The sequence below is a fragment of the Ovis aries genome, chromosome 3, assembly GCF_016772045.2.
Source record: "Ovis aries strain OAR_USU_Benz2616 breed Rambouillet chromosome 3, ARS-UI_Ramb_v3.0, whole genome shotgun sequence".
In the NCBI taxonomy this organism is placed as follows: Eukaryota; Metazoa; Chordata; class Mammalia; order Artiodactyla; family Bovidae; genus Ovis; species Ovis aries.
In genome coordinates this window covers 3,339,843-3,480,142 of record NC_056056.1, presented here as the reverse complement: position 1 = coordinate 3,480,142, position 140,300 = coordinate 3,339,843, and the positions used below count along the sequence as shown (strand labels likewise).

The 140,300-nt window shown below is 57.5% G+C and overlaps 2 protein-coding genes across 5 annotated transcripts; both read right to left on the bottom strand.

Moving 5' to 3' along the window:
* Positions 1-8,373: 8,373 nt before the first annotated feature.
* UBAC1 (UBA domain containing 1) lies at positions 8,374-27,956 on the bottom strand. The gene is made up of 10 exons (XM_004005569.5): positions 27,764-27,956; positions 23,712-23,832; positions 22,869-22,942; positions 19,474-19,581; positions 18,485-18,587; positions 18,101-18,209; positions 17,105-17,315; positions 13,928-14,014; positions 13,204-13,342; positions 8,374-8,939 (listed from the first exon to the last, which is right to left on the bottom strand). Exons 1-10 carry the CDS (start codon positions 27,899-27,901, stop codon positions 8,824-8,826), a joined length of 1,206 nt encoding a protein of 401 aa, XP_004005618.1. The 5' UTR covers positions 27,902-27,956; the 3' UTR covers positions 8,374-8,823.
* A 30,657-nt stretch (positions 27,957-58,613) lies between these two features.
* NACC2 (NACC family member 2) lies at positions 58,614-139,946 on the bottom strand. 4 transcript variants are annotated; one of them, XM_027966196.2, is made up of 6 exons: positions 139,868-139,946; positions 96,871-97,813; positions 67,438-67,602; positions 65,158-65,263; positions 64,781-64,878; positions 58,614-63,609 (listed from the first exon to the last, which is right to left on the bottom strand). In XM_027966196.2, exons 2-6 carry the CDS (start codon positions 97,751-97,753, stop codon positions 63,104-63,106), a joined length of 1,758 nt encoding a protein of 585 aa, XP_027821997.1. In that variant the 5' UTR covers positions 97,754-97,813; positions 139,868-139,946; the 3' UTR covers positions 58,614-63,103. The 4 variants fall into 4 exon arrangements, with proteins under 4 accessions (XP_027821997.1, XP_042101403.1, XP_042101405.1 ...); XM_042245469.2 differs by lacking the exon at positions 139,868-139,946 and adding an exon at positions 139,283-139,661; XM_042245471.1 differs by lacking the exon at positions 139,868-139,946 and adding an exon at positions 122,800-123,013.
* Positions 139,947-140,300: the final 354 nt, after the last annotated feature.

The window sequence follows — 140,300 nt, the reverse complement described above, 5'->3', positions numbered from 1 at the left end:
CCCAACTAGGGATCCAATCCACGTCCTCTCCGTTGTAAGGTGGATTCTTAACCACTGGACCACCCGGGAAGTCCCTTTCCAGACTTTCTGCTTGCCTTTTCCCACCGCGGATCAGAGAGGCAGCTTAGGGGTTGGCCTCCTCCTGGTGGGCTTGTCCTGTGTCCTTCCAGGGGCAGCGCCTGCCCCTGGCCATCTGGACGCCCTTGCTGCTCCCCAAGCCTCTGCTCCGGACACGGCCGCTGCCCGCCGCCTCCAAGGAGAGGCTCCTGGGTGCTGTACCCACGGCCTCCCTACCCCCGGGCTCAGCCCTGGGCGTTCTCCTCTTTGTCGCCTTTTCATGAATTTCCTGGGAAATGGAATCTATTAGTTTGGTGATAATGAATAGATGATAAAAGAGGTTAAAAAAAAAAGATACAGGTGAGATGGGCTTAAAAATCATAAAAGTTGTAACTGGAAAGAAAGTTGGAGGCAATCTAGGATTTTTCTTTTTCCTCTCTTTTTCAATATGGGGGTGAAATTCACAAAATATGAATTAACCACTTTCCGGCGCGCTGTTAGTGGCGCTTGACTCACTCACAGTTCTGTGTGGCCACCTCCATCTGGCGTCAGCACGGCCGCGTTGCGCCCCAGGGAGACCCCTTCCTAGCCCCCAAATCCACTGACTTTCAGCCTGTGATTCTGCCCGTTCTGGTCGTTTCATGTGAGTAGACTTGTGTGCTATAGGAGCTTTGTGCCTGGGTCTTCCATCTGGCCTCCAGGCTCCGTCCGCCTGCAGCCCACCTGGAGAAACCGTGGTCCTGGGGAACCACGCAATCCCGCACTTGGCAGCTGCGGGCTCCCTACGCCCCAGGTGGCCAGTGGTCACACTCAAGGCCAGGCAGGGCCAGCACAGAACGCTGGGGGAGCGGACACTGCTGCTCAAACCTGCTCCCCACTCCTCCCAGCAGGGTGAGGACGGGCAGCTGTAACCCAGCGACCTCGGGCTTGAGCTCTGGGCACCGAGACTGCGGAGACGCATCTTGAAATAATCCTGCCGAGAGCAGCCCGACTCCTCAACTCCGGGTACACAGCTGGCGCCTCAGTCCTTCTGAGACCACACGCAAACCAGCCCGTGAGACAGGACGCAGCTGAGGGACGGGGAGGTGCTCTCAAAGGGGCCAGGGGAGGCGGCGTTGAGCGCGTGCTGCCTGGAGGAGGTGAGGTTTTTGCAGGTGTGCACACGCGCGTACCCCCCAGAGCCGTGCTCTGAAGGCCGCCGGAGGTGGTGGGAAGACGTGCAGGAGGAAAGGCAGAGCAAGCCGGGTGCCTGGGCCCTGGAGAGTCAGCGTCTGCTGTCAGCAAAGACTGGAGGGGCTGCTGGTGGAGACTGGGGTCCCACAGCCCTTTCCTGGGGTCTTGGAGCCAAAGAGGGCGCTCTCTGGGAAGAAGATGATGCCGAGAACAGCCGCCCCCGTGGCCTCTGCCCACATCCCGCCCACCACCTTCTTGGCAGGAAGGCCCAGCTCAGGGAGAAAGTGCAGCCTGGCTTTGAGCAGCCCAGGGCATGGAGACCCAGCCCCCGAGTCTCGCCTGGCAGTGAGTCAGGGGTGGGGGGGAACGCTCCTTCCCTCCGGTTACAGTGGGTTCCCTGTGGAGAGGCTGCTGTGTGACCCAGAAATCCACACCCACCCCAGAACCTGCGCCCTCATCTGGAAAAGTTATCTTTGCAGATGTGACTCAAGGGTCTTAAGATGAGATCCCCAGGCCTCGGAAAGGGGCCGCAAACTGGGAGCCCTGGGTGTGGCTCAGCTGAGACCCCTGAGGGGCGGGTCTGCGCAGAGACGTCTTGGCAGGACGCCAGCCCAGGCGAGCACCGCGGGTGTCAGCGCCTGTCTGCGGGCATCAAGGTGGGCCCCGGGGTCGAGGGCCTTGCTTTGGCGTCAGTGACAGAAGTCCCCCCGGCCCACCACCAAGTGAGGGCCTCTGACAGCCTTCCGTGCTCTTAGGAAGAAGTCAGCCTAACATCTCACGGGTGACGGCATCTTTGCCCTGCCCTCCAACCTGCCCAGCCCCCACGTTTCACTGCACTGCCTGGGCGCCCTCGGGCCCTGCCCAGACCTGCTGGCCCAGGGGAAGGCAGCTGCCCCTTCCTGGGCTGGAAACGGGCTCAGCCCCACCCCCACCCCACGTCTGCTGGCCAGGCCTCTGGGCCAGTCCCCAGGGCAGGCGGCTCCAGGCCTGGTGAGGGAGCAGCAGGGCGGCTCTGGGGCACAGCATGGCATGCAGGTAGGGAGCAGCCGCCCTCAGCGGGGCTTGTGGAACCAGCCCTTCCAAGGGGAGTCCCGGGCACAAGGCGGGGCCTCTGCCTCCCCTGAAAGCTGCTACTTCCGTCCCCCGGGCCAACTTGAGCTGAGTTGGCTATCACGTGCGGGGCGTGGGCACTGCCAGGAGAGGCTTAGGAGGGTCAGAGCTGGGGGGCCATTCTTCACAGGAGGCGGGACTGGCTCCCAAGAAGGAAGCCCGTGGCCCCTCTCCCCGAGGATGGCCTCAGGGGTCCAGGTGGGCCAGCTTGCCGGGAAGGCCTGCAGCGTCCGTGCTTATCTGGCCCTGCCCCCAGGCACGGAAAGCAGCACCCCCAGGCCCCGGCCCCCGTCCTGGGCTCCTAGGGCAGAGGACACAGGCCAGCCTCGGGCCCGAGGTTCCACCCAAAAGGCCTGCGGGCGTGTGTTGGGCCTCAGTGACCGCCCCTCAGCATGCGGGGCCCTGGGGTCAGGACAGACGGGCCCTGCTCCAGAGCCCGGCGGAAGGAGTGGCCGGTGCACAGACGCTGGGGCTGGGATCACCAGGGCGCGGTGGGGACTCCAGCCGTCACCCTCAGTGCCCCCCATGGCTCCTGCGAGCAGCCTGGGCATTCTTACAGCCTGGCTGCCGCGGGGTCTGGGGGCTCCTTACAGGGCCCTCAGGGCCAGAGTGAGTCCTGGTGAGAGGGTGGCCTCCACGGCCTCAGGCCCGGCGGCCACCTTGCTGACTCTACAGCTCATGCAAGAGCCGCAGGTGGGTGTCACAGACCCCGCTCCACAGAGGTGGGGGACCCACTCCGAGGCGCCTCACGGTTTTTCTGAGATCCTAAAACGGACCCCATGGGGCTCTTCTCTGGAAGGAAAGCAACTCCATCTTGGCCTGTCTGGGGGTCATCCGATGCCCAGCTTCCTGTCTGCTCTCCAGGGGCTCTTTCCGCTCAGCCTGCCCAGCCTCAGTCCCCAGCTTCCAGCGATACCACGTCCCTGGCCCGGGGCCCGATCCCGTGTGTGACGTTGGCGGAGCAGGGCGGGCCCTGTCCCCACCTGGGGTCCAGAGCCACTCAGAGGCCCCGTGTCACCGGAAAGACAGCACAGGGGAGCCTGGAGGTTAGGAGCACACCTTGCTCTCAGCCCCGATGCTCCTGCTGGACAGCACACACGTGTGCACGTGCGCAGGGCCTGGGCGAGGCCCCTGTGGAGTGCACGTCGGCCACACTGCGAGGAAAGGCCTTCTGGGGAGACAGAGCCAGGCTCTGGGCAGGCTAGGCTGGGGAACCCGGTGCTGGTCTTGTGAGATGTTGTTGTTGGAAAGGGGGCGCCCGGGCTGGGCGGGTCAGCCTGCAGTAGGCGGGGCTGAACACACAGCCTCCCACCTGGAAGGCTGTTCGTTCCTCTTGACTCCGAGACTGGCCCCGGGCTCAAACTGCCAACGTGACAAGGCAGTCATCTGCAGCGAGGATGAAGGAGCAGAGGTCACGGAGGTGATGTCACATGTCACCCAGCCAGTAGAGCTGCAGTCCCAGGGCTACGGCCAGGCCAGGCACCTCTCTGCCCGCCCTCAGCGGCGGCCCAGGGGCACATGGTTCAAACCTGGGCATGCCTGCTTGCCTGCACCTGGTCAGACATGGGCTGCGGCCGGGGCACGCGGCCTGGGCTGTGATGCCCAGAGTCCCTGGGCAAAGCAGGAAGGTGCTGGATTCCAGTTCTCAGAGGGTGAGCACGGGTGGGAGTGCTGAACACCAGCAGCATCCCGCCTCCCCCCAGCTGTCAGCATGGAAAGCATCTTTGCAGCCACCACACCCAACCCAACCTGGGCCCTAAAGCCAGGAAAGCCTAGGGTGGGTGGGGTGCCCTGGGCACCCCATCACCCTGGAAGGTGCCCTTTGAATAGTTTGGAGGTCTGGACAGCTCAGGATCACCTAAGGGGGCGGGGGAGGCGGTCCTGCTTGAAAAACACGGTTTCTTTGAAGCCTACAGCCTTCCAGACACCAATGCCAGGCTCACACCCTTCCCCAGCCCAGGCCTGCCCCCTCCATACACCCACAGGGAGTCACAGCAGAAGGGGCAGCCCGTCAGGGGTCCCGGGTGTGGAGGGGAGGTGGAGCACCCAGCACAGGGCAGCGGGGGCGCAGGGCCTGGGAGCAGAGGCCACAGCGGGGCCTGAGGAAGCCCACCCTCCATACCCACCCAGCCAGGACTGTAACCCGGCAACAGGCAGACTCCAGGCTCCCCTAGCCTTCGGACGACCCCCACGTGCTGCCGGGCCAGCTGTCCCATCAGTGTTTCCTGAGTGCCACCAGGGCCAGCTGGCCCTAGAATGGGCACAGCAAACACTGCCCCCCACCTGCTGAGTGAGCCCCGCCCCTTCTGCCCCTGCTGCAGTGGCCAGGCCACCTCTCCATGTGCCAGAGGACAGGCCCGGTATGATGGGTGAGGACTTTCTCTTTGGAGGGTTGAGACCGGGCTCTGGACTGGTCAGTCCTTGGAGAGCGGGAGCCCTCAGCCTCATTAAAAGCCTCGTAGGTGAAAACCTGGCGCGAGAGACTGGGCTGGGGAAAGGGCGAGCATGGCCCGGTGGGCGTGGCCCGGTGGGCGTGCCCTGGGCGTGGTCTCGAGGGGCGTGGCCGAATCCAGGCCCGGGGAGGATCAGGCCACTGGGAGTCGCATATGCACTCTTCTCCCAAGGAAGAGCAAGCAGGCTGGGCTTCCCAAGTCCCCAGATCGGGGTGGGAGTCCTCACTCGCTCAACAAGCTCAGGGGCACGAACAGGGACAGAGGCAGGCAGCACCAGCCGGGGCCTCCAGGGCCTCGGTACGGGGAGCTATCCTCCTAAGAACACTTTTCAGGGACTCGCCTGTCCAGAGCCCGGTCGGTTCCCTGACTTGACCTTCTGAAGAGAAAGTCCTCCACCAACCCAGAGCCTGAGAGGGGCGGGACCGAGGTACTGGAGCAGCAGGTGGCCTCTGAGCAGCCCTGCGCTAGGAAGAGGTGCTCACAGGCTAAGCAGGGAACGTTCTCCTCTGGCCTTCTTGCCTTCTCCCCACTCCACACCAAGCTCCCAAAGTTGGAAACGACACTGGGTCTCCACGTTGGCCACGTAGCGGTAGTATGGGTGGTGTGAGCTCGAAGCTCTAAGGAACTCTCGCTAATAACCAACCATGAAGATTCATGGCCTGGAAAAACAGCCTCCACTCGACGTCCTCGACTCCTGATGGTTCCTATGGAACTGTCAAAGCCACCTCCACATGGCAAAGCTGCGCAGCACAGGGATGAACAGAAGGGACTCCTGGGGAAGACTGTCAGGCAAGCAGGACATTGAAGGTGAAGCCCCTCACCTCCTCATTCCTGCTTCTTCTCATGCTGAATCCTCCGCACACCTGGCCCTGCCCTTGGGGGTCCAAACCCTGAGCAGCAGCTTGTCCACTGACTGAAGGGGCTTCCTTGCTCTGCGTTGCTTTCCTTGGGCCGCCAGGCATCCTGCAGCTAAGGCTTCACATGGAATCATATGTGCCTAGAAACTAACTCAGCTTCAAATTCAGTATTGTTCATGTGGACAGAAACAATCACTAAACAACCTGTAACAGGAATAGAAAGGGGTTTTATTTGAGCCACGCTGTGAAGAAAGCTGAGCGCCAAAGAATTGATGGTTTTGAACTGTGGTGTTGGAGAAGACGCTTGACAGTCCCTTGGACTGCAAGGAGATCCAACCAGTCCATTCTAAAGGAGATCAGTCCTGGGTGTTCATTGGAAGGACTGATGCTAAAGCTGAAACTCCAATACTTTGGCCACCTCATGTGAAGAGTTGACTCACTGGAAACGAGTCTGATGCTGGGAGGGATTGGGGGCAGGAGAAAGGGACGACAGAGGATGAGATGGCTGGATGGCATCACCGACTCGATGCACATGAGTTTGGGTGAACTCCGGGAGTTGGTGATGGACAGGGAGGCCTGGCGTGCTGCAATTCATGGAGTCACAGAGTCAGACATGACTAAGCGGCTGAACTGAACTGAGGACCATCGCCTGGGAGATTCAAGAATTGCTTGAATTGTGTTCCCAGACTGCAAAATGGGGGCAGCTTGTAAAACCAAACCCCACAAATTTTCATCAGTTGTTTATCAGGAATCAGGGGCGGAGCTGGCAAGAAGGAAGGGTGCTGGGATGGGTTGTTGTTGCTCAGTCAAGTCTGACTCTTTGCGACCCCACAGACCGCAGCACGCCAGGCCTCCCTGTCCATCACCAACTCCTGTGGTCACTCAAACTCATGTCCATTGGCTTGGTGATGCCATCCAACCATCTCGTTCTCTGTCGTCCCCTTCTCCTCCTGCCTGCAATCTTTCTCAGCATCAGGGTCTTTTCCAATGAGGGTTGGGGTCTGAAATTCAGTTGCCAGCAGAGACTTTGAGACCATAAGGCTGCAGATGGTAGAGGCTAGCAGATACTGTTTTGAGGTCAGCCGGTGATGACCTTGAGTCTGATGCAGTTCAGAAAATTCAAGTTCTCAGTGAAGCAGGAACCGTCTGAAACCACATCCACAACAGCTCTGGGCTCCTTCCTGGAAGCCTGAACCACAGTGACTCTGTGTGATGGTTAAACGCATTCTGTTCCTCAATGGTTAAAGCAGGTACACGTCTGATTCATGTCCATTGAGTCAGTGATGCTATCTAACCATCTCATCTTCTGCCACCCCTTTTTCCTGCCCTCATTTTTTTCCAGCATCAAGGTCTTTTCCAACGAGTCATCTCTTCACATCAGGTGGCCAAAGTATTGGAGCTTCAGCTTCAGCATCGGTCCTTCCAATGAAGAGTCAGAGTTGATTTCCCTTAGCATTGACTGGTTTGATTTCTTTGCAGTCCAAGGGACTCTCAAGTCTTCTCCAGCACAATTTGAAAGCATTGATTCTTTGGCACTCAGCCTTCTTTATGGTCCAACTCTCACATCCGTACATGACTACTGGAAAAACCATAGCTTTGACTATATGGACCTTTGTTGGTAAAGTGATGTCTCTGCTTTTTAATACACTGTCTAGGTTTGTTATAGCTTTCCTTCCAAGGAGCAAGCATTTTTTAATTTCATGGCTGCAGTCACTGTCCGCAGTGGTTTTGTTATAGAGGGAGCCTAAGTCCAAGGGATGCAAAGCCCTGCCGCCCGCCCTGCCATGACTCCCACCCAGCCTGGCTCAGTCTGGTGGTGAGTGGCCTTGGCTGCACAGCAGCGAGGCCGCCTGTGGGCAGTATCCCACCTCCTACACCAGGCACCTTGGACCACAGGCCCCACTGCCGAGGCCTTCCCTTGGGCATCTTTCCCACACTGCCAGGTGCTACTTGAGACCCACATGGGGCTCACGGGAAGAAAAAGTCCTCCAGGAACCACAGTGAAGGGCGTCAGACCGCAGGGCCACGGGCCGGCTCATCTTGAACATCCCCCCACAGGCGGGTGCAGAGGGCCTGGGGCAGCCACAGCTCAGGGCCCCCCATGGAGATGCTTCACAGGAACAAGAGCCCAGGTGGGCCATCAGTGCCCAGGAGACACCTAGCTGTCACGGTCCCTGCTCTCCCGACCTGGAACAGCAGTGTGGGAATCGTGTCTGAGGAGGGCTGGCTGTCCAGAGGGATACAAGGGACAGGATCTCTTCAACCAAAGCACATGGGCTGGCAGCTCCGGCAGTGCATGGGGGTCTGAAAAAGGGTTCTGATCCCTGGCATGCATCTCTTATGAAGGGGTCCCCTTGAACACCTGCCAGGAAAGAAGGTGCCCTGAGGCGTATGGGGCCCACGTCCACACTTGCGTGCACCAGGCCAGCCCCCAGACGGCGTGGCTGGTCAGTTTCTCATTTAAAAACAGAGAGTGTTTACATCCTTAAAAAGGCAGCCAGAGACGGGAAGAGCAAATCAACTCTGGTGCTCAGCTCCAGCCTCAGAGACAGGGACATGCGGTCTCTCAACCCCAAGAAAACCACGAGATCTGGCCAAGGAAGCATGCAGGTGGCTGCGATGAGCACCCCAGGGGAGGCAGTGCGTGTGCTCCCGGTGGGAACAAGAGCTTCGCCAGGACGCGTGTCCCTCCTCCCTGGCTGAAACCAGACCGAGACACAGAGTTTGGAAAATGGGAATTTATTTATTAAAGAGAAGTCATCTGTGAATTCTTCTACTCAAGTTAGTACCTTTGACAATAACACTTTGGATTGAAACATGCCTTGTTTCAAATAACAAGTGGACTCTACAAGCAGTGCCTACGGTCAATTCAAGTAGCGGTTCAAGAGCCCAGGGGGACGTTGGAGGGAGGCGACCCCTTCCTGGGGGGACGGCCTTGTCTGTAAACACTGTCGGAGGCTGGAGGCGCGACCGAGCACGCTGCCGCCCGAGGTTTTTCAGCAGTAAGACCCCAGCAGGAGTGCAGCCCTGGCGCCCGACACCCAGGGCAGGGTCCCCTCCGGCCCACCTGCTCCCCTCCCCCAGCCCAGGGGCACCCTGGGGTCTGCACACTCTCCCCACCCCTTGGGCTGGGAAGAAGAGGCCCTCCGGGCCAGGTGGCTGGAGTGCGCGGCCTATGTGCGGTTCAGGGTCTGGAAGATTCTGGAGATCTGCAGCATGACCGGGCCCGTCTCCGGGTCGTTCATCCACTGAGTGCTGTTCAGCGGGTTCTCAAGCATGTCTTCAAATGCTGTGGGGACACGCAGAGCTGCTGGAGGACTGTGTCCCGCACGCCCAACAAGCAGCGGCGGGAGCTCTCCTCCCAGCAGCTTCCAGGTGAGCGGGGGACCGGGAACCCCCCTCAGACCCCCGCCCCGCAAGTCTCATCTGCTGATACGCAAGGCGGCGTGGTCACTGTGGGTGGGGTGGGGCGACACGCCCACATTCCCTGGCATAGGGATTCTGGAAAGCAACATGGCAACAGCTACTAGGAATCTTAAAATAGTGACGGCCCATGACTTAGTGACTCCACTTTCAGGCCCACCCTAACAGAAAAGACTTATGTAAGGATGATGTTGCCAGCTTAATAATATCTAACTAGAAAAATCGAACTGCTCAATCTTCAGGAGGAGAAGGGGACGACAGAGGATGAGACGGCTGGATGGCATCACTGACTCGATGGACGTGAGTCTGAGTGAACTCCAGGAGTTGGTGATGGACAGGGAGGCCAGGCGTGCTGCGATTCACGGGGTTGCAAAGAGTCGGACACGACTGAGTGACTGAACTGAACTGAAGGATGATGTTGCCAGCTTAATAATATCTAACTAGAAAAATCAAACTGCTCAATCTTCAGGAAATGACTTAAAAAAAAAAAAGAAACCAGCACATTAAAAATGAGCAGTTCTCTGAGATGAAAACGTTGAATTTTTAAACACTTTCATAAAGCGACCCCTCACCAAACAAAGGCGCCTCTTAGCAAAAAAGCTCTCTAGCCCAGACACACGATGGCCAACTCGGTGGAGAGCAACCAAGCGCAGGGCAGAAGGTCACCCTCGAATCTGGGAAGGACCGCTTCACACCAGAGTTCGTCATGTCAGCCAACGTCAAACCACGTCTGTGGAAGTGGCCCCCAGTTTGCGGGCTCTCAGCTGCTCAGGGTCATGGGGGCCCAAGCCCCGGGCTCAGTGGGCAAGTCCGACCTCGTTATGTTTACAACGTGATGACCCTCCCCGCCCTGAAGGGAGTCACCAGGCCCCCCCAACTGAAATGTCAGAAAGAGAACCCGGAAAGATGACTCGGCATCCGGGAGAGCAAAACATAAAACGGGCTTGGTGAGGTGAGGAAGCCCACGCCCCCACTCCTCCCAGCAGCGGCCCAACCAAGGCCAGGAGGAGGACAGCGCTGCGCAAACCAGAGGTGGAGATTTACCCGAGGAAGCACTTTCTGCCGCACGCCTCGCGCGTCACTAGAGACGAGAAGTGCCGAACGCGACCAAGGGCACCCTGACGTGCCAAGAGCTGTGGACGGAGCTCTAAGAGCAACACAGCAGCTGAGGCAGAACAACAGGCGAGCCCAGGCGACAAGGGAAGGGACGCGCAAAGGCTGGGAGCAAAGTGTTCAAAGGGACAGACGGAGCTGCTGGGTCCCTGTCTGGGGTGGAGGGCGGGAGTGGGGTTTCTCACCCAGAAAGCCCCATCAGGTGCCAAGACGTCACCAAGCGCCTACACGTCCACATTCTTGGGCTTGCTCATTTGCCTTCCAGCTGTCTGTCCTTAGGCAGTCGGGGCTGTACCCAAAGAAGCGGGTCCAAACACAGCTTATTGCAGGTGGAAGTTCAAAAGCAACAAGATGGAACACTGTTTTGTTTTTTTTTTTTTATGAGGAAAAATGCTTTACTGAACAATAAAAGTGATTGAAATTTATTTTTAGAATTTTTGTCTTCTTTCTTAATTCAGGATGTTTCCATTGTTTTATGGACTAGTAGAGCTCAAAGTTCCTGGAGAAGGAAACGGCAACCCACTCCAGTATTCCTGCCTGTCAACTCCCACGGATGGAGGAGCCTGGCGGGCTATACAGTCCACGGGGTCACAAGAGTCACACACGACTCAAAGGCTAAATAACAACAGTAAAGAGCTGAAACACGCTTCAGAGACGACGTCTGAGACGCTTCACTGCAGAAAGCCAGGCGCCAAGGCCGTGCGGCTGGCTGAGCGGCAGGTGGTTTGATGGCCACAAATCGGGGGAGGCACTCAGCCCAGTTGCTGTTTGGTTGTTGTTTAGTTTCTAAGTCATATTATTAACATAAATTAACAAATTTAATGTATTTGTCAAAAGACGTGACGCATCCATAGAATGAAACACCTGAACCGCTACAATCTCATTTTTAAAGAGAAAATGCGTCAAACGAGATGAGAAATTAAGCACCAGAAAGCCGCCGTGCGGTGCGGCTGCGCCTGCTCCGGACCTCACCAGACACCAGAAGGAAGCCACCAGCTGCAGGGGGCTGGTGCCTTCTGCTTCCTCAAGCTTCCCTGTGTTTTCCGAATGTCCTATAGTGCATATTTGCCTTCATCTAAAGAGATAAAGGCCATTAAAAACCCTACCGGAAACGCCTTGAGGGAAGCGTGTGGCTGCAGGGGCGCCCTCACCACGGGATGCTCTCTCCTGCAGGACCCTGGGCCTGGGGTCTGGCGGGGACCCTGCACCAGTGCGCGGCCCGTCCAGGTCACCGACCCAGGGCCTGTGGGCCGGGAGGCACTCACTCCAGGTGGTTAGTTCTAGAAATGCAAGAAACACTTGACACAACAGATGTAAGACCACACAGTAATCTCGCTAGACAGCAAAAAGTCACCCAGGAAGCTGACCTCCCACTCACAATCGAAAAATCTTAGCATCTAACTAGACAGAAAAGGGGAAATTATTTAATCTGACCAACTATGCCTTCAAAAATTACAAAAAAAAAAAGCTTAGAGCAAATTAGCAGATCACAAACTCGGTCAAGCACTGAAAGAAACGCTTTAGGAAAGGCTTTGGACAGACCCCGGCGGCACACGGGGCCCTCCTGAGGTCTCTGGGGAGGAGGGCCAGAAGACGCTTCCAGTGTGGAGGGTACTGGCGCAAAGAGTGGGAACAAACTCACCGCAAGACACACCACTTAAGCCCAGGAGTGGGGCATAAAGAGAAAAACTCCCTGCTTCATGCCACTCACTCTTCCAGGCACATCACAGACTTTTTAAAACAAGAAAATTTAAAACTACTAAAAAAAGAAATAGCTGAAGGTCTTCCCAAGCTTGGAATCAGAGGGCTTTCTTTAAAGAGGCATGTCATAAATGAAACAGAGATGTTCCTCTGCGTTGAGATATAGGACGTCTGTTCATCAAAGTGATCAACAGAGAAGGCAGAAACTGACAAGGGATCCTGGAGATTTAAATATCTGAGAAAGGATCAGTGTGCAGCAGGCGCGGAGAAGGTTCTGAGCAATACGACGGCAATCCAACAGCGGAAGCCATCAGAAAGAGGGGCAGTGGAGGTCCCAGCAGTGGCTGAAACTTCTGGAAGCGGCTGTCCTCCAGAGACCGGGGAGACGGCCAAGCACGCAGAAGCCCTGTGCCCGCCTGGGCGGCTGCTCCTGGCACCCGGCAGCGGGGGCCTCAGCGGCTGTGGGCGGGGCTCCCTTTCTGGACAGCAGGCTCAACACGCCCACGCCCAGGGCCCTGCCACTCGGCTCGAGGCACGGAGCCCTGGGGGAACTCTCCCTCGAGAACCAGGCACAGGAGCGCCCAGAGCAGCTCCACCGGCCCGGAAGCTGCAGGCGTCGGGCAGCCACGCGGCAGGGTCGGCCATGGCACTGCCCTGCAATGCCACACCGCACAGCCTCCAGGAAGCCAGTCCCAGGGGTCAGCCCAGAACACAGAGGGGCAACTGAATGGTCTGAGGACACGGACACCCCCACTGACATCGCTGAGGAAGCCCCTGCTCAGGCTGCGGGGGGGGGGGGGTGTCACTGCAGCGGGAGCTGCGGGGGCATCCGGGTACTCTAGGGGGCCTGGGTTGCACTATGTTTTTTTAAAAAGACCGTTTTTTTCCCAAGATGAACAGCAGGAATGTGGTTATTAATTTTGCTACCATTCTTTAAAGTGACACAAATTATACATGCTTCTTTATATCATATCATATCTCATAGACAAAACAAGTGCCGGGGCAACCCTTACAGAGACTAAGAGCCACCAGCCAACCAAGCCTCCTCTGGGCACGGCCCTGGCCTGCTGGGTGCTGTCTACACTCTCCCGACCGGATCACCTGCTAGAGCTGGTTTCTCAGAGCTGGAATGGAATCATCGCACAGGAGGCTGTCACACCCGGGCAGGACCCAAGCTCTGGGGCCCCGCAGTGACTCAGGCCCCGGCCACCAGAACCCTGCAGGGGCGGCAACCAGGCGTGGCGGCCGTAGTATCGCCCAGGGACATCTGTGTGGCGGGCAGGTCCCGCCCTACCGGGCAGGAGCAAAGCACGTACCTAGTAAGGTTTTCGGGTTGGTCAGGCCCAGCTGCACCACAGGGTTGTCCAGGATGGCCTGAAACAGGGGGCTCTCAGGGTCGATGCCCTTGTCCAGCTCCTCGGGAGAGGGCCTGCGGTCACCCAGCAGCCATTCGCACTGCGAACACCAGAGGAGCAGGGTCAGCGCCTACAGTCCCCCGCCAACCTCGACGCTGCAGTGGGGGCTCCAGGGCTGCCCCAGGGGCCAGGGGCCCTGACCGAAGGGCCAGTCCAGCCCGGCTGTCCCGGCAGACGCGGGCGCCGCAGCTCAGGGCGCAGCTGGAGCTCTGAAGCCCGAGTGCGCACTAGCGCCCTGTCACGGGAAGCGGCCGGGGCGTGACCTCATGGGCTCATACAGAAGCGGCTGAAGCCCAGGCCCACCTTGCCTTCCTGGGCCACATGGACCGGATTGAGTCTGCTCCCCAAGCGGCCCAGCGTCACCCCTAGCCCTCCCCGGGCTCAGTCAGGAGTGGGCACGCGTCCACAGGGTGGCATCATCTTGGTGTCAGTGTAACCCAACACACAAGCGTCACACTCACCCGCAGAACGCGCACCTCTCTCTAAGAGGCAAAGCCCAGGATTTTCTCAGTACTTTACAGTCTGTACACTGTTTGAACCACCTACCCCATTGTTGCACCTCAAAAGGAGAGGAGCTGCCTGTGCAGGAAGGTGCCCACACGCCCGGGCTGCACGCGGTACTCACGGCGGCGTTCTGCTGGTTGTTGCTCACTCTGAGGGCGTCGATCACTTCCTTCTCGTCGAAGCCCATCTCCATCAGGGAAATGACAGCCTGCGGGAGAGGCCATAGGCTCAGCGCCGCGCGCACAAGCCCGGCAGCGCCCGGGAGGTCGAGCTGCGGCACCATGGCAGGGGATGTCTCAATGGTTCAATCCCTGGTCTAGGAAGATCCCACACGCTCTGGGGCAACGAAGCCTGTGTGCCACCCACAACTATAGAGCCTGCGGCGTTCTGGAGCCCGGGAGCCGCAAGTGCTGAAGGCCATGAGCCCAGAGCCGGTACCCCACGACAGGAGACGCCACCGCAACGAGAGCCCAGGCACCATGGCCGGAGTGGCCCCTGCTCTCCACAACTAGAGAAAGGCCATGCACAGCGACGAAGACCCAGTGCGACCAGAGATGAATACATCTTAAAAAATAAATTAAAAAAAAAAAAAAAAAAACCACCAGGGTTTCTATTTCAAGACTGTTTCTCTATGGCTTCAGGGAGACGCTTGCTGGCTCTGTGAACGACAGAGGGGCGGAACTGGGGCTCTCTCCTGGAGGCTCACTGTCCCACCCAGGTCCCTCCAGGTGTGTCCCCGCGACTCTCGAGAGTGGGACTGTCCCCACCACCTCGAACGGCCCCCTCCAGAGGGGCTGGCCAAGCAGGAGGAGCAGGTCAGAGAAAGGGCACATCGGCCGCTCCCACTCGAGTGGAGATAAAAACGTCAGTGATTTCTGAAACCGGGAGAGATCTTCTTCACACTGTTTTCTTTGGAAAAAAAAAAAAAACCTTGAAACTAATTCTAAATTATTATCAACAAGATCTAAGCTGTAAGTTAAACATAAGTTGGTTTCTGGAGGAAGCAGTGGCCCAGTGCTCCGTGTTCAGGGGTAGTGGGGGTGTTACTACATTTTTAGGACAAAAATCACATAACACCTCCTTCCCTTTATCCTTGACTTCCGTGCATGACCTTTGACAGGACTTAACACGACCACAGAAAGATAAAGCCTTCACCAAAGTTGCAAGGGTTTCTCTTAACTCTCGGCAAGTCAGACCCTGCCCTTGAAGCCCGATGCTTTCCCCCAACCTCCTCCCAGGTGTCGGCTGGCTTCACGCCACCAGTCCCCCGTCTGCCTGTGGACACTCACGCGGCCCTGGCACGCTCTGGCTTCATGGACCTCACCCCGTTCACCCTGCAGTCAACCTGGACGGCTTCGAAGAGAACTCAACTGAGGCAGCAGCCGCCTGTGAGGACGATTGGAAGCAGGGTTTACCTGGAGCCGGACTGTGCGCAGTGAGCGCTCGGGGCAGTCCTTTCTGCCAGGGACCCCCTTCTGCTCCGCTAGTTCCCCACCTCTGGCCCGTCAGTGCACACTACAGGCACAGCCCCCCTGCAGTGCTTGATCTGCCAGGGACCCCCACTTCCTCTGCTCCACTGGGCTGTTCCCCACCACTGGGCCGTTCCCCACCTCCGGCCCATCAGCGCATGCTGCAGGCACAGCCCCTCCGCAGATATCCACGTCACATAAAATCGCCTGGAGTCCACTCTGAAACCCAAGGGTAGGAGGGCCTTTTCCATGAAGTGTCAACATAAACCGCCCTCTCCTCACTTCTGTCTCGGCCCCAGGACTGCTGGGGGGCATTCCAGATGCTCCCCATGCCCTTCTCCCCAGCCCTCCAGGGAGGACCCCCGCGTGGCTGCGCTGAGAGGCCCTCACGCCCGCAGGCACTGCACAGCACTGCCACGTCCGCGGTGGGGCGGGAGAGCGGAGGCAGCTGAAGGTCGGTCTCAGATCCAAGCCTTGCTCTCCAACCTACTCTCCCTGGGATCTGAGCTAACATCTCGTCCTTACCGGACCTTCCCCGACTGGTTCAAGTTCACAGACCCCAGCCCTTCAAGCCTCGACACCCTTTAGGGAAAAGGAGTGACTTAAGATGGTTAACAACGACAACCCAGAGAAGGAAAGGCCTTTAAGGTGGTGACCAAGACCGTGAACGACCGTCAGCGGGCCTCACAGGGCCCCGCAGGACCCCTCACCCCGGGGAAGGTGTGCAGCCCAACAGCAGACCCGCCAGGGGAAAGGCTGCCCTTCCCGAACAGGGTCCAGGGCCAACCGACTGGACTCCCGAGAGACTAAGACGAAGAGACACACTTTCTCCGGGACCAAGAAAAGCTGGACTAAAGTAACCATGTGCTTCTGCATACGGAGCTCAACTCAAGGGAAAATCCCACAGGAGCGGAGACAAAGCGGCAATGCCCTGGCCTCCCAGAGGGTGTCCCCTGGGGGCGGGGGCTGGGCCCAGCGACATGCACAGGACGCAGACCTGGGGCCCATGCCGGGGGAAGCTGGAGCTGGACCCCAGGACCCTGAGCAGGGTCTGCATCCCACAGAGAGGGCCCCGCCCCGAGGGGGACACTCCGCACGGCCCACAAGCCCTGCTGATGAACACGAGAGCTGGCCCCTGTCTGAGGTCACATTTAACCTCACAGACACACGCTCTGAATCAGCAGCAGAGGGAACCCCATGGCCCGGCCACACGGTTTCCCATGGAAACAAGCCCACAGGTAAGCCCAGGACGAGGCATCAGGCCCCGAGAAACTGGGGCCACGAGCAAAATCCGGGGGACACGGAAAACTGGAGCCTTAACGCCTGGAGCTGCCAGAGCTGTGACCTGGGTTGTCGTTTTTTCATTAAACGCCAACGACGTCCAAAGAGATTGAATTAATATTAAACTTAATGAAAAAAGAGAATAACGAAAAAGAACAGGGAGACGGAAAAGACCGGTAAAGAGGCGGCTGCAAGGACACTCAGGTCAGCAGGCCGAGTCCAGCCAGAGGCTGTGGGACGCGGGCCCTTGAGTCCCCCAGATGCTGCGCTGACCCGCCTGACCAGTCTCCTGCTCACAAGGTGGCCCACGGAGCTGGTGGGTGACCCTCCAGTCTCCAGACAGGGCCCCCGCCTGACCCCACGGCTCGAGGACACTTATAAACTTCAAACTGGAGACTCCAGGCTCAAGTATGTCCAGAGCACTTCCAGCCTCGCTCCCTGCAGGGCCGGTGGCCTGGCCTGGGGGCCGCAGCTTCCCCCGCAGGACTCGCCTTGGGAGGACCAGCCCCTCCACCTGCCAGGTGCCCCCACCGCCTGTCAACACGCACCCGGGCGTCCGCACGGAACTCCCTTCTCCTCCGGATCTTCCTGAAGATCTCTGTCAGCTCGTCTCTGCCCTCCTCCTCCTCACTGGTCCCGGCGGCAGGGGCGGCCTCGGCGCCCACCTCTCCCTGTGAGGCTGGGCCTGGGAGCGGAGTGTCGATGGTGGGGTCCTCCGCGTGCTCAATGAGCCACTCCATGGCCTGGGGCACTGACATGCTACAAAGTAAGACAGCCTCTGAGCACTGACGTGCTGCAAGGTAAGACAGCCCCTGAGCACCAACGTGCTCCAAGGGAAGACAGCCTCTGAGCACCAACGTGCTGCAAGGTAAGACGGCCCCTGAGCACCAACGTGCTCCAAGGGAAGACGGCTTCTGAGCAGCACCTCAGGCCAGGGAACCGGGCCTTTGCGTCCCAAGAAAAGCCTCTCTGACTTTGTGGCTTCCCAGCGCGAGCTGCCTAGTCCTGCATGAGGATCTAACGCAGCGCAGCTGAAGCCCCGGCCCCACCCTAACCTGCCACAAGGCGCGGCCAGAACAGATGCCCACACGCAGAAAGCCACTGGGAGGCAAACCCAGGAGGTGCCCACAAGAGGTTGGATCCAAAGCAAAAAAATCACAGCCCGCTGACCACCCCGCGGTTACAGACGATTTATTTCAGAACTGAACATACTGAAGGGCAAGTAACTAACAACAGGAAACTATAGGAGACTCCCAGGACACCACCGCCTACATGCCGCGGTCCTCCTCAGCCCCGCCGGGAACAGGCTGTGATCTGAGTTCCCAGAAAACGAGAGCCCGGTGCAGTGCACGACCACCGTCACACGCCACGCTCCCAGTACGCGGGTCCTCCGCACACCGCCCTCTAAGACCTGGAGGCGGCCGGTGCCGTGCTTCTGGAACACGTGTCCGGGTCCTCTACCGACACTCATGCGCACCGGAGGCGGCTCAGTCATGGGGCCCGGGGCAGAGGGGCGTCACCCGCGGCGTGGGGCCCAGACGTACTGGTTCAGCCGCAGGGCCTTGGCCGCCCTGGTCTCCGGGAATCCCATCTCCGTGAGCTGCCGCAGGGCCGCCTCATCCACGTGCTCGTCCTCGTCCTCGTCCAGCATGGCTGCGGGCCAGACGTGGCACCGTGAGGGCTCGGGGCATGCCCGGCCGCACAAGGGGTGCTTCCCCGAGCTCCCCGCGGGCCCAGCGCCCGCCTCAGCATCAGACTTTTGTGGCTGACCTCTTACACCTCAGAAAACCTGAGACAGACCCATCAGCTCTTGCCGTGCAGGCACGGGCGACAGTGTGAGGCGTCCACCAGGCCCCGTTTACTGCCTTTCCGTGGGGAGTGTGAACAGTGGCGGCCACGGGTGGGCCTCCGCCCGGGCCCGCTCCTACCGTTTGCCTTCCTAAATAATTCCACGGCATCCGGGTTCAGCGCCAGCAACTTCTGAGCCACCTCGATGAGAGACACCAGGATTTTCCGGAGCTCCGTCTGGAACTGCGGTGAAAGCACAAGATGCTCAACAAAGCTGCCTGGATCCGAGACAACACCCCTGGCCTGAAACTCCCAATCTGTGCGTCAAGTCACGCCCAGAAAACTGGGCAGAAGAGTAACAGGGCTCTCAGCAGGGCGGGCGGGAGAGGACCCGTCGCTCAGCTCCAGCCCAGAGGAGGCGTCTGGCCCAATGGCTGCTAAGCGAGCTGAGAGCTTAGGCTTCACTGAACAAAACAGGCGGATTCCATGGGTTCCACTGATGTGGGCCTCTAGCATTCAGTGCAACCAGTTCAAGTTCATCTTCTCAACACAGTGGGGGTCTGCTGGCAATGTCATCAGAAACCCACCAATTTCCAGTCTCCCCGACACTGAGGCTCAGCCATAGTGAGAGACACACGCGCTGGCCAGCGAGAGATACATGTGCCCGGGTTCCAATGCCCTGGCGAACATAGAACTCTCTGGAGGAGACCCTCAGAGGAGTGTTCCTGAACTGACCAGCTTGTGGCAGAGCCTGCAGACTGATCCGCAGTGTTGGGGGCACCACCCCCGACTCCTGCCCAGCGGGCACCGAGTCCTGGCCCGGCCCTGGCTTGGGAGCACTGGAAATGCTCTGCTTTAACTCAGAACCTTCCGATCCAAAATAAGCAAGAGTCAGATTTCTCTCTAAAAGGTTTTTGCCAAACTCAGAAAATTCACATTTCCCCAGAGTATCGAATCCTATTGGCCCTGCCTTTCAACGTCTTCTTAAACCCTTTATCTTGAATTAATCTGCCTACAAAAAAGCTTCAATATAGCGCAGAGTTCCTGCACCCCCTACACCCTGCTTCCCAAGTGCTCTCAGGAGGTCTCCTCGGCCCCCTGTGGCCACAAAGCCCCCGCGGGCACTCACGTCCCTCGCGCTGGTCTGCACCACGGCCCGGTCCATGTTGTGGGAAGGCAGGCTGGCGGTGGCTCGGAAGATAGCGTCTCTGTCCGGGGCTCTCTGCTCTTGTTTATTCTAACACGGGAGAGGAATCGGAAGGTCAGACGTGAGTGTAAGAGCAGCGGAAGGCAAGACTGGTCTCTGACAAACAGCCCTAACCAGGGAGCACGCGCGTCCTGGGGGCTGCAGCCACACGCCCTGACGAGCAGGGAGGCTTCTGGACGGTTCTGTGCGTGGCCTCAGGGACAGAACACTGGGCGGGCGTGGCCTGCTGGCCCCGGAGTGCGGCGGCACCGGGTGGGGAAGACAGACACTGCCTCCTAGGTCACCGAATGATCACCGCCCGGGAGCAACGGTTGGGCGGGCGGGCAGACCGCAGAGGGGCCGTGGAGAGTCCCTGGGCGCGGCCTGAGAAGCCCTGAGCCCAGGGGGAGAGGCACTATGCTGACCCCGGACGGCAGGCCCAGCCCCACGCCACTTGGCTCCTGGGGTGTTGGGCAGGAGAATGCAGGTGCAGGCGGGGGGCACGACCCACCAGGCCCAGAGCGGCCAGTGAGCTCCCAGGGCCTCTGACAGGGACGTGAAGAAAGTCTGCAACGAGCGCGACAGAGACAGAAGTGGGGCAAGGGGGTTGAAGGAGAGAGACGCGCAGAGAAGAGAAGGACGGGCCTGGAAAGCAGAGAGCGAGGCTGCGCAGTGCAGACAGGCAGGAGAGCAGGGGACGCTGTGCCAGTCATCGCAGAACAAGCATCTCTCAGAAAGCAGGTCCCCCCCCACGGGAGGGCCAGAGAGAGAAAAGGGAAAATGAGGCGGGGAAAGTACCAACAAGTACCCAGAGAACTTCCAGAATCTCCAGGGGCAACGTGCGAGCAGCCTGGGAGGGGCACAGACCAGGCACAGAGGAAGGAGAGTGGGGCAGACTGGCTCCACCGCCAGCCCTGGAGACGCCTTAGGGACACCCTGGGGACCGGGGCACAGGCCCATCGAGCGTGCACGCTCCCTCAGCAGCCACTGACGGCTGCACACAGGGCCTCCAGGCCTCCGCCTCTCAGAGATGCTGGTGGGAGTCTGGCCCCACCCAACCCAGGAGAACCAGACGTTTGACTCTAGCAGGCACAAGGGCACGACGGCCCCAAGACGGGCTCCTGCACTCATGGCCGCCTGGCCCGGGGCCCGTGAGCAGGTGGGCTGCAGCTGGGGGCCAGGTCACGGCACAGGGCATAGTGACTGGAGGACAGGGTCGGGGTTGGGGGGGGGCCCTGACCTAATCGGGCGAGTCCGTAAACAGGACGGGCGGGGCTCACCGTGGTCATCGAGATTAAAGCAAGAGGGACCCGACGCGTGAGCTACCCCACTGGCTGCTCTGAAGACGTGGGGAACTGCAGGCCAGGAAGGAGGTGACCTTCGGCAGTGGAGGGTGGTCCTGCCTCACAGCCAGCAAGAAAATGGGACCCCAGCTCTTCAAAGTGCCAGAACAGGATTCTGCCGAACACCCGAAAAAGCCGGAAGCAGAGGCTCCCAACAGGAAGGCAGACCCGATTCCAGCTCCCGAGCGCAGGGCCCAGCTGGGCCTGCCCGGCACGGACCCGGCAACCTGTGTGCTAACGGGGCTGCTCCGAGCCGGCAGGCCTGAGGTCAGGGAGTGTGCAGACAGGGGAGCCGCAGCAGGAGCCGCACGGAGGCAGGCGGTCAGCCCCGCGCAGCATGCCTGACGCAGATGGACGGGCCGGAGGAGCTGAGGGGTGGCTCCTGGAGCAGCGCCAGCAGATGGCCTCACTTGTGACCCCGGTTTCAGACAAGTGTATCAGTTTGGGAGCAGAATCTGAAAAAATGAGTGCTAAGCCGACACAGAGAGCAAACAAAACGAGGAAGGAATTACTGGCTCCCGGGAAAACAAATCTGCACGCAAAAAAAAGGAGAGCTCGCCTTCAGCAACCTGCTCAGGGCAGAGAGCGAGACTGGCGCAAGAATGGCAACGGGGCTCCGAATCTTTGACCAGGATTCAGAGGAGCGGGGAGTGACGGGGGAGGAGCTGCTCCGATCACCGAGGAGCAACCAGCAGAGTCTAGAGTTGAGAATCCAAAAACTAACAGCCCGGGATGTTGTTCAGAACCCAGGAGGAGAATCACTGAAGACAGAGCCCGAAGAATGCGGAGCACTCGCCCCCCACGCGCGTGACTCAGGAGGGAGAGGCACCTGCCGGCTCATTACGACATCTGGAGTATCGTTTGCCTTTCTAAATACATGTACTACTTTGACTTGAAAAACGAGTTATTCACAAAAACAGGCACGATCGTTTTTACAATATTTCACCTGACAGACACACACAGAGAAAAGGTGAGGGTCACCGCCTGGCAAGTCACCCAGGGCCGTGGGGGTGAAGGGAGCCCGCCTGGCAAGTCACCCAGGGCCGTGGGGGTGACGGGAGCCTGCTGTCAAGTCACCGCGGTTCAGGGAGTTGCCAGCAACCAAAACAGTAACCTGAGAGCCGGGTCGGCCCGCAGTTCTGGGAAGCAGGCCTGACTCGAGGCCCCATCCGTCTGCCGGAGATGGGTGAGTGGCGTGCCCGCGCCCAGGCAGGTGTGGCTACAGATAAGCAGGGCCTCCTCCCGTGGCTGTCCCACAGGAGGCCCCGAAAGAGCTCGGGCCGCCACAGGCCCAGGGCCCAGCCCAGAAAGGCTGGCCTGCCTGCTTTGGGGTGAACGCTCTCCCGAGCATTTTGAAGCATTGAGCAGGACACTCTACCCCTCGAGCTAAGCAAAGGCTGGCGTTTGCCCCTGGGCACGGCAGGCACCTGGCCTGAGTGTTGGAAAGGGCCTGTTGACAGAACACATCTGCCGCCGCACAGGGGAGCCTCCTGGACCAGGCTCTCTGAGGAGTGAGCCTCTGGGGCGGCTAACACACACGAGCGTAGGCACAGCTTTCCCAGGGCACCTGCATCGGGGGGCAGGGGGTCTCAGCCGAGCGCCAACTCCAAGGCCACAGCAGCCTGTCCCGCGAGAGCCAGACGGGACCTACTCCATGCAGGCTGGCGCCCCACGCTGCTCCCGCGCTGTGTTGCGGGTGGTCTTTAGAGACTTCCTGACCTTCTAATGTCAGGAAATGAGAGGAGGAACGGGAGCTCAAGACTAAACCCAACCCGGGGAGCAGGCAGCACGCGCCTCTCCATGGCCCAAAAGCGGAGCTGGTCACCGGACCCGCCACGAGGCGAGGCGCTGGTCAACAGGCTGCCTGGCTGCGATGAGAGCCCGTGACCACACCCTGTGACCACGGGACCCGCAGGACCCACAGCCAGCCAGCCTCAGAAGTCTCTTTCGAGTCTCCCCCGACAGAGATCACCAGTTCCAAACTCTGAAGCTCACCTTTTCTTCTGCGGAGACTTCAGCCATCTTGGGGAGGGGGGCTGGAGCGCGCTTTCGGATCAACAGTATCACATCTGGGGAAAACAGCACAGCGAGCTGGTTACTATCTTACACCCAGGAAGCGGCACGGAGGGCACCAGGGGGGACCCAAGGGCCGAGGAGCAGGGCTTCCCTCTGGGCACCTCCTCCACGAGGCTCCACAGAGGCCCACTCTTCCCTCGGCCCCCAAGTCTGCTGACCCTGCTCCCCTACAGTCTTTGGCCCGGCAAGATCATGGCTGAGGGGACCAGACGGGACCGGTGTGCTTGTTTTAATGGCTCTGTTTTGAAAGTCTGGGAGGTCAGAGCATCTGGTCTTAACCCTCAATGCTAAGGCACCCAGGGTGTGGTCAACGCCCGGCTAACTGTGCCTGTGCCAACCAGACACCCAGGGAGGTTGATGAACAATATTCTAGTCTTTCCAAAGGAGGCCACGTAAGGGAATCTCACAAATAAAATCGTGCTTTAAATGACACAGAAAGCCCAGCTTTTCTCCGCAAGTGCCTCCACGCAGGAGACTCAGAGTCAGTTGACAGACGTGCATGGTAAGAGCGTCTTCCTAGACGTTCAGAACAACCCGTAGCTGCACTTTCCCGACCCGTGAGTAAGGCCCGCAGCAGCTCTGGGGACCTTGGCTCTGCGTGGAAACAGCCTGAGGAGCAGAGGTCACATCTGGCTTCTCCGGAAGGCTGCGGCTCTTTCACCCCAGGGCGCACACTCCGTCTCAGCAAAGGAGAATGAAGCCCTGTGGCTGCCGCGTCTCCCGGCTCAGCCTGCTTGGGACGGGGACCCCTCGCCCCCTTACCCTCGTCCTGGACGTGCTCCTCCAGGAGGGTCTTGGCGTCACTCAGCACCCTCTCAGACGCGGCGTGTATTAATTTGTGATGGGTCACATTCTTGGGGTCTTCTAAGCTCCCAGGCGCACACTAGGAAACAGAAAAAATCACAGAACATATGTCAGGACAGAAGATAAGTTGATCACGATGCTGACAATAAAGGAGCTGACACCCAAGCCACGCCGAGAACTCACTGGTTCTCTTGCTCGCTAAGAGTCAAAGCCAAGACGAAACCAGAGAACCCTGGCAACGGTGGAGACGCCGCAGCCCAGTCCCTGAGGGCAGCGACCCGGCCACCGTGCCGCCAAGTGCCCTCAACAGGCTCACGGCTCAGACGCAGAGCGCCCCGCTGCCCACCAGCGGCTACCCGAACTGCCTCCTTAATCTGGGAAGATCTAGAAAGTGATTTAAAGATGCAAACGGCACGTCTGCCGTCTCCCAAGAACCTAAAGATCGAAGTGTGATCTGGGGTGTGGTCCGCGCCCGGCTAACTCCGGCTGAGCCAACCAGATGCCGCGGAGGTCGGTAGACAATATTCCAGCATTTCCCAAGCAGGCTACTTCCTTGTGGGAATCTCGCTCCCCACCCTCCACCGGGGCACTTGACGGAGGCCAGCGACAAGGCTGAGAGGAGCTGGTCCCTGGGGAGCAGGCCACAGGGGCCTGACCACGCAAACACCCACAACACCCCGAGGAGGCAGGATAGCCTCAGCTCAGTCCCCAGCTCACCAAGCAACGGCCACAGGGACCCCAAAGTAAGCTACAGATACAGCTGGCAGGGCCTGCCTGGCAGCTGGAAGGGGGTCACCTGGTACGTGGTTGCGTTACTGATTGGCAGCCCAGAAACCCCAGAACACACAATGTGGGGGGGCAGAGGTGCTAAAGCCAAGGCTGCCCCAACGCGGGAGATGCACCGGCCCCAGGGTCCTCACCATCCTTCTCAGCTTAGCGGGGCCACCTTTCCATCAGATAGCCTGCCATCAGATAGCCTGGACACACAACTGCTCACCCCGAGGGAGAAGCTAAGCCTGCACTTCACCTCTCAACACTGGTGTCTGAAGACCAACCAGAGTTTTTAGCAATCCAACAGGAAAGAGGGCTCACGAGGGCTTCAGGGCTACAGATGCGCGCAAGCCGGGGTGGGGGGGTTGGCGGGGACAAAGGTGGAAACCAGCCAATAGTAAGACACACTCTGACCACATATGACAGAGACACCCCTCCCTGGAATCTCACGATGGCTCTGCTCCCAGAAATACTGGGTGTGCTTCTTCTAATTCTAAAATCTGCAGGCTAGCTGGTGTGCCAAGTTCAGGATGCAGTCTATGAAACACAATTTTCCAAAACAATCCGCACACTGGCTCCTGAAAAAAAAACTGTCCTCTGCAGCCTGTCAACAGGCGCCGGGAGCAGAACTCAAGCGTGAGTCACCCACACTGCGCCTGCTTATTCACGCTTTCCTTTGTTCCCAGCAGCGGTGCTGGAGTGAGCTGGGCCCTAGCAGTGGGAAAGCCAGCCCGAGCCCATGGCTGGGGCAGGACCCCAGCGAGCCCGCTTCTTCCCAGAGGACTGGAGACGGCCTTTCTTCCCCTTGACATCAGTGTCATGTGAAGACACGCCTTGGTGTGGTGCCCTGCTAGCAGGCTGCGAGCTGGTGAGCTTATCACACAGAAAACACCCAGCACGCCACAGGGGGCCACTGTCTTAAGATCGTGACCCTCCGGTTACACAAGATGACTTACTCTGCCCCGTGATATAACCACGGTGGTCCCAATCGATACAAAACCAAGAAGGGAAAGGCCACAGTGGCAATCCATTTCTACAAAAGTCACGATAATAAACCTTCACTAACAAAGCTGCTTTATTCATTTAAAAACGTATATGCATAACAGAAAGTGTAAAAAAACCCAGTAAGTTCCCAGAGGTCCTGTGATGGGAGGAAACCCAGTGTCCCCTCCGGGTAGAGGGGCAGGAGGGAGGCACAGAGAACCCCAGCTTGGGCACGCAGGACGGGGAGCCAGGCAGGAGGAGCCCTAGCTGAGCAGTGGCACCACGATCTAAGCTCAGTGCATAGGTTTCCGGGGTGATGGTCAAGCACATAACTCGAGAACCCCGTTTCCTAACTGGAAATGCCTCCTGAGGGCTCACAAGGCCGCGAACTCTGCCCCCAGGAAGGCACAGGCACAGAGGTGTGAGGACCTCCTAACAGCTCAGCTCTGAGTCCCAAAATGTATGCCAGTAGTTTTTGGTTGTGGAAGACCCCTGCTGCTCGCCCGCCACTCACCTCGGCCTGGAATAAAATCTACAGGGTGGAATAAGATCTCTGTTCAAAGCAGGATAACGCCAGAAAACATCCCAAATGATACGCCTCAGTACCGACTGGAATAAAAATATCGGCAGCATAATGTGAATAGTTAGCGTAATGAAACTGGCTCCCTCATTAACCCCAGGTGCTCCTGAAATCCTTAGCAAGCCTCCATGAATCTAAGAGTTCTTGCTTCGTTTTCCCTCCAGAACATAGCATTTTGATGGTTATGCCAATCCTTCCCATTGGTGAGTTAGACTAAGTGCCACACCAACGTACCCGCTGACCCCCCAGCCTGACTCAGCAGGTGACAGGCCACCACCGCCACGCAGCTCTCTCAACTGACAGTCTGGTTCCGTTCACAGGCATGCCCTGTCTGGTTGCGTCCTGGCTTTATTTTGCTTCCCGGATACTGGGCTTTTCACAAACTGAAGGTCTGTGGCAACCGTGTGTCCAACAAGTCCACTGGTACCATTTTTCCAGTGGCATTATTTTTTAATTAAGGTATTCCAGCCCTCAAGGGGCTCCTGTGCTGACCGGGTAGACACAGCATCTCAGAGAGGTTTGCACTGGGCAAGCAGTGAGCCTCGCGCTAATAGCCTGGACGCTCAGGGGGCTCCCAGCCTTCCCGCTGAGCGCTGTCGTGGCGGTTTTTAGTGAAATCACCCATCACTGCATCAGAAACAGAAACGGCCAAAACATCGCTGCCCAAGTGTGCGAGCCCACATCCCCCTCCTCCCTGACGTGAGACCAAGACGCTATTCACATCCAGGGTTTTCCGGAAGGGGACTCTGGCAACCAGAATGCTCTCCGGCCTGCTTGCAACAATTACACAACTCCACAGAACCAGACTCCCAAAAGGACCCGACAGCATTTTGCGGGAGTCACTAAACAATAGCTGCAAGTCTGTCCTTGGAGACCACACTAAAAGAAAGAGCCAGGGCTAGACTCTTGGTGGGCCCAGAACAAACGTGCGAGTCACTGGCATACAGGCACACTTTTTTTGTGAAATGAGCAGTAAGAGGCTGTGGCCTCCTTTGTCCTAAATTCTGACATGGAGATACTAGATCGTGCAAAGGATAGAGTTTCCTGAGGCAGCCTGAGTCACACGGACAGATGTCTTGGCCTGCCTTACAGAGTCGAGCAGCTTAAAGAGACAGACAAAGACTAGAACTCTGAGGAACCTACAAGGGGTGCTTCACGTGAACAAACTTTAGAAAACGGCCCTCTCCCCGACCTGCCCGTGTAATCCACGTAAAGGCCGAGGACAGCAAGGGGTGCATGGACCAGTTCGGCCAAGCCACACTATTTTAAGTGATTCCAGCCACGGTGAGGGGGTGCGGGGGCGCACCAGTGGCCAGAGCCAGGCGCCGGCCCCCATGCCAGCCCCAGGAAACGGCTCCAAGCAGCCGGCTCTGCAAGGTCAGGGGAAGGCGCTTCTCCCAGCGGGTCTCTCTCTACCTTCGTGGGCACTAACTCCCAGCTCCGGGAACCTCGCCGCGACAGCAAGCGCGGATGGATGGATTCTGGAACCGCAGGAGGCCCCGTTCCGGCGGCGACTTGGCCTCTCCCAGCCCGCGTCCCCGATGCGCCCCGGCCCCCCAGGCTGTCTTGAGGGAAGCTGGACCAGAAGGTAGAGGATAAAGCGCCCGGTCCGGAGCCCCACGGTCCAGTGGGCGGCGGGAGAAAGAGGGAAGCCTGGAGCCGCGGCCGGCCTTACGTGCTTGAGGCAGCGCTCCTTGAGCTTCTCCACCGAGGTGTCCTCGGTCGCCTCCTCCAGCCACTCGGCGCCGTCGAACGCGCAGACGTGCAGCCGCAGCACCTTGCCCGCAAAGATCTTCTCCTCCTGCACGAACATCTCGCCGCCGCCGCCTTCGCCCGGGCCTGGGGCCTGCGCCCGCCGCCCGGTCCCTGAAGGTCACCGGGGCGGGCGGGCCGGGGGCGGGGCCAGGCCGCCCGCGCGCTCCCTCGCTGGCCGCCGCCGCCCCGCCCCCGGCTCTCCCGTCGGCAGGCCGCCCGCCACTCGCCCCACTGCCCGCCCGCCCGAGCAGTCGCCCTCGCCCCGCCGCTGAGCCACCGGGGGCGCGCTGTCGCCGCCGCGCCGGAAGTGCGTCACAGGGCATGACCCGGAGCACGCCGGGAGATGTAGTTTTCCTGCGGCTGCCTCGCCGTCCCCGTCGCCGCCGCGCCAGAAGTGCGTCACTGGTCGCTCCCCGAGCACGCCGGGAGTTGTAGTTCTCGGGGCCGCTTCCTTCGTCCAGCACCTGCCCGCGCTGTGCTAGCCGGGGCCGCCGGCCACGCGGGAGCCGTGCATTTGCGAGTCTGTTTTGCGATGGGTCTCAGTGTAAAATGCACACTGAATCTTAAACAGCTGGCAGGAAAAGAGCACGAAAAATACCTCAACAATGTTTATATATTGACAGTGAGTTGGTGAAAGTCGCTCAGTCGTGTCCAACTCCTTGCGACCCCATGGACTATAGGGTCCATGGAATTCTCCAGGCCAGAATACTGGAGTGGGCAGCCTTTCCCTTCTCCAGGGGATCTTCCCAGCCCAGGGATGGAACTCAGGTCTCCCGCATCGCAGGAGGATTCTTTACCAGCTGAGCCACCGGGGAAGCGCTGTGTGCTGACTGCGTGTTGGAATAGAATGGGCTATATAAAATATGTTGGCACTGCTTATTTTTACTTTTTAAAGCTGTGGCTGCTAGATTTTAGGTTGTCTATGTGGCTGCTGTTGTGTTCTTTGGACTGCATTGCACTAAAGCAGAGTCTCTCTGCGTGTGGTTCCCAGACCAGCAGCACCTGGGAGCTTGTTAGAAGTGCACTTTCTCCTGCCCTGCCCCTATGCCCCCGTCAGGGACTCTGGGGTGGGGCCCAGCACTCAGGCTGCGCAGCCATAGAGGTGCCTTCAGACGGTGCGTGAGCACCGCAGGGAAGAAACATGACCCGCAGACTCAGCACACTCATTTCTGTGGGGGTAACGGATATCAGTATCCACTCTGCAGTTCAGGCTAGACCTGGAGCAAGTGACTGACCTGCACTCTCGCATCTCATCCATTCAAGGACCTTTGCTGAGCAGAGATGAATCCAACACCGTCCCTTTTCTCGGAGGCTGGTGATCTAAATGGGGAGGTGGTCCCGGCATGTCTCCCGTTTAATACACAGGTTCTGTTCCCCTGTGATCATTCTGCTCGTGTGTGAATTCCTTTTATTCAGTTTAGCATTTACCGATAGCCTCCATGAGCCAGACCCTTCTCTGGGGTCTGGTCAGGACTAGGGCTTGAGACCAAACTATCGCCCTGGGAACGGGCTTTCTCACGCAGGAACTGCCAGTGTCATCTATTGTGCAAACATGGCCTCACGAGACAGGAGACAGCGGGGGGCGGGGGGGGCAGCAGGGCTTGGGGTTAGCCCCAGGGGAGCTTATGGGACACGGCGGCATCAGGGGGCTGAGGAGGCAAAGTGGGGGACACCGGGATGGGCTGCCCGGGAAGCATGCTGGAAGGGAAGGGCCTGGCGGCGAGTGGCTGGGGCGGCACATGGATCCAGGTCAGAAGAAGCCCCCCTGAAGCATCTGGTCTTTGTCATGAGTCCCTGGGAAGCTGCGGTGCAGATGCTAGTCTCTGAATGGCAGGAGGACAGACGAGGCCTGGAGGCAGGAGAAAGTCCAAAGCTCCCGCATGCTGGCAGAGGAGGGGCTGGGGGCTCTGAACCGGGGCGGGAAGACAGAGGCAGGAGGAGGTGAGGTGAGCCTTTGATCGGGGGGTGAGGCGGTGAGGGGGGTTAGCTGTGAGCCAGAACAGAATGAAGAATGACAGGATCGCTTCCAGTTGGGTGACAGGGTGCACAGCCAAGGGCTCCCCTGGGGCTCAGTCGTTAAAGAGCCCGCCCGCCGATGCAGGGGACGTAAGAGGCGTGGGTTTGATCCCTGGGCCGGGAAGATGCCCTGGAGGCGGAAAATGGCTATGCATTCCAGTCTTCTTGCCTGGAACATCCCATAGACAGAGGAGCCTGGCGGGCTACAGTCCATGCGGTCGCAAAGAGTTGGACATGACTGAGAAATTGAGCAGCAGCAGCTGCAGGGCCCGGCTGCACACCCACCTGGAGGGGGCCAAGCAGGGGGCAGAGCTCAGCCCTGCACATGCTGACCCAGAGGTGCAAGGGGCCTCCAGGTGCAGGTGGCCAGGGGCAGTCGAGTGTGTGGAACTGGAGTCAGGGACAGCTGTCATTGTGGGGGTGGGGACTGAGACTGTGGTGCCGCCCGCCCCCACCTTGTCCCCACTTTACACAGAGGAGTCCATGGAGAAAACTGGAGGAAGAGGGTCCCACAGAGTTCTGAGTGTAGCCCCATGGAGTCCAGAGTGGAGGTTTCCAGGAGAAAAATGAAAACCCGGAGGGGAACTGGAGCTGCCACTCGTGGGCTCGGAGAGACTGGGGCGGGTATAGCTGTGACTTCCGGGGGCAATGGGGGCTCTCGGCAACAGGGTGTCCCAGCCCTTACCAGAATAGCAGCCTCTGCGGCTCCAGAGTCATCCTTTTGGGTTTTTTGCCACGGGGGGCTGGGAAGCCCTCTCTGTGTCAGTAAAGAATGGTCTGGATCCAAAAGCAGCTCCTGGTGACTGTGTCAGCCAAATCAGCCAAGCTCCCATGCCCAGCCTCCTCCATCCACTGAATCTCCCCCAACCCTGCTGCCTGTGCAAACCCAGACCTCTCCCCAGAATTCAGGACCTCCTCCTTCAGGAAGACCTCCCTGGCTGCGCCTCCTCGGATCAGCACTTAGCACGCTGTGAGTTGCCCACCCCTCCAGTGACCCTCTCGCCAGAGCAGACCCCTGAAGGCTGGATCTCTTTAATGATATATTGGCGAAATATTGCCGAGGAGCCTGGATGTAAGTCAGTGGTCTGCCATTGGCGCCAGCTCCTCCTTAGAGCAGAGGCCAGTCAGGGATGATTCCCCGACCCCCGGGGTGCAGCCGTGGGCCTGGGGCAAGGCTTCACTCCCCAGCTATGAGCAGTGATGGGTGTTGTCCTAGGATACCTGGAGTGTTCTCGGTGGGTCCTCCTTGTCTCAGCCTCTGTCTCCTCCAGGACATGGGGACCAGGCTTCCATGCAGAGAGAGGGCCCCCTTCAAGAGAGGACTGGCTGCCCTGCTTTGGGGAGCAGTCAGCAGATGCTGGACCTTCAGTCCCTCCTGCAGCCTCAGCTGCAGGGAGCAACCTTGCGAGGTCCTCCTGGGTGGCTGAGCTAAGTGGGGTGTGAAGACCAACACCCTTCCAGTGACGGGGAGAACCGTCCTGGAGCTGCCCAAACCACATGGCCTTCCCGTCCCATCAACAGGTGCTGCCCCCTCGAGCACACTGCGCAGGGAGCTCACCCTTGCTTTCCAGGACCCCCTGGGCCCGCCCACCAGGCTGTCCGTGCCTGCTCTGCACGGGGGCGCTCCTTTTTGAGGCTGGAGGGGCGCGGGTTGCAGTGGGAATAAGGCAGAGACAGAGCCTGCACTGTCACCCCTGCTGGGCGGTTCTCAAGATCACTGTCCCTCTCAGGAACAAGCCAGGCCGGGTGGTCTGAGTGGGTCCAGACCAGCTGGGAATCAGTGAGCACCAAGGGTTTCCCTGCAAGGGACAGAGCCAGCCTGGCTGCCAGGCCCGATTTGGGCTGGCAGGGCCCGGCTCGCTGCCCCAACCCGGCCCTGGCTCCCGCTCCGGCACTGACAGTCCCCGGGAGTGGCCCGGGCTGCCCTGGGTGGTGGCAGCCAAGCGGATGACCATCTCCCCCTGGTCTTCCTGCTCCTGCCAACTCCCGCCTGGACTCAGCCCCGGAGTCCCGAGCAGGTGTGGCTGGGCCACAAAGGCTGGGGGGGGGGGGTGGTCTCCTGGCAAGGAAGGCTCCTCCTCCAGCCAAGAGGGGAGTCCACCCAGACCTTCCTCTCCCTTCAGTTCAGTTCAGTTGCTCAGTTGTGTCCGACTTTGCAACCCCATGGACTGCAGCACGCCAGGCTTCCCTGTCCATCACTCGCAGAGTTTACTCAAACTCATGTCCATCGAGTCGGTGATGCCATCCAACCATCTCATCCTCTGTCATCCCCTTCTCCTCCCGCCTTCAACCTTTCCCAGCGTCAGGGCTGGTAAAGAATCCACCCATCCTTGCAAGGCTCCAAACCTGTGGACTGGGCTGCCTGGCAGTACCTCCATGCAGCCACTAGAGGGTGGGGTGAGCCGTGGTCCTGCGGGCAGGTGGACAGCGGGTTCCTGGCTGTGGGGGGGTCCCCCTCAAGGCCCCTGCAGAGAGACTGAGGAGGTGAACTCTCCCCGACCCTGGGGTTGCTTATAGGAACAGGCTGTAAAAGATGACAACTAAGAGCTCTCCAGGCAGCAGGAGGGAGGGGGCGGTGGTGGTGGGGACCCCGAGGCACTCCAATGAGTGGAGGCAGCCCCCCGGGCCCCAGTCTGAAAAGCACAGCTCTGGCCCACCCCCCGCTGCGGTGGGAGACCCCAGGCCCAGAAAGAGGAGGGCCCCGAGTGGCCTGCTGCAAAGGCCATCACCAGCTAACCGCCTCTGCCCCGGCCCAGAGTGCCGTCTTAGAAGGGGGAGCAGGGGAGCTGCACGCAGAAACAGGGGCCCTGGAGCCACGCGTGCGAGCCCAGGTGCCAGCCAGCTCCCTTGGGGCCATCCCAGGCCTCTCTCCAGCTTCCGGCCTTGCCAGAAATCCTCAGGCTTCCTTGGCTGGAGACGTGCCCCTCTGGTCACTGCCCCAGCCTGCCCGTGTGCCCTTGTCCCCGCCCCCTCTTCGCTTTGTGTCTCTGCCTCTCCTCTGCTTGGAGGACACGGCGCCTAAACTCGGGACTGAGGGGTCCACCCTACGTCCTAGGTGATCCTTCGCTGATGATGTTTGCGAAGACCTGATTTCCAGACTGTAGATGTGACTTTGGGGAGGACCCTACTCAACCCCCAACCATGAAGAGTAGGTGACTACTAGTGGGGATGAGTCCTGAGCCTGGAGCTGCTCACCTGCCTGCTTCACAGCCTTGGCTCGAGGGGCGGTGTGGGGGTGTGCGGGGCGGGGGGGAGAGGTCCGTTCTGCGTCTCCGCCAGCTGGGGTAGGATCTGGCCTCGGCAGCCTGGGAAACGCGAGTGCTCCCAAGGTTAATTAATTAGTACATTAAAAATGCGCCTGTTAAGGGCCCCCACAAACAGGAAAGGATTAATCACCGATTTCCTCGGAGTGACAAGTGCATTTCCCTAAATTCCTCGGCTGCTGACTTAACCGAACCGTCTTCTCCAGCCCGCTGCCTTTTCCCCATGAAGTCACTGCTCATGAATATTCCGGTGTCGCAATTTGCTTTCTAAAAGGACAGACTTATTATTTCATCTTTAAGTTTACTGTCATGAATAGTAATTTTCCAGGTCCTAAAATAATGAAATGGGGGTGACGGTTCTGGTCAGCCAGACAGTTCCCGGGAGCTGGTCCCGGCCCCACGGGGGCTGCAGGGGACAGGGGGGCGGTACCAGGCTTCCCTGCCAGAGGCGCCAGACGTGCAGTCAGCCCCATCGCCGAAGGCGGGAGTGTGCGGTGCTTCCGCCCCTTCTGCTGGGCACCTCGCAGTTTCCTGGCAGGCCCACGTTCCTGCTCCTGCGTCTCAGCCACTCGGATACTGCAGCCACGCCACCATCTGAGAGCCAGGTGAGGCGGGAAGCTTAGCTGTGGAGTCAGGCACGTGCCAATTCAGATGCTGATGCTGTGTGCTCTCAGGCGAGTTACCTAACCTCTCTGGGCCTCAACTGCCTCATCCGTGAAATGAGAGTCTTGAGCTGGGACTCGGTCCCAGTCCCTCTCTACAGCCTCCAGTCTGGAGCGAGCGGGCCTGAAGCCTGGAGCTTCTGTCTGCCTGGAGCAGGGAGGGGCCACAGTGCCGCTGGCGGCTTCCCCCGGAGCGTCCTCCCAGGGCGCTCTCCATCGCTTGATGCAATTACAGGCCGTTCCAAGTGCCCAGTAAACCGTAGCAATTCACTAAGTACATGGTTAAGTGGAAAATCAGATGTCCTGACTACCTTCAGTGATCACGCGTGTGGAAGGAGTGCCTCTTCAGAGAAGGGGCAGCAGCAGACAGGTGTGCTCTCCTCGGACCCAGCCTTCTCCGGACACTTGTCACTGCTCCCTCACCAGCCCCCCTGCCACCGGCCTGTCACCAGACAGACCCCAAAGGCCCCCGTCACGGCCACCGCTGCAGACTGAGAGCCACCTCCTCCAGGCTGGCCACCCTGGCTGCTCCCCTGTCAGGCTGGGGTTTGGCCCTGGTTGCACACCCTCAACTCAGGTCCTCTGAGGTCAGAGCTCAGGTCTCCGGTGTCCCCATATTTTGCTTCCGCCCCTCCCCCCAGAGGACTGGTCATCTTATTTCCTGTGCCCCAGCCCCCAGAGCAGTGCTCCTATGAGAGCAGTGCTCCTATGAGAGCAGTGCTCCTATGAGAGCAGATAGTTGTCCATTTTCTGTTTGCTTTGAATGAATGAACGTGAACGTGCTTGTCACTCAGTCGTGTCCAGCTCTCTGCAACCCTGTGGACTGCAGCCCACCAGGCTCCTCTGTTCATGGGATTCTCCAGGCAAGAATACTGGAGTGGGTGGCCATTTCCTTCTCCAGGGGATCTTTCTGACCCAGGAATTGAACCTGGGTCGGAAAGTACTGACTGGGTCAGAAAGTAACCTGGGTCTCCCGTATTGAAAGCATACTCTTTACTGTCTGAGCCACCAGGGAAGCTGAATGAATGAAGTCACGTCAGAGGGTTCCCCCCGACAGAGGCAAATACTGTGGTCACTGTGGCCCACGAAGAGAACGCCTGTCTCACGGAGAACCGCCACGATCGCTGCTCAGAACAGTGATGCAGATGACGAGTACTGGAGTGGGATCTGGGACTTCCCTGGTGGCCCGGCGGCTGAGACTCCACGCTCCCAGTGAGGGAACCTGGATTCAATCCCTGGTCAGGGAACCAGATCCCACATGCCACAGCTAACAGCGTGCATGCTTCAACCAAAACCTGAAGCAGCCAAATAAACACATTTTTTTTAAAGTGGGGTTTGACCTCCAGAGGGACCCACGCTGCCCTCTGCTGGGGGTGGGCCCCTAAGGGGTTCAGACGGTGGTCCTCACACAGGATGCTCACCTCGCTCTGGGCCAGCACCAGCAGGTTGGTGGGCAGCTGTGCACACACACGGCGTCAGTGACCCGCCGTGAACACGACTGCGCCAGGGACAGAGGAGCCGTGCTGTAACTGGCCGTCTTTAACTATCCCCAGGAGTGTTGTCACAGAGAATCCGAGTGGCGAGTCCCCCCGACCCCCACCCCCACCCCAGGCTCAGTTTCTGGGAAGCTGTGTGCTCTATGCTGGAACGGCGTTTGGAGGACTTGCAGCTGGCTTTTCACATGGATACCATCAGCCCTGCAGGGAGGGACTGTCCTCAGCTGGCAGAGCTGGCTCCCACATGTAGTCCCTGGGCACTAAGTACCAATCGCACTCTCCCTTGGCCCCTTGTGACAAGAGTAAAGAGCTCCCAGGGGGCCTGGGGACCACTGCTTGCCTCCTCCCCCCTCCCCACACACACTGAGAATGTTGGTGTAAGGAGGTCTCAGGCCAGGCACACACAAAAGAAACTAGTGCTTCCCTCCTCCCTGCCCTGCCCTCGGCATGGATGGGCACCCTGGTTCCAGGAAGATCCGATGGCTGTGGGTAGAATCAGGAGGCATAGAGGTGGAGCCTCGCCAAAGTCACTGGGGTCAGGGCTGGGAAGGTAGAAGCCTGCACCTGGGGCCCTCTTCCAACGCCACTTTCCCCACAAGGAGTTGGAGCAGCCTTCCCCGGGGAGCCCTGCGGGGCCAGAGTTGCGAGGTCCTGGGGCGCCTCATCAAGCATCTGCCCGTTTCCAGAGCTGGGAGCAGGCTCTCTTCAGAAAGGGCCCAGCCTCCCGTCCCTCCTGCGGTCCAGGTGCGGTGCCTCTCTCCGAGGTGCTGAAACACCCCCGTGACCCCAGGCCACCCTCCTGGGGCTGCTGTTGCCCTCAGACCGCAAGCTGCCTGTCTCGCCATCACTCTCGGGACACACCGGCCCCTTCACCCACACTCTTCACCCTCCTCATCTTCTTTTCATTTGTTTTTTAAATTGTGGCAAAAACCACATAACATAAAATTTACCGCTTTAGTCAGTTTTTAAGAGCACAGTTAAGCGGCATTAAGTACATTCACCATGCACCTCCAGGACTTTCTCAGCTTCCCAAACAGAAACTCTGTCCTCATTAAAGCCTCACTCCCGTCCCTCCCCAGCCCCTTCCCCCCCACCCCCCATCTATGCTCTGTCTCTGTGGATCTGATTCCCTTAGGGCCCTCCCACGAGTGGAATCACACAGTGTACTTCCTCCTGCTCGGGGCTCATTCCACTGAGCGTAATGTCCTGAAGGGTCACCCACATCACCGTCGGTGTCAGGAGTTCCTTCTTCTTAAGGCTGGATAACTTCCTTTGTATGCATGGACCACATTCCGCTTAACATTTCCTGCGAGGCTTCGGGTGTTTCCACTTTTGGGTACTGTAACAGTGCTCTGGACGTCAGTGTGCAAATCTCTCTCCAGCCCTAGCTTTTGAGTCTTGGTACATGCCTGGAAGTGGGATTTCTGTGTGGTGAGGTTTCATGCAATTTTTCGAGGCCGTCCCATGCTGCTTGCTGCTGCCCCATTTTTCATCCCCACCGGCAGCGCCAAGGCCTCTAGCCTCTCTACATCCTCACCAGCCTTGATGTCTTCCGTGTGTTGGACAGAAGCCATGCCGACGGGCACATCCTCGCGTCTTCCCCGCCTGGTATTTTCCGCCTCGCTTCATCTTGTGTTTCTGTAGTGGGAGCTGCTCAGAGACGGGCTGGATGACGGTGGAGTGAAAGTGAAAGTCGCTCAGATGTGTTCGACTCTTTGCGTCCCCATGGACGATACCATCCCTGGAATTCTCCAGGCCAGGATACTGCAGTGGGTAACCATTCCCTTCTCTGGGGGATCTTCCCAGCCCAGTGATTGAACCCAGGTCTCCTGCATTGCAGGCAGATTCTTTACCACTAGCACCCCTTGGGAAGCCCCTGTCCAACCTGTTAAAAAGTGAACGGGAAAGTCACTCAGTCGTGTCCAACTCTTTGCACCCCCATGGACGATACAGTCCCTGGAATTCTCCAGGCCAGGATACTGCAGTGGGTAGCCTTTCCCTTCTCCAGGGGATCTTCCCAGCCCAGGGATTGAACCCAGGTCTCCCGCATTGCAGACGGATTCTTTACCAGCTGAGCCGCAAGGGAAGCAAGAGTACCACTTTGAGCCAGACAGACCTGGATCCAAGTCCTCTCATCGATGCCCACCAGCTCGAGGTCTGAGCCAGCGCTCAGGGTGGAATGAGAGGCGGCCTGTGCGGGCCCAGCGAGTGTGCCAGTGTGGGGGCTCTGCTGTTGGCATCGCTCGGGGCAGGGCGGCGTGTCCTGGGAAGATGTCTAACATGGGGCGCCCACACAGGTGGCTGGGAGCCGGGAGGCCGTGGTCAGGCCACCAGAGGCCCACGGTGCTCCTGGCTCCACCAGCTGCCCCCCTCCTCTGAGCACAGACTCGGGGGCCCAGGGGCCGGTCTCTGTGTGAGCCGGGCCCCGGGGGCGGCAGGCGGGAGCCCAGGAGTCGGAGCGCATGTGGACATGGCCGCTGCCCGGGAGCGGCCTCCCTTCCCTCACCTGGCGTCCGCCCCGCCATGAGGCGATGATCTAACAGTTCCCAGCCCTGAGCTAATGGCCTCTGAAGAGCTGACGCTCGGGCGTCCCCGCTGCAGAAAGCATTCGGCACCGCTTCTGGGAACACGAGACGTTTCAGCGACTTCCTTGCTGAATATTTCATGATTTACATTAATGGCTTTCTGGTGTTTTTCATAACAAAACTGTCCACATGATGATGGGTTAAAATGTGGTTTTTCTGTCCACTCTGTCTCTGGACTCCCTTCTGAGCGCCGGACCCACTCTGACCCCAGTCTGCTTGACTCTTCTCCCTGAGAGCCCCCAGGCTCCATGCGTCCTAAACCCCAGGCTCCCCTCTTCCAGGACAGATGTCACCCACCTGTTCATGGTCCTGTGGGCCTCAGACACGGACACAGAGGCGTGCGAGGTGACTCTGGGGGGCATGGGGGTGCGGGGGCAGCCCCATCTGCCAATTACACAGTGGCCTGAGACCTGGGGTCTGCGGCTGGAGAGCTGTGTACAGGCCCTGGTCCAGGCGTCGTCTTTGAGGCCACGACTCCGACAAGGTCACATCTTACCCGAGGGCTGCCTGGCCGTCCCCAGGAAGACATTTTTTAAAAAATTAACTAAACCCCATACTTTATCAAATTTCCTTAGTTTTCCCCTGAGGCCCTTTCCTGTCCCAGGACCCACGCAGCTGTTGGCCTGCACAGTGGCTGGGGCTCCGCTGGGCTGCAGTAGCTTCCCAGACTCCCTGGCTTCTGATGACCTCGCCTCTTGGCAGGAGGACTAGCCGGGGATCTCACAGATGACCGCTCTGCTGGGGTGGGTGCTGGGCTTGGGGGTGACCTCAGAGGTGAGGCGACCTTCTCATACCGTCAAACCAGGGGTACAGGCCATCACCCTGAGCTGTCCACTGCCGACGGCGACCCTGGTCTCTGGCTGAGGTTCAGTCCGTTTCCCCTCAGCCATCAGTCTTTCCCTCCCTCTGCATGTTTAATCCTCTGGAAGGAAGTCTGTGCATGGCCCACTCCTGGGGGGCTGTCCTGCCCCCGGGGTATCTGCACGGGAGGGCTGCCCCTGAGCCCCCCTTGCTGCCGTTCAGCCATTTCTCCAGGGCCGTGCACTCGTGTGGACGCTGATTTCGTACTTTGGGACACGCGCTGCCTCACCTCAGGACTTTCTTCTGCTTTACTGTCCCAGCTTTGCCCCCTCCCCGCCCGGATGGGGCTTTCAGGGCTGAGCTGTCCCTTTAACACAGTCCACTGGTGTGGGTGCTTTTCTCTCCCCCAGGAATTTAAAAACTATATTTGCAAAGATTTTTCAATTGTGGTAAAATACACATAATAAAGGGCTTCCCAGGTGGTGTGAGTGGTAAAGAACCCACCTGCCAATGCAGGGGACGTAAGAGACGTGGGTTTGCTCCCTGGGTGGGGCAGAGCCCCTGGAGGAGGGCATGGCGACCCACTCCAGTATCCTTGCCTGAAGACTCCCCATGGACAGAGGAGCCTGGTGGGCTACAGTCCGTGGGATCCCAAAGAGTCAGACACGACTGAGAGCACGCGGATGCACACACAGGATCTCCCACGTCCACCACATTTTAGTGTCCGGTTCTCTGGCATCAAGCACACTCACATCATTGTGCAACCGTCGCCACGTCCATCCCCGGGATGCCGTCACCTCCCCAGGCCGACCGCCCGTCCGCACTGGTCGCTGCTCGCCTCCCCTCCTCCAGCGCCGGGCCCCCACCTTCCACTCTGTCTCTGGGCGTTTGGCTCCTCGAGGGGCCTCGTTGACGTGGATCTGCAGGGTTTGTCCCGCTGTGCTGGGCTCATTTCACCGAGCCCAGCGTCCTCCCGGCTCATCCGTGCTGTCCGGCGTCAGGACTCCCTTCCTTTTAACGCAGGTGTTCTTGCCCGCACCTTCGCTGGCCGATACAGAAGCTGTCACCCCCTAGGATGGCCCCTACCCTTGGGGGAGGTGGCCGAGTCCCAGATGCAGGCAGAAGGGGCATCTGGGCCCTCTGATCCCGCAGGTGACACTTGGCTGACCTGCTCCCACACACAGCTGTCCTCAGCTCAGCACAGGTGTCACTGAGGGGGACTAGGCATTGAGATGGGGGGCCCCAAGGAGATCCTGAATCCTCACTGAGGGTGGGAGGGGAGCAGGCACAGGTGGGCAGGGCCCCCTGGCCAGGCTCCAGCTCTCGGGCTCCAGGGGCCCCCACTTCGGCCTGGGCACTGTCTTCCGCAGGTTGCAGCCCGCAGACCCCCGCCACCATGCTGCCTTCAAGCCTCAGGATCTCCAAACCCCTTCTGTCGAGTTCCACTGACCAGAGCTGCCGAGCGACCCCCAGAGGTGCCCTGCAGATACATCTCCGGCAGGATTTGAACAAAACAGGATCCATTTCATTTCAGGAATGAATGGCCTCTACCCAAGGGGTCTCCCTGCAGGGGCTCACCCTCCCAGAGCTGCCCTGGGTCTCTCGCAGCCTCCAGACTGAGTCCTCAGAGACCCCACCCCGGCCATGGACTCCTGGGGAGAAACAGAGGCTCGGAGGTCTAGCCCGAGGGCAGCTGAGAAGGGTCAGCTCTCTGTGGTCACAGGGGCTTGATTCCCCTGCATATTCGAGGGCGACCCTCCAGAGGTGCCCCCTCCGCACAGGGCTCACTGGTCACTGAGGCACCTGGACAGGAGGTGGCACAGCCAGGCCCTCCCAGGTAATGCCTGTCTCTACCCACACCTGTCCACCCAGCCACCTGTCGTGGGGGTGGGGGCGGGGGCAGGGTCCCATGAGAAGAAGGACGCCCTTGCACTTTGTCAAGGGCAGAACATCTCACGAGGGAAAAACAAAATCAAGAGCAGGCCCAGGGCTCAAGCCCCGGCTCTTCTGCAGCAGGGCATTTGGGGTGACCTGGCACCCCGGCCGAGTGGGGCTTGACATGAGGCCCTCCCTGCATGGGGGGTCCCTCTGGAATGTGGGGTGTGAGAAGGGAGCAAGTCTGTTCAGGACTAGGGCCCCCCACGTCCAGGAGAGGGGAGCGAGCTGGAAGCTCAGGGGTGAGGGCAGAGTGCCGTGACCTGGGTCCCATTGGTCCCACCACTCAAGCAGTCACAGTCCTGCCCCCGACAAGGGCCAGGCCCACTGAGAGGCAGGGTGCAGAGAGGGGTGGCTCTTTACAATTAATTGGCTCCCCTCTTACCCCACTTGCCACCCCCTTCCCCCAGCAAGACCAGAACTTCCAGGGAGCAGGCAGGATTCTGACCGGCATCCCCTCCATCGGAGGCCTCTGCTGTGGGGGCCGCCCCCGCCCCTCGGGACTGTCACAGAGGAGCCCGTGGCCTCCCCGTCTTCTCTCTCCTCCCCCAGCCTGGCATCACTGGCCTCTGGCCGGCCGCAGAAAGCACATGGGCTGCATTCAGAGCGGCCTGTGAGGAGGAGGTGGTGGGAACGCAGAGTTCCCTTGGTGCCCCGCCAGGCTGCCCGGCCGCCCTCCCTCCCTTCCCCTAGGAGGGCACTTCCAGCAGCAGCTGCTGGGCATTCGGGCACCGCCCACCTCCAGACACATTCAGTGCCTGCAGTCCAGGCCGTGAGCATGCCCGGTCGGCCAGCAAGCCCAAGAGGTGATGGAGGTGGGTGCCCCCGCCCTAGATGGTGGGGCGCCAAGAGCCCATCAAGCCACCCGGGCTGTACTGGGCAGTGTTCCAGTCACCTCTCCTTTCTCCGGGTCTGGCCAGACTTGGAGCTCAGGCCTGACCCGGTTTGGCGCTGGTTCTCTCTTCTGCACGTCACAGGTTCTCATGGGGACCCTAGATATTCGACTGTCCGGTGCTGGGCACCCACACGTAGCCACCCCCAGGCTGTGCTGGGCAAGCCTCTCGGGGCTGTTCCGGGCAGGTCCTCTGGCAGCTGCAGGTGGCACAGCCACATTCGGGGGTCTCCCACCCCTCACGGCGCTGCCCCCCATCTTCTTGCTCCCACCCTCCCCCACCCCCTGCATCCTCCTGCAGGCTTGCTCCTCCCCCGGCCCTGGCTCCTGCTGGACACAGGGCCTTTTCCACAGCGCCTCCTCTGCGAAGCCTCCTCGGACTACTCCTCCAGGATCACCTGGCCAAGGTGGACCTGGATGGGGGGGGTCCTTCCAGGGCCTGGAGGGCAGGGCTCCCTCCCAGAGGCTCGCCCCTACTCCACTCACCAGGATCCCCTTCCGGGACAGAAGGTGGGTGTGGGGTATGTTTGCCTGGGGCCACCAGACCCTGGTTGGCAGAATGAGGACTTGATCCAAGCCTTACTAGGGCCCTGACTGTGGAGTCAGTCGGCCTGACCTACATAGGGTGGACTCAGGGGCCAGAGACTGAAGAGCCCCTGGCTGGAGCCAGCCCAGGGGCCAGAGAGGTGAGGGGCCACCAGGCCTTGGTCATTCCTGGATGGACTGGCAGGCTGGCAGGCCGGGGGTGGGGGTACGGCACGGAAGGGCCAGGTGTTGGGGAGAGCGGCCGTGTCTGTATCAGCACACGAGCTCCGGACATGGTCACGAAGTTAGGGTTACGGTTGGAGTTAAGGTTCTCGTCACTGTCTCCCCACGAGCCCACGTGCCCATTCCCACGCTGGCCATTGGTGGGCCACCTGTCAATGTCCCCAGAGTCGCTTGAACACTCTCTTTAAGCCTGGGAGATCCCTGGACTCCCCTCCAAGGCCCCAGCCCAGGTGCCACCCCTCACAGACACCCCCTGAGCTGGATCTGTACCCCACCCAAGAGCAGACAACCCTGGGGACCCCCAGGAAGTGTCCCTGCCATTGTGCGGTCATCAGAGCCTCACGGGTGACCATCCCCTGGGGAGCAAACGGGTCTGGGGGTAAAGGGTGGACATGCAGGGTGGGGGGTGTGGTGGGCGGGGTGGGGCACATAGCTGGGGGCCAAGGGACCGCCACCTCCTACAGCTTTCCAGGGAGACGGCCCTCCCAGCTCTGGGTGGGTCCACCGCAGAGGCTGGAGAAACAAACTTGCCAGCGAGAAAGCGCCCCCACCAGTGACCACAGCCTGTCCCCTCTCACCCATACCCTCCACCATGGCAGGAGGACAGCCCTCCCAGGAAGGGGGACCTGCTGGAGCTGGCCCCCTGCTCCCGAGAGGACCCCACGCTGGCTGTCCCCACCCTAGGGGCCAGGGTGCCCACTGCAGCTGACCCTCAGCCTGTCCTCCACCTCGCGCCCACGTGGCCTCTGTGGTCTCTAGGGCCCCAAATGCTTGCTGGCAACCATCCGGCGCCAAGGCCTCTCCCAGAGCCCCCGAGACCCCCCCAGCCCCCGTCAGCTCCCAGGAGCCCCCAGCATGGGCCAAAAGGGCCCTCCTGTCCAAGCGGGCAGGTGACACCAGAGTAGCGGTTCCTAATCAAAAGGTACAGAACTGAGGACTGCGGAGCAATTACCCAAACCGAGCGGATTTTGAGGAACAAATACCCCTTAGTGCCACTTCTGCCGAGTACACGTGGCCACAACGCAGGGACAGAAGGCAGCCGGACCGTGGGCACAGGAACCCACGGCAGAGGCAGACGATGGCTCGCCGCCTGATTTACCGGTGACGGCGCTCTGCAGTCCTTCAGATTACTAAGAATATTTAATAAAGAATCAAGATGGTTTATCTGTAATGCAAAGAGAATCACATTGCCTATATTTTTATTACTGAAAAATTGGAAGCAGGAAGAAATCATGATCTAAGCTACTGTATAAACGACAAAAACACCCATTCTGGTTATGCGCCTCGCTCCACGGTCTCCCACTGCCCTATAAACATAATCTATTCGCTCGCCTCTTTCGCCTGATTCCGGAGTCTGCTCCGCGTTGGAGAGTTTAATATCACCCCGCTCTCAACAGCACAGGAAAGTGATTAAATAAGAAATAAATTTGGCTGTCGTTGCATTTAAAATCAAATCAAGGATCATTTGTTACCCCAAATGAACCAGTTCTCCTTTCGTGCCCATAAGTAGGCTGCTGTTTGCCGAACCATTTAGAAATGTATATACAGTCGGCTCGGCACATAATGGCTTGTACTATAATATAATCTTTATGGGGCTGCCTCGCTGCACTGCCGGGAGAACCCATAACAGCACATGGCTTTTTTAATTTAAAGTTATAGGTATGAGACTGCGCGGGCTGCTCTCAGATCCATCTGAGTCTCGTTGGCAGAGGCCCACGGCGACATGCAGGGGCTGCAGCCCCGGGACCCCCCTCTCTGCCCTCACCACCTGCCCCGGGAGGGACGAGGGGTCAAAGCAGGTCCTGAGTATGCACAGCCCAACTGAACCCACCCTGGTGGACAGGAGGGGCCTGGATACTCAGGGAAGCGGGGCCTGGATGGCCCACACCCAAGAGGCTTTCTCAGACTGAGTGAGGCCTCTGGCTCTGGCGCCCACCCCTGGCTGAGAAGCAGGGGGCGCTGGGGGCTGCAGGACCCAGATGGAGCTGGAGCTGGGAACTCGGGCCCCGCAGTGACCTGTCCTGAGCAGGCAGGGCACCGGGGGCAGCTTTTAGAACAGCTTCCAACAACAACACCCCCAAAAAAAGGTTCAATGGGGCCTAGTATTTAAAGGGGCCACGTTTCAGGAAATGCTGGAACCCCTGATGCTGGCAGGTGAGAACCGCTTGAGGGCCACTGCGATGCTCCCCTGGGGAGGGCGCACCCTCCCTCCCAGGCCCTGTGTCCAAAGGCCTGGCCAGAGCAGGCCTGTGCCCTGGCCCAGACCACCAGCCCCGGGCTGCCCTCTTGGTCAGCCTGTGGCTGACCCCGAATTCGAGGCCGCCTCAAGCACAGGTGTCAGGGTCTGAGATGCCACCACGTCTGTGGCATCTTCTGCGTTCGTGCTGCCCTGAGAGGCTCGTTCATGCCCCTTCTCCTGCCAGCTCAGCCCCCTCCGAGGGAATGCGGGGCATAGGGGCACGGAGCCTGCAGGGGGAACGCCGGGCACCGTCAAGGGGGCGGGCTGGGGAAAGTTCCACGTGGCCCCCACCTTGGCCCCCAGGGCCCTGGAGCTGGGCTGGGAGCAGCGTCCCTGCCCTGGAAGATGAGAGCAGCAGGCAGAGGTGGGTGAGGACCCCCTGGCGGGGAACTGAGGCCCCGAGACAGGCAGAAGAGCTGGCTTCGGGATCAGACCAGCCTGGAGCAGCGGTTGATCTTGCCTGCTGTGACCTTGACCCCCACATGGCACCTTGACCTGGCTCCCAAGTCCTGCCCTGGAAATAGGGACCTGGGAGGGAGAATTCCAAGGGCTCCCGCTGGGCACCATGGAGTCAGCTGGGGAGGTCCCAGGGCCAGAAGCCGGGCAGGGATCTCCAGGGTCCCAGCGGCCAGGGCTTTCAGACTCCGGGCCAGCAGGCTGCCTACAGGACCTCGGTAGGGGCCCCAGCCCACCTCTGACCTCCAACCCAGCTCCGAACAGCCCTGACTTCTGACCCCTCCCCAGACTGAGTCCCACATCTCCCTGGGCGCTCCCCTGTGTCTGCCAGCTGCTGGACACGAGGTGGCAGGGGAGTCTGGGCCACCCCCCTACCCCTGTCCCTCTTGGGGTGCCGGGCGGAGCCCCGTGCTGGGTTGGTCCGGATAGTGTCCACGGCCATCTGCCAAGTGCAGGGAGGTTAATTCCGCCACCTTGTTAATGGCTTATGTGCTATAATGTTCAGCATAAACTTAAAAATTAATTGCCTCACCTCGTGAAGCAGTTTTAACTGCTCCTGAAAGGAAATATGGTTAATAACCATCATTTTAAAGTCAATTCTTGTTAAAAAATGTTGTTGGACCAAATTTCTTTTGTTAGCTCATTATTTCACATCTTCTCCTCCCTCGCAAAAAAAAAAAAAAAAAAATCTCTTTATGTGTGTTTTGGCCTAATTTTTGAAATGCTCAGAGGAAAACGGCCGTGCTGGGCCTGGGGCTGGACCAGCAGGTGCGGCACGCGCCATGGGCTCAGACTCCTGCTGACCTTGGCTCCGGTGAAGCGTGGTGGGGTCTGGGGGACTGGTGTCAGCCCTCAGGGACCCCCCATTCCAGGGCTCCTAGGAGTCTGGAGTGATGTTGGGGTGTGACCTCCTAGGTCATGGGGCTAGCAACCCCAACCTCTGTCTTGGCACCCAAGTGGGGTCACCTGACTCCCCAAGATCTGAAAGCCAGGTTCAGCTCCTCACTGCCACCTACACAAATAAACGGGCACACCTTCTCCTGGTTGGCAGTGGGGGGAACTGTCCTGTGTTGCCCACACAGGAGGCGTGGGCCCCAGTGGACCCTGTGGGGCAGCTCCCCAGGGATCTGGCTCACAAACCCGGGGCCCTGGGAAGCAGGCGCCCAGACACACTCATGGAGGAACTGCGGGGGCAGGAGAGGTGGCCCTGGGCCCCCAGGGCCCGGCCAGCGACTGGAAATGCCACAGGGCCACTGGGGGACACACCGCTGGCTCCTCCCACCACTGGGCAGAAGTCCCTCTGTCCCCCCCCCCAAGGAGGTGGGAGGGGGTGAAGATCGTCACCCCTCTTCTGATGGTGGAGAAACTGAGACCCAGGTGGGGCTCCTAACGGAAGAGCCAAGACTAACAAGCCCAAGCCCCCCATCTGCACCCCCTGCAGCGCCTCGCCCAGCCCCGAGAGCCGCCCTTCCGTCACTCTGACCCGCTCCCACGGTCGGGGCATGCCCAGAGACATGCACAGTCTCTTGTTGATCCCTGAGCCCCTGAAGTACCCCCCAACCCCTTGCTCTGCCCATCAGCCCCCCAAGGCCACCTCAGAACCAAGGTCAAGGTCCCTCCTCGGGTGCAGGTTGGGGGGTGCGAGCTGCCCCAGGCCCCTGCCTGAAGCAGGTGATTTTTGTCGCCCAGAGAACAACAAATCGCTCTCAGACATAATCGGGATGAACAGTCACTTAATTGTGAGGCCGTGGGATGGTGCGATGATTAATTTTAAATCGTGTGATTTCGTCCTGAAGTCTGAGCCCGAGAGCTGCCGAGGGACCCCTGGGGGCCTAGGAGCCGCTCAGAAACTGGGGGCCCCCTCTTGCCAGCCAAGGGCCTAGGGAGACCAGTCAGCAAGGCTGAGTGGAGTCTGGGCCGCAGCGGGGTGAGCGCGGCCCAGTCTCTGAGCCCCGAGAGCCCGGGGTCTGACTAGGACTGAGACCCAGCCAGGCCCTCCGGCCCGTGAGGGCTGCACTCTCCCTGAAAGGATGTGGAAGGGCCCTCGCCCGGGGGGCTCAGCCCAGGCTCCGGATGGGAAGGGTCCTGGGGCGGTGGTCCCTCCTCTGGCAGAGTGGGTGCTGGCATCAGCATCTGCCTGGGCACAGAGACACCCCAGAGAACCCCAGGAGCTTGTGATCCTGGCTGACCACCAGGGGCCGGTGGAGGGGACCCGAGGGCCAGCCAGGGGTGGGGGCGGGACTGGGGCCCTGGCACAGGGCGGACCTCAAGAGGCAGCCTGTCCCCAAGCCTTGGGGACACCTGCTTCCTGCTAGGGCTCCTCAACTCTTCCCAAACTCGCCTTGTCCCCCAGCGTTCCGGAATGCCTCCTGAGGTATCTCCCAGCGGCGGGCAGGGTGGGGTGTCCCGGACTGCTCCCGAGACTGCAGCAGAGGCCACGGGGTGGGGGGCCCAGGGTAGGAGACACGGGAGGGCTGGAGCCCTGCTGTGAGACTGCCCGGCCCGGAGTGCACCAGGAGACCGCCCTCCCCTGCCAGCCTCCCTGGGAGCCCGGTGGGCGGGAGCCCGGTGCCAGGCCGGGCAGCTTGCGTGAGCCGACTGCGAGCCAAGCTGGCGGCTGGCGGCGCTTGGCAGGCGGCACGGCGGAGCGGGAAGGGATGTTTGCAGACTGCAGGCGACAGTTTCCCAGCTGAAACCTTGCTGGTTAAACACAGGAAGGGAGCAGTGCCCACGGCAGCTCCCCACAGGCAGAGCCGAGTGTGGGGCCCTCCCGGCCCTCCTGGGCATCCGTGTGGGCACCCGGGGGAGACCTGGGGGTCTGAGTCTCCATGTTGGGGTACCCCTGGGTGGGCTGCCAGACAGGGGATGGTGGAATCAGAGCAGACCCTCCAGCTCCCAGGACCTGCCGTCACCACTCCCCACCGAGGATCCCATCACACCGCATGGTGGGTGGGTGAGTGCCCGTGGTGCCCCCGCAGGGAGAGGGCCTCGGGGCTTCAGTCTCCCCAAATGTTCGAGCCTGTGTGTCTATACGTGTGTGTGTCCAGCCGTGGAGTGGCCCCAGACTGCCTGGGATTCTAGGAGCCCATCTGAGCACCAACCTCGTCAGTGTAGGAGGGACAGGGCACCCCAGGAAGCTCCCTGGGCAGCCCCGAGTCTGGAGCACTCTGGTCTGGGGTGGGGGTGGCATGGAGCAGAGGAGGAGGGGGAGAAAGACAGAAAGCGGGGACTGGGCTCCATCCTGGCCACCCTTTCCTTCTCAGCTTCCCAACCTGCAGCTGGGTCAGCACTGGTCCCCGATGGCCAGGCTTCCCACTGTCCCCATTCTCGAAGGACAGTCTACAGGGTCTCAGACCCTTTAAGGACTGTGTGCCCCCCACTCCCCGCCTCCTTTCCCACCCCCTGCCCCAGATCCCCTAGACCCACAGGAGACCGGAACCCACATAGCTCAGGGACCCAGGGACGTGTTAGCTCAGGAGAGAGTGTGGGGTCCCTGGGCGGGTTGTGTGGGGACCCTGCGGGATGAGAGAGCCCTGGGGTGGGGCTCCAGGAGTGTGTGGGCGCCCCCACAAACAAAGCAGGTGCTTGCCCATCCCTGGCACAGCAAGGGCTCAAGAAACAACTGCGGTCATCGTTAGCTGTCACTATCTTTCATTAAAGAAAACAGAAATCAGCCACAAGGAGCTGCTGTGCAGGGTAAGTAACGCTGCCACGTACACATCGGCCCTGGCCTGGAGGGGGGCAGCGGGGTTGAGTGGTGTCCAAGGAGCCCAGCCCCGGGGCCTCCTCTGAGGGGGATGGGCTGCGCTCCCTCCCCCGGAGGTCAGGCCGTCAGGGACGGCCACACGCTGACCCCTGCCCCTCTCCTTGTCCTTCCAGTTCTGGGGTGCCCGCTGTGTTCTGGGGACCTCTCTGGGGTGTGCACCTCTAGCTGGATGCAGGGCCCTTCCCCTTCCCCTTGCGCTTTCCCAGGGGGCAGGGGGCTGGCTCCTTCCAGCCTCTCTTCGGCCCCTCCCCTCATCTTCCTCGTGGCTTTGCAGGTCCCGCGCACCCCAGAAAAGCGGGCAGGGTGACTTCTGCTATCGCCACAGGAACCAGACATCCCACCTTCACAAACGAGGAGAGGAGGCTGCGAAGGACTAGGCCGTGGCCATGGTGGGCAGGGCACCCCTGGAACAGTGCGGGGGCCCCATCCGGAGCTGGACGCTCAAGGATGGTGGGAAGACAGGGACCCAAAGCACAGGTCCATACAGACCTGTGAGAGAGCCGTCAGGAAGAAGAGACGCTCCAGAGGCCCTGAGGCAGAGATGGAGGGGAGGCAGGGAGGCCAGAGCACAGAGAGAGACCCCAGAGCCATACAGAGCCCGGGTTCCAGGGAAGGAGGAGCCTACAAGGGCGGGGGCTTGCCAGATACAATACAGAAGATCCAGCTGAATCTGAATTTCAAACAATGATATGTCCCCAGACTGCGTGGGAAGTCCTTGAACTAAAAAGTTACTCCTTGTGATTGTGAAGTTTGGTCTGAAGAAGGATGGGTGTCCCTGGTGGCTCAGACGGTAAAGAATCCACCTGCAATGCGGGAGACCTGGGTCCGATCCCTGGGTTGGGAAGATCCCCTGGAGGAGGAAATAGGGACCCTCGCCAGTCTCCCTGGAGTGGAGAATGCCATGGACAGAGGAGTCTGGCGAGCTACAGTCCGTGGGGTTGCAGAGTCGGACACGAGTGAGCGACTGTCTTCACTTTCACTGTGGATCTTCAGTTGATGAATCTGGCTGCCTGGCCAGCGGTGCCCACCTGGCTGAGGGCAGGCCCCCAGCCCACATCCCGCCCCCGCTTAGGGGTCCTGAACCTAACTCTGGGGACAGAGGCCGGGTTCCAGGTGTCTCTCAGCAGACCTAGTGGGCCGGCTGCGATTCCAGGTAGGTTCCCACGACCCCAGCGTCCCGCCCAGGCTCCGGGCCGCGTGCAGACGCCCTCCCTGCCAGGCCCCCACAGAGGCCTCTCCGCTCCCCCTGAAGCTTTTAGGGCCAACGGACTGATTATTAATAGCACGGCTGCCGGTTACAGGAACTGCCATGACGGGCAGGCGTTCACCTGCTTGAGGTCGGGGAGCGGGTTTCCTCCGCCTGGAGGCTCGGGGCCTCTCCGGAAGGACAAAGTGACCAGATTTACTGTGACCATAAGAACTCATCAGGCACTTAGCAGCTTCCAGCCCTGGTCTGAGGAGACCTGGGGGGGGCAGTGCTCCCGGAATTGCCCCTTCCCAGGGGCCCTCCCTCTTGCACTGGGGGAGATAGGATGGTGGGGGAGGAGGAGGGCAGGGCTTGGGGGTGAGCTGTTCCCCCCGCCGCCCTTGCTCAGCAAAGCTTGGCTCACCAGATTCCGTGTCCACCCGGCCACCTCCGGCAGGACCCCTCCCAGACCCCTGTGTGCCCCTCCCCTCGCCCCACAACCCCCACCCTGGCAGAGAGTCCTGGAACAAGTCCCTTCCCCTCTCTGAGCCTCCAGCTTCTGGAGGATTCCATGAGAGACCCCCAGGCCAGCCTGAGGGTGGCACCCAGCCCTCATCGGCCTCCAGCAAGGGAACTGTGGTCAGCTCCGGAGCAAGGCCAGGGGGACAGGGTTTCAGAAACTGAGGTCCGTGCGTGGTGGGGGTGCCTGGGGGGCTGGTACGGGAAAGCCCTGCCTCACTTCCCCGGGCACACTCATGAGCCACCCTCGCAATCAAGGCGAGAAGAGATTGGACGAGGAGCCGCTGGACCTCGATACTCAGAGAAGAACCAGTGGGCCTTCCATTTCCATACAATAACTGTCTTATTCAATCTAGATTTAATGTGCTTTTGGAATCCTTAATTTAAAGTGTTACTGCACCACCATCTGCTCCACTCTGCGGACGAACGCAGGGAGCATATGACTCAGAGCCGCGTCGGGAACCAACGTGCGGGACTGACGTACAGCTGTCTCCCCTGGGGCGGCCTCTCCTCCTGCCCAGGGCTGGAGGTGGCCCAGGCCCAGAGCCGCAGAGGGGCCTGGTGAGGAGGAGGGGCGGAGGGACGGAGGGGTGTCGCAGGCCGGGCACTCAAGGCCGCAGGAGTGTCCGCGCCTCACTGGGGCTGAGGCTCCGGGCCCGTCTGTGGCTCAGACTCTGCCTCTGCTCTCCCGGATGCTCTGGGACACCTCAGCAGGAAGCCCTTCCTGACCCCTGACCACTGCCCAAAGCACCCACCGACCCTGCCTCCCTTCCTTCTTCCCCCCTCCCTCCCTCCCACGTGGCCAGGTGTCCCTGGTCCTTGTTATGGGTGCCTGTAAGCCCTGGACTCGGAGCCCTGGGTCGGGTCTTTGCTTCTCCTTGGTGGCTTAGACCTCTCTGTAAGGGGACAAGACACTCACCTCCCCGGTGGTTGAGGGGCTTGAGAGGATGGGAGCCCGTCCTCTCACAATCTGGGGGGCTAGGCTTCACAGGGACACATGGACTGGGGCTGAGGCTCTTCCCTTCCCTGCTGCCTTGCCTGTCCCCCAGGTTTCTAGAAGCTTCCTTTGGTCTGGAAGCGAGTCAGGCAGACCCTTCAGGGACCAGAGCGCTCCCCGGGCCAGATCCAATCTGCAGCACCCGCCTCTTCAGTCCTTTGTTTTGACCTTGAAGCTCTGGCAGGGGCAGACCTCCCATCAGACAAGAGCTCAATTACTGCAGAAGGGCATCTCGCCTCCACCGGGGTACCCACTTGGGAGGCAGAGTAACCTGCTGCACCCCCTGCTCACAGCACACAGATTCCAGGGTGGTGGGACTCCCACCCACAACGGGAGGTGTCCTGCCTGAGAACTGGGCCCCTCTGCATCAAGCCCCTGTTCTGGGGTGCACTGGGTGGAGGGTGATGGCCCAGGCCGCCCTGACTCGGCTTCCCACTCAGCTCCATCACTCACTGGACATGAGGGTTTTGGGTTGTTTTTTTCACTATGGTGTAATACATAAAACATAAAATATGCCATTCCGATCACTGTAAAGTGAACCATTCAGTGGCACTAAGTACATTCCTCATGATGCTGTGCAATTAACACCACTGTCGTTTCATAACTAGTCCCCCCAGCCTGAGACCCTCTACCCATCACTCTCCACCTTCCTTCGCTCCCCTGGCCCCTAGCAACCACCCGCCTGCTTTGGCCTGTTCCGGACATTTCATATAAATGGAAGTGAACAATATGGTGTCTGGCTTCCTTTGCTCAGCATCGTGTTTTCAAGGTTCGTCCGTGGGGCAGCCTGAGGCAGCCCTTCATCCTTCTTCTGGATTGAACATTCCTCGTGCGGGTGGGCCCCATCTTGCTGTCCTTTATCTATTGATGGGAATGGGGGTTGTTCCTGCTTTTGGTCACTTCGTACCTGCTGCAGAGGACACTGGTGTGCAATGTTGTTTAAACGTCTGTCTTCAGGTCTTTGGGGTGCAAGCGTCTGAGTGGATGGCGATTCTGCGTTCAGTTTTTTGAGAAACTGCCAGACTGTTTTCCAATGAGGCTGTACCACTTCAGCGTCATGGGCCATGAGATTTGAGCCAGGCCCTGGCAGCCTTCGACTTCCCCGTGCATTTCATGGGAACCATCGTCTCTCTCTTTAGGGCGTGTGAGGAAGGGAGAGGAAGGGAGGTGTGTCCACCACCTGGAAGGCCTTCCGCACATGGCCCTGATGCGGAGGCCACAGACCCTGTGCGCCAGCAGCGTGCAAGCCTCTCCTTGGACCTGCCAGCCTGGTGCCCCCCTTGGCCAACGGAACCATGAGCATCAGAGCTCCTTTTCGGGGGTGACGGCGATGCATCAGCCACTGCGCTTGGTGCACAGAGTAGATGCTCTAGAAACACTGAGTGCAGGGGTGATCTCTGGTTTCCATGACACCCCAGCAAGACAGAAACTATTATCTCTATTTTACAAAATCTAACCTAGGTGACTTCAAAAGTCCCCCAACCAGAGGATGGAGTTGGGACTCTGTTACAGGCCCACCTGACTCTTGAGTGCAGGGCTGGAGTGCTCCAGTCTGCAGGTGGCTCACTGCGTGAGGGTGTCCAGCCAGGAGGATGGAAGGGGTAAATCCCCAGTCCCCATTCTGTCCCCTCGCCGGGCACCCTGAGTTCAGCTGCGAGTTCTAGCGGAGGACCGAACAGGTCCTAGGGCACCACCCCGCTCCAGTCCTGCTGGGGGGGGGGCTCCCACATTGGTGACATGACACAGCTTGTTTCTGATGCAGGAGTAGGTGGCGACCAGACCCAGGCCCGCCTCCCCGGTCAGGGCCCCCAGAGCGGTCCAGACACATAGTAGCCCAGCCTCTGCACGAGGAATCTCGGGGGAAGGGCGGCACAGAGCGGCCTCTCAGAGGGAGGGAAGCAGTGGTGCACGCCTGCCCCACCCACCTCGCCCCTTCCGGCCCGCCCGCCCTGGTTTGCCCCGCCCCATCCCCGCCCACATCAGGCCTTCCCGTCCCGCCCACACCGGGTCTGCCCCGCCCACACCGGGTCTGCCCCGCCCCGCCCGCGCGGAGCAAGCTGGCATTTCCTCGGAAAGTGGCCTGTGCGGAGGTGGACGGCAGCCTGGTCCTCACGGTAATTGACTGCTCTCTAATCAAATTGATTTCCATTCCAAGGCAGCCTGCGGCCCCTCCGTTCCAGGAACAGTATTTTGAGCACAGATGTATAATCAAACGGCAGAAGCAGAGGGCACCCCGGGCCTCGCTGCCAATCGAATAAAAGCTAAATGGCCGGAGCTTTTAGGTCTAATCACTTCTGTGTTCCCGCTTGGGGTGGGTCTGCCGCAAAGCCGGCTGGATCACGCGTCCGGCTTATCTGAATTTCAGCACCACCGGTCGGGCGGGTTGGAGTGATCGGGCTTTTTCTCGCAGGCGGGCCGCCTTACAGAGGCCCAGTCCTCGCTCTGCGCTGCCAGCTGCCGGGCACTCGCTTCCACACCGATGGCCAGCTTCCCCGCCGCTTCTCCGTCTCAGAGGCGCCTCCTAGAGAGGCCCTACACCAGGGTAGATGTGGAGCCTGGAGCCCCCTCCCCACAACCTGGGGAAGGAGGCCAGGGGGCTGAGAGCTTCCTGCAGGAGCCCTGGATGGGGCAGGTGGGGGTCCTGATGCCCAGTGACTGCCCAGGGCCTGGGTGGACATGGACCCCCAGCACAGAGCTCTGCTCACCTCTGCAGCCCCGGGACCCCTGCAGCCAGTCTCTGAGCCCAGAGGGAGCCTTATCAGCAATGCCCCAGGGGCGGGGCGGGGGGGTGTCTGGCTTCACCTTCCACCTCCTGCCTCCCACCCATCCTCTTCCTCACCTTGTGCCTTCAAGGGTCTGATTTCACCCCCACTTGGGTGGCAAGCCCATCCAAGGCCCAGAGCCCCACCCCCACACAAGATTAGAGTCTGCTTTGGCCTGGAGGCGCCCCTCCCGCCCAGCTCCCCATCCCATGCTCCTCAGCAGGGATGGGTGCTCTTGAGTTAGGGACCTCCTGGAAGTGATGGGGCCCTGGGGGCAGGGTGGCGGGGATCTTGGGCTCCTGTCCTTCCCCACCCCGCCAGAGGGAGCCTCAGGGTCCACGGTTCTGTAACGGAGGTTGTGTTGCCTCCAAACACCCCTGCCCACCACACTTCCTCCATCATGACCCTTGGCCAAGGCCCCAGGAGCCTTCCCTGGGGCTTCCGCTCCAATCCCGGAAGGCCAAGGACCCCCTTTGCGGTTGGGGTGAGATTCGGGCCATGCATGCCTCTGACTGATTGGAGAGATGGATGGATAGATGGGGGCACCTGGTGGTGGGAGGAGCCGGACCACCCTCTGTGAGTCCTGGCTGAGCCCATCCAAACTTCGAGCCCTGAAACACTCCCTCTACTCGGCCAGGGGGGCTGCCCCAGTGGCAGGGGCAGGGAGGCCAGCACCAGGCAGGGGTCTGGTTCATACCCTGCCAGCTGAGCCCAGGTGACTTCCTAAACTTCTCTGTGCCTCAGTTTCCCCATCTGAAAAATGGGGCTGTAGTTGGATCATCTCCCAGGACCGTGGTGGGACTCCTGTGCGGCCCTGGGTGGACACTGGCTGGCAGAGGTCAGCTGGGGTCAGTGAGGCATGCTGGACAGACAGCTCAGGAAGGCGACCCAGACTGCAGGTCCTCTGGGGGTCAAGAGCCCCACTCCTGCACTGTCCCCAGGGAGGCTGCCTGGGAACTCCTGCCCAGAGGCTGACTTGAGCACCTGCCACTGGGGTGACCTCCTACCCCCACCCCAAGAGCAGCCTCCCAGCTGGGCACATGAACTCTGCCCCTGCCCCTGCTCTGGGGAAGGGCTGCCAGGGGTCTGAGTCGGGTGAGGGCCACAGAGCTGGATGCCCCTAGTTGGGGGAGCAGGGCTTCCAGCAGGCATGGCCTGTTTGGGGCACTGGTGCGGGGCACTCCAGAACTTTCTGGGTCAGGAGAGCTGCCTCCTGGCACCCCAGCTGCCCTTCTTGTGGGGCCCAGTGTGGTCTGGAAACTGCCTACCCTCGGGAAGCCAGAGGGGCAGACGTGGCCCCTCCCCAGGGCCGCTCTGTCCTTACCTGATGGCACCGGGACACAGCGACCACCTGGGGGGTCCCCTCATGGAGCGGGGGGGGGGGGGATGAGGCCCAGGGCAGGCAGGCTCTGCCCCAGACCCTCATCAAGGCCTCCCTCTCAATGCCCCCACTCCTGACTCCTCCCTCCCCTCCCCAAGAATCAGCCCGCTTTTCCTGGAAATCAGGGCCTCTCTGCCCTCCCTGAGAGGCAATGTGCCATCCGCCTCCCAGCTCCCAGTCTGTCTGGGGCTGTTAGTCAATTAGGGTCCCGGGAGGCTGGGAAGCTTATCCGCTGGGCGAGGCCTGCGTCCCGAGGGCGGGGTGGGCGTCCGGAGCCAGCGCCCACGGCCGCTCCCCCGCCCTGTTCTCACTCCTCTTGGTGCGCCCCAATCTCAAACTTGCAGGGGGGCCCGCCTCTGCAAGAGGCCCTGGGGCTGGCGGGGCGGGGACCTCCGATCAAGAAGAGCCTACCCACCCTGGCCCACCCAGAACAGCCTCCTTCAGCCTCCGCTGTCCCTGAGCCCCTCTCCCAGGCCGAGCTCTGAAGGACAGACAGACCAGGGTGGAGGTCCCTCCAGCTCTGGCCTTGTGGGGCCATCTGGAGTGAAGGTCATCCCCACCCCGACCCCAGACTCCTCAGGCCCCCTCCCAGCCCCAGCTCTGAGGCTGGCTACAGACACCCCAGGGAAGCCCCAGGGGAGATGGTCCTGTGGCCCCCCCCCGTCACAGCAGGAGTCCTGTCTGCACCATGTCCCCAGACCCACCTTCCGCTTGTCCCCCAGCCCCGTGTGCCCGACCTGTGTGGCACAAAAGGTCTTGGAGCTGGGTGCCCCCGGGCAGCGTCCCTCCTGCCCTCCCTGCCCTCCCGTCCTGACCTGGGCGCTAACCCTCTCCCATCCGCCCGCCCCGCTCTCCTTCCCTTTACAGGCGAAGACCCCCAGCGGTCCCTTGACAGCCATCTGCGTCCACTTCCCAGTGGACCCTCCGGCCAGATGGAATGGACCCAACACAGAACCACAACTGACCACCCAGGCCTCCTCGGCCACAGCAGACAGGCCTGGACACCCTCCCACACTGCTGGGATGCCTTGAGGGAGCGGTGATGCCCATTCAGGGCCAGGAAGGACACACCGGCAGTGTCCACCCAGATTGGGAGCGTGCTGGTCACCCCTGTGCAGGGTGCCCCTCCCTCACGGCTTAGCCCCCCCCCCCCCCCCCCCACCCCCGGGCTCCGACCCTTTGTTCCGGAGGACAAAGGACTCCTGGTCGAGTTCCGGGTCCTGCTGACGCTGCACCCACTTCCAGGACAGGACAAAGCGGTGGGATGCAAAGGTTCTGATGCCTCAGCCAGTTTCTGTGGAGGCTGCAAGGGCAGGGAGGCCGCTTGAAGGACGGAGGCTGGGGAAGACAGAGCTCGGCCGGCAGGTGCTGGATCCCGTCCTGCGGGGAACCTGGAGGCTCACCCGGGGCAGGGGCTGGGCTGGCGGCTCGAACCAGAACATGGCAGAACTCCTGGGTTCAGAGCAGAGTCCTTTCTCACAGTACCACCCCCAGCCCTGGTCTGAGCTGTCCCTGCCACCAGGGGCACGGGGCTGCCCGAGTGGGGGCCTTCGAGGGGTGCAGTCTGTGGCCCAGAGATCAGGTGTCTCCGTCAGCAAGCCCAGGTGGGTGACCCGGAATTGGCCAATCCCGCAGGTTTGAGGTCTTGGGCAGGAGGGGCAGGGGCTTGTGGCAGCCAAGCTGATGGGTGAGCAGAGCTGAAAACCAGACCCCACGGAAGTGCTCACCCACCAGGGCTGGGTGTGGGGTGGGATGGGCATGCCGGCTCCTCCTGGGCCTGTCTCTGACCAGGCTCCTGGGCATTGATGAGAGGGCTGCGGGGTGGCCCCTCCAAGAGGCCCATCTGGGAACCACATCCACCCACGTTAGACCTTGTGCCTGCTGCACCCTGGCCATGGCTCCAGGGGACCCCGCCCCCTTTGGGGAATGCCACTCCAAGCAGACTTACAGACCCCTGCCTCCTCCAGACCCCTACTCTCCGACCCCCACCCTGTGTTGGGGGGCAGTTTCCAGAAAACAGATGAGTAAATACCATGGCAGGGCTTCCCAGGTGGCTCAGTGGTGAAGAATCTGCCTGCAATGCAAGAGAAGCAGGTTTAATCCGTGGAGAATATCCCTTGGAGGAGGAAATGGCAACTCACTCTGGGCAGAGGAGCCTGGGGGCTGCAGTCCTTGGGGTTGAAAAGAGTTGGACATGACTGAGTGGCAAAACAGCAGCAGCCTGGGCAGAACAATTGCTACAAGGCCTGAGAAAGGGGAGAGGACAGGGGTGCCTTCAGAAAGTCAGCCGTGGCCCCTCTGGACAAGACCCTGCAAGGACAGAGGAAGTGAGGAGCCCCCCCACCTAGATGTCTGAGCATGAGTCCCTCGTGAGAACCTGAGAACTGATTGAAGTCCATGGGACAAACGGATGCACAACCTTGCCCGCTGGAGCCCAAAAAGGTCCTTGTGGGTACAGCAGTGGAGTCTAGGGTGGACAGAGCTGCCACACCTGAATCTGCAAACCAGCCCTGGGGAACCTGGAGGGATGGCTCCAGAGATGGTCAGGGGATGGAGCCAGGGGCTCTTGGACCAGTGACCTGCTCCGCCCACTTGCAATTCCTGCCTTGTCCACCTGGGGGCGGACCTGGCCCAGGAGCAGAGGAGGGGAAGGGCGGGGTGGGAGGCAGCTGCACGCCTGGAAGGGTAGGCAGGTGAGCCAGGTGCCCCAGTTTGCAGACAATGAAAGGGAGAGCCCCCTCAATTCACCGGGAGCTCAGGTGCCTCCCCACCCCAGGCACGGGGCACCCCGACCCCCCCACCCCCCCTCCCCGCCACCGACATCCTACCTACCAGCCCCCTTCCCGTCTAAGAAACTGGGGGCAGGGAGAGGTGAGCGGACCAGGTGTGGACAATGGGCAGCGAGCCTGGGGATGGCCCCTTCTCCCACCCAGGGCTCCCGGGTCCTGAGGGTGCCCCTCCTGGGACGGTTGATTGCCCCACCTCCAACAAACCCATGCCCTCCCTAGCTTCTCCCAACCCCACAGAGGAGCCAAGTGCAGGCAACCTGGGTTTGAACTGACTTTATTATTCTGTAAATGTGAATTTTACAAAGCGCTTTACAATGAACGATCACATCCTTTTGTTTGTAACGGATTTCCACTTCCGGAATCGGCTCTGAGCACACTGCAAGCCTTCTGGTTCCTGGTCGCTGGTGGACGTTGTGTCCTCTGAGTTATGATAGGGTGTCAGCCGTGGTGAAAAAGCAACAGTCTGAATTCTGCCAAGTAGCAGCACGAAAGAGAGGGAGGCGCAGGAGGAACAAACAGAGGTTTCCTCCTTATTTAAAAAAAAAAAAAAAACAAGAAGAAAAAAAAAAAGCCAGTCTCTTCTGAGGCTGAAATGGAACTCAGTGTTACTGTGAAACAGGCCTCCTATACAGCACAGGACAATTTATTTATTGATTTTTAACAGTCGTGAGTTACAGTACTACTTAACCCCTCCACGGACTCTTTAACAACAACCGTCTCCTTTTCAAAAGTCTCTTTTCTTTCCCCAAAACAGTCCGTCCAAAGGATGAATGGTCTATTTGCACCCAATGCCATTCAAATGTTCAAGTCAAAAATATTTATATGGTTTATATTTAGTTTTTATTATTTTTTGTCTGCTAAAAATAGTATTGCAAGTTTTGGCTTCTTTTGACATAAAAATGACAACCATGTGCGAAACGCTAACGAAGAAGCATCGATCAGAATCCAAGCGGGCTGTCCAACCTGAATGCTTTAGATGGGCGCTGCGTCAGATTCCTTTTTGTTTTTCTCAAAGAAACAGAACAAAACAAACAAACAAAAACCAAAAACCCTTGCCAGGTTAGAAACACCTTGCACCCCCCCACCCCGCCATGGCCTCTGGCCGCTGGCGGGTGACACGCCCGGAGCTGGCTGGCTGACATAAACACAAATGTATGCGGCAGAAACATTCAGAAACAGTAGTTAAAGCTCAAGACGGCTCTGAGCTCTCAATTCTGCGTTTAGGATTTACTGCTGGCAGAGAGGCAGGCAGAGGTTTTCTCTGAGTTTTCAGATGGTTAATGGGCCATAGGCCTTTTTTGACTTGCAGCAGAGTATTTCCATAAAGATAACCCGGTGGAGGGGAATCTAAGCCATCCACGGCAGGGGGGTGGCATGCACCCAGCCCACGCTGGGAGGTTCCAGCCATCACATGGGGACAGAGTCAGGGCCGGAACCGAGCAGGCCGCTCCCAGGCTGAGCCCCTGCTTTCCTCCTTCCTCCCAGCAGAAAGGCCGCCGAGGAATGAGTTTTCATGGAGGAGAAACACGCCCGGCTCCCGGGGCCCCAGCACCCGGACAGTGGTTTTGGGGCCGCAGGCCGCACGCCCAGAGGCCTCTCCCCTTGCCTCTGGTCCACATTCAAGGGCAGGGTAAGACGATCGCATCAAGTGCAAGGTTAAGCAACCACAGAGAACTCTGGGTGAGACCAGACAGTGCAGAAAGCAAGACAGGTTTCAAGTACGGAGGCCACCGGCCGGCCGGGCGGGCGGGCAGGCAGCCCCACCAAGCTCACAGTATCTGTCACATTGCGGTCCCTTCTCCTGGACCTCTGCACTCGTCCCAACTGCCTCCCGGGGCCCAGCCCGGCCGCCGGGGAGGGCAGGGATGGGGGGCGGCCGCGGAGCCCAGGCGGGCCGCCCGCCACAGCCGCTGGGACTGGCCCAGTCCTTCTCTCTCCGAAAGGCGCTGATAGACTTAGCTCTATGTAGACTCTATGTAGTATATGCGTATTGCTAATAGTCAAGCTTAGGGATAAAGGTGCGGTTATCTCATAAATACTGAGTGGCTTGTCTCTCGGTCTACAGGGGTCGGGTGTGGAGGGTCACGCTCAGGGGACAGGAATTAGTCATCTTGTAAACAGAGGAGGGGAGGGTCTGGTTCTCCTAATTGGTTTTCCTTGGGAAAAATGATCAAAAGATGCTAAGGCACTCTGGAAGGCCCCCCTGAGCCCAGGCCCGCCGCCGCCGCCGCCCGCCCCGCGGAACATTCCGGACACGGCAGAGGGGGGAGCACCCCGGCAGATACAATCATCAGCCACGCCCGTCTGCAAACGCTCCGCCCCACGTCCACCACCGCGGGACACATTAGTGCAAAACGCTCGGCCTGGCCCGTCCGGAGCGCAGGAAGAGTTCAGCAGCCATTCACATTAGATTCTTATTAAAGTTTCACCTGCAGCTCTAGCCTTCCTTACCCAGAACAACGAAACAGACGGCAACTATAAACAATTAAAGGACAGAGGTCATGGGACATTGTGCTGGCCTGAGCAGCGCAGTCAGGCCGTCTCTGGGAGGCCGGCGCCCCTCCCTGTCCTGGCCTCGGGGCCGGGGAAGGCCGCTGGGCCCACGTTGGAGTGGGGGTCAAGAGGAGAGAGCAAAGCCCTTCTGTCCACAGCCAGGGTGGGCAGCCAGCCCCCGAGGGTCCCCAGGGGCTAGTCGGATAAAAGTGCAAACATGGGGTGTCGGCCCCGATGAGGGGGGCTCCACAGGGGAGCTGGTGGGGTCCACCTCACCCACCCCCACCCCCACCCCCACCTAGGGGCTGTGGCCTCCTCCCAACTCCAGGAGGACTTGGTCCTGGTCCCTGGTGGGCTGTGGGCCCTGGGCTGTGCCAGCTCGCCCCCCTGGGCCTGAGACGGAAGAGGCCTGAAGCCCCAGCAGGAAGGAGCCGCAGCCCCTGGGGCAGGGACAGGCAGGTGAAGGGGCTGAGGTCAGCTCCCATGTGCCCACCCAGGGTCCTCCTAGCCCAGCCCGTGGCCATCAGACCTCTGCAGAGGGCAGGCCACATGTCTGGCCTAGCTGGAAGAAGCACCCCTCGCCCCCCCACCACCAAGGTCTCCTCCAAGGGCCCTCCACGAGGAAGCGCGGCAGTCAGCAGGATGAGGAGCCTGGGGGGGTGGGGGTCAGTGCTGAAGCCCCCCTCCCACGATGCCCCCCTCCCAGCTGGGACCTGCAAGAGGCTGGGGGTGGCTCAGCTTTGTGGGTTGGCGGCGGGGGTGGGTCACACCTGCCTGGCAGGGGTCGGGGGGAAGGGAAGGTAGAGTGCAGGGAGTAGGGCTGGGGTGGGGGGCCTCTGGCCATGCCTGGGGGCCACCTGGGACTGGATGGGGGGGCGGCCCCTTGGCATGTGGATGGGAGCACTTGGGACAGCATGTGCCCCTTCCCTCAAACAGCAATGAAACTTCACAGTGAGCTTTCCAGCCTCAAACCAACAAAGCCCTTGCCCCCTGACCCCCATCAACACCCCCTGCCCTGACGCATTCCAGAACCTCTGCGCCTGCAAACCGCCTCTGCTCAGGCCTGTGCCCAGTGCCCACCTACCCACAGCCTGAGGCCCGCGCACCCTGGGGCTCCACACACATGTCGGGAGCCCAGTGCCCGCCTGGCCCCCAGTTCCCTTCCTGTTCACCCTGGCTGCCCTTCCACAGGGGTGAGTGGGGCCCAGCCTGGGGTCTGGGACACGGACCCCCCAGAGCCGTAGTGGGTCGGGGCAGGGACACCCCAGCCTCTCAATTTTTTTTTGCTCTTTTGGGGCTGAAAGTTTCCAAACCAAATATGAAATAGATCTGAATTACGATGAAAACGAATAAACAAGCGAACATAAACCCAACGTGGCTGAGGGCTGCGTGGGCTGCACCAGGGGTGGTGGCCCCACCCCACGGGGCGGTGGGCGGCCAGGCGGACGGGGCCAGGCGGGAACCAGGGGGTGCTGGGCGGCCTGGGCCCTGGGTCCCAGGTGGGCTGAGGGTCCGTGGAGCCACGGGGGTCAGGCGGACCCCCCGGGTGCGGGGCAGGAGAGCAGACACAGCCAAGATCACTTCCTCTCACACACACGGACTAGCACGGCCCACCGCCAAGCCGTCGCCACCGCCCTTGCACACGCTCACACACACACACACACACACACGCTCTGCACACACACACCCACACCCCATACACACGGCGGACCTGGCAGGCCTGACCCCCGAGTCTCAGGAAGAAGGTAAAACAAGGATTTGGCCCCTGGGGGCCCAGCCTTGGCCCGTGGCCCCAGAGGGGTGGGGGTGGGTCCCCATCCCCAGGGGTGAGGACCAAGGACCCCAAAGCGCGTGTTCCCGCCCCACAGGCCCCCGGCCTCATCCCGGGCAGGGGGAGCGAGGGGCGGTGGGGTGGGAGGCCAGCAGAGCCAGGCACCGGGGCCTGGGGGCCTCTCGCCCCCTCCCCACGCAGGAGAGGGGGAGCTACAACTTGGAGACTAACCTCTCAAATATCAAAAAGGAGCCCCTGGGACCCTTCTCGCAACTAGGTCGCCAGTGGCCTAATCGTTTTACAGTATAACGAATGCATTTGTTTCCTTCATAAATTTTAAATACAAGCAGAATAAAAATCACATTTTTTTCAGGCAACAGTAGCAGTTCAGTAGGTAAGTGGCTTGATCACATTTGTCTGTATTAGTAACGCATGCAAGCAGCTTCCGTACCCGCCTGGGCGCCGGTCCGCCTGGGGCTCCTCCCTACAAGGGCCCTGCGTACGGGCCTTCCGGTCTCCTCCCCGGGGCCGGCGTGGCGGGCCGGCTGCTGCTGGCGCTGCCCTGCTCGAAGGGCTGCGGGGGGCTCTGGCCGTCGGCGGGCAGCGGCTCGGGCGCGGCCACCTCCTGGATGACCGAGCCGGCCCCGTCGGCCTCCTCGCCGGCCTCGAAGGCGGGGTTGGCGGAGGCGGCCAGGTCGACGCTCACGGCGTCAGTTCTCAGGGCCACGATGGCGGCGGCCTCGCCCCGCCGCTCGGCGTAGATGCGCTGCTCGAACACCTGCGCGGCGGCGGGCGGGAACTCGGGGTCCAGGGGCGCGCTGGCCGCCGAGGAACCCATGACCGTGCGGTACATCTCCACGCCCTCGGGCAGCATGGACTTGATCTTGGGCAGCCAGCGCTTGCGCACGCGGCGGGCGTTGGTACACATGTCCGCGGCGATGACGTTCATCTCGCTCTCCTTGAAGCTGGGGGCGAAGTTCTGACAGTACACTGCACGGACAGGGCGTAGGAGCAGGCGTGAGCGGCCACCCACCCGCAGGAATCCCAGGGCCCCACCCTCCGCCTCCACAGGGGTCGTGGCCTGAGACCCGCCTTGGGGGTGGGGGCGGTGCTCTGGGCTGGAGCAGCCACTCTGGGGCCAGTGGAGGGGGCGTATCCTCCTCCACCCTGTCCCTCCAGCAAAGGAGGCTACATGGCCACTCAGGCCTCTCCTGGGGCAGTTTGAAGACCAGCGGTCAGTCACCCTTCTCCCTGCTGGAGGCCCCGTCCCACTCCTCTGGGGGTGGGGTGGGGTGGGGTGGGTCTCTCTGGGCCCGAGATGGACTGAAGGGCCGGCAAGGAGTGATGAGGGGACTGGCTCATGCCTGCTTTCAGCAGCATCGTGTTTGACAGTAACAACCTGCCCTCTCCTCCTTTCTGCTCCAGAAGCCAGGAGACCCAGCTCTCCACAAACAGCAGGGAACTCAGAGGTGGGTCCCCCAGAGTGAGCCCCCCGCCACTGTGAGCCCCGCTGCGGGGCGGGCCAGCCCCACCCCACATGCCTCCTCTCAGAGCCCTGCCAGCACTGCATGCTCTGGGATGCAATTATGGGCTGCAAAGGCCCCTCTTTGCTCTAAACAGAATTAGCCTCATGGGAGAGATTCTTTTAAGCAAGAAAACTAAGACAGTGTTTCTGGAAGACGGGATCGGCTGGTCTGGCCTGGGCCGAGCATGGGTGGCTTCTTCCCTGTCCCAGGGCAGGGGTGAGTGGGTGGGTAGGGGGTTTCGGGGATGGGGGGGCGGCGGTCTGCCACCAAGATGGACCCGGTTCCGCCCCCACGCACCCAGGAGCGGGAGGCAGAAGCAGGCCTAGCAGATGGCAAAGGCTCAAAATAACCCCCAAATGTAAATAAGGGGTTTTGTTCAAAAAGGAAAATTAGATCTATTTCACATATTAAAATAGTTTCACAGCTGAATTCATCACGCTTGGAAACCTACCAAGAACGTTCACACCTCGAGCCCGGGCTCCTGCGAGCTGTTCTTTTCTCCCCGTCGACCCCAAGACCAGCTCCCTCTGGGAGAAGCTGCCTTTTCCAGGCTGAGATCCAGGGGTCTGGCGCCTCCTGGAGATGCGCCCCACCCCCCAGCATTCCCCCAGTGACCCCCCCAGCCCTCCTCTTACATTTCACAGCATTCAGGACGCGGCTGTCCAGCGGCTTGCGGCTCGGGTCGCTGGTGGACGAACGGATGCCTGTGCCACAGCTGTTGGCCAGTGTGTTCCTGGCGGAGGGGTGGGCAGGGGAGGCAGAATGAGGCGGCAGTGGGAGGGGACACCCGCCCACCTGCCTGCACGCCCCACCCACAGCCTGCTGCTTATCTTCCTGGGGGGTCGGGGTGTCCCCGTGACATCAGCCAGCATGCTTCTTCACGTGGGGGGTGGTCAGCAAGCCCTCCCCGGGCCCCGGGCTAACACTGGTGTGGGGCTGGGAAGGTGCAGGGCCGTGCACAGCCGCGCCAAGGGGGATGAGGCTTCTGCGCCCGCCCCCCCGGGGGGCCTACCTGTCGAAGAAGGTGGCGAGGAGGCGGCGCAGGAGGACCTTGTGCTTCACTCCCGCGCACAGGTGGCAGTTCATCAGCTGCCCGCGCGTGATATAGACGCCAGAGCCTGCGGCCAGCGGGCACAGACAGACAGAGAGGCCCTCAGCCCAGACCCAGGGCTGCAGGCCACAGCTGAGGGGGCAGGTGGGGGCGGGCACGGCCTTCCCAACACTGACAGCAACCCCCCTCCAGGCGCAGGGACCCCAGGGTGCCCCAGGCTGTCCCTGCTCCCTCGGGGCCCTGTCTCCAGGGGGGAGGCCGCCTCGGTCACTCGCTTCCACGGGGCGGTCCCCAAACTGCCTTCCGGCCCTCAGGGGAACTGCCTTGGGTGTGGGTTTGCGTAAACCCCCGTCTCACCTCTCAGTTGCTCCCCGATCAAAGAGCTGCGGGCAGGGGTGGGAGGTGGAGTCTTGGCACTCAGGGAGGGGCTCCCCGGCCCAGCACTGACCCTCCCTCCGGCCCAGCGCAGAGGCAGGACCACACACCCTGCAGTGCTGTTCGCCCCACGGAGCCCGGTCAGACTGGGCCCGCCCAGGGCTCGGCCAACGAAGGGCAGGGATGACTGCATGCTCGGGCCGCTGGAGCCCGGGTTCACCTCGGATGGTTCACCTCGGATGCTGCCCGAGGAGAAAGGAGCTTAGGCCAGAGACAGTGTCCCCAGCTGGGAGCCGCAGGCGTGAAGAACGCAGAAGGGCAGGGAAGCACCGGGCACGGGGTGCAGGGAGCCTCCAAGGCCTCCTCGGGCCTTTGTCTACGATCTGACTCTACAGAGCACGCACTGAAGCACCTTAGTGAAAAGCAGGAACAAGCCAGCACTCCCTTCTGCGGGGGTGGAGCGGAAGGCGCGAGGACACCCTGGGGAGACGTGACACGCCAGCTCGGGGGGTGGGGGGGCCCTCCCTGGCTTCACGCTTTGTCCCCACTACGAGCCAGGTCTCCAGGGACGCCCGCAGCCTCAGGGCCAAGAAGCATGTGGCTGATGCTGGATGCAGAGCTCCAGTGGGCGCCCAGGCCAAGACACAGCAAGTGTCCCCAAGGGCCTCACCACCCCCAAGGTCTGCAGAGCCTCAAACCCAACAGCAAGACGGGTCACCCTGAGCCACATGGGCCGGACAGCCGCCTCGCGGCGGGGACATCTGTAAAGGGGGGACCAGCAGGAGGCTTGGGGCTCGGGTGGGACACAGCCAGGGAAGGTGGCTGGCCCGCACCCCTCCCCAGCCCAAACAGGCCTCCTTGGGGACCATGCCCACCCCCAGGGCTCTGAGGAACCTGCCCACTCTCAGAATCCATCCCAGTCCAATGCTGACAGTCCTGGAACTCAGGAGCTGGGCCCTTGCTGGAACGGTAACAATGGGCATGGGGGCAGGGTGCGTGGGGTATGGCCGGGGGCACCCTCACCCCACCCAGGCCCGTCCAGACCAGCCAACACCTCCTGGTGACTCTCCTGTCGGCTAAAAAGGCCAGGCGGCCTGCTGAGGTGGGGTTCGAGCAGTAAGGACGTCTCGGGCAGAAAAGCCCCACAAAGCTGCCCAGGAGCGGCAGGCAGGGTGCTGGACAGGAGTGGGGGCACAGTGGCCCATGAATTCTCATCTCTGCTGGACAGCCTTAAACATCTGCAAGGAGGGATGCCCCTGGCCATTCACTGGTTAGGACTCTTGAGCTCCATGGTCAGGAAACTAAGATCCTACAAGACTTGTGGCTTGGCCGGGGGCGGGGGGCAGGGGGCGGTGGAATCTACAAGGAGCTGTGAGGCCCAGTGAATTCCAACATTGAGAAGATAAATATTTCCAACAGGCACCAGCCCTAATGGGCTTTGGACCCCACTGTGTTGTTTGTTTTTATAGAAGAAGCGAGTCCATTTAGGAGCCGCTGTGCGGAAGCTGGCGACTCTGCCCCCTGAACATGGCATCTGGACGCTCAGGGGAGCTGGGGAGGGTGGGGGTGGCAAACTGTACGAGACTTGGTTTTAGCCACGACCTAAATTAAAACACAATCATGATTGCGGCCCCTGCCAATCAAAAGCTCGACAAGCCCAGGGGATTCAATTAAAATGCTAAATTAATTCAATTGAATAACTCCTCTTCGTGACACAGTCTTCTAAAAGGAAATTAAGAGGAAATTTAAGATGTTCTTTTTGTTTGTTTGTTTGACTGATTGGTGATGAGGATTGTTCACAGCTCTGAAAAAAAACAAAAAGGGAGGGCCTCTGCACACAACAGACGCGGTGGGGCGGGGCCTCACCTGCCACCAGCTCCAGCTTCTCACCAGGGTCCCCCTCGGAGTACAGCTTGGGGTGGCAGCGGTACCCGATCTGGCTGATGAGGCTGGCGGGCAGGGCCACCAGGTCGCGGCGGATCAGGACGCAGGAGCGGCTCTCCAGCGGCACTGGCTCCGGCTTCTCTTGCACTGTGGACACAGGACCGCCCGGTCAGGGGCGTCCTGGCCAAGCCCTGGGGCCACGGACGGGGAGATCGGCCCTCCTCCACCGAGGCCCGCGTGAGGGCTGCTCTGCGCTCATCCTCCCCACCCACCAGCTGCTGCCCCTGCGGGAGAACCCAAGAGAGTAGACAGAGCAGGTGGGGGGATGCCCAGTCCGGCCCAGGAGGCTTCCGGGGCAGGGGGGTGTCCACCAGGCCTTGGGGGACAGCCCAGTAGAGGCGGAGCGGCCACCTCTGCTGGGGGAGCGAAGGCTCGGGGAGGGGACAGACCTCGTCCTGTCAGCCCTCCACCCAGCCGCTCCTCACAGCAGCCCCATGCCACACAGCCCCTCTGCCAGTGGGCACTGCGCCCTCTGCTCCTGGCCAAGAGTGGCTCCATCAGTACCATCCAGCAGTGAAGCCAGGGGTGGCAGAGCCAGGCAGGGCAGACGCTGTGTCTCCACAGCCGGCTCCAAGCCTCTGAGCCTTCAGGGAATGTTCCTGACAGATCACCACTCGGGGGGTACTCAGGGACCCCCAGTTGTGCCAGAACTGCAGCCGTGATGGGGTGGCAGGCATGGGGGAGGCCCCCCGACGCTCCCCTGCTTGAACCCCACCCTGAGCTCAAGCACGCCCTGCCCCCATGCCAGGCCAGCCTCCCAACCACCCCCCTACTCTCCCGTCCCTTGGAGGGTCTCTTGAGGCCTTGGTGGGGTTTCCTCTAGTGCTCGGGATGGAGGGGCGGGTCCTTCGGGCACTTGGTGGGCACTCAGCACACCCCTGTGCCTCACCAGGTGTTGGGAGGCTGAGGGGGAAGCCGAGGGCCTGCCCCCTGCCCACAGGAGTGCCCAGCCAGCAGCGAAGGCAGGGTGAGGGCAGAGCCCACATGGAGGACTCCACTATGGACAGGACCCTCCTCTCACCAGGCTCCATGCCCCAGCACCCTTCAAGCAGGCCCCCAGTTCTTCCCCCCTGCCCGTCCCCCTCTCCCCCATGTCCCCCTTCTCTGCAATGCTCCTGCCCCATTTTCCTGCCTGGCACCAATTCCCCCGCGCAGCAATGCAGGCCCAGGCCTCTCAGCAGGATCAGCGAGAGGCCCGTACCCAGCAAGCCTCCACTCAGACCTGCAGACTGGCACCTTCACCCCAGCTCACGCTTGCAACCGGCCATCAGCCTACCCTCTTCACCCTGCTGCCCCGGCCAGACAGGGCAGCGCCAGTGCCTGCCTCGTCTGTGCACACGGGCGCACCCGGTCACTCCCAGGGGGGCCACTGCCCCGCAGCTGTGTGGGTGAGAACCCCAGCTGCTCTGGGGCGGGCCGCCGCACACCTGGCCGCGCAGCACGGCCTGCAGGGGAGCCCAGGGCCCAACCCCTCACCCACCCGGAACCCTGGCAATGTCTGCAGGTTGGATAGGGCCCCAGGCTGCTCTGATGGACGCCGGGTGGGTCTTCCCTGCTGAGAGCCTTGATGAGTCCTGGGCAGGGCAGGAGGACACAGCTTGTCAGACCCACCAGGACTTGGACAGCCGGGGGGTGGGGGTCAAGGACACTAGGGGCCGAGGCCTGGCTGGATGCTCTCCTCCAGGTAGGGGCTCAGGGGCGGAGTCTGTCGGGGAGGTGCCACGACCACTCCCAGAGGGTCAGAGGCAGCCCCTTGGGCTGGCCAGTGCCCCCTGCCCTCTGTACTGTGACACCCCCTTGGGGTCACAGGGCAATTCAGCATGGACACCTGAGCCTGGGGAGGAGACCAAGTGGGGCTGGGAGAAGGACCTGGCAGCCACACGGGGGCTGCTGTAAAGGGGCTTTGGGAGGGAGGGGTGGTGGCAAGGAAGGGTCGCAGCCCCAGAGCTGGAGCAGGTGAGTGTGCATTAGCCCCAGCTTATCTCTGCACCAAGCTCTCGTGGGTGAGGGTCAGGGCGACCCAGGCCCTGGGGAACCAGCATTCTGCCAACCACAGGGCGAGTCCCACGGGGTAAGGTAGGGTGATCAGTCCCATCCCTGAGGGTGGGCTGGGAACCCACCTGCTGCTCTCGCTGCCTCACCCAGGGTCTGGGATCACTCGCGCTGGAGTCACCCTCCATTTCCAGCAGGGTCCCCCGGGGGCCCCTCTACCCTGTCCCCACAGAGCTCAGCCCTTCCTGGGGAGGCGCTTGCCAACGTGCACAGGGTGAGCATGGTACCCAGTGCCTTCGGCCCGGAAGGGGCCAACTCCAGGACGAAGGAGGGAGCCTCCCGGGAGCTCAGATCAGGGCAGAAGCCAGGAGGGTGGCCCCTCTGGGGGTCGGGCAGCATCTCCCACCTGGCGTGTTTGGGGAATGCTGGGCGGGGGTGGGGAGGCGGTGTGTCGGGCAGAACGGCAGAGAGCCGTCAGAATCTTCCAAACCTGGAATTACCCAGGGGCTCGGGGAGCACAGGAAAAACAACCCGGATGATATTTTAAAACATAATTACTCAGCCCGCCACCCCCACCCCAGCCCGCTGTGATTACGCTCAGACTCGGAGCAGAGTGCCAGCGCTGGCGCCGTGGCATTTAAATAACGAGCGCTCGCCAGCAGAAATAATCCCATCCACAACCCTCGGCCTCGATGTTTCTCCAAACAGCAGAAGTTGTTTGTGCTCCGCACGCTCCCCCCCACCACCCCAGCCCGGCTCCCCAAGAGCCAGAGGCTGTCAGATCCAGAACAACCAAAAGAGCCTCTTCTATTTCTGCTCCGGCACGTGCCGGATACTGCGCCAGCTAAAAATACCCCCCTGAGCGGCGGCGCATCTGGAAAGGTGCTCCGATTGCTCCGCACGCCCCCGGCCCTAAACTACCCTCTGCCGGGTTGGAGCTGAGCCTCTAGCAGCCTCCGTCCTGGGAGGGGGTGTCGAGTCACAGAGAGGCTCCAGGAACCCAGGAGAGCCTGTGCACCGGGGCTCAGTGACGAGGCCCCTCGAGCACCCCTGGTGGCCTTTGGCAGGTCATACAGTGCCTGATGGCAATAGCAGTGGGAGATGCCTCAGTGGGCTGTGTGCAGGGGTCACACCCAGGCTCCCCCTGCACTGGGCTGGGGGAACCCGCCGGCTTCCTGCTGCCCCAAGACCCGGGCAGCCGCCTGCAGCGTCAGTGGCCCCGTGTCCACCCCTTTATGATGCTGCTTTCTAGGGTCATGGGCTCCAAATATTTAGCCCTGTGAAATCTGGTGGGAAGCACGTGAAAGCCATTAGCCGCTTGCACGGGGAGGTGAGCGGGTGAGTCATGGCCATACAGGTCTCGATGGAATGATCTGGAACAGAAGCTCACCTGGGCAAACAGGCAGCAGAATCGAGGCCTTGGGGCTGGAGAGAACACCAGTGTGTCCATGGGGTGGGCGGGGGACCCTGCGGGGGGAAGAGGGGTCCCTGCGGTGCCTTCGACTCTGCTGCCCACCTGCCCAGGACACTGCCTGAACCCAAAGAGGGGAGAGACGTCACGCGAGCGAGGTGACACGGACGGCAGAGCCTGCATGACGCACTCGTGTGAGGCCCTGGGGCTGAGGGAGGGGAAGGGGTGGGTGTCCAGTGGGGACAGAGCTTCGGCTTGTGAAGAAGATGGTGGCGACGGCCACACACGTGAACGCACTTGGCTCTGTGCACTCAGAAGTGGTTCCAACAGTAAATCTCCTCTTAGGTACACTCTACCACAATAAAGACACTGTTTCAAAGGAATGAATGGAAGGAGGGAACTGGGAGCGTCATGCTGCCCGCAGCCCCAAACGTCCTCAACCTCCTGCGGGTCACGGGCAGGGAACCTGAAGCACATGCTGGACCCTCTGCACGGGCAACACACAGCAAGGCGCCCGCCCCCAGGGTGCCATCATGTCCAGGAGGCTCAGCGGGGCCCCGTTCTCATCCCCAAGCGCGGGTGCGTCTGGGCGTCACCATCGGAGCCCCACCAACGCCGTGACCACCGGCAGGTGCCCAGGCTGCCCTGGTCCCGCCACTGGGGACCTTGTTGAGGTGGGGCAGGGTGGGGAGAGGGCAGAGAAGGTGATGCCTGCTCCACAAAAGTGTATGCCATTTGTTCAGATGGCAGAATAAGAAACTGAGCCCCTAGTCCTTCCTGATACAGAAAAATACAACTGAAAACCAAACGGAAAGAACACAGCCCTACATGACCCGATGCTGGCGGTGACCAAGCCTGCCAGACACAGCGCGGCCCAGAGCCAGACCCACGCGAGCGCACTCAGCCACTCCGTGACAGCGGTGCACAGGGGTCCGGTGGGGAGGCGACAGGCTCCCAACAAGGGCCACGCGTGAGTCACACGCAGGCGAAGCCAAGCCGAACGCCCACAGGCCCAACCAGCACCGTGTGTGAAGCTGAACCCAAGTGGGCTGCAGACCTAAGCGTTAACACAAACCTACAGAACTTTCAGCAGCAAATCTGCGATCTTAGGTTTAGCTAAAAGCCTAGACAGAACCCCCAAAGCACAATCACTGAAAGAAGTTAAATAAGAAACTAAACACCATTACAATGAAACGAAACTTGTTGTCTACAAAAGATGACCAAGGCAAGATCTGCAAAGCACGTGCCTGACAGAGAAAAACCCTAGGGAAGACAAGGGAAACTCAACCGGAGCAGGGCGAACAATCCAACTTTAAAAAACGGGCAGAAGAGCTGAACAGATACGTTAGCAGAGAACACACAGACAGCGAATCAGCACAAGAAAAGATGCTCATCACCAGCCCTTAGAAAAACGGAAATTAAAGCCACGCTGAGACAACACTCCTCGAGGTTCGGACAGCTTGGCAGGACCCAAGCACAGCACACCCAGCGAGGACCCAGGGCCCCTGGCACAGTCACGCACCCGCCTGCCCGTCCACGGGAACAAGATGGCACAGGCCGCGGGGAACCACGAGGCCATCTGTTACAAAGTTAGACGTGTGCGGTGCTGAGCCAGCACTCCGCTTCCAGGTGTTTACCCAGGAGAAGAGAGAGAGAGGAGCACAAGCCTATGCAGTGATGCCCGCACAGCTCTGTCCACAGACGCCAACTGGAAACACCCGACATCCCGCATCGGGGAAGGGACAGCCAGGGAGCCGTCCACACGATGGTCACCACGGGGCCACGAGGTACCAGTGGTTGGTGCACAGTTTGGATGGATCCCAGGCTTGCTGCGCCCAGTGGAGAAGCAGTGTCCAGGGTTATCTCCAGGGTGGGTCCACATGGAGGACACGGCCAAAGACACAGCCAACACCGGGGTGAACAGAGGAGAGGGGCTGCCAGGCCGTGGGGTCGGGGTGGTCATCAGAGCAGCGTGGGTGAGCCCTGGGGCCCTGGAGGCTGGTTGACGGAGCTCTGCTGGGTGGTGGATGCTCAGGTCACACCACCCGGTGCCCAGGAGGCCACCCAGCCCCCTCTGCTCAGCTCCAGGTGGCTTCCACTCACGACAAACACACCACAGGTGGGCAACCTGGCTTGTCCCTGCAGCTGCCAGCTCGGTGCCAACTAGACCCGCAGTTTTCAAAGGGCCACACCTGTGATGGACATCGTGCGCTGGATACCCCCGGGAGCCTCCTAGGAACAAGGCAGGTGGGTCTCCTGCAGGTACATGCAGGCCCAGGCGGGAGGGACGGGGTGAGCATCCGCAGCCATCGTCCCGCCTTTACGTGCCTCCTACGTAACCGTGACACACCACAAACAGTAAGACGCATCTTGTTTCTTGGATTTAAAACTTCGCGGGGAGGATACATCCAAGAACCAGCGCAATTTGGCACATGGGGTAAAAAAAAAAGTAGCAAAAGTCTAGAAAGAAAGAAAAACAAAGGTGGAAACAGAAATTCGAGGCCAAGGCTGGGGAGGACCTATGTGCAAACCCTGGCCAGCAGACCCCCGGAAGCGGGGTCACAAAGGGCCCCATGTGGGTCTCGGGGGCCCTGCGCTCAGGAAGTTCCGGGCTCAGCTGCTGGGAAGACGTGGGGGTTGCAGAGGCCTGTCCCTGGCCTGGCGACTAGCCCCTCTGGGACAGCTCGGAACCCTGACACTCCCCCTGGGCAGCTCCACACACTACTTGGCCCGCCCCACTCAGACCTGGGTTCCGTTTGTTGTTTTTTGCGTCCTGTGTCCGAGTCTGGCCCTGGGAGACCCCAGTGGTCCCGTCTAGCCTCCCATCCCTCCCCCCCGAGAGAGCCCAGCAGCTTCTCCCATCGCCACCCTGACCGCGTGCCTCTTCTGTTCCCCATCCTTCCATCCAGTGCTGACCTAGAGATGCTCGTAGGCCTGCTGCCCGCCCGTGGACGCCAGGCTGACTGGGGACGCTGCTGGGGACCAGAGTGGGAGGCGCAGGGCCATGAGGGTGGGTGGCTTTCCACTGCGTGATTGTTCTGCCCTCCTCAAGACAGCGAGCACAGGCACTTCCCCAGTGGTCCAGCGGCTCCCAGTGCTGGGGGCCTGGGTTCAATCCCTGGTTGGGAACTAAGATTCTGCACGCCACACAGCACGGCCAAGAAGGACACAGAGGAAGCTGCCTGGTAGAGATGGTCACACTAAGTAAGTCAGACAAAGACAGATATCAGATGACATCATTTACACGCAGAATCTTAAGAAAACCACACAAACGGACTTACTGACACACATAAACAGACTCACAGACACAGAAAACAAGCTTGCGGTTACAGAGGGGAGGGATACATCAGGCGTTTGGGATTAACATACATACAGCTCTATATGCAAAGCAGATAAACAACAAGGACCTACCACACAGGAGAGGGGACTCTACTCAGAGTTCTGTAATGAGCTTAAGTGGGAAAAGCACTGGAAAAAGAACAGACACCCATGTGTCGTGCAAAGACTCACTCAGCCGCGCACCGGGAACTGACATAGCATTACAGATCGGACGGAGGACAGTGGCTGCCCCGCGGGGTGGGGAGGGGGGGACTTCTGGGAGCAGCAAGCCCAAGGAGGGGGCCAGCAGCGGGGGCCGGGCAGACAGACAGAGGGGTCGAGAGCCTGCAGGGTCCCGGCCGGGAGCTGACACCTGGACACAGCTTCCCAAGTTCTCTTCGATGTATCTGCCGACCGCTAAGTAGCACGCGTGCAGGACCAGAGGCAGAAAAGCTATTGCCAAGAAACGGAAAAACAACTTAAGTTGGGAATGTGGTATCCCACGTGCGAGCTAGACAAGCATCGGATCTGAGGGCCTGCAGAGGAGGCGGTGCTCGGGGGAATACCAAGACCTGGGGACAGCCAGGGCCCACGAGCAGGGCGGCCAGGAGCGCCCCGCCTGACTTGCTCCAGCAGGTCACATCACTTCCTGACAAACCCGAGGGTCTCTCGCGAAGGACTCTAAAGACAGGTCCCACATCCTCTGAGGAGCAGCTCTGCTTAGAGCTTCCAAAATGTATTCACACATCGTGAAGCATTCAATAAAAAATCACCAGGGGGACTTCATGGTGGTCCAGTGGTTAAGATCCCGCCTGCCAATGCAGGGGACGCAGGTTCAATCTCTGATCCGAGAAATCCCACACGCTGCGGCGCCACAACTACTGAAGCCCCCGAGAAGCCGCCACTGCAACTAGAGAAAGCCCATGAGCGGCGACAAAGACCCGGCGCAGTCAAAAACGAGTGATTAAGAAAACAACTCACCATCTACAAAAAAGACATCTGATCGGACCCACAGGCGATCTGTAACAGAATACAGGCAGATTCTGTCTTTCAAATAACCTCGCTTCGTTTGTGCAAGGAATGGACAAGACGGAGAAATTTCACCAGAAAACTAGAATCAGTGAAAAGAATCTAATGCTAGAAAGATGATTGGTTCAGGAGTAAATTAAACAGGGCAGATGAGAAGATTGGTGAGCCGGAAAATAACTCAATCCAAAACACCCAGATGGAAGCTGCAGACGAAAAAAGGAATAGAAAAGTCGTGAAACAGGACAAAGGTTACGTGGAATTCACAGGACGCGGTGAACGGGAGGAGGGTGGGTGCACGTGGGGAGCTATTGTGACCGAGGATTTCGAACTGATCAAAGACATGAAGTCACGTGAAAGACAGTGACCCTTGGAACTTCCCCAGGGGTCCAGTGGTTGACTTCACCCTCCAGGGCAGGCAGCGGGGGTTCAATCCCTGGCAGGGGAGCTAGGATCTCACATGCCTCACGGTCAGAAAACCAAAATACAGAACTGAAGCACTGTTGTAAAAAATTCAATAAAGACTTTTTAAAAACGGTCCACATTAGAAAACAACAACAACAACCACAACAAAAACTGATCCCAGACAGAGGGTAACACAGGAAGACATGGAAAAAATAAATGCGCAGATAAGTATAAACACAGGTATTTAAAACAGCAATGACAAAGGGTGCAGCTAAAACCATGCAAACACTCTCACCCCTACCCAGTACGTCAGGGGGACACAAAGGAGGCTAAAGTCGTGGAGGTCTTGGCAAGCACTAGAGGGCAAGGTCCCTGAAGGAAGGCTCTGAGTCAAGATGACCTCCAACCCTTAAGAGACCAGCTGTTGTTTATGTGCTAAGTTGCGCCTCACTCTTTGTGACCCCATGGGCTGCAGTTTGTCTGCTAATCTCTAAGGACTTCCCAGATGTTCAGCTCAGTTCAGTCGCTCAGTTGTGTCTGACGGTGGACTGCAGCACGCCAGGCCTCCCTGTCCATCACCAACTCCAGGAGCTTACTCAAACTCAGATCCATCGAGTCGGTGATGCCATCCAACCATCTCATCCTCTGTCGTCTCCTTCTGCCCTCTATCTTTCCCAGCATCAGGGTCTTTTCCAGTGAGTCAGTTCTTCACATCAGGTGGCCAAAGTATTGGAGCTTCAGCTTCAGCATCAGTCCTTCCAATGAATATTCAGGACTGATTTACTCTAGGATTGACTGGTTTGATCTCCTTGTAGTCCAAGGGACTCTCAAAAGTTTTCTCCAACACCACAGTCCAAAAGCATCCATTCTTCAGCGCTCAGATTTCTTTATGGTCCAACTCTCATATCCATACATGACCACTGGAAAAACCATAGCTTTGATCAGACAGACCTTTGTCAACAAAGTACTGTCTCTGCCTTTTAATATGCCGTCTAGGTTGGTCACAGCTTTTCTTCCAAGGAGAAGTCTTTTAATTTCACGACTGCAGTCACCATCTGCAGTGATTCTGGAGCCCAAGAAAAGAAAGTCTGTCACTGTTTCCATTGTTTCTCCAACTATTTGCCATGAAGTGATGGCATTTCCCAGGTGGCTCAGTGATAAAGAACCCGCCTGCCAATGCTGGACATGTGGCAGGAGCTATGGGTTGAATCCCAGAAGTTGGGAAGGTCCCTTGAAAGACGAGATGGCAACCCACTCCAGTATTCTTGCCTCGAGAATCCCATGGACAGAGGAGCCTGGGAGGCTACAGTTCATAGGGTTGCAAAGAGTCAGACACGACTGAGCACGCACCTGTGGACTGCAGCCCATTACATTCCTCTGTCCATGGGCATCCTGCAGGCAGAATACTGGAGTGGGCAGTCATTTCCTTCTCCAGGGGATCTTTCCAACCCAGGGATCATAGCTCTGTTTCCTGCATTGGCAGGCGGATTCTTTACATTGAGCCACCAGGGAAGCGCTAAAGAGACCAGCAGGCAAATTTAAAACAGACACAGAAAAGCAAATAAGCAGATTAAAGTGCCTGAGTGGCCTGAACGAAAGAGGGAAAATGGAGAAACCACAGTAGATCAGGGGAAAAAAAGGAGATGAAACCCCCAAACACCAGCAGTTCATGAAATGTAGTTGGACTAAACACTCCAATGAAGAACTGTTAAAGACTGCATAAAAAAATAAACAAACCACCACCACCACCACAACAAAAAAAACAGGAGACAACCTTACACACAAGGACAAAGAAAGCCTGAAAGCAAAAGGCTGGGGACAAGATGCAGCAGGTGAGCATCAAAGAGGAGGGCCCAGGGCAGCTGCGCCGAGGCGGGACCAGCAGACTTCAAAGCAAGGGGCCTGCCTGCTGCTGCGGGGTATTTCCAAGACGACCAGCTCGCCAAGAAGATAAAGCAAGCCAGTGGTAAGATAGAACAGGGGTCCAGATCACAACTTCACAATAACTGGCAGAGCTGAAAGGAGAAATGGCGCATCTACCGTATACCTGGAGACGCGAACATCCCCTCTGGGGAGCCAACCCGTGTAAGAAGGAAACAGCGAATCAGAAAGCGTATGTGAGACTCGATGTCACTTTCGGCGCAGTTTATCAGGGCTGAACGATGCAGTTTTTGCCGGTGCATGGAGAACATGTTCCAGGGTACAGAGTGAGTCTCAGCAGATGCCAGCGCAATGGAGTGCTTGGAGGAGGCTCTGAGACCACAGGGAATAACAAATCAGAGATAACCACAAAAGGATGACCAGAAATCCAACACAGGATTGAAATTTTAAACCCACATAACACCCTTAGATAACCCAAGGGTCAAGGAAAAACAACAAAAAGCAACAAAAGCACTGGGGATTATTTTTAACTGAATAATAATGGAGATAACAACATATCACAATGTGCTGAGTAGAATGAAGCCATGATGAGCAGGAAATGGACAGTCCTTGAGTGTTTATATTTGAAAAGGCTGAGAAATCAACTGACCACAAAAACTAGGGCAAGAATAGCAGGTTAACTCAGAGAAAGTAGAAATAAACTGAAATTAAATATATATATATTTAATTTAAAATTAATAATTGAATATATAAAAACATATGTAATAAATTGAAATTTTATATACAATTATATATGTTTATATATATATAAAGCACAGTTGACCCTTATACAATGTGAGGGTTGGGGCACCCACCCCCCTGAGCAGTTGAAAATCTACGTAAAACTTTTGTCTCCCCAAAACCTAACTACTAATAATTTACTGTTGACCAGAAGCCTTACATCTTAGTCAGTTCACACAGATTTTCCATGTTATATATATTTATACTGTATTCTTAAATTCAGCTGAAGAAAAGTAAGCATTGTTAACAAAATCGTAAGGAAGAGAATGTATTTACAGCGCTGGACTGTATTTACTGATGTCCTTACGTTTACGCTGTTTCCAAGGTGAATCACCTATCTGTCAGTACCTACATTTATATGGTCCTATATGACATGAAACACTACACGTATTAACATGTCAGTGGTACCAGACATCAAAAAAGGAAAGATAGTGTGGAAAAGAAATGCATATTTATTTACAAGGACTGCATTTATTGCCAAAAACCTATATATAAGTGGACCCATGCAGTTTGAAGGTCAACCATATGCATAAGAGAGAAAAAGCCAAAAGTTGGCTCTTTGAAAAGACTAGTATGTTGGAACTTTCCTAGAGATCCAGGGGTTAAGACTTCACCTTCCAGTGCAGGGGGTACAGGTTTGATCCCTGCTTGAGGAACAAGATCCCACGTGCCTTGGGGCCAAAAACCAAAGCGTAAAACAGCAGCAGTACTGTAACACATTCAATAAAGACTTTTAAAAAATGATTCACGTAACTTTTTTTTTCATGACTAATATGTTGGAAAATCCCCAGCAAGCCTAAATGAAGGATAATGAGGTGAAAAGACCCTAATTAACAATATTAAATGCTACCGTTCTATGAACATGACCCAGCAGAGTCTATAGAACAGAGGTTGGCAGACTTTTACTGCAAAGGGTCAGAGGGTCAGAGGGTCAGTCTTTTGGGCTACCTTCAGCTGCATTTCCTTCTTTGTTTTCCCCTTTTTCCTTCTAAACTTCTCTCTGAAAATATAAACAGCAGCCTTTGCGTGGGGCTGGTACCTACACTGGCCAGGGGGCAGATCAGTCTGTGTCGCAGTTTGCCACTTTCTTCCACAAACATTAGGAAGATGTTAAGAGGATATTAGCAGTAGATTCATGCCAATAAATTTGAAAATTAGATGAGGCCCTTAAGCTTCTAGAGAAACATAACTTGACCAACACTGACGCAAGAAGAGACAGAAATCTGAGCCGGGACCTGATAAACACGAGTCTGAGAAACACCATCTTGCAAAAACCTCCTGGCTTGCGTGGCTTCACCTGTGCATTACTTCAAATATTTAAGAAGGAAGTCAGCTAATCTTATACAGACTCGGCCAGGTCATTTTATAAAAGGGGCGGGGGTGATTCTCAATTCATTTTATGAGGCCAGATAATTCTGCCAGCAAAAAGGAAAACGTGACCTTAAAGGAAAATCAGAGGGCCTCTTCTCTTGTCCATATGTTACAAAACTCCTAAAGGAAATATGAGCCCATATGAAAAGCATGGGCTTGTCCCACACGGCTGGCGATCCAGGCACTGGGTCCAAACTCCTGCCTCCTCTGAGGTGGGTTTGAGAAACCTGCACTGGCACCCGGGCTTCCCAGGTGACTCAGATGGTAAAAGAATCCGCCTGCAATGCAAGAGACAGGGGTTCAATCCCTGGGTCAGGAAGAGCCCCTGGAGGAGCGCACGGCAACCTACTCCAGCATCCTTGCCTGGAGGATCCCGTGGACGGAGGAGACTGGAGGGCTACGGTTCATGGGGTCACACAGACTCTGAAGCAACTGAGCGTGCGCACGTGTGCACACACACACATATACACACACACACACACACCAGCACCCACAGTGCTTGTGCTCTGTGTGGGTGGGGGGTATGCACACGCACGCACACACACACACACACACACACACACACACACACCCCAGCACCCACAGTGCTTGTGCTGTGTGTGGGTGGGGGGTATGCATTTAACAGGATTCCCAATGCTCCAGGCTGGAGCACTGGACAACTGTAGGGGGCAGCGGGCACCCTCCACAGAGCCAGGGGCTCCACGTGCAGAGTCTGGCTGCAGAGGGGTGGCTCCCTTGATTTAGCAACCGCTAAACACCCCGCTCCAGTCCTCTTGCCTGGAAAATCCTGTGGACGGAGGAGCCTGGTGGGCTGCAGTCCATGGGGTCAGGAAGAGTCGGACATGACTGAGCAACTTCACTTTCACTTTTCTCTTTCATGCCTTGGAGAAGGAAATGGCAACCCACTCCAGTGTTCTTGCCTGGAGAATCCCAGGGATGGGGGAGCCTGGTGGGCTGCCGTCTCTGGGGTCGCACAGAGTCGGACACAACTGAAGCGACTCAGCAGCAGCAGCAGCGGACACCTGACATCTCACCTGTCTCTCCTACCTGCGGCCTCCTTCTAGGAGATGAACACTGAGGAGGGTGTTCCAGGTCTGGAAAAGCTCTCTCAAAAGGGCAAAAATGTTAGGCACTTGAATCCAGGGGTAATGAAAAAGGATTCTACGTCACAAGGTTTAACTTATTCCAGGAACACAAGGTCTTTTAATATTCAAAAGCAAGTCATAACATTAACAAAGCAGAAGAGGAAAACTATATGACCATTTCAATATTTAAAGCAAAGGCTTTTTTAATCTTTTTTTTTTTTTTTTTTTTTTTGGCCATGCTGCACAGCATGTGGGATCTTAGTTCCTGGACCAGGAATTGAACCTGCATCCCCTGTAGCGGAAGCAGAGAGTCTCAATAACTGAGCCACCAGGGAAGTCTGGAAAAGCTTTTGTTCAAATGGATACTTATTTATGAAAAAAAATACTCAACCTAGGAAAGAAAACTTTCTTCATCTGATAAAGTGTATCATATACACACAAAAGCCTTGAGCAAATATCCTACTTAAAGATGAAATATTGATAGCTTCTCCAGAGTTTGGAAAGGAGACAAGAATGAATGAGAAACCCTGGCCAGTACAGTCAGGCAAGAAAGAAAATTAAAAGGGGAAGAACAGGAATAAATAAATAAAGTGGTCATTTTTAGCAGATGACATGACTGTACACAGAGAAAATCCAAAAGAATCTGCAAGCAAACTGTTAGAATAAATAAGTGAATTTAGCTAGGTGGCCAGATTTTAAAAAAAACAAACACAAAACCAATTTGTTTCTAGATACTAGTAACAAATAATGAAAAAAAAGAGAGAGAGAGAAACGTAAATACCATGTGGATCAAGACCAAAAAAATGAATTCCTAGGAATAAATCTAATGAAAGATGGACTGAAAAACTACAAAATATTTCCAAGAAAAATGGAAAAAAATGTAGATAAATGGAGGGACGCACCCAATCTTATAGACAGCGGTTCACCTTAGACTAATCTGGAAGGTCAATGAAATCCACCAGCTTCCAAGAGGAATTGTGCAACATTTGACAAACTGCTCCTGAAAGGATAAACAAATGCAAAAAAGAACCAAAGCAGGGCAGCAGTAAGGAGCAAAAACCTGGGAGATTTATACTATATAGACATCAGGAGACTGGGGCCTGGCAGAGACAAGCCAAGCTCAGAGAGAATTCACACACTTTACAGACATCTGGGCTCAACACAGGGGAACTGTTGCATCGGTGCGGAAGAGGTGGTCTTCTCAAAAGAAAGTGGTGGATCGGCTAGCAAGTCATACGAGAAAAAAGTAAATCTTCAGCCCCATGTCACCCACATTGAAAAAACCACACACACACAATTCCAGATATACTACAATGTGGAGACACCTGACTTAGCATGGACCGTTGATTATACAGCAGTGCTATGTCAAAACTGAATTTCCTGAGTTGTGAACACTGTGTTGTGTTTATGCAAGAGAATATCTCCTGGATAAACAACGCTCAGTATTTTGGAGTAAAAGAGCATAGGATCTTCAACGGTTCTGAAACAGTTCAGGACAAACACACACACACACACACACACACACACAACTACACACAAAAAGTGAAACATGAACAGCGTGAAAAGGCGAAGAGACAGGAGGCGGAAAGAGGAGCGAGGTCAGGGGGGGCCCAGCAGGCTCCTGGAGAAGAGGAGAAAGAGCCGCAGAGAGAATGGAGGGACGGAGCCAAGGCAACAGCAACCCCGGCTCTGGATGCGACTGCAGACGGAAGCAAGGTCCGATGCTGTGAAGAGCAGTACTGCGCAGGGACCTGCGATGTCAGGTCCCTGAATCAAGGCAAATCGGGTGGCCAAACAGGAGACGGCAAGAGTGGACGTCGACACCTGAGGAATCAGTGAGCTAAAATGGACCAGAACGGGAGGATTTAACTCAGATGACCATTATATCTACTACTGTGGGCAAGATTCCCTCAGAAGAAATGGAGTAGCCATCACAGTCAACAAGAGAGTCCAAAATGCAGTACTTTGGTGCAGTCTCAAAAATGAAAGAATGAGCTCTGTTCATTTGCAAGGCAAACCATTCAATTCTCACAGTAATCCAAGTCTATGCCTCGACCACTGATACCGAAGAAGCTCAAGCTGAACGGTTCTATGATGACCTACAAGACCTTCTAGTACTAACACCAAAAAATGATGTCCTTTTCATTATAGGGGACTGGAATGCAAAAGCAGGAAGTCAAGAGATACCTGGAGTAACAGGCAAGTTTGGCCTCGGAGTACAGCATGAAGCAGGGCAAAAGCTAATAGAATTTTGCTGCGAGAATGCACTGGTCATAGCAAACACCCTCTTCCAACAACACAAGAGAAGACTCTTCACATAGACATCACCAGATAATCAACACCAAAATCAGACTGATTATATTCTTTGCAGCCAAAGATGGAGAAGCTCTTTACAGTCAGCAAATACAAGACCGGGAGCTGACTGTGGCTCAGATCATGAGCTCCTTATTGCCAAAGACAGACTTAAATTGAAGAAAACAGGGAAAACCACTAGACCATTCAGGTATGACCTAAATCAAATCCCTTACAATTATACAGTGGAAGTGAGAAATAGATTCAAGGGCCTAGATCTGATAGACAGAGTGCCTGATGAACTTTGGATGGAAGTTCTTGACACTGTACAGGAGGCAGTGATCAAGACCATCCCCAAGAAAAAGAAATGCAAAAAGGCAAAATGGTTGTCTGACGAGGCCTTACAAATAGCTGAGAAAAGAAGAGAAGCTAAAGGCAAAGGAGAAAAGGAAAGATATAAGCATCTGAATGTAGAGTTCCAAAGAATAGCAAAGAGAGATAAGAAAGGCTTCCTCAGTGATCAATGCAAAGAAATAGAGGAAAACAATAGAATAGGAAAGACTAGAGATCTCTTCAAGAAAATTAGAGATACCAAGGGAACTTTTCATGCAAAGATGGGCTCGATAAAGGACAGAAACGGTATACACCTAACAGAAGCAGAAAATATTAAGAAGAGGTGGCAAGAATACACAGAAGAACTGTACAAAAAAGATCTTCATGACCAAGATAATCACGATGGTGAGATCACTCACCCAGAGCCAGACATCCTGGAATGCGAAGTCAGGTGGGCCTTAGGAAGCATCACTACAAACAAAGCCAGTGGAGGTGATGGAATTCCAGTGGAGCTATTTCAAATCCTAAAAGATGATGCTGTGAAAGTGCTGCACTCAATATGCCAGCAAATTTGGAAAACTCAGCAGTGGCCACAGGACTGGAAAAGGTCAGTTTCCATTCCAATCCCAAAGAAAGGCACTGCCAAAGAATGCTCAAACTACTGCACAGTTGCACTCATCTCAGTTCAGTTCAGTTCAGTCGCTCAGTCATGTCCCGCTCTTTGCGACCCCCATGGACCACAGCATGCCAGGACTCCCTGTCCATCACCAGCTCCTGGAGTATCTCACACGCTAGCGAAGCAATACTGACAACTCTCCAAGCGAGGCTTCAACAGAACGTGAACCAAGAACTTCCAGATGTTCAAGGTGGATTTAGAAAAAGCAGAAAAACCAGAGAGCAAATTGCCAACATCCGCTGGATCACAGAAAAAGCAAGAAAGTTCCAGAAAAACATCTACTTCTGCTTTAATGACTACACCAAAGCCTTTGACTGTGTGGATCACAACAAACTGTGGAACATTCTGAAAGAGATGGGAATACTAGACCACCTTACCTGCCTCATGAGAAATCTGTGTGCAGGTCAAGAAGCAATAGTTAGAACCAGACATGTTCCAAATTGGGAAGGGAGTATTGTCAAGGCTATATATCGTCACCCTGCTTATTTAACTTATATGTAGAATACATCATGGGAAATGCTGGGCTGAATGAAGCACAAGCTGGAATCAAGATTGATGGGAGAAATATCAATACTCAGATATGCAGATGACACCACCCTTATGGCAGAAAATGTAGAACTAAAAAGCCTCTTGATGAAAGTGAAAGAGGAGGGTGAAAAACTCGGCTTAAAACTCAACATTCAGAAAACTAAGATCATGGCATCTGGTCCCATCACTTCATGACAAACAGATGGGGAAATAAGGGAAACAGTGACAGGCTTTCTTTTCTTGGGCTCCAAAATCACTGCAGATGGTGACTGCAGCTATGAAATTAAAAGCTTTGTTCCTTGGAAGAAAAGCTATGACAAACCTAGATAGCATATTAAAAAGCAGAGACATTACTTTGCCGACAAAGGTCCGTCTAGTCAAAGTTATGGTTTTTCCAGTGATTATGAATGGATGTAAGAGTTGGACCATAACTAAAGCTCAGTGCTGAAGAACTGATGCTTTTGAACTGCTGTGCTGGAGAAAACTTTTGAGAGTCCCTTGGACTGCAAGGAGATCCAACCAGTCCATCCTAAAGGAAATCAGTCCTGAATATCCATTGGAAGGATTGATGCTGAAGCTGAAGCTCCAATACTTTGGCCACCTGATGTGAAAAACTGACTCAATGGAAAAGACCCTGATGCTGGGAAAGACTGAAGGCAGGAGGAGAAGGGGGTGACAGAGAATGAGATGGTTGGATGGCATCACCAACTCAATGGACATGAGTTTGAGCAAGCTCTGGGAGTTGGTGATGGATAAGGAAGCCTGGCGTTCTGCAGTCCATGGGGTCGCAAAGAGTCAGACACGACTGAGTGACTGAACTGAACTGAAAGAGTAAGAGTGATAAAGCAAATATGGCAAATTCTTACCAGCTAATGAGTCTGTGGAAAATGTACACAGGAGTTCTTAGTACTTTTCTTGAAACATCTCTGTCAAATTTAAAATGACTTCAAATCAGAAAAAAACATTTTTTTACAAGTACACAGAGAATACCACAATGGCCATGAGGTAAAGGAAGAGTTCTTTAAACATGAAGTCAAAATTGCCATTGAAAAAGAGAAAAACTAATCAACTTACTACATCAACATTACATTAAGAAGATGACAAGACAAGCTGTAGAGTGGGAGAAGCTATTTAGAACTTTCAAACTGAGAAAAGAGGACTATCCAGAGTACACAGAGCTCCCGAGAAGCTGTGGGAAAAGAACAGACAACTCGCTCTGCAAACGTGTGGGAAAGAAAGTTTAAATGGGCCCTTCACAGAGGAAGACGGCCGAACTGCCGAAAGTATGAGAAAGTGCTCAAAGTCATTACTCATTATGGAAATTCCACTTCACTGTAAGAGATTCGGGACAACAGACTGCCTGCCAGTGCTCGACATTCACGATGTCCAGCATCTGTTACAGAATTAACAGAAGCATGAAGAACCACGAAAAAGGGACTCGCCTGGTGCTCCAGAGGCTAAGACTCCACACTCCCAACGCAGGGGGACCAGGTCTGACCTCTGGTCGGGGAACTAGATTCCACATGCTGCAGATAAGACCCAGCACAGCCAACTTAAAAAAGAAAGAAAGAGAGAAAAATGAACCACAAAAAGGAAATCCTAAGGCGGAGAAAAATCGGTAGGTAGAAACAGACGAAGACGTGACAAAGAGGAGGGCACGAACAGGCAAAGACTTTAAACCAGCTGGAAACACAATCAGAAAATAGCTTTAAAATGTCAAAGCCCGAACTCACGAGCGGAGAAATGCAACGTGCAAATAAGAACAAAATGCAACCACGAGAAAGATCAGAGACCATGAAGAAACAGCAATGGAAAAACTCCTCCATCTGAAGCCTAAAGAGAAAAAAGGCTCTACACTAATACATAAACAGAGCCTTGGGATCTCAGGGGCAAAAGCACGTTTAACTGGAGTTATGCAGGGAGGGGCACAAGATAATTGAAGGAATAATGGTATAAATGCACACGTCCAAAAAGCTCAACAAACTGTAAGCAGAGACAAAAGCAGCCTAAAAAGGAAGACACAACTTGTAAAGAGACACACAGAGAAAAATGACGTCGATTTCCTGAGGGGGAAAAAACTGCATTTCAGAAAACGAGACGATGTCTACTGAAAGCAGAAAGTAATAGTCAACCTAGAATTCTATATCCAGCAAAAATACCCTTTAAAAACGAAGGTGACGACTGTATAGTGAAGGTTAATCTCACTGTATATAAATTATACTTCAATAAGGCAGATTTTTAAAAAGGTGATATAAAAACCTCTTTGTAAATTTTTGAGGCTTCATCACTAGTCCATCACTAGGACTGTAAGAAATGTTAACGGAAATTCTTTAAGCAGAAGGAAGATGACACCAGATAGAAACGAATCTATATGAAGTGTGAAGAACTGGACAAGGTAAATATGCGGGCAAATATAATAGTTTTTTTCATATTTTAAATTTCTTCAAAAGTCAATGAGACATCCACATGAAAAAAATATTCAGAACCTCGACCATATCTCTCACTTTGTACAAAAATTAACTCAAAATGGGGCACAGACTAAAACATCTAGAAGGAAACATAGCGGGAACATTTTTTATAATTTTGTTAGGTAAAGACTCAAACACAACACCAAAAGCATGGTCTGTAAGATAAATGATTAACTACTTAGACGTCATCAAAAATTTTAAATGTCTACGAAAGACATTATTAACAGAAAGAATAGACAAACTACAGTCTGGTGGAAAATGTTTAGAAATCACATATCCAACACAGGATTTTCCTCTGGAAGGTATGAAGAATACACAATATCAACGATACTCACTATTCAAACCCCCCAATAAAAAGAGGACAAAGGCTCAAAAAGACACCTGAGCAGAATGGGTATACAGAAGGCACACAAACACACAAAGGACGTTCCCCATCATTGGACAGCAGAGAAATACAAATTATAGCTGCAGGGAGACACCATTACCGACCTTGAAAGTGAAAGTGAAGTTGCTCAGTCGTGTCCGACTCTTTGCGACCCCATGGCCTGTAGCCTACCACGCTCCTCTGTCCATGGGATTTTCCAGGCAAAAGTACTGGAGTGGGTTGCCATTTCCTTCTCCAGGAGATCTTCCCGACCCAGGGATCGAACCCAGGTCTCCTGCATTGTAGGCAGACGCTTTACCATCTGCGCCACTGGGGAAGTCACAGTGGTGTCACAGTCACGTCCTTGAGGACGGCTTTAAAAAAAAAGACAAGACAAAACCAAGCACCAATGCGAACATGGAGCAACAGGAACTCTTGCTCTGCTGGCTGTGATGCAAAGTGACAGGACTACTTCAGACAAGGGTCTGGGCAGTTTGTTATGAAGTTAAATACGTCTTACCATACCACCTATGATGTCACTCCTAGGCTAATTTACCAAATAGAACTGAAAACTGAAGTGTGTGCCAAAAACTTTTTCTTTTTGCACATTGGCAGCAGCTCAATTCATAACCACTAAAAACCAGAAAAAAACCACAGGTCCTTCAACTGGCAAATACTGGGCTGGCCAAAAAGTTCATTTGCGTCTTTCTGTAAGATGTTAAACCCACTGTGGGAGTACTACTCAGCAGTCAAACAACAAATGAACCAAGAACGCACACAAAAAGAATGAACCTCAAATGCATTCAGGCTCAAAAGACCATACAGTGTGTGATTCTACTGATGGGACAAAAACAGGCCAGTGGTTGCAGGAGCTGGGGGAGAGGAAGGAGACTACCACGGGGCCTCACGGGGATGGTGACATGTGTGAGGTCACGGGGAAGGTGACATGTGTGAGGTCACAGGCGATGGTGACATGTGTGAGGTCACGGGATGGTGACGTGTGAGGTCACAGGGGATGACATGTGAGAGGTCACAGGATGGTGACATGTGTGAGGTCACGGGGATGGTGACGTGTGAGGTCACGGGGAAGGTGACATGTGTGAGGTCACGGGGATGGTGACATGTGTGAGGTCACGGGGAAGGTGACATGTGTGAGGTCACGGGATGGTGACATGTGTGAGGTCACGGGATGGTGACGTGTGTGAGGTCACAGGGGATGGTGACGTGTGTGAGGTCACAGGGGATGGTGACGTGTGAGGTCACAGGGGATGGTGACGTGTGTGAGGTCACAGGGGATGGTGACGTGTGTGAGGTCACAGGGGATGGTGACGTGTGTGAGGTCACAGGGGATGGTGACATGTGTGAGGTCACAGGGGATGGTGACGTGTGTGAGGTCACGGGATGGTGACATGTGTGAGGTCACAGGCGATGGTGACGTGTGTGAGGTCACACTGCTCTGGGTCTTGATTATGGAGGGGATCACGTGACTATATGCATTTGTTTAAGCTCAGAGAATAATGTGCCCAAGAGAAGAAATTCTACTCTAAATTATAAGTGTGACTAAAAGTAGAAAAAACACAACTGGTTGTTTCAAGTAAAAACAGTAACGTTAATAAAGCTTCCCTGATGGCTCAGCAGGTGAAGAATCCGCCCGCAGTACAGGAGACGCAGGAGACTAGGGTTCGATTCTTGGGTCAGGAAGATCCCCTGGAGGAGGGCATGGCAACCCACTTCAGTACTCTTACCTGAAAAACCCCATGGACAGAGGAGCCTGGCAGGCTACAGTCCAAAAGGTAGCAAAGAGTCAGACATGACTGAGCACAAGATAAGATTCAAAACAGCCTACGAAGAAGTAAAATATTTTACAATTTCGCAAAGAACTAGAGCAGGTAAAAACACACGGACAGTCTGAGTTGCGAATTGCCACTGTATCCCCATGGGAGGGGGCAATACACCTGAGAAGGCTGATGGGATAAGTCAAAGATTTGTGTAGCAGCTCTAGGCAAAAAAAGCACGGCAGGAGTGGAAGGTGACGGCACCTATCGGTAGAGCTAAAGAGGAAATCTGGGAAAATTCAATCAGGAAGTGGTGAAAAGAGGAAAAAAGAAAATACGGCTAATAAAAAACTAATGAGATAACAGATCTGACCTTAACCCCCTTGAAAATTACATTAAATGTAAATGGTCTAAAGACTCCCAATAAAAGATGCTAAGACTGGAAAAAAAAGCAGATCTCAACTGTGCGCTTGTATATCATGCGAAATAACTGGGCTAGGTGAATCACTAGCTGGAATCCAGACTGCCAGGAGAAATATCAACAACCTCAGATATGCAGATGGTACCACTCTAATGGCAGAAAGTAAAGAGGAACTAAAGAGCCTCTTGATGAGGATGAAAGAGGAGAGTGAAAAAGCTGGCTTGAAATTCAACATTAAAAAAACTAAAATAATGCCATCCAGTCCCATTCAATTCAGTTCAGTTCAGTTGCTCAGTCGTGTCTGACTCTTTGCAACCCCATGAATTGCAGCACGCCAGGCCTCCCTGTCCATCACCAACTCCCAGAGTTCACCCAAACTCATGTCTATCGAGTCGGTGATGCCATCCAGCCATCTCATCCTCTGTCGTCCCCTTCTCCTCCTGCCCCCAATCCCTCGCAGCATCAGTCTTTTCCAATGAGTCAACTCTTCGCATGAGGTGGCCAAAGTACTGGAGTTTCAGCTTTAGCAACAGTCCTTCCAAAGAACACTCAGGGCTGATCTCCTTTAGAATGGACTGGTTGGATATCCTTGGACTCTCAAGAGTCTTCTCCAACACCACAGTTCAAAAGCATCAATTCTTCGGTGCTCAGCTTTCTTCACAGTCCAACTCTCACATCCATCCAGTCCCATCACTTCATGGCAAATAGAAGGGGGAAACGAGGAAGCAGCGGCAGATTTTATTTTCTTGGCTCCAAAATCACTGCAGATGGTGATTGCAGCCATGAAATTAAAAGACGCTTGCTCCTTGGAAGAAAAGCTATCACAAATCTAGACAGCATATTAAAAAGCAGAGACATTACTTTGCTAATAAAGGTCCATCTAGTCAAAGCTACGGTTTTCTAGTAGTCATGTATAGATGTGAAAGCTGGACTATAAAGAAAGCTGAGCACCAAAGAATTGATGCTTTTGAACTGTGGTGTTGAAGAAGACTCTTGAGAGTCCCTTGGACTGTAAGATCAAACCAGTCAATCCTAAAGGAAATCAACCTTGAATATTTATTGGAAGGAGTGATGCTGAAGTTCCAATACTTTGGTCACCTGATGTGAAGAACCGACTCACTGGAAAAGATCCTGATTCTGGGAAAGATTGAAGGCAAGAGCAGAAGAGGGTAACAGAGGATGAGACGGTTAAATAGCATCACTGACCAACAGACATGAGTTTGAGCAAACTCTGGGAGATAATGAAGGACAGGAAGGGCTGGTGTACACAGGGTCGCAGCCAGACATGACTTAGTGACTGAAGAACCATCACCACCACCACGTGCTGCCTACGTGAAATGAGAAAGACACAGGCAGACTAACAGTGTCGTATCTTTCTGCCTTCTCATACTGTTCATGGGGCCCTCAAGGCAAGAATACAGAAACGGTTTGCCATTCTCTTCTCCAGCGGACCACACTGTGTCAGAACTCTCCACCATGACCCGTCTGTCTTGGGTGGTCCTGCACAGCATGGTTCATAGTCTCACTGAGTTACTGAGATAGTGAAGGAAAGCGAAGCCTGGAGTGCTGCATTCCATGGGGTCTCAAAAGAGTCGGATGTGACTTAACGCCTGAACAACAGATTAACAGTAAAAAGACGGAAAGAGCCAACAGCAGGACTAAACCTAAGAGGTCTGGCGTGGCTATTTTAATATTTACATAGATCGGAAATGGATAAGTTCCATGAAAGATATAAATTACCGTGGCTTGAAGGGGATGAAAGAGAAATCTGAATAGTTCTATACCTCAACTAACAGAAGTGAAGTGAAAGTGAAGGTTGATCAGTCGTGTCTGACTCTGCCACCCCATGGACTGTCCATGGAATTCTTCAGGCCAGAATACTGGAGTGGGTGGCCTTTCCCTTCTCCAGGGGGTCTTCCCAACCCAGCAATCAAAGCAGGGTCTCCTGCATAGCAGGCAGATTCTTTACCAACTGAGTATGAAAACTGCAGGCCCAAGTGCGTTCCCTGGTGAAAGAACGCTTAGGACGGAAACAACATCAACCTTAAACTCTTACAGAAAATAAACGAGAAAGGACATTAGTGTATCATCCTACAAAACCAGCAAAGACACTGGAGGCAGACTGCGGATAATTAGCCTTCATAAATGCAAAATTCCTTACGAAAATACTAGCAAATTAAATACAGCAATATACAAAATGGTAACACATAATGACCAAGTGGAGTTTATCCCCGGAATACAAGGGTGGCTCCACATTTAAAAATTAACTGATGCAATACACCACATCAATAAGTTAATGAGAAAACCCAACCACTTCAACAGAAGGACAAAAGCGTAGTCCCGCTTATACAAGGGCGTCCACGGCATCGCGATGCCAAGAGCCACGCTCAACCAGCACTGGTGGCAGGTCCACGGCACGGGAGAGCGACCCAGCAGCTACGAGGCCCAAGCACCCTCGCTCGGAACCACAGGGATGAACGGACCTCAAGACACAGCAAGCGAAAGAAGGCAAGAGCAAGAGATGCCGTGCTGTGCAGCCCCCCTTGCGCAGCAGCGACTGTGACCGGAAGCTGGTGTGTGCTGGCCGGGGCTGGGGTAGGGGCGATCCGGGACAACTTTGAGGGGAGCAAACTGTCGCGTAAACTTGACTGTGCTGCTCGCCGAATCACAGTGACCAACCTCATCACCTGTACGCTCGAAACGGGCACATTTTATTCTGTGTAAACACTTACATAAACAGAAGGTGGGAAGGGTAAGGCAGAACTGCCCCCCAGCACAGGCGAGTCTCAGAGTCTCTCTGCTGATGCTACAGCTAGACTGGAGTGCGGACAGCCTGAAGGTTTAGGTGACGGACAAACGTCCCCAGAGGACAGAAAACAGATCTCAGGCTGCCTGCAGCTGGCGAGGGGGCGGTACCCACAAAGAGGTGTGAGTGTCCCCAGGGTGAGAGACACATCCTCTCTGACTGTGCTAACGGCCCCACAGCTGGTCTCAAATGGGTACATCTCATACCTGTGTCACTGGGGTATGTAAGTCACACCTCAATAAAACTGGCTTAAGAAGAAATCTCAGGGCATTGGGTGGTGAGGGTTAAATGGGACACTGCAGGGGGCCGGGGAGGCCACCCCTGGAGGCCCTCAGGGGCCAATCTCAGATGACACCGGGGGTGCTGGCTGGCCCCCAGGGCAGCCTTTGGGGCGCACAACAGGACAGACCCCTGGTGCTGGGCCCCCTCTCACCTGAGCTGCCAGGACGCTACCTCAAAAGAGAGAGGACCCCCCGACCCAGGCAGGGCCCCCCACCCTAGACAAGCCGGGGTTTTTGCTGCACTCTCATGGGGTGATACCCCTGCCCCCAGGCCAGGAGGCAGTGTGGGGGGTCGGCAGGGGGCCTGCAGAACCAACCCCATCTTCTCCCTTCTTAGCGGGACCCCCAAGCGAGCTCCTGTGGGCTCTGAGCTGCGGGTGGGAGCAGTGATTGCCAGGAAGCCCGGGGGCCTGCTGGAGAGACGCCCCGCTGTGTAGAGGGGTGGATATCGCAGGCTTGGCCCCCCAGCCGTAAGATGGGTCAGCGGCCACACTGACCTCACAGGTCATGCCGGGCAGGGGCAGGGCCAGGGCAGGACTCGGTCCTCCTGCACGCAGACACCACGTGCAGCCTCTGATCGGAGCGGGCGGAACCTGGGAACAGACGTGGAGCCGCGTGCCAGCACCCGCTCCTGAGCACCGCCAAGTCCACCCTGCATCCAGGCGTGGGGACGGCGGGCAGACTCGGAGAAGGAGCAGAGCCATGCTGGGCCACCAGCAGCGTCCACGTGCATCCGCAGGACACCCTGAGGCGGTCCTTGCCCGGGAAAGGATTAACATGGAAGTATGTGGTTGGTGTGTAAATACCCAGGCGCCCAGGTCTCAGATGCCCACGGGGAGCACACCTGCCTGCTGACCCAACACCTGCACGGTGAGGGCAGAGCAGGCCTGCAGGCCAGAAGGTGGTCAGACCACAGAGAACAGGGGAGGGGCCCGGGGCGGCGTGGGTCCCCACTCTGTGGCTCATCCCCCGACCCCTCCGTGTCCGACGGGGATGTGGATGAATCAACCAGGGCATCTCCCTGATAGATGGCACTGCCGGACCTGCCCGGAATGGAGGAGACACATGGGCTGGGAACAGGAACCCAGAGGGGGCTGTTGGAGAACTGAGATGCATTTGCTCATCTGTAACGGTCCATTCCTCGATTTCTAAAAGCAGGGGCCCAGCGAGCAGGGGCTGCCAGCGGCTCTTCAGGGGATGAGGCTGGGGCTTCGGTCTCTGGCTCCTTCACGGCCCTGCACTCAGGGTGCTGGTCAGAAGACCCCTGAAGGTCACTCAGGCCACCCTCTCCCTTGGCCAAGAAGGAGAAGGGACTCCAGAGAGACCAAAAGCTCCAGAAGTCCACCTTCAAACACTCCAGATTCCACCAGCTTGGAGCCCTGCCCTGCCTTTGTCCGGGTGCCAGGAGAGGGGCACCTGGCTATCGAGCGGCCCGTGGAGGGTGTGAGGACGTCGCCCACCCAGATTCAGCCAGTGCACAGTGGGGGCCTGGGGTCCGGGGAGCCAGCACCCAAGGAGCAGCCTGCCACTGGGGATGGGCCCTCTCCGCCTGCCCGGCCCCACAACCCTCTTCCCAGCACACCTGGCACCCAGCAATGCCAGCCACGTCACTGCCGATAACCTAGATTTTAACCAAGAAATAACACCCTCCCCTCCCTGCCCCACTTATGGGCTCACCGAGGAGAACACCCAGACCGGAGCCTCGCAGGTCAGCTGGAGGCAGGGCCGCTCCCAGGCCCACTGTCCCTCCAGTCTCCCAGCTTGCCATCACCACCCTGTCTGCCTCCAACACCCCAGGGGCGTGGGGTAAGGGGATCCAGGGACCGCGGGACACAGGCATGCAGGACTTGCTGAGCCGTGCCCCCCCCGGAGGACTCGGCATGTGGTCTCAGGGGAAGAGGGGCTGGGGAGAGGGCCCAGGCACAGTCAAGGCTGTGGGGCAGCTCGGTCTCCCAAGCCCTCCCCGGGCTGTCCACGGCCACTGTCCCTTGGCCTCTCAGAAAATCCCAGATCACAGGAGATGGCCAGGCTTGTGCACCCAGAGCAGCAGGTGCCCCCAGACGAGCTACTGCCCTGCCCGCACACCAGCACCAGCCTCAGCACCCTGCCCCGTCTCTCCCCGTCTCCGACTCGTCAATGCCTGAGGCTGCAGAGCAGGGCGGGCTGAGCAGGGAAGACCCTGGGGAGGCAGCTGTACCAGGGCCCTTGTTGGTTTGGCATCGCACCTCCAAGGACCACAGGTGGGCAACCCCGCCCCTGGGCCCTCAGCAGGTTTGGCCCTGACCCCTCCGCTAAGCCCTGTCCTGCTGCCGGCGTGTGTGTGTGTGTGTGTGTGTGTGTGTGTCTGTGTCTGTGTGTCTGTGTCTGTGTGTGTGTCTGTGTCTGTGTGTCTGTGTGTGTGTGTGTCTGTGTGTCTGTGTGTGTGTCTGTGTGTCTGTGTGTGTGTCTGTGTGTCTGTGTGTGTGTCTGTGTGTCTGTGTGTCTGTGTGTGTCTGTGTGTCTGTGTGTGTCTGTGTGTGTGTGTGTGTGTGTCTGTGTGTCTGTGTCTGTGTGTGTGTCTGGGTGTGTGTGGTGGTCCTTAGAGGCTGCACATCCCAGGGAAGGTGCTTGGGAGCCACCCCAGCTCCCTCTGGGCACCGCCTGGGGGCTGCTGGGGCGGGAGTAGGCAGAGGGAGCTGCCCAGGCCTGACCCACACCTGAGCTTGTGGGTTTCCTGGGGTCAGGAACACCAAGCCCTTTCCTCCACCACGAAGAGGAAAGCCCTGTCCAGATAGAGGCGGTCTGTGTGCTGGCATCCTGCAGAACTCACACATGCGTGACAAAAACATGTTCAAATAAAGTACTGCCCTCCAGGGAAGACGACACCCGAGCCCACGGGAGCTGTCCAGGGCACCGCCACCCCTGCAGCTCTGAAAGAGACCCCGGGAGGGGCCCAGGTGGGCCAGACCAGAGCCAAGACCCAGCCACCCCGTCCTCGGCCGCTGGGGACCGGCTGTCCCAAGGGCCTGAGTTGGCCGGTGCTCCTGGCTCCCCGTCCCCATTCCCCCAGGACTGACGGACCTGCGCCTGCCTGGAGGTGGAGGAGTGGAAGGCGGCAGGCGGGGAAGAGGGGGAGCGGACAGCATTGGCCCCATCGGGGCGCGAGGGCACGGGCAGTCTCAGGAGAGGAGAGAGTCTCCAAAGTGCCCCTGGGCCCAGCTCTGGGAGGTGCCTCCCCACTGGCACCAAGCTTCCGGCCAGCCAGTCACTGGACTCGGGCCCCGCATGCAAATCAGGCCAGGCGGCAGGCCAGGCACACAGCCGGTCTTCGGGGAACGCGGAAGGCAGAGGGGGACACACCAGGGCCTCGATGTTGGGGCCCTCCACCCACGAACCCTGAACCCTCTCCGGGGTCCGTGAGTTTACAGGCAGCACCAGGAGTCTCAAGTTAGGGTGTGCCGGCTTTATGATCCCAAAGGTGGGAGTCCTTCCGAGACAAGAGCGGGGAGGCACTCGTTGCACTCAGGAGGCACTTCCTGACCCGCCCCGGGGTGCTGGCCGCAACTGCGAGGCTCCAAGGACACTCTAGCCTCGAGGCGAAAGCACGTGGGAGGGGCAAAGGGCGGAGGTTAAAGGTAACAGAGATGGATCCGAGGGGGCAACCTCACTGACAGAGCCACTGAGGCCTCAATCAGGCGAGGGGCCAGCCAGGGCTGTATGGTGCCCTGTGAGCCCTCGGGCAGGTCCCTGGTCCACCAAGGCCCAGAGTCTTTTTCACCTGTCCAGAGAGAGCCCAGGTCCTGGCCCAGGCGCTCCGCTGCAGCTAAACTTTTTCAGGGCCTCCCATCCCACCCAGGGTCGACTTTATACAAAGTCCTCAGCTAAGGCCTTGCAAGAGGGACCCAATTCCTGCTGGTGCTTCAGGGTCAGCTCCCGCCAGCTCGTCCGGTCTGAGCCGGGACTGACCCCTGCACGCCTCGGGCACAGTGGCCGCCCTGAGGTGTCCCAGCCCTGGGACGTGCCTGTCTCCCCACCAGGCTGTGAGGCCACGGGTAAGGCCTGGTCAGCCTCAGTGCCCACACGGGAGGTGCCTGGAGGGCCCCGGCCATGCCCGTGGGTGGGAGGCCACAGTGGTGGTCGAGGCCAGGCCCGCCACGCGTTACCTGCATAGCTGCCCGTGGCCTTGATGTACATCTGGCCGTACTGCTCCTCCACCATGGTGTCGTAGGCCTCGTCGTCCTCCTCATCCTCCTCGTTGTGGTAGGAGGTGGGGCTGTCCGTGGTGGGCAGGCTGCTGGCCCCGGGGCTGGTCCGCTCCCCCTGGGAGTACGGCGCCTGCTGGATGCTGGGGATGAGGGTGGCCAGGCTGGGCACCCCGTAGTAGGAGACGCGGGGCAGCTTGAGAGGGGCCGTGCCCGCGGCCACTGCTGGGCCGGCGGCCACCGCTGCGCCATCCCGGGGCCCCGTCTCCAGAGGGCGCTTGGCGGCCAGGCCCGGGCCGGCGGCCAGAGGCAGCTCCAGGGCTTCGTGCTTGACGCGGGTCAGCAGCGGGATGGGCACGGAGGGGGACACGACGTAGGGAGGCGCAGCGGCCGGCTGCAGCTGGTTGCAGGGGCTCTGGGGCTCGGAGCTGGCGTCCTCGATCATGGTGGTCTGCGAGTCGCAGTGGGGCGAGCTCACCTTGAACATGAGGTCGGTGCCGCGCTCCACGATGTGCTGGATCTGCAGGAAGCCGGCCGTGTACATGACCACGAGCTGCTCGCTGGCCGCCATGGTTAGCCTGCCCGTGTAGCAGAAGGACAGGATCTGCTGGAAGCAGGCGGGCGGCACTGTGCCCGGCAGCTCGAAGGCGCTCTTGCTGTTGCCGCTGAACAGGTCGCGGAAGTAGAGGCTGCTGGCGGCCAGGACGGCCCGGTGGGCCTTGAAGGCCTGGCCCTTGACCACGATGGACACATCGCAGTAGAGGCCCAGCAGACGCTGCTCGTTGAGGCAGCCGAGCACCGTGTTCCCGAAGTTGGGGATCTCGATGTGCAGCATCTGCGACATGGCGGGAGGCGAGGGGGCGGCCTCAGACTCTCAGCGGGGGAGCCGCCGGGTGGGGCGCATCTGCGGGAGACAGGGCGTGTATGCGGGGGTCAGGGTCGGGCTCCTGGACGTCCAGCGGCCGGGCCACGCTCCACGCCACCCGGCTCTGCCCCAGCGCCCGCCTCCCCTGTCCCCGGCTCCGGGGCACCCCAGCCTTGCCCCAGCCACGACGCGCCAGACCAGGTCTGGCCGCAGACCCAGCAGCAGCGGGACCCTGGCAGAGCTCTCAGCGCTGCCCAGGGGCCCCAGCCGGGTTCCCAACCAGGTGTCTGTGTGGGTGCCCCCATGCCACCCCAGGGCAGAGCGCAAGAGCCCCTGAGGTGCGGAGACACGCCGTCCTGGCGGGGCCCCGGGAGGAGAGGCCTGGAGAGAGAAGACGGGGCACACAGAAGGACAGGACAGGCTGGCCAGCCACAGTGCCAGAGGGGCAAGGGCAGCGGGCCTCTGTCTGTCCGCACAACTCTTCTCCCAGGAAAGTTAGCAGCAAAGGGAGGGGCCAGAACCCAGAGCACGGCAATCGAGGTGGGGGGGGGGTCCTCTCGGAGGCTTTGGTTTCGGTTTGCTCTTTTCCTTTTCTCTTAGAGCAGCCATGCAGAGAGCCCGCCGGGGGTAGGGGGAAGTCCTGCCCCTGCAGGGTGAGAAGCAGCCCCCCTCAGCCCCCTGGAGAGGCGGGCAGGGGTGGGGGGGCGCCCAGAGAAGGGAGCTGGGGCAGGGAGAACTCAAGTCGCTCCGCCGTCTCTGCTTCCCTCCGAGCAAAGGAGACTGCGGACTCCCCAACCCGAGCTGCAAGTCCGACTCCGGGACCCAGCTCCCCCCGATCCGAGTTGCCTGGGGATCGGGGCAGCCAGTGCTGGAGTTGGGAGCCTGTCGCAGCCCCACCTGCGTGCCCTCCCGGGCCCCCCACCCCCACCCCGCCGGTTCCTGCTGCCAGCCAATCCCTGCTGGCTTGCTCCCAGCCCAGGTGACTAGAGGGGTCCTGGGGGAGACAGAGGAGGGCCCAGCGAGGGCTCAGATGCCGCCAGGGGTGTGCTGCCAGCCCCCGGGGTCTGGAGCCAGACTCCCCCGGGCCCGATGGGCTAGAGAAGGGCCGGCCCAACTCCGCGCAGTCAGAGCCCGTACAAAGGGCCGCTCTGTCCCGCGGGAGGAAAGTGCGGGCATCCGGCGAAGGAGGGCGGAGCGCGGAGACAGGAGTTGGGCAGGTGGGCGGCTGCTGGGGGGCGACGGGGAGAGCCCGCAGTACCTCCCCCCGCCCCCCCCCCGCACCCCCGGCTGCGGAGAAGTTGCTGGCCCGGCCGGTGGCACCGGCGGCGGGGAAGACCTACCTTTGGCCGCTGCCGCCGTGGCCCCAGCACTGCCCACTCAGCCTGGCAGGGGCAGGCTCGCCCGCACGCCCGGCCGCCCGCAGCCACCAGCTGCTCCGGGAATGCAGCAAACGGAGCGGGAGCCCTTGGGGTGGGGAGGGCGAGAGGAGCCGGGAGAGGAGGAGGAGGAGGGGGGCGGGGGGGCGCGAGTCTCGGCGCGGGGCTGGGCCGCGGCTCAGCTGCACCCAGCCCGGCTCTCCGGGGCAGCGCGCAGCATCCAAATGAAGAGGCCGGATGCAGACGGACATTCAGGCAGCTCTCGGGAATGAATAGCCGCCTTTGATTTGGGAGCCGAAGTAAATGCCAGCTCCCAGCCCCGGCTTTAAAAAACAGTGGAGTGCTGGTGCCAGAGGAATGCACGGCTCCGGGTGTTGGTACAAGACAGACTTTTGATGACTCACTGCAATGCAAACAAAGATGGCAGAAATACTGTACTGTACGCGGGGAGACGCTTCGTGGTGCCACGGCAACTGAGACAGCCTGGAAATTTATAGTGCAGTTTTGCATATGAATTACCCAGTAAACTGCCACCCTGCCACCCAGTACAGCCAGAGTGTCAAAGCATTTAAACTATTCCAAACAGTCTGCTGGGCTGGCAGAGCCGCCTGACTCCTGGGGAGGGGTGGGGGGTGGCTGGGGCCGGCAAGGGGGCAGGGAGGCCAGGGGGTCCGACAGACAGAGAGCAGAAGCTGGTGAGAGAGGGGAGCCCAGAAGGGGAGGGAAAGAAGGGAAACGAGCAGAAAGGGGGGAGAGAGAGAGGAGCCAGGAGGAGGAGGCGGTGGCCCAGGGCCCCGCCCCCAGTGCCCCCCTCCCCACTTCCTGGGGTCTTGGGAGCCGTGATGGTCCAGCCCCAACACCCCCATCCCACTCACCCACCCAGGGAGCCAGTCGGCACCCCAACTCCCTCCGCCTTGGCCAGGACAGCTCTTAGAGTGGTGCAGCTCTGTGCTGGCAGCTGGGGCCAGGCCCGCTACAGACAGCAGGCAGGAGCCCCCTGAAGAACCTGCCCTGGTCCCTGGTGGACTTGGCACGGGGAGGCGGCAGGTCACCCGTGTGGCCCCACACTGTCCACGGACCGCTGAGCCTGTGCCTGGCACGCTGCCTGCCCTGCTAAAGAGAGGACAGTGCCCCCCAGCCCGCCCCGCCACATGGCTGGATTCGTGGGCCCAGGGGCAGACCACTGGCCTGCCACCCACGGGGCAGCCGCCTGCAGGCAGGGGCTGCGCTGAGACAGGAGACGGCCAAGGCAGGCCTGGTCCCCGCAGCGCCCAGCATCACGGCCATCAGGGCGGCATCCCGCATGGTCCCCTCCGCGGCATCCAGAGAGAAGGAAACGGCCATCTGGCGCCTCTCCATTCACACCCCACGGGGCTCAGCTTCCAAGAGAGAAAGACCGTAGGAAAAGCCGCCGAATGGAGAGCGGGAGGAAGTCCAGGTGTGGGGAGCCCGCCCAGGGAGCAGCGGCCGCAGAGGCGGCTTTGTGCATCCTGTGTGGGGCCTGTGACAACTCCAGGGTGAGGGCGACGCAGGCCCGTGTGGGCATCGTTCACAGAAACGGCGCCCACTCGGCGCTCTGGGGACCTGGGGGCCACGTGGGCCGAGGACAGCGGGGTCCGGCCGGGCCTCCCCTAGCTCGAGGCTCAAGTGGGGCAGCCGCATCCTGGCGAGGCACTGAGGACCCTTCTTCCCCGCGCGGTCAGCCCCCTTGGCGGCCTCTGCATCTGGGCCGCAGCCATATCGCGGGTCCACACAGACACCCATGTCTGCACACCTCTGCTCACGTGTCCCCCCTGTCCATAGCATCGCCAGGCGCCCCCGGACTGGGCTCCCGGTGTCCTCCTGGTGGTCCCCCTTTGCTGGGGCCTAGGTGAAGTCCACCGGCCCCAAGATACAGGGCTGGGGCCTCAAGTGAGGGGTCGCAGGCACAGCCCCCTGCACCCACCCAGCCACAGAAAGCGGGGCAGACTGGGCACAGAGGAAGCCAACCTGGGGCAACAGGGGGAAACTCAGGTCAAAGAACAGCAGGACCCGTGATGGGCAGGGACACGCAGAGAGGCACGCCCTCCACGAGCTCTCCCCCGCCACCTGCAGGTGCCACCTCCACAGGGAAGTCCTCCAGGTGCCACACAGGAGCTTGGTGACGCTGGGGTGGGTCTGCCCGACACCTGATGGGCATTTAACCCCGTGCTGGGAATGGCCAGGGAGGGCTAAGTAAGGGACGGGCTGTGCTGCCCAGGAACATACACCGCAGTGGGGACGGGCCCCCCACATGGCCCCCTGCACCCACTGCTGGGAGACTCCCAAAGACCACGGTGGGGTCTCTTGAGCTAGATGGGGCTCTTGTGCCGTGAGAGGGGAGCGGTGACCTAGCCTGGCGGGGGTGGGCAGAGGCTGCAGAGGCACAGTGGGCACTAGCCCCAGAGGGTCTCAACTGCCCAGGGCTGGGCAGGGAGCAGCCAGATCCCCAGCTGAGAGCAGGGGCCGGGGTGCAGCCTACGGAGCTGTCCCCTTCAAGAGCATGTCCCAGTTCCACTGGGCACTGCCCCATGGGCCGGGCCACCTCGAACGCAGGTGCCGTGGCCTCTATCTAGCAAAGGATGCCCACCCGGGATGGGGGTGGATCACCCTCCTAAGGCGGCCGCAGGGTCAAGGGAGACAAGGTTATTAGCAAGTGCCCAGCTGGAGCCTGGCACAAGCAATGTGTAAAATCCATCTGGTGACGCTCCCTGCTGGGACCGCCCCCACCGCCCCCCCCACCCCAGCCCTGCTGCGCGGGCCTCCCCCGGGGGCTGCGGCCAGACCATTCGCCCAGAGAGGGGCCACTGCTCTCCCCTGTGAGGTGACAGGCCGCCTGGTCCCCGGGGACGGGGACAGCCAGCCCTGCTGTTGCCGTGTCCTCAGGCCACCTGCGAGGGTGAGGCGGCTGCCCCAGCCGCCCAGCCCGGGACAGACAGCCCAGCCCGAGCTGGTTTCAGGTTGCTTTCTTAGAAGCCTCAGCCGGAGCGAGAACAAAGCTGAACTTTAGGAGAAAAGAATAAAATAAAGGCTTGGTTTACACACCCAGGCCAAGAAAGCAGGACAAGCCCAGGGCCAGCCTGCGGGCAGCGGCAGAGGAGAGAGAGGCGGGGGACCCAGGCGGCCTTCCCCTTCCCACCCCCACGTGACTGCCTCTTCCTTCTGTGCCTCAGCTTCCCCTCCTCTTCTCTTCCCTTCACAGCCGGACTCCTGGGCTGGCTACTTACAGAAGGTTCTGAAGACGTGGAGGGAACATCCGAGACCCCTAACTTCTCTCATCCCGGCCGCCCTCAAAGCCACTGCGCCATGGAGCCCTCCCCCTCATAATGCCCTTCAGAATGGAACTTGCTTTGGGAAACCCCAGCTGACACCACAGAGCCAGAGTCCAGCCCATGCAGCTGTGCCAGTATTGGGGGGGGCGGTCCCACTCCACACAGACCCCAAGAGCTCCCAAGGAAGAAGTGGGGGGCGGGGGGGATTCTCTTCTGTGAGCCCTCCCTCAGGTTCAGCTGAGAGCTGGACCTGGAACGACAGCTTGTCCACCAGAGCACAACCAGGCACCCTGCAGGCAGTGTGGCCCCCAGATGGACGAGAGAAGGACGCGGGGGTACGGACCCCAAGAGTGCAGACACACATACACACGGGGGCCGAAGGGGTATCCAGGGGCGGCGGTGTCGGAGTTCACCCACCCCAGATCCCAAAGAGCCTCCCGCAACAGGGGCACGGCGGAGGAACGCACCGTTTCATTTCTGCAGGATCGCTACCAGTGAGGGAAAGGGAGGCGAGATAAATTACATTAAATAAAAATTATTTTGCAGGATTTAATTTTACCAATCTAATCAGAGGTCTGGACCTTGGCAAATGCACAGCCATTAAAGGCACCCACTGCAGGGGAGGGGGGGGCAGGTGTGCCAGGAACATTCTGGAAGCAGTAAAAGGAGCACCTCCGGCCCCCAGCCCAGGGCCCATCCCCTTGGCAGCCCTACTGCCCAGCCTCCAGGCCCTGCACCTCAGGACCTCGGCGGGGGGTGGGGGGGCAGCCGGCCTGGCAACCGGAAGGCAGGGCACTGTAGAGTCAGGGCCAGGCCCCAGTGGCCATGTCCGCCAGGACCACGTCTGTCCTGCAGGGCGGCAGGCAGGTTCCTGAGTCAGCACGAACACACGTGGGCACATCAGGGCCCCAGGAATACACTCAGGTCTCCACCCAGAGGCCACAGGAGAGCGTGGGGGGCAGGGGAGGGCTCCTCCTGGCCAGCTGCCATTGGAGCAACGGCCTGGCTTCCCCGTTGCAGCCCAGTCTCCAGTAAGCCGGCTCTCTGACACTCCAGCTCCAGTCCCTGGCTGATGCTCTGCTTCTCAGAGGGGCAAGGGGGAAGCGGCCTGGGGGCTGACCCTTGGGAGGCCCAGGTGCCCGGGTGAAGCAAGGCTGCTCAGTCAGGCGTGCCAGCCCCCCAAGAGGTGGGTGAGGTCCCACTCAGTGTGAGCCTCAGGTTTGCATTAAACTTTTAACACCTCCCCAGGCAGGGCCGGGCCGCCACGGGGCTGCTAATGGAAGGGCCAGGGCAGGGCAGCAAAGCTCCGGGTGGGGTGTCAGCTGCCAGGAGCCTCTCCCCCTGGTCTCCACCTGTGTGCTCGGCTCCCAGCCCTATTTCCTCCAGGTGGGTGCGGGTGAGGAAGCCGGGGCACTCAAAGGGTGACCTTCCTGCCCAGGCCTCCGGCCGGGACTACACTTGATCACCCACCCACCAGCTGCCTGCTTTCAAAACCCCTCATCCTGGGCAACTTAGGTCATTGGGCAGGGGTGGGAAGGGGTGACCCTGCTGGGCAGAGACGGCACTGAGGCCTGGACTTGCCCCTGGTCCCCAGGACTCTGCTGCAGAGCAGAGACTCTGACCTCAGCCTCTGTGCCTGGCAGTCTGAGAGTCCCCAGTGCCCAGGGGAGGGGGTGCACAGGCTTCCAAAACCTCAGGGTCATGTGGGTCCCCGGCTGTGGCTCCACCTCCAACACACCCCCACCCCAGGTCACCGCACCCCAGCCCTACAGGCAGAGGCGAGAGGCCTCCTGGGTTCCGCCAAGCACCTGGGCAGCCTCCACCCAGACCACAGCCTGGACCGGCATCAAGCATAAAAGCCGGTTTTAACTGCACTAACAAATGTTTGCCTGGAAGCTTTTTTTTCTCAAACAGAGAAGGGCAGCCTGCCAGAATCCGCAAATTCAGAAATGTGCTTCCCAGCCCTTCCCCTGCCGCCCCAGGAGGCAGGGCCGGCCCTCAGAGAGAGGGGCAGGCACAGTTGGCCGGCCCTCCAGAATGATCCCTAGCCCCCTGGGGGCCCAGGGCACCGGACTGGGCACCCACAGCAGGGGCCTCATCGGCCCCACTGGCTATGGGACCCCAGGGGCCAGGCAGGGACGGGGTGGACGCACCGTTGGGTGGGCTGCAGGGCCCTGCGCCACACAGCAGGTGGCGTATGCGGTGCGCTCTGACCAGGGTCCAGAATAGGGGTCTGGTGGCCCAGCTCCATCCTACATGCCACTGGGAGGGTGACTTCCTGCCACCAACAGGCCAACCTCTGACCCTCCGCCGGACATTTCGACTTTGGTGTGGGTCGGGGGTCGGGAGCCAAACAAACAGGGTGTGAACCTAAAGAAAGAGCAATGGTGCCCAGCAGGAGGACAGGGGCCACCTGGCCAGGAGCCCACCTGGACGCCTGTGTCCCACCGAGCGCTCACTAGCCACCGACGGGTCCAGAAGGCTTGTGAAGAATGAAGCAGTGTTTAGAACAGAGCTGACAATCTCTCCCACCCGTATTTGTAATTTAAATACCATAAGCTTGAAGAGTGTCCCCCTCGGGCATCGTTTAATAACTTAGAAAGCCGGCTCTGCGCCTGCAGACGGCACCTTCTCCTCCCTTGTGGGCTGAAGCAGGGTCTCCCCAGGTGCCCAGGCTCGAGGGCACAGGGCAGGGTCGGGGGGGTGGGGGCGGACTGAGAGCAAGGGCTGCCTGGCATGGGGAGCCGGGCCTCAGGCTGTGGCCGCCCACCATGGTCCCCACAGCACCTCGACGTCCCCTCGGAGGGCCGGCAGGGGTCTTGGAAGCAGCCAGGTCTGGGTGGCGGGTGGCGGGCGGGTGGGGGGCAAGCACGCCAGGCCGGCCGGTCACCCAGCTCATTAACAACAGCGCCTCCATACACACTCCGGTCTTTAATATTCATAGCTCTCTTCATCTGCATATCATGCCATAAATAGTCGAGGTAAGACACAAAGCTCTCCTGCATTTCTAATTATGCTTAAAAATCTAATGTAAATCAGACCGACACAGAAATACTAAATCAGCCACTGGCGGGGGGCGGGGGGCAGCAATTACACTGAGATGGGGGCCACGGAGCATGCACCCCACCTCCACCCTCCCGGCTGGGTGGCTGCGGGGGTACCAGGGGTCCAGGCCCACCCCTGGCTTGGAGCTAGGCAGCAGCGTCCCAGGCCACTCCTGAGCCAGGCTCACCCACGTGGCCCTAAAGCAGAGAGACAGCGAGGGGGCCGGGGACATGCCCGTGGCACCTTAGGGACCCCCCCCAGCCCTGCCCCAAGGCCGGCCAGCCTGCCCCACTGAGGGGTTCTGGTAACGAGCCTCCCTGCACCCCCACACCTGAGGCCCCCTGGCCCCACACTCCACACAGGGCCCACGACCCCTCAATCCCGGGCTCCCCCGGCCTCCACACCCTACCAGCTCTACAGAAGAACCTGCCTCCGCGGCAGAGGAGTCAGTCTGTACGTCCCGGCCCCGGGCGAGGCCCGCTCGGGGGAACGGAACTGGGCAGCCGGGAATCGCAGGCAGAGCATCAAGCCACGGAAGGGCGTGGGGACAGGGCTGGAGGGGACAGGGGGTCCCCTGAGCCCTGGGGGGCCCCAGCCCTCCACGGGCAGGAGAGGCCTGGGGCGGCCGTGGCGCTGCCCCCTGGGCCCAGTCCCATCTGCGGGAGACGCAAAGCAGGGCTTCAGAGCAGATGCCCAGGGCCATTCAGAGCCTGTCAGCCCCTGCCACCACGGGTGGGCACCAGAGGGGCATCCGGGACCCCCACGGGTGGCCCTGACACCAGATCTCAGGGTCTCTGCAACTGGGACAGTAGGGTCACCTGGACGGGGGAGCCCAGGAGGAGCAGGGCCAGAGGCAGGTGACCCAGCCTCCATCAGGGCAGGCATCTGCCTCCCACCCCTCACCCTGGCCCCCAGCTTTCTAGGAAGCCCCAGGGGACAGACTGGCACTCAGCACAACTTCAGCCCAGTCCCGGGCCCCCAAAAGGCAGCCTGGAGTCGGGGCCCAGGGCTGCGCACCCGTGCCCATCCTGGAGCATGATGGGAAGGCCACCCGAGGAGCCTGCAGGACGCCCAGGCCCGGGTGACACGGGGGTTACCCCACTGCCTTTAACGAGACGCAGAGACGCCTGCTGCCCGCATCTGCCTGGCATCATGCCCAGACCTATTTTTAAGCCCATTTACTAGAAATCCCACAAATTAAAGGAAATACGGATAATGCAGTCAGAATCCTGGGGGGCAAATAAAAGCTGAACACAGTCGGCTCCAGCTCCTCCTACTCCAGCGTGAGAATCTCAACCACAAACCAGATCTCCCCAAAGTGTTCCGGGGATGCAGGCGCATCCTGCGTGAGGAGGGCAGTCCAGCGCACCTGGGGCTGCAGGCCCGGGCCGCGGCCCACGGCAGGGCTGCAAAAGGCAATTACCTCTACGAAAAATAAAGGCAACACATACAAATACCCGACTTTATGGCCCGGGAACGCAGATCACCAGTCACTACTGATAGCATGTCAAGACGGCACGTTCTCTCCCTGAGGTGAGGCCAGGCCCCCAGGACAAGCTGGCTGGCCGAGGTGAGGGGCAGAGAGCCCCAGGCCTGCTGGCCTCCAAGGTCGAGAGTCGTCCTGCAGGCTTACCAGCTTATCCGCGCCTAAAGTTGTCAGGACACATGGCTAGACGGCTCCTGAGGAAAACACATCAAAGGCACAGCTGGGCACCAAGCCTCTGCAGACCCCCAGGAGCCCCGGGGCCTGTCCTCCCAGCCTGCAGGCCTCTGGGGCCCCCTCCCCTGCTCGCTCCACCGGCCAGGTGGCCAGGTGTCCGCTCTCCAGCCACCCCTTCACCAGAGCCTCCCCCTCTGCATCCTGACACAGTGGGTGCCAAGAGACTGGGGGTTGGGGGTCTGCACAGGTGAAAGGGGAGCCGCGGATGGGGAGGTGTGTGCCTGTGCGTGTGCGCATGTGTGTGTGAATGTGTGTATATGTGCACACACGTATGTGATGCAAGTACACGTGTAAGCAAGTACGTGATTGTATGTGTGCACGTGTGTGTGCCTGTGTGCGTGTGAGTACATGCATGTGTGTGAGCGAGTATGCATATGTTTGTGTTGTGTGCGTGTGTGCATGTGTGTGGGTACATGTATGTGTGCATAAGCATGTGTGAATATGTGTGTGCCGGCATGTAAGTACATGTATGTGTGTGCGTGTGTATGTGTGCGTGAGTGTGAGAGAGGCAGAAAGACACAGAGACATCCCCAGATCCCCCTGCCTGAGGTCACCCCATGCATTCTGAGCTGACACACGGTGGGGAAAAGGCCCGCCGGTCCCACCGTGTTCTGGGATGGGACAGACCCTCCCCTGGGGGCCAGGGGGAGGAAGCGGCCCCAGTGGCTAGGCCCCGCCCCAGCCCCGCCTGCCCCCGATGGCCCTGGAAGCCACGCTCACATCCTGCCTGACGCCAGGCGGCCTCCTGCTGCGGGGGGGGGGGGGGGCAGCTGGAACTGGAGCGGGCCACGTGTCCCCCGCTCATCTCCGGGACCACAGAAGGGCCTGCAGCTGACATCCCCAGCTACTGGGAGCCCGCCTCCCTCGATCTTATCCGCCCTACAGAGCAAGAGGCTGACATTCATGGGCGGTGGGCAGGCCATGGAGGCGTCACCTCAGCCTGCAGGAGAGGCTGGAGGTAGCGGGAAGGGCAGAGTCCCTGCCGCACCTGCTCTGCTCCTGTAAGACCACCCCAGCCCCCGGCCCCAATGCCACCCAGTCAGGAAAGGCCAGATGGTGAGGCTGTGCCAGCCCCGTGACGGGCAGGCAGCGGATGAGGGGCGAGCCCACGGGGACACATGAACATCAATGTCAGGTGGACGGCAGACTGTTCAGAGAATTATCAAAAGCTTGGAAATTAAGCACAATGTCGAATGCTTGACCCTTCGCCATCACAGGGGCCATCCAGGGGATTGTCCCAGGACAAGGACCCCCACTGTCCAGGAGAATCACCCGCCTGCTTGCATTCCGCCCAGGCTGTGCCCAGCTATGCGCACACTCGTTCATTTTTTTGTCCAGGAAAAATTTCAGAGACTTTTCTCCATACAAAAGATACCCCTGGGCTTCCCTGGTGGCTCGGTGGTAAAGAATTCGCCTGCTGATGCAGGACACACGGGTTCTATCCCTGAACCAGGGGGATCCCACATACTGTGAAGCAAGTCAGCATCTGTACAAGGATCCTGTCTACCGTCTTTAAACAGCTACACGTGACAGGTGCCCAGGTGGACTCACCTGCAGAAGCAGGTCGAGCGGGTTGTTGGCAAAGTCCCTCAGTCTGCCGGTGTCCTAATGTGTGGTTTGGGCCATGTCCCTTTTCTGCATCGGGGACAGTGTTTACTTCTGTGGCTGAGGCAGTGGCCTCGCCAGTCTCGAGGGAAGCCCTGTCCTCACACTGAAGGCAGAACTTTTTCCTACCTCTGAAAGGTATCCAAGAATTACAGACTCTCTTAAAGAGCTGTATCCTTACTTGCTAATAGAGAATGAGCAGTTTTATAAGCCAAATGTTTTCAGAGTTCCTGGAACATAAAGAAACTTCTAATATTTTAAAGAGGCTAGCATGTAAGGGGGAGGGGACACTTTTCAGAGAAACCACTAGCTCAAAAAGCATCTCCGTGTAATACCCTAAATTTCTGCAATCAAGGGGAATCCTGGGCAAATCAGACTGCTTTGATAATGGGTTAAAAAGACGACACAATGTCTTTGTCCTGATTTATAAATCCAGTGCATATTTCACTTTCATGATCTGGATGTTTTTTCATGAGAGAAGTAGTTACTCTGAATTTCCTAAACTCCATATACTGTTTCAACCAGAGAAGCTAGCATCACTTCTACGTGATACTCAAGATCACGAAAATCATAAAGTGATAAAGTCAACTACACTGCAGAATTCTGATAAACAGGCATCAATGTTAGTTTTGAATATGTAATACTGGAATACTGCGGTGTTGCTTTAAAACCTCTGACAGATAAAAACAATAACAACCCAAAACAAAACAAAAAGAAACCCTGTCAGACAATTCTAACGTCTGTCATCTGAAAACTCTTAAGAGATAAACAATACATGAAAACACTCAGCACCGGAAAAATATTCAACCAGCTAGGAAGGGGGGCACTCCATCTGATGGAGGACATGCGTGGAAAACCTAAAGGTGACGTCATACCCCAAGGCGAAACACTGCATCCTCCCCCCAACATAAGAACAAGGAAAGCAGGCCAACACTGCACAAGCTCCACATCCAACTGAGAGAAGTCAGGCAAGACGATGAAATGACCGACATAGAGTTAGAAAAGGGAAAGAAAACCTATCTCAGTTCATGGACAACATGGTCTTCTACAAAGACAATGCTAAGGAATCAACCAAAAGACTATCAGAACTGAGAAGCAGGTTCAGCAAGGTTGCAGCATATAAGGTCGATAGACTAAAAAATCAAATGCATTTGTATGTATCTACAGTGAACAATCTGAAAATGAAATTCAGTAAGAAATGCCATACATAATGATATCAAAAGCGTAAATGATTTAAGAATAAATTCAACAGAAGAAGTATGAAACTTCCCTCATAGCTCAGTTGGTAAAGAATCTGCCTGCCTGAAGAATCTGCAAGAGACTCTGGTTCAATTCCTAGGTCAGGAAGATCCGCTGGAGAAGGGATAGGCTACCCACTCCAGTATTCTTGGGCTTCCTTCGTGGCTCAGCTGGTAAAGAATCCGCCTGCAATGCGGGAGACCTGGGTTCAATCGCTGGGTTGGAAAGATCCCCTGGAGAAGGGAAAAGGAACCCACTCTGGTATTCTGGCCTAGAGAACTGGAAAGAGTTGCAAAGAGTTGGACATGAGTGACCAACTTTCACTTTACTTCACTTCAGTATAAAACTTACACTTTGAAAACTGCAAAACTTTGAAAGAAACTACAGATTTAAATAAATGGAAAGGTATTCAAGTTCATGGATTAGATGTAACATTGCTAAGATGGCAATACTCCCCCAATTGATCAACAAAGTCAATGCCCTCCTAATCAAAATCCTAGCTGACATCTCTGTAGAAACTGACAAGTTAATTCTAAAATTGATATGGAAATGCAAGGGACCCAGAACAGCCAAAATAACTTGTACAGGAGGAACAAAGTTAGAGCACTCATACCTCCCAATTTCACAACTTACTACAAAGCTACAGTAATCAAGGAAGCGTGATATTGGTTCAGTTCAGTCGCTCAGTTGTATCCAACTCTTTGCGACCCCATGAACCGCAGCACACCAACTCCCGGAGGCCACCCAAAACCATGTCCATTGAGTTGGTGATGCCATCCAACCACCTCATCCTCGGTCGTCCCCTTCTCCTCCTGCCCTCAATCTTTCCCAGCATCAGGGTCTTTTCTAATGAGTTAGCTCTTCGCATTAGGTGGCCAAAGTACTGGAGTTTCAGCTTCAACATCAGTCCTTCCAATGAACACCCACTACTGATCTCCTTTAGGATGGACTGGTTGGATCTCCTTGCAGTCCAAGGGACTCTCAAGAGTCTTCTTCAACACCACAGTTCAAAAGTATCAATTCTTCAGCGCTCAGCCTTCTTCACAGTCCAACTCTCACATCCATACACGACTACTGGAAAAACCATAGCCTTGATTAGATAGACCTTTATTGGCAAAGTAATGTCTCTGCTTTTTAATATGCTGTCTAGGTTGGTCATAACTTTCCTTCCAAGGAGTAAGTGTCTTTTAACTTCATGGCTGCAGTCACCATCTGCAGTGATTTTGGAGCCCAGAAAAATAAAGTCAGCCACTGTTTCCACTGTTTCCCCATCTATTTGCCATGAAGTGATGGCACCAGATGCCATGATCTTCGTTTTCTGAATGTTGAGCTTTCAGTCAACTTTTTCACTCTCCTCTTTCACTTTCATCAAGAGGCTTTTCAGTTTCTCTTCACTTTCTGCCATAAGGGTGGTGTCATCTGCATATCTGAGGTTATTGATACTTCTCCCGGCAATCTTGATTCCAGCTTGTGTTTCTTCCAGCCCAGCATTTCTCATGATACACTTTGCATATAAGTTAAATAAGCAGGGTGACAAGATATAGCCTTGATATACTCCTTTTCCTATTTGGAACCAGCCTATTGTTCCACGTTCAGTTCTAACTGTTGCTTCCTGACCTGCATACAGGTTTCTCAAGAGGCAGGTCAGGTGGTCTGGTATTCCCATCTCTTGAAGAATTTTCGACAGTTTATTGTGATCCACACAGTCAAAGGCTTTGGCATAGTCAATAAAGCAGAAATAGATGTTTTTCTAGAACTCACTTGCTTTTTCGATGATCCAGCGGATGTTGGCAATTTGATCTCTGGTTCCTCTGACTTTTCTAAATCCAGCTTGAACATCAGGGAGTTCACGGTTCACGTATTGGTATTGACATACAGATCAGTGGAACAGAACTGAGAGTCTAGAAATAAACCCATGCATCTATGGCCAACTGACTTTCCAGCAAGGGTGCCAACTGTCGGGGCTGGGGGGGATTGTTTCAAAATATAGTGCAAGGCTCATGGATAGTCAGATGTAAAAGAATGAAGCTGGACCCTTACCTCACACCATATACAAAACTTAAAAGGAGTCAAAGACCTAAATGTGAAAGTATAGCTAAGACTATAAAACACTTAAGAAAATACAGGGGTAAATGTCTGCGACAGTGGAATCTGAGATACGACACAAAAAGCCCAAGGGAAAGAAAGAGATAAATTAGATTTCATAAACATTTTAAAATTTTGTGCTTCAAAGAATCCCATCAAGAAAGTGAAAAGACTAAGAATGGGAAGGGATATCAGTAAGTCACATTTCTGGCCAGAGACTTGTATCTGGAATATCTAAAGAACTGACAGCTTGACAATTACAAGACAGATAACCGAATCTTAAAATGGGCAAAGCGTCTAAAGAGACACTTCTCCAAAGAGATATATAAACGTCCAATATGCACGTGAAAAGACACTGAACATCGTTAGCCGTTACAGAAATGCAAATTAAAACCACACGAAATAGCACCGCACACCCCCTGGAATGGCTACAACAAAAAAAGCAGATGAAAACTGGTGATGATGTGCTGGGATTGTGAAACGGCACAGCCGTTTCCAGAAAACAGTCGGCCAGTTCTTCGAAAGGTTGAACACAGAGTTAACACGTGACCAAGCAATTTCACTCCTAGGTATCTACCCAGAAGAAGTGAATACAAATGTTCATGCAAAAGCTTACGCATGAATGCTCACAGCACCATTATTCACAACACCCCCAAACTGCAAACACCACGAAATGTCCATCAATGGGAAAACGGATAGACAAAATGTGGTCTCCCAATACGACGATGTATTGCTCACCACAGAAAAGAATGAAGTGCTGATTCATGCTACAACATGCTGCTGCTGCTGCTGAGTCGCTTCACTCGTGTCTGACTCTGCGCAGCCCCCCAGACGGCAGCCCACCAGGCTCCCCCGTCCCTGGGATTCTCCAGGCAAGAACACTGGAGTGGGTTCTTCTCCACTCCAACGCATGAAACACTGGTGAACCTTAAAAAAAGATGATGGTAAGTGAGAAAACTAGACAAAAAAGGTTGCATGTTATACGGTTCCATTTATATGAAGTGTCCAGAACAGGCAGTTTACAGAGACATAAAGTAGACCAGTGTTTGCCAAGAACTAGGAGCAGCGAAGGTTAGAGAGAGATGGAGGAAATGAGAGTGACTGATGAAAGGATGAGGTTTCTTTCTGGAGTGATGAAAATGTTCTAAAATTGATCGTGGTGATGGTTACACAACTCTTAACAGACTAGAAACCACTGAATTTTACATGGTATGGAATTATATCTCAATAGAGCTGTTACTAAAACACAGATACATCAAAATAAAATTTTATAAAACATTCAAGTGACCCCCTGGAAGGCAAGAGAAAAAAACAGAGAAATAATCAAGAAACAAACAGGATCAAACAGAGAAACAAACAGAATCAAAAAATAAAAAAGCAGATTTAAGCCCCGACATATCAGTAATTCCATTAAATGTAAACGACCTAAATAGACCAATTAAAAGACAGAGATTGAGCAGACTTTTTTTTTTTTTTAGACTCAATAATATGCTGTCAACAAGAAACTCACTTCAAGTATAATGATAAAGGCAAGTTTGAAAAGTATATATAGGGACTTCCTGGTGGTCCAGTGGTTAGGAATTCGCCTGCCAATGCGGAGAATCAATCCCCGGTTCAAGAAGATCCTGCGCGTCTGGGGCAATGACCCCCACGTGCCACAATTGCTGAGCCCGTGTTGGAGAGCCTGAGCTCCACAAGAGAAAGCATTGCAATGAGAAGCCCGCGCCGCAATTAGAAAGTAGTCTGCGCACAGCATGGACGACCCAGAACAATCAAAAATAAGCAGATAACGCTGCCGTATACCTGAAACTAGTCAACACTGATGATCACCTGGCTTTCAACACAAGTCGGAATGTTAAAAGAGAAAAAGGGAGAGAAAAGGACAAGTCACGCCAGCCTAAGAGAAAACAAAGATCAGGAACCCCCTGGTGGGCCAGGGGTTAAGACTCTGCGCTTCCACTGCAGGGCGCACCAGTCTAGTCCCTGACTGGGGAGCTAACATCCCACACACTCCGTGGCATGCCTCCCCATGCACCTCCCAAAGGTACCCAGTAAAACAGATTTCAGAACAAAGAAAATTATCAGAGACCCATAGAGGGACATTTCACAGTGGTCAAGGGATTATTAATCTCTGAGATTACACAGCAGTCTTACTTGTGTACCAGACAACACAGCAGCAAAATATATGAAGCGCAAACAGGTAGAACTGGGGGGGAAAAAAAAGGACAAATCCGTAATGAGAGTTGAGGACTTCAAAACTCACTTGGACAACTGATCGTCATCAGATCAGCAGAGTCACCGAGTCATGTCTGACTCTTTGCAGCCCCATGGACTGAGCCTGCTAGGTTCCTCCATGATAGACCTAGATGATTAATCCACAAAGATACCGAGAACTAAACATCAACTAATAGGGTCTAATCAACCTTTACAGAACTATCCACCCCGAAATAGCAGAATACACATTCTCTCCAAGTACCTATGAAACTTACACCAAGACAGTCCATATTCTGGGCCAGGAAAAACAACTTCAAGAAACCGAGAAGAACTGGGACCATACAGAATGCACTCTCCACCCACAATGGGCTCAAACAGAAGCTCAGCGACAGAAAAGCAACAGGGAGCCCTCCAAACACCTGGAAAGCAGCAACATTCCTCCAAGTCATCCGATGTCAGAGAGGAACTCTCAAGGAAATCACATTAAAAGAAAACGAAAATATAATACACCAAAACCTGTGGGACACCACTTAAGAGCTATGAAGAGAATTTACAGCGCTAAGTTCATGTACTAGAAAGAAGGAAAAGTTTGAAATCAATAAGCTCTCATCTCAGGAACTCAGAAAAAGAACAAAACAAACCCAAAACAAGCAGAAGGAAGAAAAATAATGACAAAAATAGAAATCAATGAAACTGAAAACAGAAAATCAATAGAGGGGAGGAAAAAAAGAATCAATGAAATAAAGAGCTGGTTCTCTGAAAAGATCAATCAAATTGAAAAGCCTCTAGCAAAACTGACAAAGAAAAAAGAGAAAAAAGACAAGTCACCAATATAAGAAATGTTTCAGGTGATGACATTACAGACCGTGGGGATGTCAAAGGACTAATAAGGTAATAACAGGGACAACTTTAACGCATAAACTTGGCAATCTAAATTAAATGAACCAATTCTTAAGGGGGGCTGGGGCAACTACCACAATGAAGCAAGGCATTCAACTAGCCTATAACTATTTGAAAAATCAAAATGTTAATTTAAAACCTCTCAAAAAAGCAATCTCTAAGCCCAGATTCCCTGGAGAATTCGACCAAGCAGTTAAAGAATTAGCATCATATATACAATCTTTTCCAGAAAATAGAGAAAGGAGATTTCCAATTCATTTTATGAATCACCCTGATACCAAAACCAAACTCTGTACAAAGAGAGGAAACTGCTGGCCAGTGTCCTTCATGATGCAGATCCAAAGTGAACGTGAAGGTCCTCAGGAGTGTGTGACTCTTTGCGACCCTATGGACCATAGAGTCCATGGGATTCTCCAGGTCAGAATACTGGAGCGGATGGCCTTTCCCTTCTCCTGGGGATCTTCCCAGCCCAGGGGTCGAAACCAGGCCTCCTACATTGCAGACGGATTCTTTCCCAGCTGAGGCACCAGGGAAGCCCAAGAATGCTGGAGTGGGCAGTGTACCCCTTCTCCGGTGGCTCTCCCTGAGCCAAGAATAGAGCTGGGGACTCCTGCGCTGCAGGCAGATTCTTTACCAACTGAGCTATGAGGGAAGCCCTCCTCATAAAGTATTAACAAATAGAGATTAGCAACACATAAGAGGAATTATATATCCCAATCAAGTGGGAGGCAAGCTGGTCCAATATCTGAAAATCAGTGAAACCACATGAAAATATCATTCAATACATAAGAAAGCTGTGAAAATACTCAACATCCATCCATGATAAAATCTCTCAGAAAACTTCCTGAACTCGATACAGAGCATCTACAAAAATCTTACAGTTATAACGCTTTCTCCTCAAGATGGGGAACACAGCAAGGGTGCCTGCTCACCACTCTTACTCAACACAGTGAGATGAGGCAAGAAAATGCACACAGATTGGAAGGAAGACATGGCCTTGGCCCTGTTTGCAGACGACAGGGATGTCTTGGTAGACAATCCCAGGGAATCTACCAAAAACTCCTAGAACAAATAAGTGAGACTATCGAAGTCACAGGATACAGGGAAAACTGCAATTCCACGTACCAGCAATCACTGAGATTAAGAATGCAATACCACCTACAATCACACACAGAAAAATATGCCTACGTGTAAATCTAACAAAACACGTACAGGACTTACACGCGGAAAACCACAAATTCCTGATGAAAGAAACCTAGGTCTACATACACGGAGAGACATACCATTTTCACGGATTGAAAGACTCAACACAGTAAAGATGTCAGCTCTCCCCAGACTGATACGCAGGTTTAACACAATTCCTTTCAAAATCCGAGCAACATTTTTTTGTAACATAGACAAGATAATTCTAAAAGTCATATAGAAAGGCAACAGAGGTGGACTAGCTAGGACCATTTTGGAAAATGATTACGTGGGAGGAATCAGTCTATCTGATTTTAAGACTTACTATATAGCTACAGCAATCAAGACTCCGTGAGGAGAGACAGGCCAACAAGCAGAACAGAGAAACCCCAAGACAGACCCACAAACATGCCCCACTGATGTTTTACAAAGACTCAGACCAGTCAGTGAAGGACAGACAACCTCTCAGCAAGTGGTGGTGGAGCAACACCTCACCAGAGGCCAAAAAAAAAAAAAAAAAAAAAAGTGACCCTCAACCTAAACCTCATACTGACACAAAAATTAATCCAGGACAGATCAGAGCCTAAATGTATAACTTAAAACTAGAAGAGAGCACAGGAGAGGATCTTTGGGATCCAGGACAATGCAAATACTTTTTTCTGTAATGAAAAACTGATAAACTTGACTACTTGACCCAAATTTAAAACTTCTGCTTGGAACCCCTCATTGCGAGAATGTTTAAAAAAAAAACAAAAAACCAACAATATGGACCAAGACAAGGATGCACACTCTCACTGCTTCTATTCAACACGGTACTGGAAGTCCTGGCCTCAGCAGTCAGGACAAGAGAAATAAAAGATATCAAAACTGGAAGGAAGGAGGTAAAACTGTCACTACACGCAGACAACATTATACTACACGTGGTTTTCCATACAGAAAATCCTAAGGCTCCACACAAAAAGTGCTAGAAATGATAAACAAATTCAGCAAGGTAGGCGGATATAAGATTAAAATACAGAAATCTCTTGCATTTCTTTATACTGACAATGTAATATCAGAAAGAAAAAGTAACAAAACAAAACCACTTTAAAAACTGCATCCAAAAAATAATACTTGGGAATAAACCTGACCAAGAAAGTAAAACACTTACTCGCTAAGAACTGTAAAACACGGATAAAGGAGATCAAAGATGATTCAGAGATGGAGAAATATCCCATGCTCTTGGATTGGAAGAATTAATATTGTTAAAATGGCCATACTCTCCAATCTACAGATTTAATGTGATTCCTATCAAATCAACCATGGTATTTTTTCATGAAACTAGAAGAAATAATCCTACAATTTATATGGAACCATAAAAGACCCAGAATTGCCAAAGCAGTCCTGAGGAAAAAGAACAAAGCTGGAGGCATAACCGTTACAGACTTCAGACAATACTACAAAGCAAAGGTAATCAAATAAGCTCAAATAGTAATCAAGTAATCAATAAGCTCAGCTGGTAAAGAATCCGTCTGCAATGCAGGAGACCCAGGTTTGACTCCTGGGTCCAGAAGACTCCCCTGGAGAAGGAAATGGCAACCTACTCCAGGATTCTTGCCTGGAAAATCCCATGGACAGAGGAGCCTGGCGGGCTACAGTCCATGGGGTTGCAAGAGTCGGACATGACTTAGCAACTAAACCACCATAGTCAATTAACCTACGACAAAGGAGACAAGAATGGACAATGGGGAAAAAAAAGAATGTAAAATGAGAAAAAGACAGTCTCTTCAATAAGAGGTGCTGGGAAAGCTGGATGTGCTTGCAAGCTCAGTCACTCAGTTATGTCAGACTCTTTGTGACCCCATGGACTGTAGCCCACCAGGCTTCTCTTTCCATGAGGTGTTCCAGGCAAGAATTCTGGAGTGGATTGTCATTTTCTCCTCCAGGGATCTTCCCGGCCCAGGGATTGAACCCAGGTCTCCTGTGTTTTCTGCACCGCAGGTGGGTCCTTTACCACTGAGCCACCTGCGAAGCCCAGAAAGCTGGACAGCCACATGTAAGTCAGTGAAGTTAGAACATACTCACATCATATACAAAAATATAAGACACAGAAGAGGACACAGGCAAAACATTCTCTGACATAAATCATAGCCGTATTTTATTATGTCAGTCTCTCCATAAAAGCAAAAATAAGCAAATGGGACCTAGTCAAATTCAAAAGCTTTTGCACAGCAAAAGAAACCATAAACAAAATGGAAAGACAACCTACAGAATGGGAGAAAACATTTGCAAATGATGCTACCTACAAGGGGTTAAGTTCCAAACTATACAAACAGTTCCTGCAACTCAGTAACAACAACAAAAAGGAACAATCAAAAAGCGGGCAGTGGACCTAAGTAGACATTTTCCAAAGAAGAAACACAGATGGCGAACAGACACATGAAAAGATGCCCAACATCACTAACTATGAGCAGTGCACGTCAAAGCTACAAGGAGGCATCACCTCACACCAGTCAGAATCAGTTCAGTTCAGCTGCTCCGTCATGTCTGACTCTTTGCAACCCCGTGGACTGGAGCACACCAGGCTTCCCTGTCCATCACCAACTCCTGGACCTTGCTCAAACTCATGTCCATCGAGTCAGTGATGCCATCCAACCATCTCATCCTCTGTCACCCCCTTCTCCTTCTGCCCTCAGGCTTTCCCAGCATCAAGGTCTTTTCCAGTGAGTCAGCTCTTCGCATCAGGTGGCCAAAGTTTTGGAGTTTCAGCTTCAGCATCAGTCCTTCCAATGAATATTCAGGACTGATTTCCTTTAGGAGGGACTGGTTTGATATGCTTGCCCTCCACTAGTCTCCAGTAAGAATGGCTATCATCAAAAAATCTACACACAAATCTGGAGAGGGTGTGGAGAAAAGGAAACCCCCTTACACCATTGGTGCAAATATAAACTGGTACAGCCGATGATGGAAAACAGTAAGGCCGTTTCTTAAAAAACTGAAAGAGTTTCCACGTGATCCAGCAAGCCCACTCCTGGGCATATACCCAGACAAAACTCTAACTCGAAAAGATACGTGCCCTCCAATGTTCACAGAAGCACTATTCACAGCAGCCGAGACATGGAAGCAACCTAAACATCCATCGACAGAGGACTGGATAAAGAAGACGTGGTGCACACACACAACGGAATACCGCTCAGCCACAAAAAGAAAGAAAGGAGCGCTGTGTGCAGCAACGTGGATCGACCTAGAGCCGATCAAACTGAAGCAAGGCGCTCCGGGAAAGACAATGTTATATGACATTGCTTGTGCAATCTAAAATATGATATTTATGTTCAGAATAAATAAACTTATTTCAAAACAGAAACAGACTCACAAAGAAAATACTGGTGGATGCCAGGAGGGAGGGGGTCTGGGGAGGGTTCGATTGGGAGTATGGAACCAGCGAGCACAAACCACTGTATACAAAACAGATGAACACCAAGTTCCTACTGCATAGCACAGGGAACTATATCCAGTATCTTATAATAAACCGTAAAGGAAGAGAATATGACAAAAGAATGTATTACAATATCTTATAATAAACCTCAGTGGAAAAATAATGTGTGTGACACTGCTGTACATCAGGGCCTAGCACAGTATCATAAATCAACTTATACTTCAATTAAAGAAAAATCACAGAAGAATACTGACAACATGAAAGAAAAGTATGTTACGTGAAGACATCAAAGTGTAAAACCAAATGTGTGCTCAGAACGCAGTTTTTCAAAATAAATGGTATACATATACACACCTTGGACAGCTAGGAGATCCAACCAGCCCATCCTAAAGGAAATCAGTCCCGAATACTCATTGGAAGGACTGATGCTGAAGCTGAAACTGCAATACTTTGGCCACCTGATGTGAAGAGCTGACTCACTGGAAAAGACCGTGACGCTGGGAAAGACTGAGGGCAGGAGGAGAAGGGGGCGACAGAGGATGAGATGGTTGGACGGCATCACCGACTCAATGGACATGGGTTTCAGCAAACTCTAGGAGCTGGTGAAGGACCGGGAAGCCTGCCATGTTGCAGTCCATGGGGTCACAAAGAGTCAGACAGGACTTAGCGACGGAGCAACAATACATACATGTGCTGAAAAAAAATTAAAAACTGGCTGAGAGTGAAAAGTGAGAGTGTTAGTCGCTCAGGCATGTCTGTTTCTCTGCGACCCCATGAAGTGCAGTCTGCCAGGCTCCTCTGACCATGGGATTCTCCAGGCAAGAATTCTGGAGTGAGCTGCCATGCCCTCCTCCAGGGGATCGTCCTGACCCAGGGATTGAACACGTGTCTCCTGTGGCCCCCGCACTGCAGGTGGATTCTTTACTGCCAAGCCAGCAGCAAACACCCCATACTGACATTAAATTGAATTAACTACTGATGATTCAATAGTTGTATAATTTGTAAGTACAGGATCCAAACCGTGGTCAACAAGCCGGGCTTTAAGACACACTCTGCTTCTTACGTGTGTTCGTCAGATCCCCTGCCCACGTATCTGGCCATTCTAACAAGGTGTGAAAGGCACGTGTGTGTGTGTATGCGTGTGTGTGTGTTGGGGGGTGCGGACAGGCATGCTCTGGGTTTGCCCAATGTGCTAAGACATTCGTGCAAGACACACAGGTCCCTGTCATGCCCCTCCCGTCACCTGCAGTCCTCTCCATCAAGAAGAGAGTTAAAAGGTGCAACTTGGGGCTCCCCTGGTGGCCCAATGGCTGAGACTCCGTGCTCCCCATGCAGGGGGCCTGGGTTCCATCCCGTCGGGGAACTAGAGTCCATTTGCCACAGCTAAGAGTCTGCCTGCAGCAGTTAAGACCCTCGGCAGTCAAATAAGTAAACATTTTTAAGGGGGCTACCTGCAGGCACTTCCTTGGTGGCTCAGATGGTAAAGTGTCTGCCTGCAATGCGGGAGACCCGGGTTTGATCCCTGGGTTGGGAAGATCCCCTAACTCACTCCAGGACTCTTGCCTGAAAAACTCCATGGACGGAGGAGCCTGGTAGGCTATGGTCCATGGGGTTGCAAAGAGTTGGACATGACTGAGTGACCTCCTTAGCAGGCACTGCAGTGGCCAAGAAGCTGGGGGCACATTGAAGGGTGTGTCATTCTGCCCAAAAGTGAAATGTCTGGTTGCTCCAGCAAGTGAAAGGGGACAGATAAAAACAAAGATGAGTACAGGGAGCGCTGTGGGGGATCCACAGAGAATAACATTTCCTGCATTTAGAATGCCCAGGTGGCTCAGATGGTAAAGAATCTGCCTGCAATGGCAGAAGACCTGGGTTCAATCTCTAGGTCGGGAAAATCCCCTGGAGAAGGAAATGGCAACCCTCCAGCATTCTTGCCAGGGAAATCCCATGGACAGAGGAGCCTGGCGGGTCCATGGGGTCACAAAGAGTCGGACGTGACTGAGTGACTAACACACACATAATACCTGGACAGGATGAGCCTGAAAAGAAGCCATGAGATGTTAAAATCTGGGCATGATTTGCTTGGCTTTGATGGGCTTATTCCTAGGTGTTGAGTGAAGCTGGCAGCTGGTGCTGGTGTTAGGGTCCACCACCCTCCAAGACGAGGTGACCAGGAAGGGGGATTCACCACCGCCCCGACGGCTGGTCCAAGTCGCCCCAGCGTAGTAACTGCCAGTACTTTGCACCAGCCACGACATTTTTTTAAAATTAACAATCTCCACTCCCAAAGCAGTTAGGGATCCTTATAAAGGTGTTACTGATTTCTAACATTATTTTTGTAAATGTGTCATCCTTTCGATCAACAGGCAACCAGGCTAAAGCCATGCCTTGACCCACTTGATCAAATATCCACGTCTCTTCTGATAACGAAACCAACTTCATTTCCCCCAAATCAGACCCTGAAATAAATGAAGTCAGATTTTACGTCTGCAGTTTCCCAGAGTCCATCACAAGCATGTTTTCAGCCGATGAACAGGGAAATGTTTGACGTGGTATGCCCCGGGATTCTCAGTCCCCAGGAAGAAGTGCACAGAAGAGGCATCGAATCCAGAGTGATCATCCCGGGCTCAGCTTGGCCCAACCGGTGCACCTACGGGAACAGAATCCTCACGCTCCCTTCCAGGAGCTCGACACCAGTATCTGTCCTCACCGTCCACTTACGCTCTTACTCAGGGAAACAGCGATCAAAGCCTCATACTACTGTTCCGCTCAGTGGCCATGCAGTGTCCCTTCCCCCAGGCTGACCCTGCTGGCTGCCCCATGAGAGGAGCTGATCCCTTCTGGTCATCTACAGGTAGCTTCTGCCCCCTGGAAGCTGCAGGCCAGAAGAGGGTTGTCCACAAAATGAGGCTTGCCCGCAGTCATCTCCCACGGAGGCGCCCTGCACCGCTCACCCTTAGACAGCCGTCACCCCACCAGCGAAGCGGGAGGTCTCCAGACACCACGAGGTCCACAAGGGATGGGCTGCTGACCAAGACCCGCAGTGAGCGAGCTCTAACGCGGGGCTGGTCTGGGAATGTTGGGGAAGAAAACCCTCCTCTTCTGCCCCGATGGAGCTGGGGCCCTCCACGCAGCAGATTCACTTCTACAGACTACACAAAACGTTCTGGACACCCTGTGCCCTCTCCCCGAGGCTTCAGAATTCAGAAACAAATACTTTTCCAGAGTCCCTTTACCTTTCATGGCAATGTAGCTATTGGCAGCGGTTCCATGGGAATCTGGACTCTCTCACTCCCTGATGGAGCTGGGCGGCTGAGCCTAACCCGAAGGCCACCCTGGCAAAATGCATGGGCTCCCGAGCTCCAGGATGGGGGGGTGCTGGCGATCACAAGAACAAAAACCCACCTCTGCAGTGAGCGAGGTTCCTGAAAATGGATCAGAGCTTCCTTGTGAAACGCAGAGAAATCGAGTAGCTTCAGTGGTTGCCCAGAGCCCAGCCGCTCTGCGGCTCCTCTTAACCACGGCGTGTTATGAATCAGAACACGAAACCCACTTCTAAAAACTATACTTGGAAATTATGATCACAAAGGGGGGGCTGAACAATTGTCAAAAGCTTGGAAATGTGGTAAAGAGTGACTGTGACCTTTCCATGTCACAGGAGGCCTCCAGGCTTATTTCATTCTCCAGGGGACTGAGGTCCCTCCGCCGGGTTACTAGCTCACACCGCCTGCATCCCAGACCCTGTGACGTGCTAACTCTTCAACAAGGTGGTGCCCCAGAGACACGCAGCTGGTGATCTCTGCCCAGAAGCAGAAAGAGTCCCAAAGTGGCGGGAGTCCTTGTCTGGGGGACCCTCAGCAATTGTGTAACTAACTGAACAGTCTGAGTGCAATATTCTTTCCTCAGGGACTATAAATACACACAGTTCCTCAAATGCTCTTTGAGCAAGCTTTCCTGCTCAAACCATGAAGAAATATTACTCCGCCTTAAGGGGACCCAGGTTCGATCCTTGGGTCGGGAATATCCTCTGGAGAAGGGAATGGCTACCCGCTCCAGTATTCTTGCCTGGACAATTCCATGGACAGAGGAGCCTGGCGGGTTATAGTCCACGGGGTTGCAAAGAGTCAGACAGGACTGAGCAATGAACACTTCACTCTCACTTAAAAAAGAAGGGAATCTGTTGATAAACTGTATTTCATTCAAATCGAGAATTCAAAAGGTCCACCGTTGAGAGCGAAAAGGCCACAGGGAGGAGGTATTTGCAATGCTTTTAACACAGAGGCTGTGTGCTCAGAATATCTAAAAATTCTGTAAGTCAATCAAAGAAAGGGAGGCTCAGGAAGGGGGAGGGAAGCCAAGACCTGAATGGGGCTCACAAAGAGAAGAACACAGCAGGCGGGCAGGGCACCTGTCTCAGGGGTGCAAACAGACCCAGGCAGCGCTGCGCACCTGTCCTGGGCGGGGTCAGCTACAAACACCTGCGTCCAGGCACCTCCCCTCCCCCCCAGGTTCACCCAGCACTCACACCTGGGACCTCCCTAGCAGAGGGTGTCCATAACAGCCCCGAAGCGAAAAAGATGCCGGGCCTTCAGGAGATTAGATACTGAAATTGTGGACGAGCCCCCTGAAATATCATCTACCAGGAACCCTCCAGACTTGTGCCCAAGGGACACGTCTCAGTCTTTACGCTGACCAGAAGCCGGGCCCTCTCTCTACAGGAGGTTCAAGAACAGTGAGCTCTCCCGTCATGTGATGCAAAGGGCCGACTCCTTGGAAAAGACCCTGATGCTAGGAAAGATTGAAGGCAAGAGGAGAAGGGGGCGGCAGTGGATGAGATGGTCGGATGGCATCACCGACTCAATGGACATGAATCTGAGCAAACTCCAGAAGACAGTGGATGACAGAGGAGCCTAGAGTGCTTAGTCCATGGGTCACAAAGAATCAGACAGGACTTAGCAGCTGAACGACAAACAAAGCTCTTCCGAGCGCTAGAGGTTCGAGGTCTGGGTGGGGGCCTGGGAGCTGAGGCTTCCCCATCACCCTCGTCACACAGGTGTGCTGGCTGCATAAAAACACATCACGCCGTGCACTTGAGATGGGTGTGCTTTCTTAGGTGGCCTGGCCAAGTGTGTGTAAAACACCCACGTAAATGGTAATACAAGACGAGCGGAAGCAGTTTGAGAACTGAACGAGGAGCTTAAATATTGCTTTGTACTCATTACACGAAGGTGTGCTTTTTAAAGGAGAAAATCAGATAAATACAATCACTCTATTAACAGTTTTTTGCTCATAAAGCTTTCAGCGCTGCAAATAAAAACCCATGTACAACTTTTAAAACATATAGTGCTGGGGAGGGGGCAATGCCCGCCTGCAGATCATGTGTCCACAGGCCCATGGACCAGGCACACCCCACCCTGCAGTGGGGCAGCCCGGGGCCCCCCAGGACCCTGGCTCCCACAAGCCCTAATCCAGCAAACCTCAGGCCCTCTGAGCTCAGTACCCAGTTTCCACGAGAAAAGCAGACGTGTCTGTGTGTGCAAGAGGCTCCCTCAACCACCCCAGGCTTTGTTTCAATGGCCTAAATTCCCAGGTCCTATGTCCTCTTTGAATTCAAGGTTAGGAGAAATACCATAACCCCATTTTACAGATGGGGAAACTGTGGCTCTGAGTGGGGAAGGAACTTGCCCACGTGGCTTGAGACCTGGACCCTGGATCTTGGGAGTGGACATGAGGCCTCTGCATCCACAGACAAGACTCGGGACAAAATGCTCCTGGGCCGAAGGCCAAGGCTCAGGCCCCGGGTGTTGCCCACAGGGGCTGAGCAAAGCCCAGGGGAAAGAGCCGCCAAGCTGGGTGGGGTGAGTGGGTCTGAGTCCTCGGGGCCATAGCACAGCCCACTGCCCAGTCTCCTCTGCCTGTTCCAGAGAGAAGTGCCCCGCCCCCACCCCTGCCCAAGGCCCCTGCACGTGTCGGGGGAGGTGCAGGGGAGGCTGGGGGCCAGCGCTCGAAGGCCCGCCTGCCCCAGGAGGTCCCGAGAGCCGAGTGCCACCCGCCAACAGCCGTCACGTCGCCACACACGGAAGCCACCACCGCACCTCTGCAATTCTCTCATGCCTCCCCTGGGAGCACTGAAGGTAAATACGCTAATTTGACTTCAATCATGGCTTTTTAGAACGAAGTGCACGCTATATTAATTTAGGACACAGAACCTGAAAACTACTCATGCGTGTGTCCGAGCCTCCCAGGCTGGGCAAGGGGGACCTGGCACACGCAGGGGCCAAGGGGGTGGGAGGGAGGCCCACCTGTCGAATCGCCAAATGTGAGCTGCAGCGGGGACCCGAGCCCCGGAGGCCCAGCCCAGCGGCATCGGCTGGGGGGCTGCCCCTCAGCTTCGAGGCAGAGGATGCTCTCTCTGCAAGGGGCCTGAGGCAGGTGGGCAGGGTCTGCAGGCCCACAGCAGCCCAGGACCCTTGGGAGAGCCCGACTCCCTGGTTCCTCTGTCCCTGACTATGTCTAAGCACAGCCTGGAGGCAGGGCCCAGCCCGTGACCGTGGGACCCCAGGTCCGCCCCTTGTCGCCTCTGTCTCCAGCCTTGTAGGCTCTTTACAGGGGCCCATGGGTCCACCCACTGACTGGGGTCTTGGGGAAAGTGTTAGTTGCTCAGTCGTATCCAACTCTTCATGACCCCCTGGACCACAGCCAACCACAGCTGCCCTGTCCGTGGAATTCTCTAGGCAAGAATACTGGAGTGGGTTGCCATTCCCTTCTCCAGGGGATCTTCCCAACCCGGGGACTGAGCCTGAGTCTCCCGCATTGTGGGCAGACCCTTTACCGCCTGAGTTACCAGGGAAGTGCTGTTAATGCCAGACAGCACAGAGGTGCTCGGCCCAGACTGCACGCAGACAGCCAACGAAGGATACTGGCACCCTCTCATCTTATTTTGGGAGGTGCCATAGGTGGCGGGGGCAGGGGGGAGAATCTCCTCTCCAGACACCTGGTAGGGGGTGAACATCAATACCCCAGGCAGGAAGGGCTAGGGAAAGGACCCCAGCTCACTGTCTGAGCAGGTGCCTGAGGGAGGTATAGACCCAGGCCAGCCCCGCCTGGGACCCGCCAAGCCAGTGAGTGAGAGAAACAGACCAGTTCCCAGCATGAGCGTTAAGATGACTTTACATTTAATAAGCGATGGCACCCCACTCCAGTACTCTTGCCTGGAAAATCCCATGGGTGGAGGAGCCTGGTAGGCTGCAGTCCATGGGGTCGAGAAGAGTCAACTGAGTGACTTCACTTTCACTTTTCACTTTCATGCATTGGAGAAGGAAATGGCAACCCACTCCAGTGTTCTTGCCTGGAGAATCCCAGGGACGGGGGAGCCTGGTGGGCTGCCATCTATGGGGTCGCACAGAGGTGGACATGACTGAAGCGACTTGGCAGCAGCAGCAGCAGCAAGGAACCACACCTGTGCTGTCCATCACCGTGACGACAGCACCGGAGGACCTGCTGGTCTGTCTTCATCACAAGCAGCCCTGACCGTGGTCCCAGGAAGGTCCCCTCCACACAAACTGGGGCAGGAGCCTGCCCACTGCCCCTCCAGCCGCCCTAAGGAGACAGGGGGCCAGAGGAAGAAGCCGATCCAGAAACACAGCAGCCCAGGGCCAAGGATGTCCCCTAGTCTCAGGGAGAAGAAACTGTTGGTATGAAGTGAACTTCAGCTGGTTTGGAACTTAGGAGGGACGCGGGGATGAGTTCCCAAGGAGAAAGACCAAACCAAACTCGGAACCGGGAGGGCCACCATGGCCCTCCAGGCTCCCAGGCCGCTGGAAAAACCCAGAGGGAAGGGCAGCCAGGTGGACACAGGCCGGCCAGCTGCCCACGGGCTAACCTGGCCCACCACGTGAACCAACGCCCTGCACGCACCATTCCCCAGGCAGCCTGGGCCGGCCAGGCCAGGGCGACAGGCCAGCCCCGGCCCCTCCTCTCGCCAGGCCAGCCAGGCGCTCCCCCTGCGCCAGGCCATGCAGGGAGGCGGTGCCCGGCGCCCGCTTCCACTGCGGCTCTAACGAATTCCCTCGTGAGGTTTCTTGGAAATCAGTGGCTGCAGTGTAATCACAGCTGCCGGGGCTCGGAACAAGCCCGCTCGGGGGCTCCGTGTGGTTATAATTATTACGAAATCGCAGTTAAGAAATAGTGAGGAGGAACCGAAACCTTGAGGAATATCCGAGAGCCCAGAGGGTGGCGGGCCCACCCTCGCCCAGGACAAGGACACGCTTGCCCCTTCCTACTGGTCCCCTGTGCAGCCATCCTGACCCACAATCGGCCCACCTGATGACCTGGGCCAGGTAGCCACTGCTGCCCTGGGGAATCCAGGTGTCTTTATCTCGCCCTGCCTGCCAAGGGCAGCACCCTGGACCCCTAAGAACCCCAAGAGTGGGCAGAGTTTTCCACCCCTGGGTCTGCTCTGACTCACCCCTGGGTCCATTTCCTTCCATGAAACAAGCAAGCATGAGACACTCTCCAAAGACCCCTTGGCCCTGACGTGACCTGATAACTGCTCTGGGCAGCTCATCACCCAGGCAAGACCATGCCTGCCAGGGGCTCCCTGCAGGGCATGGGGTGTGGTTCCCCCAAGAGGGCAGTGGTGGTGGGCTCTGATGAAAGGGAACAGCCAGCAGGTCACCCCAAGGCTCTGCCTTGGGGTCTTGAGCCAGCGGCTGGACCTGCCTCTTCCTGGGGGGCAGGGGGTGCCCTTGCCCATAAATCACGGGGTGGGCCCTCGGGGTCATGCCCAGCAACACAGAAGGGAGCCTGCGGAGCAACCCTTCTGTGGGTGCCAAAACCCCACCTGCTCCCCAGACGGTGCCCCTGCTGGCACCAGACCCCCACCCCCCACCCCCTGTTGCAGCCCCAGGTGGGAGGAAGGTCTGGCCCTGCCCAGAGCACCAGAGACAGGCGGGCGGGCGGTCCTGAGCAGCCACATCCAACCAACACCCATCAGCGGCCAGCCAGCCACCACAGGTGAGGCCGTCTCACCGCCAGAACAGCCCCACTGGCCACGCCCAAGCTCTGGGGTTCGCTCCCATCCTTCTCCCCAAAATGAAAAAGACATGCTTTCCATAAGAGGTGACTTTATTTTGGTAACTTAACCTTTCCGTGTGGACCACGTCTGACCAGGGTTTCGTGCCAACAGCCTCAGCTCTGTTAAACTCCGGAGCAAGAGGGGTGATCCGGTTTGTTTTGAGGCTGTAGGAACTCCTAATCCTTCAGACCAAACCTCCCATCCCCCTCTCTGATGGCGACCTCTATGCGGGCAAGGAGCCACTCTGGCACCGGGCTGGAAACCTCACGAGCCTCTCAGCTGTAGAAAGGGGGCCATCCTGACAGACCGGAGGCCTCTCAGGTGGGCACCCCACCTGCCACCAAAAGAGAGGAGCCAGAGGCCAAAACAGCTGGGCTGGGGGTTCTACGGAAGCCTGGACAGGAGATCAGAGGGCCAGGCTGAAATCCACAATCAGGAGACACAGGAACAAGATGGCTATTCCTTCCAAGACTGGGGTGGAGAGGTGGGCACAGAGGCACGTGGACAATTTGACCTTGACCCCTCTACAGGGCTGAACAGGGTCCCCCAAATTCATGTCTGCCTGGGACCTCAGAATGTGGCCGTAAGCAAACCAGGGTCTCCGCAGGTGCAACTGGTCAAATGAGGTCTTGGGCACCCAGGATGGGCCCCGAGGCCAATGACTGGTGTTCCAGGAAGAGAGGAATCTGGACACAGAAGCTGTGCGGCCCAGAGCTGCGAGAGGCAGCAGGGAGCCCCGCCCTGCCGCGCCGGCACACGGGGGCTTCTGGCCTCGGAAGGCTCAGGGGGCTAGGTCTGTGATGCTGAGGTTCAGGAGCCCAACAAGGAAACTCACGACCCCCAGGCCCCCCAACAAGGACCCGGCCCCAGGACCTGAGAGAACGGGACCTGCACGTTTCAGACAGATCTGCTCAACCCGGATGAGGTCCACCAAGGACCAGGGCAGCCGCAGAGCAGCTCTGGGTCAGAAGACGGAGGCAGCTTGGTGAGCGGGGCTGGGGAGCTGCTCATCCCAACTCGGCTCATGGTGCCCCTCCTACCCCCTCCTCGCAGAGCCCACGGCCCAGAGGAAGAGAGGGCTGGGCTGAGAGAGCAGCCGCCCAGAGCCCGGCTCAGAGCTCGTCCACAGGGGACACTGGGCGGATGGGACCTACCTTTCCAAGAGCAGCTGGTGCTGAGCGGACCTGGCACCCTTCCGCACTCAAGAGCCTCCAAAGACCCAACTCCGTCCCCCCACCCATCCCCTTCTCCCTCCCCCAGCACGTGTCCGGTGAGTGGCCAGCCACTCACCCCTGCCCCTAACATACCCATGGCCGCGACTCCCCTCCCCCAATGCTGGGGTTGCTTTAGAAATACACACACCAGACAAATTCCCCAAGGGAACTGGACAAAATCTGCCACGTGCCGCTTCCAGCCAGCAGGACAGTGGCGCGGCCCCAGTTAACATGGTCTGAGATGCACCCAGACTGGGGGCGATTCTGCAGAACTGGCCTGGACTCTGGGGTCAACGTCACGAGAAGCCAAGAGAAGACCTCAGGTTTTCTGGACCAAAGGAGCCTGAGAGACACAGCAAGGCTCGGACAGACATGAGCACACCTGCGATCACATGTTTACGATTGGAGACCGTGGAGACAGCCACGTCCCCGGAGAGACCACGGATAAACCCAGGGAGGGCCATCTGCACAGTGGACCAGGCTCAGCCTTAAAAAGGAAGGGGGTCCCGACACAGGCCACACACAGATGAGCCTTAAAGACATGATGCTGACCAAAGGCCAGAGGCAGAGGACAAAGGCCCTGTGAATTCCACCCATATGAGGCCCCGGAGCAGTCAAACCCAGAGACAGGAAGCGGATGGCGGGGCCTGAGGCTGGGAGAGGGAGGGTTGGATGGGGACAGAGTGTGAGTTTGGGAAGATGAGAAAGTTCTGGAAATGGACGTGGTGATGGCTGTCACAGCAATGCGAGTGAACTTAATGCCCCCGAGCTCTAGACTCAAAAGTGGTTACGATGGTAGATTTCATGTATAAGTAACTAGAATGCTTCGAATTGAAATTTTAAAAGCACACCCGACAGGTGCCTGGAACGGTGATTCCACAAAGACCCTCTGGCTGTACAGGGGCCTGGGCTGGGGGCCGGGGAGACTCTCCAGCGGCCCTGGGGCTTCGGCCAGGCGGTGGCGGGCCGCTCTCGTTTCAGTGGGTCGCACTGCAGCAGGGGTCGCTGACTCAGAAACAGTTCTGCGTTCAGTACGTGCAGCTTCTCGGTGAGTTTAATACTGTTCACCCTCCACCCCCTCCTGAGTCACCAGGACCAGTGTCCTCCGCGGCCGGTGCTGGGTGGGGGCAGGGGGCCCTGCCTGCCACGCTCAGACCTGAGACAGGCACGGCAGGGCCAGGAGGCGGGGGAGGCCGAGTCAGCACGCCCCCGCCTTGGAGAAGGGGCGCCTGGTCCTGGGAGCCCCCACGTGCCAGGGTCCACCCCACGTCCTGGCCAGACATCCTAAATCCCCTCAGAAGAGCACCTCCGACTGTGGCCAGAATCCTCCTTCTGAGCTTGAGTTGAGGAAGCATGCAGTGTGTCCTCTGGGGAGAGAAGCCCCCCACCCCGCCACCAGGCAGCTGGGGTGGGGTGGGGAAGGGACAGGAGCCCCCAGACACCCCAGAGACCTCCCAAGTAGAGCTGGGGGCTGACACCTATGGATGCGGCTGGTGGGGGAGGGGGGTGCTTCCCACTTTCCTGGGTTATCAGGAATCACACGGAAGGCCCAGCCCCAAACTGCCTGCAGCCTCCTAGCCTCCAAGGCCCTCACCTGGCCAGGTGGTCACCTGCACTGGAACAAAGCCTGGGGCTCTGGACTTGGAGAAGTAGGCAGGAAGAGGACCTGAGGCCCTGCCACAGGCCCTCGGATCACGTGTCCATTCCCAGGCCTTCCACTGCTGCCTGAAGGCATGGTCGAGGCCCAGGAACCTCAGGGCCCCCAGGTCTGGACTCATCTGGGCCCAAAGTCCCAGGTCCCCGCCCCACCGCCTGGATACCAGGGTCCCCTCTGGCCCGCCCAGGCCCCACCTCCTCACGGCATCTCTGCTCTTACTTTGCCTGTCTGCCTCGACCTCTCCACTATTTCACTCCCACTTCGCGACCTTGGTTTTCTTCCGAGGGATGGAAGAGATGCACGAAAGAAGGGACGGGAAGGTCTCGGGGCCCGAGTCTGCGCTGCAGCTCGGGGTCCAGCCCCGAGGGCTCCACGGAGACCTCCCTCCCTCTCCTTTCCAGGCCGCTTCCCGGGACAAGGACTGGCCCACTAAACTGGGTTATGACAATTAACACAAATTCTGCCTCCTGTCCCCAAACTTACATAACCGTAGACACTGTCTCAGGAAAACCCTCCTCCATCGGTGGCCCCATTTCCCGCCCTCGACTAGGGCTTAGCTCCTGAACCAAAGGTCCTTCCAGACTTCCTAGTCTGCGTGTGCTGGCCCTTCCCACCCAACGCCCAGTGGCTCATGTGAGCGGTGGCTACTGTCTGTGTGTCCGGCCGCCCGCCCACCCTCCTGGGCAAGCGCAGTGCTGAGCCATTGGGCTGGCCAGACCCTCCCCTTTCCTCTAGGCACTAAAGGGTTTTTGCAACCAGCCTGCCACACTGGTTGACTAGGGTTCATTAAGAATCTCAGAATGTGACCTTGTCTGCAAACAGGGTCTTTGCTGGCATAATTAGTAAGATCCTGAGATGGGAGGGATGTGTCCATAGGCCCAAGGATTGTCAGCACCCCTGGCCCTGGAAGAGGCAAGGATTCTCCCCAGAGCCCCCAGGAGAAACCAGCCCTGGCGGCTCCTTGATCCTGCCACTGTGTCTCTAGACTGTGAGAGAGTAAGTCTCTGTTGCTTTAAGCCTCCAAGTTTATGACCATTTGCTACCCGGGCCCAGGAAAGTGACCCTACCCCACCCAGTGACCCCAATTACACTCCAGGGTGACCGCGAGGCTCACGTCCCTTCCGACGTGCCCTCTCCACAGGCAAACAAGCATCACTGCCCTCCTGGAGCTGGGAGACCCCACAGGGAACCCCCACAGCAGTGTTCACAAAGTCGGGGTGGGGGATGCTCTGGCCCTGGTAAGGCAGGGAGCCACCTTCAGACTCGAGGAGGGGGCAGGTGTGAGGGGATGGTCGGAGCCACACGCCAAGCCGCCCATCGCCTTCCCCTGGGGGCTGCCCTGAGCCCCTGGGGAACACCAAGCGCAGCTGAGTCAGGCAACAGGAAGGCCTGCTGCACCCGGGGGTGGGGGTGCCCCATCTGCGACTCCAATCCCTTCAGCAGCGACAAGCACTTGGGGTTCGTGGGCCCCCAGGTCCAGCTGCTGCCAGAGCCAGTCACAGGCCACCATTACCAGTGGGCGAACTGGCCGCTTCATGAAGGCGGCCAGGTGCCACCCAGGGCCTGCCGCAGAGACCACACTCACTGCACAGACAGCACAGAGCCCGGGGCGTGAGCATCCCGCCTTCACCCTGCCCACAGGAGCCAGGCCGGGTATGGAGAAAGGGGACAGGCCCTGCCCGGTGTCCGCAGGCACAGCCAGGAACTGACGGCTGAGGGGTCCGGGATGCGGGCTGTCACCTCCCCCAACCCCGGAAAGGGACCTGCCCGCTCCCCACCCACTCCCCACGCACATCTCCATCCTGGGGGGAGGGCTCCCGGAGGAGCCAGCGGGCAATTTGCATAATATTCTTTGCAAGTTAATATCAGCCTCTGATAATGATCTCGGCATAGCGTGGAGCGCTAAGGCGGCTGTTACAACACTAAGTAATCATATTTTAAATTATGTTTCCCTTTATAGAAAGGTGTTGCAAAAACACACAGACACGAAATCTGTCTGTTGCAGCCCCCTGCCAACCACCTGACCAGCTTCCCAGAGCCATGGCTGTGACCATCTACTGCTCAGGGCCAGCTAGACCCAGGCGCCCCAGGCTAAGCCGGTGTCCCCACCCGGCCTGAGCCTCACCCCAGTCAGGGGTGCTGTCTGGACGGGAACCACCACAGGCTCCAGCCACAGTCAAGGGTGAGTCTGTGCAGACAAGTTCACGGAGCACCAGGGGGGTCCCACCCTCGGCAGGGGCGGTGGGGGGGGGGGTCCCGGCTCCCCTGGGCATAGACAGTGGGGGAGCTCCCCGCCCCCCAACTCCAGCCCTGCCTTGTGCTGGAGCCCCCAGTGCCCAGGACACCAGACTTCCAGGTGCGCATCTCCTGGGGGACGAGGGATCCTGAAAACTCAAAACCAAAACCATCGGTCCTTCCGGAACACCCCCCTTGCAGCCACTCACCCAGCGCCCGGACTTGGGGACCCACCCCTGGAAGGTGAGATCCTTGAGCCCTGGACACTTGCACCCTGACCGCGGCCATGGGACACCCTCCCGCCACAGGTGAGCTGGGCCTGGCAAGGACATGGGTCTGAGCACATGGCCACGCCAGGTCCCCTGGGGGAGCAGCAGGGGCTGAGCCCGCGTGTCCAGAACTGCTGGCCATCCACGGGACAGGAAAGAGGGCTGACAGCCCGAGAGGGGCCCACAGCCACCCCCAAGAGGAGACCCTTCCCTCCCTTTCTCTTCATGCGGGACCCGGGGCCACCACTCAATCTTTATTTTCTTAAAAGCTTTCTTTTCTTTTTTATTAAGAAAAAAAAATCCAATTATAGCACAAATCTCTCAGCAGGGGTCAGTGTGGAATAAGAATAGCCCGAGTTAATGGACGTGACACAGGCAAGATTAATGCCTAAAGGGTTTCAAAAGTTGTATGATGCAGATTTCATTAACATTTTAATTGTAATGTATCTTTTTAATCTTCTCTCACCCTAATGGCTTTATATCCCCCCAAAAAAAGAAAAAAAAACTGCTGACAACAACAAAAAGTATTAATATACAAAATTTAACAAAGGCGCTTAGCAGTGCAATGGAAACTAAATTAAAGGAGCGCTCTGTGTTAACACTGATTTTTTAACAGCGCTACTGTCGGAATGCAGCAGAGGCGGGCTGCTTCTCCCTTCTTGGCGCAGAGACCTCGGGACAGACGCTGAGGGTGAGGGTGGGCAGGCCCCAAGCGGTCCAGGAGCAGACTTCCCGCAAAGACCACCAGCAGCCAGAGGGCAGTGCTGCCCCCTCCCCACCAGCTGAACTCCAAGCAGCGTCCAGGAGGTGGGGGGGGGGAGGCGGGGCACGGCGGGGGTGGGGGGAGAAGGGGGCACGCATCTTCCAGAAAATGCCATCCATCAGAGCAGAAGCTCCTGGTACTGTGTGGATGGGGTAGGGACAACTAGGGGTGTCACCAGAATGAAGGGGGCATTTTCTGGGGCGAAGGCTGCAGGCACCCTGCCCCCAGCCCACAGCCAAGGGCCCTTGGGTGGCTCAGGCCAAGAGAGCAGCCAGGTTACAGCCTCCAACTTTCAGAAGCGGTGTCTCAGGAAATACAGGCGGCCCTGACTACTGAGTGTCCCTGAGACTTTTGTTGTCAATCAACAAACACTCCTAGAGCACCAAACCGGTGCCTGCTGCTGTATGTGACGCTTTGCTCCAAATCCAGCTGCTCTCAGAACACAAGCCCCTCCTCCTCCTGCTCCAGGGCCAGCCCACCCTCAAGGACCTGGGGGGCCGGGCCAGCCCTGGGCCTGGGATGCAGCCCCGCTAGCCAGGCTCACTGCTCACCCCGGTGACTATATATGGGCACTTTTGGGCCCCGGCGGTCCCCGCCCCCGGCCCTGCCTGCTTCCCCCGGCACACGGGCAGGCATGGGGCGGGGCCCCACCGAGAGCTCGGGCCCATCCATGGCCATGTGCCCTCCTGGACGCCAGGGCCCAGGGCCAAGGGGGAGGGAGAGGGGGAAGATTCCTTCAGAGCCCCAAAGGAGCCAGCCTCTCCTCCCCATGGGACAGAGACCAACACCTCAGAGAAAAGTACGCCTCCACCCTCCCCGCAGACCCTCCCTGCAGACAGAGAAGCAGGCTTTCCTTAAAGAGGCATGAACCAATGCCCCCCGCCATGCTGGCTCTAGGGAGGGGGCATCTCCAGACGGCCCTCAGGCTGGGCCTGCTCACCTGCAGACTCCCAGCAGGAGCATCACTACACACTGGCCTGGGTGGGGCTCAGAGAGGGCAAGTTACCCACCCCAGGTCACACGGCCGGGGACTCAGTGAGAGGCCCGAGAGGTCCTGCTCCCGCGTGCCTCCTTGCCTGGACTCAGGTCCAGACGGTGGAAGTTGAGGGCAGCCCCGGAGAGCCCAGGGCCACATCAAATCCCCCCTCGGTTCCTCCTGCTCAGATCTGCTCCCAGACCGGGCAGTGGGGAGTGCTCCCCACCATCCTTGTTCTCAGGGGGGGCTCTGAGGATGCCAACCCCAAAGGCGGCCACCAGGGAGCCCAACTTGCTCCACGCCTGCCACGCCAGAGGTCTGCTGAGATCCTCACCCACAAGACCCTCGCCCATGGAGGGGGGAGCGCCTGCTTCCAAAACCTGCACTTTAAATGACAAAGGCCAGAGGCCAGGGCACAGGAAGCCCAGCTCTCAGCTCCAAGCAGCTGCAGGTGACACAATGTGGAGGCCCCCAGCCAGCCGGGAAGCATATTTTGCAAATGATCTCATTGAGAGCCAGGCCTGGTGAGAGCAAGGATTTGCTAAAAGAGAAACAGAGGTCGCCAGGATCCCTGCCTGCTTGGGAGGCAGGGCGGGTGGCAGTGGAGCCTCGGGCCTTGCTAAGGGGGAACGCTTCCCAGAGAGGGGGCCCGGGTGGGGAGGGGTGGAGGGCAGTGGGGGACACACGGGTCACAGCCAGCGGTACAGGGTGAGGAGACGTTCGTGTCTTGAATTGGGGTGCAGACATGAATGGAGATGCTGGCTCTAATCCTAAATTCGGGCCCCACCTGGAAGTACCCGAGGGCCAGACAGCTCGCCTCGGGGAGGACCGAGGGGTTGTCCAGGCAAGTGAGCCAGATGCGGATGAGGCACCGGCAGAGGCCGGGGCAGCGCCCAGACCACGGAGTGGTCAGCAGTGCTCCCTGCACACGTGCAGGCCGGCCTGGCTGGGGCCAGTGAGAGGCCCTGAAGCCCCTCCCCAGCCCCCAGTCAGACCCCAGACCCAACCAGACTCTCCCAGCTCCCAAAGTGGGGCTGCCCACAGCCAGGAACAGCTCTGGGTCCAGCCAGGGACCGAGGGGCCCCTCCCTGTGCAGGGAAGTGCCCCCCAACTCCACCATACTGCGGGCAAAAGACTGGACTGAAAGACCAAGTTCCTGGGCCTGGGGCATCCCTTGGGGACCCTGGCCGCGCGAAGGAGCCAGGCCCCGGTCAGCTAACACGACAGATCCTCAGCTAGAAGGCAGCTTGTCTTGTCCCGAGAACCCAGCCTGGATCAAGCTCCCAAGTGCGCTTGTACTCGGGGGTCTGCAGGAGGCACCAGGTCTCGGGAGAACCAGGCCGGAGAGCTGGGAGCTAGAGGCTGTCATCTGGGCTGCAGTTTATGCTCGAAGGGCTCACCAGACGTTCACCACTCTGCCCCCAGCTAGGGGGCTCACCCGACCCCCACACCCCAGCAGGACAAGAGAACTTGGGGCAGGGCGGAGGGGGGGACCAGGCTGGAGCAGAGCCCAGGCGAGACAGGACAGGGTGACACGGAAGGAGGCAGATGGGCTGTGGAGGCCGGGCTCGCATCCCCAGGTGGAAGGAATGAGACCTCAGGTGGCTGAGGCTGTGGGCTGTACCAGGAGGGCCCGGGGCCAGCAGAGAGACCCTGTCTGCTGCAGCCCGTTCAGGCTCTTCATTCCCGGGAGCACAGTCCTCAGAGGAGGGGCGTGGGGTGGAGCCCTGGGAACACCCTTGAAAGGGTCGAAGTCACAGTGCCTACCTTCTGTCCCAGGAGGGGTTCCAGGCCCACCCTGGCCCAGGCTGCAAGTCAGGCCCGCAGAGCCCTAGCTAGAGGCAGAGGTGCCAGAGAAGCCCCGGCTGTGAATGCCAGCTCAGCACTTGCCATCACCACTGTCTCTCTGACATGAATAATGCAGCTCACGTTTTAGCTGGAAAACAGAGGGGCGCTTTAAGGGCTCTGTAAAAAGTCACCCACGAGCCCACCTCCCGGAAAAGGCCCCTCTGAGCGCCCCACCACATCCCTGACAAGGACCCAGTGGCACTCCCGGGCAGCCAGGGTGGCCCGTGTCACTCTCGGAAAACGCACAAGCGTCTTCTCCTGGGCCAAGATTCTGCAGGCGCCTCGAACGGCTGCAGAGCAGGGGCTGGACGGAGCCGGCTCAGAGTCAGCAGCCTATCAGACGCCACGGCCGGCGCCCACCCCGCCAGGTGTGACCACCGAGCACCCACCTCTGCCCCTGCGAGCGGAGAAGTGACACGGTCCTCCTGCGATGCCCCTTCCCACCAGCTCACCGAAGCAGCGGGGGCCAGCCACCCTGGGCCTCGCCCCTCCCAGCTCCTTCACTCAGGCTCCAGCCGAGGTGCCACCCAACGGTGGCATGACCAACGGGAGGATGCCAGTGGGCCTCCTGGGAGGGGGGGCACCACAGAGGGCCACGGGGAGGAGGGGAAGGGGAGTGTTGGAAGGTGGACAACAGCGCTGGCTGCTGACCCTTCACTCCTCGCCTCTAAAATGGAGCCGGTCCTCAGAGACGCCTCCCCTAGGGTCCTTGGGGGGCTTAGATGACACTCCACATGGAGCGCTGAGAAGCACCTGTGCTGAATACCAGACCCACATCCTTTGCCGAGGGAGGAAGGGGAGAGGGGCCTGGAGTTCAGTGGGGAGGAGGAAGGGAAGGTGGGGAAGTGGAGACCTGGAGAGACCCAGACCAGACCAGACCAGACCAGACCAGACCCAGCGAGCACAGCGGTGTGTGTTCAGAGTGCTCAGGAGACCAGCTCTGCCAGATGGCCAGCCCGTGCAGCCTGTTTTCCCCCTGCCCGCCGGCCACCACAGGCTCAGCTAGAACCTATGGCCAGGGGACTCACAGCTGGGTGCCCAAGCGGTCCTCAGAAAAACCACTAGAAAGAGCCCAACTGCTCCCCCGGGCAAAACCTTTCAGACCCAGGTCTGGAGAAGGAGGAAGACTCCATCATAGTGGGCAACTGCCCAGATCCAGGACCGACCCACCGCAAATCCACAGGTTTAAGGGCCACCAGCAGAGAGGTGGCCATTACCAGCGCCAAGACCAAACTTCTGAGAAGCCTGGAAGAGGGGACCCGGAGGTGACCTCTGACCTCATGACCACCCCGCCCCCCCACCAACCAGGTCTACGTCGGAAGGGCTTGAGTACCGCACCCCCCGCACCCCCACCCCGGCCCTGGCGGAGGTGGGGAAGGGCAGCAGGCTCAGAGCTCACCTCTGAGCTTCTTGGAGAAGGGGCTCGGGGCCCCAAGACCTCAGCACCGCAGGAAACGCAGCGAAGACAGGTGGGATTCCCCCGCCCCAGTGCAGCCGTCCCCCAGGCTCTCCCAGGTAGGGGGTGCACGAGGGCGCCCAGAGGGCAGTGATGCCCCGAAGGGCGTTGGGGGGGGGGGGGTCCAGCGAAGGGAGACGCAGGGCGGGCTGATGCGCAGCCGCGCGGCGGGCCTCGGACCCCGGCCTCAGAGGGAGGGGCGTGTCCCCAGGGCCGTATCCCCCCGCCGAGCCCGCGCGCGTTTTCCGCCCCGAAGGGCTGGGATCCGTCCGTCCGGTCGCGGGAGGCCGAGTGTCCCGAGAAGCCCGGCGGGAGAGGAGACGCCCAGAGCCCGGGTCCCCGCTCGGCGGGGCGGGCGGGGTGCGGCCCGGCCGGGGCGAGCGCCTCCCCAGGCCCGGGCGCCGCCGGCCAGCTCGGCGGGCGGCGCGCGGCGCGAACTTGGGCACTGCGGCAGGCGAGGGCGGGCGCGCCGCGGAGTTCGCGGGAAGTGCGGCGGCGGGGCCCGCGGGCGGCGCGAAGTTGGGGTACCTGCGGGCGCCGGCCCGGTCCGGCCTGCGGCAGGAAGTGCTCCGGCGGTCCGGCGCTCCGGCTCACATGGACTTTCTCCGGCCGCGCCCAGCACCGGGCCGCACCGCGGCGGGCGGGGCGCGCGGGGGAGGCGCCGCGGGCCGTTTAAAGGGACAGCGCGCCGGCCGCGTGCGCGCACTCGCCGCCCCGGGGCGCGCCGCCCCGCGCCAGGTGGGCGCCCGGGGAGGGGCGAGGACGGAGCGGGGGCGGGTCCCGGGGCAGGGGGCGGCCGGTCCGCACCCCCTCCGCGCGCCTCCTCCCCGACTCCTGGCGTGGGACCCTGCGCGGGGCCCGAAGCCGGGGCTGGACGCGGGCAGGACCGGGGCGCCGACCCACACACTCTGGAGGTGTGGAACCCCCGGTCCTGGGGCGCCCCCTCCCCGCGGCGGCCGCG

Coding starts and splice junctions, on each gene's coding strand:
- UBAC1 (XM_004005569.5), bottom strand. CDS start 27,901: ATGTTCGTGCAGGAGGAGAAGATCTTTGCGGGCAAGGTGCTGCGGCTG. Junction 22,943..23,711: donor GGAGCACGTCCAGGACGAGG/GTAAGGGGGCGA, acceptor TGTTTTCCCCAG/ATGTGATACTGTTGATCCGA. Junction 14,015..17,104: donor AGTTCCGTGCGGACGCCCGG/GTGCGTGTTGAC, acceptor CCTCTCCCGCAG/GCTGTCATTTCCCTGATGGA.
- NACC2 (XM_027966196.2), bottom strand. CDS start 97,753: ATGTCGCAGATGCTGCACATCGAGATCCCCAACTTCGGGAACACGGTG. Junction 67,603..96,870: donor GGCCACGGGCAGCTATGCAG/GTAACGCGTGGC, acceptor CTGTGTCCACAG/TGCAAGAGAAGCCGGAGCCA. Junction 65,264..67,437: donor GAAGCTGGAGCTGGTGGCAG/GTGAGGCCCCGC, acceptor CGCTGGCCGCAG/GCTCTGGCGTCTATATCACG.